General features: G+C 51.3%; 1 protein-coding gene across 1 annotated transcript; it reads right to left on the reverse strand.

The window, feature by feature from the left end:
* Positions 1 to 5,708: 5,708 nt before the first annotated feature.
* On the reverse strand, positions 5,709 to 92,244 carry ITPKB (inositol-trisphosphate 3-kinase B). The gene is made up of 8 exons (XM_068153589.1): positions 92,096 to 92,244; positions 89,311 to 90,394; positions 24,632 to 24,731; positions 22,485 to 22,698; positions 19,016 to 19,220; positions 13,068 to 13,169; positions 12,621 to 12,692; positions 5,709 to 9,107 (listed from the first exon to the last, which is right to left on the reverse strand). Exons 2-8 carry the CDS (start codon positions 90,229 to 90,231, stop codon positions 8,892 to 8,894), a joined length of 1,830 nt encoding a protein of 609 aa, XP_068009690.1. The 5' UTR covers positions 90,232 to 90,394; positions 92,096 to 92,244; the 3' UTR covers positions 5,709 to 8,891.
* Between the last annotated feature and the right edge of the window lie 9,488 nt (positions 92,245 to 101,732).

Raw genomic sequence — 101,732 nt, forward strand, 5'->3', positions numbered from 1 at the left:
TTCGCCGGTGGAGGTGGCAGAAGGGGGGGTTGGAGCACGCCGTAACTTGGAACTAGATGATCCCTGAGGTCCCTTCCAACCCTGACAATTCCGATTCTAGGATCATTGAGTCTGTCAGCCTAACACCACCATGGCCACTAAACCATGTCTCAGAGTGCCATGCCCACACATTTCTTCAACGCCACCAGGGACGGTGCCTCCACCACCTCCCTGGGCAGCACATCCCAGCGCCTAAGCAGCCTTTCTGTGAGGAAGTGCTTCCTAGCATCCAACCTAAACCTCCCCTGGAACAGCTTCATACCATGTCCTCTTGTCATAGAATCATAGAATCATAGAATCATAGAATTAATAAAGTTGGAAAAGACCTCAAAGATCATCAAGTCTAACCTGTCACCCAACACCTCAGGACTAACTAAACCATGGCACCAAGTGCCACATCCAATCCCCTCTTCAACACCTCCAGGGATGGGGACTCCACCACCTCCCTGGGCAGCACATTCCAATGGCCAATCACTAATTTCTGGGAAGAATTTCTTCCTAACATCCAGCCTAAACTGCAAAATTGTTTCAGAATCATAGAATTGTTGGGGCTGGAGGGGACCTCAAGAATCATCCAGCCCCAACCCCCCTGCCACGGGCAGGGACACCTCACACTACAGCAGGTTGCTCAGAGCCACATCCAGCCTGGCATTAAGAACCCCCAGGGCTGAGGCTTCCACCACCTCTTTGGGCAACCTGTTCCAGTGTCTCACCACCCTCAATGGGGAAGAACTTCTTCCCAATATCCAATCTGAACCTACCCATTTCTATTTTCTTTCCATTCCCCCTACTCCTATCGTTCCCTGACACCTTACAGTCCCTCACCTGCCCCATTTCCCTCCCCTCAAACCCACAGCACCTGGGCTCTGCTGAGTCTCCTCCCACCCCAGCTGTGGCCACTTGGCCCTCCCCACCCACTCCCCTATTTAATCCCCCTCAGGAAGAGCAGAAACTCCAAGCTGAGCCCTTTGGGGCTGGAGGATCCTCCTCTGATCACAGGTGAGTGCCCCTGGTGCGCACTGGGTGATGGTGGTGGTGACTACAAAGGCCGGGGGGCCTGGTGGCCCCCCGGTTGTTAGGGCTATGATTGATGACTACTCCAATCCCATCCACGGGTGCTGGCTGGGGCTCAGCTCCCCTGTGTGGTATCTGGGCTGGTGAGGGTAACAAAGAGGTCTGGCTTGCTGAAAACTAGCTCAATTGTGAAAACCAATTTAAAGCTAACACATAGTAACCCTTGCTCACTGTACCCTTGCTGCCTGAGAAAGCCAAAAGACAGTCCTGTCACAGGCTGCCTGGGAGAAGAGCCTGACCCCCCCCTGACTACAGCTTCCTTGTAGGTAGTTGTAGAGAGTGGTAAGGTCCCCTCTGAGCCTTCTCTTCTCCAGGCTGAACACCCCCAGCTCCCCCAACCTCTCCTCATATGACTTTTCCTCCGGCCCCCTCCCCAGTCTCATTGCTCTCCTCTGGACCTGCTCCAGCACCTCCATATCCTCCCTGAAGTAAGGGGCCCAGAGCTGCACACAGTGCTCAAGGTGAGGCCTCACCAGTGCCAAGTGCAGGGGCAGAATCCCCTCCCTCGTCCTGCTGGCCACACTGTTCCTGATACAGGCCAAGAGGCCATTTGCCTTTCATGCCCCCTGGGCACACTGCTGGCTCACGTTCAGCTGTTGTCACCCAGCACTGCCAGGACCCTCTCAGCCAGGCTGCTCTCCAGCCACTCCTCCTTGGTCTGTAGTGCTGCATGGGTTAATTGTGAACTGCATGCCACTGGCCTCAGCCCATGGGCTTCCAGTCCAACCACCCTGCAAAGAGCAGGGACATCTCTAACCAGATCAGGTTGCTCAGAGCCCTGTCTCCAGGGACGAGGCATCATTACCTCTCTGGGCAACCTGTGCCAGCCTCTCACCACCTTCAGTGCAAAAAAAGGTCTTCCTCTTATCTCGTTTAAACCTGCCTTGTTTTAGTTGTGAGCTGCAAGCCTGGAAGCAGTGCACTCTTGTGTCTAGGGCACATGAAGTTTGTCTCCAGAGCAAAAGATGTGGTAGCACTTAAGTCCCTTAGTGGGAAGGTCGTGAGTTCAAGCCTGCAGTGGGCAGTAGTGTCCTCCCTACTCTAGTGGTGAGGTCTGTGGTGACAGGTTGGACTCGATGATCTTTGAGGTCCCTTCCAACCTTAGGAATACTGAATACGTGGCAGCCAGAGCATCTGTTTAAGTTCAGCTGATATCTGGGGCTAAGCTCTAGCAGCTCCTCTGTCACCCAGCTACCCTTCCCCAGCAGAAAATGAGAATCAGGAAATAAGCCCCACAGGTTGAAAGGAAAATTTACTCAAGTACATAACCAAATTGATAGCAACATCTATATAAAGCTATACACTGCCCAGCAGTCACACAAACAGGAAAGCAATCTTCAAGAGCAGGAAAGAGGTGAGGAGGACAGAAAGGAAGAGCCAAAGCAGGAAATCCAAGCAGGAGGCTCCTTCTCCTCAGAAAACTTCCCCCTTTCCACTGGTGGTGATGCTCATGGTCTGGGTTACACCTGTAGCCAGCTTCACCCAGCTGTGCTGGCTGACTCAGAACTGCTCATGGCCTGCAGCCCATGGCTGGCCAATGTGGGGCTCTGTCCCAGCAAAACCAGGCCAGCATCCATGCACTGGGAAGTGGCATCATGCACCCTGGCCTTAAGGAACTTTGCCCTGAGGCTTGGGCTGGCACACTTGTTCAGCCTGCTCACAACTCCCACTTGGTTCTGCCTCTCCAGCAGCACCTGGACAGCCCAAACCAGGACCCAGTGGGGCTCAGCGTGGCAGAGCTTGCTCATGCCATGGGCAATGCTGCTGCTGCCCACACACGGGGACCCAAGGCCGTGTGAGACTCTGCCACCTACCTGGAGCCATCCTGGGGGACAGACAGGAAGCTGCCAGGTGCTGATGAATCTTCTGCTGCCTCCCACCCCACTGAGCTGCCTCAGACCACAAGAAAGTGGAATCGCAGCCTAAGGCTGACTCCAAGGCCTCTTCTGTTTATTCCCCAAACAGAAAAGGTATGTTCTAGGAAACAAGCTTCCTGAAGGTCTAATTTGAAGGAGAAGGCTGTTTCTGCTGGCCCTGGCTGCTGTGTGTCCCCTTGCCTCGCCCAGCCTGGCCTCCTGCTCCCAGCACCCCCAGGGCAGGCTCCCCACAGCAGCTCGGTGCTGGTGGGCAGTGAGTGCAAGCAGGGGGTTAGCTGCTAGCGACGTGAAGGAGGGCTCATGGCTCTCCTGGAGATGCCTCCTGGTCTCAGGCCTGACAGGGGAACACCAAAATCCAGGCTTAGCAGCCAACCTGCCCAGCTCAGTGGGTGACAAGCCCCGAAACTGCCAGGGCTTGGGGGCCAAGTCCTGCACCAGCGACACCCGGGGCCCAGGCGAGAGCTGGGGGAGCAGCCCAAACCACCCCAGTGGCGTAGGCTGCCTGGCCGAGGGGACCTCAGCAAGGCCTTTGACACCATCCCCCACAGCAAACTCCTGGCCAAGCTGTCAGCACATGGCTTGGATGGGAGCACACTGGATGGGTTAGGAACTGGCTGGAGGCTGAGCCCAGAGAGTGGTGGTGAGGCAAGACTGAGGGAGCTGGGGTTGCTCAGCCTGGAGAAGAGGAGGCTCAGGGGTGACCTTCTTGCTCTCTACAACTACCTGAAGGGAGGTTGTAGACAGGCAGAGGTTGGTCTCTTCTCCCAGGCAGCCAGTACCAGAACAAGAGGACACAGTCTCAAGCTGTGCCAGGGGAGGTTTAGGCTGGATGTTAGGAAGAAGTTCTATACAGAGAGAGTGATTGCCCATTGGGATGGGCTGCCCAGGGAGGTGGTGGAGTCGCCGTCATTGAAGGTGTTCAGGAGGAGACTTGATGGGGTGCTTGGTGCCATGGGTTAGCTGTTTGGGTGGGTTGGATTGGTTGATGGGTTGGACGCGATGATCTTGAAGGTCTCTTCCAACCTGGTTTGGTTTATTCTGACAGCCAGCCCCAGGGAGCCCTCAGGGCCCGCCCGCGCGGGCCCCCCCTCCCCGCCTCTCTCTCCGCGGCCTCAGCCGAGGGAGCATCGCCACCTAGCGGCCACGGCGGGAAGCGCCGGGGACCGCCTCGGCCGGGCCCGGGAGCGGGGTTCTGCCACACCGCAGGGCCTGGTTTGTGGCGTGGGGAGCAAAGGAGCAAAGTGATTGCCAGAGCGGCAGGATCCTGGAGCTGTCGGGCACGTCCCCGAGCCAGAGGGGATGAGTTCAAAGCATCCACAGGCTGCTGAGCCACACAAACACACCTCCCAGTCTGATGCTATCCTGCCACATCCTCTGCAAAGTTCACGCGGGGCTCCTCCTGCAGCTCGTTTTAGAGACACCATAGCAAGCAGCAGAGATGCTGCAGGAACCAGTGTCCAGGCTGGACTGCTCCAAGAGGTCTGAACACTAATCTGACTTTCCCATGGGGCAGCCCACCCATCTCCCTCAGCCACATCAGTGCCAGGACAGGCTCCTGCTGCTCTGTGCTTGCACAAACAACTAGGAAGGACTGGAGCTGCCTTCAGGCTCTACAATCTGATTTCTCCCCTAAACCAATACAGGGAGTAGGGGGGGCTGTTTGCAGCCTTTGGTCCCCAGCACTCCTTTTGGCATTGCCCACAGTGTGGCTGAGAGAGAGGAGCAGGGGAAGCTCAGGGTTGTGCCAGGTAGCTCTAACACCTGCAGAAATCGCAGGGTGGCACTCAGAAACTGCTCAGCAGGAGCCACAACATAGCACTAGTGAAATCCAGGAAGACAGCAAAAAATGTGGAGCCTTTGGTGAGCTTCCCTGCAGAAGGAGGATGGAGAAACTTAGGCCTCTTCCAGGGGTGCCCCCACACAGCCTGGAGTCCTCACAGCCGTGGCTCTGCTCTCACCACATCCTGCCTCCTGCAAAGCTGGTTCCCATTTGTCAGTATCCATCCCTGGTACAGGGCCATAGAAACACAGAAATGTTTCAGGTGGAAAAGACCTCTAGGAGCACCAAGTCCAACCATCAACCTAAGACCACCATGGCCATTAAAGTGTGTCCGCGCGTTTCTTGAACACCTCCAGGGACAGTGACTCCACCAGCTCCCTGGGCAGCCTGTTCCAGTGCCTGACCACACTCTCACAAAATGAATTTTTCCTACTATCCAGCCCAAACCTCCCCTGGCATAATTTCAGGCCGTTTCCTCTCGTTCTATCACCTGAGACTAGGGAGAAGAACCAACCCCCACCTCATTCCAACCTCCTTTCAGGAAGTTGTAGGGAGCAGAGAGGTCTCCTCTCAGCCTCTTCTTCTCCAAAATAAACAATCCCAGCTTCCTCATCTGCTTTCACCATACCTGTTCTCCAGACCCCTCACCAGTTTTATTGCCCTTCTCTGGACACACTCCAGCACCTCAATATCTTTCTTGGAGTAAGGAGCTCAAAACTGAACCTGGTTTTCAAGCTGCAGCCTCACCAGTGCTGAGCACAAGGGCATGATCACTTCCCTGCTCCCACTGGCCACACTACTCCTCATCCAGCCTTCCCCTGCTCTTGTTTTCACCAGAGCTGGAATCTGATTCCTTCCCCAGCTCATCATGGACACAAAAGCCATCTCCTGGGTTGTTCCCACGCTGTGAGGAGTGAACACAGACCTCGTGCCAGGAGAATGCTTCCCATATGCCTTTATTTGCAGAGTTACAGGATTGTTTTACAGGCACTGTGCATTGGTGTTCCAGACCGGTTCGGGTTTGGTCTGTCTGGATTACCCAACGACCCAAAGGAGTGGTGGGAATGGGGGGAAGAAACCCACCCCCACCCCCAAACATCCCTCAGAGCAACCCTTCCAGCCTCCAGAAAGGCATAAGTCATCTGAGAGGAACAACCTGCTCCTTCCAAAGCCACGAAGCAAGGGATCTGGGTTTTATAAACAGGCTTAAAAAATACTATCCAGGTAATAAGGGCAGCTCGAAGCTAAAGTACAGCGGTAAGTGGTACGTATCTTAGGCATGTCTGGTCACACCTCTTCTCCAAAGCTGGAGAAAGGATGGTTAAAAACAACAACAACAAAAAAAAACCCACCTAGAAACACAGTTTAAAAAAGAAAGGGGGGGGGAAAAAAAAGGGGAAAAAAATTAAAAAGGAAAAAGAAAAATTAAAAAAAAGATAAAAAAATAAAAATGGAAAAATAAAAAGAAAAAAGAAAAATAGATAAAAATATAAGAAAAAGGAAAAAAGGAAAAATAAAAGTAAGAAAATGGAAAAAAAGGAAAAGAAAAGATAAAAAAGGCAAAAAGATAAAAATAAAAAATATAAGGAAAAAAGGAAAAATAAAGAAAAAAATTTAAAAATATAAAAAGGAAAAAGGAAAAAATTTAAAAGGAAAACATAAAGAAAAATAAAAATATAAGAAAAAATAAAAAAAGAGAAAATTTTTAAAAAAAGGTAAAAAGGAAAAAGAAAAAAGAAAAAGAAAAAAAAGGAAAAAATATATGAAAAAAATAAAAGAAAAAAGAGAGAAAAACTTACAAAAAGGAAAAAAAATAGGAAAAATAAAGAAAAATAAAAAATATAAGAAAAAATAAAAGAAAAATAAAAAAGATAAATTTATTTAAAAAGGTAAAAAGGAAAAAAATAAAAGGAAGAAGAAAAAGGGAAAAAATAAAGAAAAAAAAAGAAAAAAAGAAAAAAGAGAAAAATTTTTAAAAAAAGGTGAAAAAGAAAAAGGAAAAAATAAAGAAAAATAAAAATATAAGAAAAAATAAAAGAAAAAAAAGAAACATTAAAAAAGGGAAAAAGGAAAAAGAAAAAAGGAAAAAGAAAGGAAAAAGGAAAAAGAAAAAGGAAAAAAGAAAAAAAAAGAAAAAGAAAAACTGAAAAAAAAAAAAGAAAAAAGGGAAAGAAAAAAAAAAAGAAAAGAAAAAATAATTAAAAGGAAAAAAGAAAAGGAAAACAGAGCAGGGTTCCATACATGAAGTTTTAGTGTTTTGTGCAATTACAATGGGATGAAAATAAATATAACTTAAAAACAAAACCCCCACCCCAAGCTATTCCATGACACTAAGTGGCACAGAGGCCAAGTCTCTAAGGCACTTCACAAGGGCTATTCTAGGAAGCCTGGCAAGGAGCTAAACCAGTGCAATCATTTACAATGGCATCAGGTGAGCTAAAGACAGCCAGCTGGGGAGAGATGAACTGAGAACAAAGCTTAGGAGGCTTTAGTCCTTGGGAAAGAGGCCGGGGCATGGCCGCAGGTGGCTCCTCCTCATGGCTGCCAGAAGACGCTCGCGGAGGGTGCTGGACCCACCAAACGATGGCAGAGGTGCTCCTGGGGAACGGTGAGAGGGTGGGCTTGGGGATGGAGCAAGTAAGACGTTTGTGGCCGCCAGCTGCCAAGCTCCTGCGCCACCTCCTGTGCTGCACATTCCTTCAGTCCTCCACGTGAGAGATTCTCCAGCTTGCCCTGCAGCCTCCCCTCCCGCCCATCCTCTTGCCGGCTGACTGACTGACCTTCGGCGAGCCAGCTCCCCCGCCGGCGAGCCGCTGAGTTCAAATGTTCCAGGAAGTTAAAAAATAGCCTCCACCCTAAATAGGGAACTGGGTGTTTTTTGCAGGAGCACAGAGGCCACACGAGCAGCCCGGGAGGCCAGCTCTGCAGGGAGAAAAGAATAGGGGAAGGCATGGGGATGCCTGACCCCAGCACTGCTCCACCGAACAAGACGACTGACCCAGCAACCTCAACCAGCCCAGCCACCTCGAGAACTGCTCTGCTGCTGGAACCCTTCACCTGCTGCTGATAAAAAGGATGGAGGTGCTCCAGATGGGAGGGTTGCCCTGGGCCAAGTGTGGGCACTGGTGAGTGTTACCCCCAGGCATGTGCTTGGCTGCTGCCAAAAAAAGACTAATCAACCTGGATGGCTGCTTTAGGTCTCATGGTAGTCCTTTGTAAGCGATGTTTCTTTCCCCCCAGCTCTGCCCAAAGTCTTTAATCCCCATGAAGAGCTGGAGACCTCAGCTAAGGAGGCCTGGAAGCAGCTCCTAGCAGGGAAACTGGGTCTTTAGAGAAGAGCTTGAAGTGTTACCACCCAGTATGGGGGATGTGAGTCAGAATAACCTGGCTGTGCCTGGTGCCAGACATACCTGTGCCACACACACACCTGAGCCTGAGCACAGGGTCTCATAGCAGAAGGGAAACCCTCACCCTCCACTGCCACCTGATAATTACCGAGCAACCTCTATGGGATGTCTTGAGCATAAAACCCCAAATCCATCCTTGTAGCATCTCTTAAGAACTCAGCACAGGTAGTTCCCTAGGCTGAACAGTGCTGGCAGACACCAGTAAAGGGCTCCCACCCTGGTGTGTTCTTCAGCATCTCCAGATCTTGCTCACACACCAGAGGGGTGCCCAGAGGGTCATGGGCATGGCCACTGAGTGTTTTCAGGCTGAAGATACCAATCCCAGCACAGGGAGAGGCTCCTTCCTCCACCAGGCCTCTTCAAATCAGGCTGCACAAGAGACAAAAGCACGCTAGGGAAAGCACACAACTTGCCTAAGCAACCCCCCTGGGCCGCTCCTGGCTGGCACAGCTGCGTGTTCCCAGTGACTCTGTGAAGCCAAGGTTTCAAGTTCAGCTTGTTCTGGCATGTTAGTTCTCTATTTACATGGAGAGGAGGGGAAAAAACCACTCAACAAATGAAGACAATCTAAAAAACCCACAACAAACCAGCATTAAATAGGGAGAGTAGAGCTATCAAATGGGAAGGGCGAGGGCTGGAAAGTGTCTTGTAGTGCAGTTCAGAAGAGTCAGTCGGGGACAGGGTGAGGGTAGTGGCAGAGTCAGATGTGGGGCTTCAATGCAAGTCTTCGCTCTGAGACAACTCTGCCAGGATCTGAATGAGGTTGTCCAGCCCCCAGAGGTAGCCATCCTCTCTGTTCCCTTCCACCCAGGGCACATTGTGCTGGAGAACCTGTCCCTCCGGCAGCGGGGTGGTTTTGCCAAAGTCAATCATCCAGACTTTGGCCTGTTCCTTCTTGTCGTGAATGAAGAGGAGGGAGCTCCCAATCACCTGCAGAGAGGAAAAACTAGTTAGTGGTGCTGCTATTGCTCATTCTCAGCCAGCTTTGGGGCCTTCAGACACCTTCTCTCAGGCTGCATTTCAGAGAGTCATAGAATTGTTTTGTCTGGAGAAGATCTCTAAGGTGATCCAGTCCAGCCATCAACTTGAGACCACCACAGCCATTAAACCATGTCCCAAAGTGCCATGACCATGTGTTTCTTGAACATCTCCATGGATGGTGACTCTACCACCTCCCTGGGCAGCCTGTTCCAATGCCTGACTACTCTTGCAGGAAAAAATGCTTTCCTACTCTCCACCCTAAACTTCCCCTGGAATAATTTCAGGCCACTTCCTCTCATTCTATCACCTGTTCTATCATTTGCAAGACACTGAGGTTTTGCATGAGCAGAAGCAAGCTCTGCCTGTTGCTGGCATGCAAATGGAGTACTCAGACAAGCTGATTTACTCTTATAAATCCCAGCTCCTGGCAGAAGGAGGGGATCAGAAAAATGTAGACATGAAGGACAGAGAAGTCATTTTGTAAACTGAGTCAGGGCCCTCAAGGATGGAATGAATCAGAGAATCACAGAATGGTAGGGGCTAGAGAGACCTCTGAAGATCACTGAGTCTAACTCCCTTGCCAGAGCAGGATCACATAAAGTAGATCACACAGCAACATCTCCAGGGATGCCTTTTAAGTCTCCAGAGAGAGATTCCACCACCTCTCTGGGCAGCTTGTCTCAGAGCTCTGCCACACATGAATGAGATGAATTCTCAGCCTTTGGATGGCTTTTTCCCCAGGCCAGTACTTTGTGACTGGCTTGTGCTGCTCACACTCACCAGGCATCACCACAAGGATAGGCACACTCTCAAGTACCAGTTACTTGCAATGTGTTGTCTCCTGCCTGAAACATCATCCAATTGCACCCAGATTCCCTCTAGGACATCCTCCTTTACAGGCTGCCATGGAGGGTTGTGGAGCCTCCCTCCCTGAAGGTATTCAAAACCTGCCTGGATATGTTCCTGTGTGACCTGCTCTAGGTGATCCTGCTCTGGCGGGGGGGGTTGGACTGGATGATCTCTTGAGGTCCCTTCCAACCCCTAACATTCTGTGATCCTCCTGGCTTTCAAAGTGTTTTTGGGAGGCAAACTGCACATACTTCAATTTCTTTTCCCATGAGTTCACTTGGCTGCACCTGCTTTGAAGGGCTCTTTCCTATCCTGATTGGCTTTTGGGAATGTCCTGCAGCAAGTATTGGCCTGGGCAAGCCCATGGGTATATTCAGGGAGGTGAAGTACATTGACAGTAGATGTCTCCAGGCTTGTCACAGCAGGATGACACCCCACAAGCCCATTTCTCACCACCCACGGAGCAGAGATGCTCAGCAGGGTGGGTACCTCCAGCTCAGCACCCTGGCCCATCCTGGCTCACAGTCCCAGCTAGGCTGCCATGCAGCAGCAGCTCCACTGTGGCTTTCCAGTGCTTGAAGAACATCTATTGGTGTCAAGCCATGCACCACTGTGCTCTTCTGCTGAGCCTCCTCCTCCTCCAGGCAGAAACTTCTAGCACCAATGGTTGTGTTTCAGAGCTGTCCCAGTTGAAGACTGTCTTCCAAATTATCCCTGATGTACATGAATTGGTGGTTTACCAACTCACTTACCCTTCCATCACAAACAAGGACCTTGGTGACCAGAGTGCAGAGGCTGTTAGAAGACAGGATGCTGAGTGCTGAGACCCAGGAGCACCTGTAAGCCATGCAGATACGTGGAGATGCACAGCTTTGGGCACAACCAGCTGGTGTCAGTCCTCCAAACCAGCAGCACCAAGTGTTACAGATTCACAGAATCGTTCTGGTTGGAAAAGACCCCTGGGATCAAGTCCAACCATTAACCCTCCTCTGCAAAGTTCACCCCTAATCCACATCTCCAAGCACCACTCTAAACAACCTTTAATCACATCCAGGGTTGGTGACTCAACCACCTCCCTGGGCAGCACATTCCAATGCCTGACCAATCTTGCTGGGAAAAAAAACTCCCTAATGTCCAGTCTAAAGCTACCCTGGTGCAGTTTGAGGCCATTCCCTCTTGTTCTGTCACTAATTACCTGTGAGAAGAGACCAGCAGCAGCCTCTCCACAGTGTCCTTTCAGGTAGCTGTAGACAGCAATGAGGTCTCCCCTCAGTCTCCTCTTCAAACTAACCAGCTCCAGCTCCCTCAGTCACTCTTCAGAAGATTTATTCCCCAGGCCCTCCCCCAGCTTCCTTTCCCTCCTCTGCACTGCCTCCAGCACCTCCACATCTCTCCTGTATTGAGGTGCCCAAAACTGGACACAACACTCAAGGTGTGGCCTCACCAGGGCTGAGTACAGAGGGACAATCCCCTCCCTGCTCCTGCTGGACACAGCATTGCTGATACAAGAGACTCCCCACATCCATGCTATCAGCAGGGTTTGGTTGGAGGTTTGCCTTCAGAAGAGTGTTTTGAAGGGGACACACACTGTTTGCCAAAGCTGTTATGAATGCACATTTCTGAGGAGACTTCCTCCTCCAGCACATTGGGAAAACATCCAAGGCCCAGAGATACCAATCATTTGCCAGAAATGTTCAGCTTTAGCTCTTCTCCTCAGCTCTTACAGCCCTCCCTTGGCCAGGACACAGCATTTTAACTTTAAGGGAAAGCCTTTTGCTGATGTTCTTCCCTGGCTTGTCCTGGGTCACTGAGTTCTCCTGCAGCTCCTCCTCAGAGCCCTGCCCAGTGAGGGCCCCGTGGAGGGGCGTGCAGAGCTTGGCAGACCTTATACTGCACTTTGTCTCAAATTGGGATGGAAAGTCAAAGCTGCTCTTATTTTAATTTTTGTGAGGAGTGGAAACTCCTTTCAAAACCTCCTTGAAAGGCTGTTTTGTTTCTGTGTTTTCCAGTGAAACCCTGGCACTTGGATCCAGGGAGCACTTTGTTTCCAGCCTTGAACTGACCTGAACCCCTCGGGTTTGACATTTCATTTCCAACTGCCTTCCAGGCGCTGCTGTCAGAAGGTGTGGCCCCAGCTGACATGGATGTCCAGTGGCAGGACAAGGGGCAGTGGGTGCAAGCTGGAGCAGAGGAGGTTCCACGTGAACATGAGGGAAAACTTTTTCCCTGTGAGGGTCACAGAGCACTGGAGCAGGCTGCCCAGAGAGGTTGTGGAGTCTCCTTCTCTGGAGACATTCAAAACCCACCTGGATGTGTTCCTGTGTGACTTGGATTTCTCTTCTCTCCTTGGACAAGCTGAGCTCATAGAATCATAGAATGGTCCAGGCTGGAAGGGACTTCCAAAGGTCATCCAGTCCAACCTCCCCGCAGTCAGCAGGGACATCCCCAACTAGATCAGGCTGCCCAGGGCCTCCTTGAGCCTCACCTTGGATATCTCCAGGGAAGGGGCCTCAACCACCTCCCTGGGCAACCAGTTCCAGTGTTCCACTACCCTCATAGTGAAGATGAGACCATTCTCATTTCCAGACAGATCTGTTCAGACACAAGCATTACCTCATGGCACTTGAAGAAAGGGGATGTCTCCAGGGTAGCACGGATACCCTTCAACCGGTTCAGGTAACTGTTCTGAAAGGACACAGATAACCCCCCCCCAGTGGTTAGTGCTGCAGGAAGACCACACAGAAACATCTGCTGCATACAGTCTGCTAGAGAGCAGCCCTGTGCAGAAGGACCTGGGGGTCTTGGTGGACAATAAGTTATCCACGGGTCAGCAATGTGCCCTTGTGTAACTTGTGGCCATTTCCTCTTACCCTGACTTGTCCCCTCCCAGCCCTCCGCTGCTCTCCCCTCACCCCTGTGCCAGGATGACATTTCTCTTTGCCATTTTCCATGCTTTTTTAAACCAGACTGCTCAGGCTGCAGCCCCTGAGGGCAGGGAGCTGACAGCAGTCTCTGCAAGAGGAGCCTTCCCCTGGCACCCCCTGGGCATCCCCCACTCACCAAAACGTTGCGGTTTCCCCTGGTGAACTCCCTGAAGGCCTCCATGACTTGCTCCTTTGTCCGTGTCTTCTTGAAATCCCGGTTCACACTGCCATCCTCTTTCTTGGAAAGAAGGGAGAGTGAGGAGTGAAATGAGAAAAGAAGCTAGGGCAAGAATGAGCACCTCAGCAGCCACACACAGCCCTGAGTAGACAGTGCCCAGGCCTTTCTGTAGCCCAAGGACCTGTCTGTGGAGGAGTCTCTGAGAGAGACCCAGCCCATCCTGGTAGATGGTTGAGGGACTGGAGCACTGCCCTGTGAGGAGAGGCTGAGAGCCCTGGGGCTGCTTAGTCTGGAGAGGAGAAGGCTGAGAGGGGATCTAATCAATGTTTATAAATATCTGAGGGCTGGGTGTCAAGAGGCAGGGGACAGGCTCTGCTCACTTGCACCCTGGGATAGAACAAGGGGTAATGGATATAAACTACAGCACAGGAGGTTCCACCTTGATATGAGGAGGAACTTCTGCACTGTGAGGGTCAGAGAGCACTGGAGCAGGCTGCCCAGAGAGGTTGTGGAGTCTCCTTCTCTGGAGACTTTCAACACCCATCTGGATGTGTTCCTGTGTGACCTGTGCTAGATTCTATGGTCCTGCTCTGGCAGGGGGGTTGGACTTGATGATCTCCAGAGGTCCCTTCCAGCTCCTAACATCCTGTGATCCTGCAGTCCTGTGAGTGGTGAGGAGAGGCAGCAGCTCTCTGCCTTGCAAACAACCCCATGGCTCTGTTTGCTTTGCCCCTTACACAAACAGCAGGCCTGCACCTTCACATCCACTGTGGGGATGGCACATAGCCCTGACCCAGAGTCTCCTGGTTGAACCTCTGGGCAGCTTTGTAGGTGGCTGGAAAGTTTCCCAGCAGAAAAAAGACCTGGAGGTGCTGGATGACAGCTGAATGAACATGAGCCACCAGTGTGCTCAGGTGGCCAAGAAGGCCACCAGTATCCTCACCTGGATCAGGAATGGTGTGGCCAGCAGGAGTAGGGAAGTGATCTTGCCCTGTACTCAGCACTGGTGAGGCCACACCTCGAATACAGGCTTCAGTTTGGGGCCCCTCACTACAAGAAGGACACTAAGGTGCTGGGAGCATGTCCAGAGCAAGGCAACAAAGCTGGTGAAGGGTCTGGAGAACAGGTCTGGTGAGGAGCAGCTGAGGGAACTGGGATTGTTTAGTTTGGAGAAGAGAAGGCTGAGGAGAGACCTCATTACTCTCTGAAAGGAGGTTGGAGTGAGGTGGGACTTGGTCTCTTTTTCCTAGTATCAGGTGATACAACAAGAGGAAATAGCCTGAAATTGTGCCAGGAAAAGGTTAGGCTGGGTATTAGGAAAATGTCTTTCCTGCAAGAGTGGTCAGGCACTGGAACAGGCTGTTCAGGGAGGTGGTGGAGTCACCATCCCTAGAGGTGTTCAAGAAGCATGTGGCACAGGACACAGTTTGATGGCCTTGGTGGTGTTAGAGATGGTTGGACACAATGGTCTGAGAGGTCTTTTCCAACTGAAACAATTCTATTTTATTCTATTCCATTTCCCCTCAACTGCTGGACTCTTGATGTTGAGAGCAGCACATTTCATTGTCCAGAGCAGCTGCAGGTCAGGCAGGCTGAGCTGGCTTCCTGGATACAGAGGCTATTTTAAACCACACGTGCTCCTGCTCACAGCTCCACTTGCAGAGCTCCATCCCACCGCTCTGGACAGCTCATTTGCACACAATAGAGCAAAGGGACAGAGGCCAAGAAGACATCCTGTGAGATGGGGAAGATGAGGCAAGGACAAAGAAGCAGAGAAGCTGGGGAAGGAAAAGAGCACAATGAAATCACCTGCCCCAAGGATTGGTGGCAGCACTTTGAGACCCATCCAGAGCAGTGCCCTGGGCTGGGGACATGTGTAGACAGAGGCTGGCTGAGGGCATGGTGGCCAGTCCAGTCAGAGGGAAGGCCAAGCGCCCTGGCTGCAAGATGAGCAAGGACAGTCCAGACCCAGACCCACACCTGATGTGCACTTTGGGATGAATTACACAGCACACTTACAACTTCCAGGTTGTGTTTCCTGCAGGTGTTAATAAAGGTGGTAACAAAAGCAAGGTGTGAAAGGTCTCAGTTTCCAGGAAAAGCTTTCTTTGCATAGGGTGCAGCTGATGCACCCAGCTTTAAACCACTCTGGACCCAGGCTGACCATCTCTGGAGGCCAGCTTGGACAGGGTCTGGCTCAACCTGGTCTAGTGAAAGGTGTTCCTACCCGTGGCAGTGGGGTTGGAACTAGATGATCTTTAAGGTCCCTACCAACCCAAACCATTCTATGATTCTATGATCTTCTGCCCCTGCACCAGTGCTGCCACAGGGCATAAAAGCAAGGCTAAAGACTGGCAGAGCCTGCACCAGCAAGGGCCAGGGACAACCTTCTTGCTGGAGACCTCCCTGCTGGTGGACCATGCTGGTGGCCAGCACCAGAACAAGAGGACACAGTCTCAAGCTGCACCAGGGGAAGTTTAGGCTGGATGTTAGGAAGAAGTTCTTCATAGAGAGAGAGATTGGCCATTGGAATGTGCTGCCCAGGGAGGTGGTGGAGTCACCATCCCTGGAGGTGTTTAGGAAGAGACCGGGTGGGGTGCTTGGTGCCATGGTTTAGTTGATTAGATGGTGTTGGATGATAGGTTGGACTTGATGATCTCAAAGGTCTTCTCCAACCCGGTTAATTCTATTCTGTTCTATTCTCCTGAGGCAGTAGGCTGCAGCAGCAGAGGCAGGAGGCCTCACCAAAGACACTCTGGCAGCATGTGCCTGATGTATCGTGGAAGGACACTACACCACGGACCGTGATGTGGCAGCTCAGAAACCCACCCACCCTCTCCCTGGGGGATGATAGATATCAGTTTGGAGAAGTGCCAGAGCATTAACTTCACATGTAAATAGCTCAGCTTTACACAAAGCATCCAAGAAAGGAGATGGACTTCTAAGTGCTCCTAAAAATAAATGAAAATCACAGGTGGCCTTTCAGATAAGGAGATCTAGGCTTCAGGAAAGCCAAACCAGCCTAGCCACAGCGCTGCTCCTGTCATTAGCCTCCTCCCACCCTTTCCTTGCCCAGCCAGATGCTGTTGCCACATTTACAGGTGTCCAAGCCCCCAGGGTGCTGGCTTTTCCACACAGCAGAAATGTGAGGGGGGCTGATAAGGACTATTGCAACCTCCACCCCACCAGTGCTTCCAATTTGCACCAGTGTCACCGAGGCAGGTTTCAGGTCAGCCAGCGCTCCCTCTGGCACTGTGTCTGGCTGGGATGGTGCTCATGGCTTCCAAACCATCAACTCTTTTCCTTTTCTAATTAAAAAAGCCAATAAAATCCTTTCCTTTTTTGTTTCTTTCACTTTTCAGCCAGCAGAACACCAAATAATGAAACTTCTTGGAGCAAGCTCCAGTAAGCTTCCACTGGGTCACCAAGGATCACTCAAGTTACTTTTACTGAGGTAATGTTATTAATAGCTGCTGTCCCTAACAGCTTCAAGACACTCCAGGAAGTCAGAGTCATTGTTGCTTTTTGCAGAGGAACATTTCCATTTTCAAGAGGAAGAACTGGATCTTCATGGCTACCTGGGAAAAGGAAAGCTCAGCCAGGAAAGGGCCCCCATCCTCATTCCCAACCCTGAGCTGCATGTTCACCTCACCTGCCTGTGCAGTCCCAAAGGCATTGGAACAGGCTGTCCAGGGAGGTGTTGGAGTCACCATCCCTGGAGGTGTTCAAGAAACCTGTGGCCATGGCACTTTGGGACAGGGTTCAATGGCCATGGTGGTTGTGAGTTGATGGTTGGGCTCAATGACCTTAGAAGTCTTTTCCAACCAAAATAATTCTGTGATTCTCTTTGCTGCTTCTCACCTTCCCCTGTGCCCCCTTCCAGCCCAAGTGCCCAGGGCCAAATCCTGCCCTTCCCTTGCACAGCAAGGTGCTCTCCTGGATCAGCTTCCAGCCTCAATCAGAGGCCTGATTGACCTTTGCTCTTCCCAGGAAAATAGACACAGCAGGAATGAAAACATGGGGAGACATAGCATGAAATACTAATACTTTGCTGCAATTCCCTGGGAGGGCTCAGCAGCAGCTCAGGTCACTGAAGGCACCTTCCCCAACACAGACCCTCGAGCCCAGACATAGGGTAAATATAGGGATACAACGAGACCAGCTCTGCAGCCCTGCTGGAAAGTAAAGCCAGCCAGAAGAGCATGAACTGCTAATGCCTTAGCTTAGGGGAAAATAATCAAGAAGCTGAGGGATTTAAGGAGAATTAAAGTAATTAGAGCCTTGATCAAATTAGCCCCTAGAGCAGCAGCAGCAGGAGGAGGATTACTCCTGGAGGCCAGCACTTCTCAACATTTTTCAGTTAAAGGGCTGCCTCACCTCTTTGGGAAACAAAAAACTACAAAATCCACTGCTCACACCATGACCTGGATGAGGGGAGTGAGTGTATCCCTGTCAGGCTGTGCTGCCATCCAACAAGATCTGCACAGGCTGGAGAGCTGGGTGAAGGAGAATCTCATGAAGTTCAGTAAGGACAACTGCAGAGTCCTATACCTGGGGAAGAAAAACAGCAGGCACCAGTACAGGCTAGGGGTCATCCTGCTGGAAGCAGCCCCATGGAGAAAGACCTTGGAGTCCTGGTGGACAATAAATTATGTATGGGATAGAAATGTGCTCTTGTGGCCAAGAGGGCAAATAGCATCCTGGGGTGCATCAAGTGAAGTGTGTCCAGCAGGTCTAGGGAGGTTCTCTTCTCCCTCTGTTCTACCCTGGTAAGACTACACCTGGAATACTGTGTCCAGTTTTAGGGTCCCCAGTTCAAGAGAGACAGGGATCTACTGGAGAGAGTCCAACAGAGAGCTAGGAGGATGATTAAGAGACTTGAACATCTCTCCTATGAAGAAAGCTGAGAGACCTGGGTCTGTTTAATATTGAGAGGTCTGAGAGGGGACCTTACTAATGTCTATAAATGTCTGAGGGATGGGTGCCAAGGTGAAGGTGCCAGGCTTTTCTCAGTAGTGCCCAGTGACAGGACAAGGAACAAGGGGTACAAGCTGGAACTCAGGAAGTTCCACCTCAGCATGAGGAGAAACTAAGGTGAGGGTGACAGCACTGGAACAGGCTGCCCAGAGAGGGTGTGGAGTCTTTAATTTGTGTGCTATTCAAAGGCCATTGCAAGTCTTCTACCAGTAACACAACTGCTCTGTGGTTACAGACCTGACTCTGTTCCAGTGCCATCCCAGACATCTCTTTCTCTCCACAAAATCTGCTTGCCAAGAAAAAAGAAAACCAAACAACTTCTGTGCTGCCTCATCTAATGGTGACACAAAAACATCCCAGCAGGTCTTTCCAGAAAGGTGAGCACTGCTCTGAGCAGTCAGCAGGTAACACATGGCTGCAGGTGCCAGCAGAAAGTGCTGCTGCTTGTGTTTACCCCATTTCACAAAGCTCAGTGGCTGCATTTTTCCAGCCAGGGATGCAAGCAGAGCCTCCTGACTGACTGCAGCTAAGCTCTCAGCTCCAGCCACAGGTCGGCACATGTTCAGGCTGGGCTCTGGATTAATGGCTCAGCCTAGCAGCACAGCAGTATCAAAAGCAAACAACTCCTTTGAGTCTTCGAGTTGGAGGACAGCACTTGGCACCTCACAGTCAGGGAAACCAACCAAGCAGCTGATTTAATGAGATTATGGCTAAAACTCTCCTCTTGCACTGATGCCCTGAGCTCAGCTGCTCTCTCAGAAGAGCAGCGCTGCCCCAGGCCGGGTGCCTGACAAGAGCGGTTTGGCCGCAGGACCCAGGGATGTCCTGATCTGACACGGCCTCGCCACTAGCCTGCTGTGTGCCTCTGGCTGTGTGAGTTTGGTTCAGCTCCCAGCAGCTGCTGTCCCTGCCCTGAGGAGCACACTCACCTTTATCCCCTCGATTCTGAAGCCCAGGGTGGCAGTGGAGCTGATGGTCTCCCTCCACTGCATGTAGCGGGGCTTGGTGACGGCCCTCAGCACGTTCTCCTCCTCGGTGGGGGCGTCAGGGTCCACCTCGATCATCTTCTGGTACATGTCCTTCCTCAGGCTCGGCTTCTTCCGGGCCTTGATCAGCTCCTCCTCCAAGTATGTCCTGCAAGGAGTGAGGAGGGCAACACACATTAGCAGGGCCAGAGTTGCTACATATCCACAGCAGCCCCTTGCCCAGAAATCAGGCACACCCAGGGGAGAAGACCCCCAGGACATAGGGCAGCAGAGGAAGGAGGGGAGCAAGCCTCACTGCGAGCTGATTGAGCCCGACTTAGTGAGCACCTCACCACTTTTCAACTCATCAAGTAACCACCACCAGTCTGGCAACAGAAGGGAGGTGATTTCTCACAGGGGCCCACAGTGTTGCTGCTGCTCTACTGGCAGGCTCCTGATGCCACCCCATGGTCCTGGGGGGCCATCCTCCAATGCTATGCTCAGCAAACAGGAACAGTGACTTAGTGGCTCTCACAAACTAAACATGGCTTTCAAGATGTGCCTAGGAAACTGCCCACATACCCTGGAACCCAACAGAGTTGAAGGCAAGAGGGAAGTTGCTGCATCCCAGCCCTCCCCATTAGCTGCTGCTTCCTCCTTCCCCTCTGCAGAGCTGGGCATGGCTAGTGGGAGGTGTAGAGCAGATTGGATTTGGGGGAAAGGAGGTGACAGAAAGAGCTGGGCCCCTGCCACTCCTGTGCCCTTTCTGTGTTTTCCCATCCCTCACCCTGTGAGGGCTGCTGAACCTCTGTTCTCACATGAGGCCACCTTGCTGAAAGCTTCCTGCACAGAGCAGAGCAGAGGAAGGGATGCAGCCTTGGCCAGGTGCTTGCCATAACCCCTAGGACCCCAGGGTGCAGGCCCTTGTAAAAAGTCCCTCCACAGTTTTCCTGTAGGCCCCCTTCAGGTACTGGAAGGCTGCTGTAAGGTCACCCTGGAGCCTTCTCTCCTCCAGGCTGAACAGCCCCAACTCTCACAGCCTGTCCCCACAGGGGAGGTGCTTCAGCCCTCTGATCACCTTCATTGCCCTTCTCTGGTCTCACTCCAGCAGTTCTATGTCCTTCTTGTGCTGGGAATCCCAGAAATGGAAGCAGGACTCCAGGTGGGGTCTCATGATGGCAGAGTAGAGAGTCACCTCACTCATCCCTTTTATGCAATGATGCTAATCCCTGGCACGTTAGCCCCCTGCCTGCTCTGCCTATCTTAGCCCCAAAAACCCTGCTGCACAAATCACCCAATCTGTGTGATGTGTGCAGGAGGCTTGCCCCCTCCCAGGGACAACTGACCACAAGAGCACCCCAGGCAGGTCTTCTTCTGGTGGCTGTCATCTCTGGATGCATGCTGGGTCCCATCTCCTTCCCACAGCAGCGTGGTTTGTGCCAGCTGGAGCCACATGGCTGCGCTGGGGCCCCTGGCTCTTCTCTCCACCCCTTTGGTGGAAAGTATTCCTCTCCTCTTCCCCGTTGACAGCCCAACACACCAGTTTGAGTTTCACACTGGGAATTCAGGAGAAGGAAAAAAACCCAAGAAGCTTCCTGCCTCCCACAGAAAGCATCAGCTTTTCCAGCTGCACAGGCATCTCCACCAGGGCCAGCAAGGGGCTCTCAACCTGCCCTACTGCCAGCCTGCAGCAGACCCAGCCTCAAGCGGCGATCCAAGGCTGCTCCCAAACTGGCAGCTGCCTGGGGTCACACCAGCCCTGCTCACATTTGCTCTGGGACACCCTCATCAGCCCACAGGCTGCTGCTGGCCAAGTGGCTGCAGCCTAGGATCTTGGCATTCCTGTAGCTGATTCTCTAGGAGGCCCTGGGTAATGTTGCTCATCTGTCAGGAAGCGCTGCAAGGACTTTGCATGAAAGGCACAAACTGCTTAGCACAGGGATTTTATCCCTCAGGGGTGTGTGGGAGCAAAGGGTGAGCAGAGGCAAAGCTTCTAGCTCACCAAAGCTGTGACTATCCCACCCCTCTGCCACCCTGGGTAGGATCTCCCAGGCCTTCTGCTCCCTGCCCCTTGGCTGTGTCCTGTGGCAGAGAGAGCAGGTCACCATCCTCCCAAAAAGCTGCTGCACCACTCTGGTGTACCTAAACCCAGAGTGCAGTCCCCTCCACTTGCTGCACCAAACCACTTTCCCAGCACTCTGGACAGGCAACAAGCAGAGAATGAGAGAGTCTGGTGTGTCCTTCCCAGGCTTCCCCATGGCTCTTTTCCTCACACTGTTAGCTTAGGTCCTCCTGAAGGCAGGTGAGCCTGGTGTTCTCACTTGTGTGTTTCAGAGTGTTTTATTCAGGAGATGCAATTTACCAAGGCCTGCAGTGACAGCACAAGGGCCAATGGCTTCAAACTCTGCTCTTCAGAAAGAGAAGAGCAAATTTCTACTGGATATTAAGAACAGGTTCTTGACTATGAGGGTGGTGGAGCACTGGAACAGGTTGCCCAGGGAGGTGGCTGAGGCCCCATCCCTGGAGATACTCAAAGTGAGACTCAACAGGGCTCTGGGCAGCCTGATCTAGTTGAGGATGTCCCTGCTGACTGCAGAGGGGGTTGGACTGGATGACCTTTGGAGGTCCCTTCCAACCCAGACCATTCTATGATTCTATGATTTGCTTTGAGACACTGCAACAGGCTGTCCATGGAGGTCATGGATCTCACCTCCCTGGGGATGTTCAAGACCAGGCCAGATTGGCCTTGTGCCATCTGGTGTAGTGCAAGGTGTCCCTGCCAATGCCAGGGGGGTTGAAACTAGATGATCTTCAAAGTTCCCTCTGACCCAAACCATTCTACCAATCTATGAATCTCATCCTAAAACCCAAATGACATCCCCCTCTACTCTGCCCTGGAGAGGCCACATCCAGAATATTGTGTCCAGTTCTGGGCCTCTCAGTTCAAGAAAGGCAGTGAGCTGCTTGAGAGAGTCCAGCACAGAGCCACCAGGATGAGTGAGGGAGTGGAACATCTTCTGTACAAGGAGAGACTAAGGGACCTGAGGCTCTTTAGCTTGGAGAGAAGGAGACTGAGAGGTGACCTCATTCATGTTTATAAACATGTAAAGGGAGAGTGCCCAGAGGCTGGAGCCAGGCTCTGCTCAGTGATGCCCAGTGACAAGACAAGGGGCAGAGGGTGGAAGCTGAGGCATAGGAAGTTCCATGGGAACAGGAGGAAGCATTATTGCCCTGTGAGGGTGACAGAACACTGGAACAGGCTGCCCAGGGGGGTTGTGGAGTCTCCCTCTCTGGAGATATTCAAAACCTGCCTGGATGCATTCCTGTGTAATCTGCTGTAGGTGACCCTGCTCTGGCAGGGGGGTTGGACTGGCTGATCCTTTGAGGTCCCTTCCAGCCCCTGAAATTCTGTGATTCTGTGAAAGACACTCACCTGACTCCCATTTTGCAGTCCATAACACAGGGGGAGTCAAACTCAGCCAGAAGATCTTCCATCTGGTTGTATCTCTCCCCATCCTTCACAACATCACCGTGGTAGGCAGGGACATAGGGCTTCAGGACATCGTTCATCAGGCGGTCCAGGCAGCGCTGCTCTGACTCACAGTGCTTCTTCAGGATCCTGCCGTTGGCCGCTGCCTTGAAACTACCTGAGGGTGACAAGGGACAGCATGGCACTTGCTCTGCATGGAGGACCATGCTGTGCTTTCCCAAAAACAAGAGCAGCCCAGCACCTTGGAAGCCAGCATCTTGGAAGCCCAGGGAGTTTGTTGATGGTCCCCCCTCGGAGGTGTTCAAGGCCAGGCTGGATGCGACCCTGAGCACTCTGGTCTAGTGGAAGGTGTCCCTGCCCCTGGCAAGGGGACTGGAACAAGATGATCTTTACAGAATCACAAGAATTGTCAGGGCTGGAAGGGACCTCAAGGATCATCTAGTTTCAACTCCCCTGCCATGGGCAGGGACACCTCACACTACAGCAGGTTGCTCACAGCCACATCCAGCCTGGCCTTCAAAACCCCCAGGGCTGAGGCTTCCACCACCTCCCTGGGCAACCTGTGCCAGTCTCTCACCACCCTCATGGGGAAGAACTTCTTTCTAATGTCTAATCTAAATCTCCCCTCCTCTAGCTTGGATGCATTCCTCTTAGTCCTATCTGACTACCTGACACTCTCAAAAGTCCCTCCCCAGCTTTCTTGTAGCCCTCTTCAGATACTGGAAGGCCACAATAAGGTCTCCTCAGAGCCTTCTCTTCTCCATATTGAACCACCCCACTCTTTAGGTCCCTTCCAATCCAAACCACTCTGTGAACCACCATCTGTACCTGCACTCAACAGAGTCATCACAGACTGACATTTACAGGCTTGGGCTACCAGATTCACATCTCTCACAAGTGTCAAAGCTTACAGCCATGTCACACCATAAACAACACAGAGACTACCTTGCAGCATTCAACTCATTTGCTTCACAGCCTCTGGGTGCTTCATGGTAAGTTCACCATGGTCATCTTTATCATAGAATCACAGAATGGATTGGGTTGGAAAGGACCTTAATAGCTCCAGTCTCCCTGCCATGGGGGTATGGACACCTTCCACTAGACCAGGATGCACAAAGCCTCATCCAAACTGGCTTTGAAGACCTCCAGAGAGGGGACATCCACAGCTCCCCTAGGCAGCCTGTTTCAGTGTCTCACCACAAGATGCTGGGCAGCATCACCTACTTAGCTGTGGATCAACAGCAGGGTGTGGGTCTCACCAGAAGGACTCTGCTTTCTGCTGCTTCAGAAGAAAAGCAGCAGTGATACCTGCTGGCCCTGCAAGGCTGAAAGCACACAGCACTGCACCTTCACACCACCCTCTGTAGCATTTGGGTAAGTCACTCTACTGGGCCAGAGATGTGGAAGCCAGGAGAAGGCTGAGAGGAGAACTCACTGCTCTCCATAGCTACCTGAAAGGAGGTTGTAGTGGAAAAAAGGAAAGGAAAGGAGGTTGGAAGGGACCTCCAAAGGTCATCTAATCCAACACCCCCTGCAGTCAGCAGGGACATCCTCAACTAGATCAGGTTGTCCATAGCCCTGTTGAGCCTCACCTTGAATATCTCCAGGGATGGGACCTCAACCACCTCCCTGGGCAACCTGTTCCAGTGTTCCACCACCCTCATGATAATGAACCTGTTCCTAACATCCAATCTAAATCTGCTCTTCTCCAGTGAGGCTGGTATTGGCCTCTTCTCCCAAGTACAGAATGATAGGAAAACAGCCTCAAGCTGCACCAGGCAGCTTTAGGTTGGATATTAGGAAGAATTTCTTTACTGAAAGGGGGGTGAGGCACTGGCACAGGGAGGCCAGGGAGGTGGTGGAGTCAGTGTCCCTGAAAGTGTTCAAAAAGACAAGTAGATGTGGCACTCTGGGACACAGTCATGGAGGTGCTGGGTAGAAGGTAGGACTTGATTTTTGAGGTCTTATCCAACCTAAATGACTCTGTGATTCTACAAGCTGAAATCCATGACACTTATACCACAGCCAGAAGCAGTGCTGGGCCAAACCCACCCATCAACCACTGCTCTGTCCCAGCCCATGCTCCATACCTGCGTGTCCTGCTAGCTGGATCCAAGGGTACTTCTTCTTGAAAGACATCACAAATGGGGACCAGTGCACCATGTTCTTGATCTTCCTCCATGACTTGCTCTGAGGGGGGAAAAAAAATCATGAAGGTGAATGCGATGCTTGAAGCCTTCCCTGTCAGTAAAGTCACTTCAGGCAGCACAAAGCTGTTTTGGACAGGGGAGGAGGCAGCAGAGCCAGCACAGGATGGAGGCAGAAAATCTGCTCTTTTCCCATTGCCCTGTGCCAAGCTGGAGCTGCTGGGCTCCAACTTCACATTCAAAAATCATGAGTAACTTGACTCAAGTGGATGGCATTACACTGTTGTTCCCCTTGGCTGCTCCTGCTGCTGAGGGCCCAGACAGCCTCATTACTTTGTCTCTGTTCCCTGCATCCTTGTCCTGTGGCCAAGAAGGTGAATGGCATCCTGGGGTGCATCAAAGCAGGTGAAGGGAGGTTCTCTTCCCTGCCTACTCTGTGCTGGTGAGGCCCTATCTGGAATACTCTGTCCAGTTCTGGGGTTCTCAATTCAAGAGGGACAGGGACTTGCTGGAGAGGGTACAGAAACTGGCTACAAAGATGCTGAGGGGAGTGGAACATCTCTCCTATGAGGAGAGACTGAGAATTTGGTCTGGAAAAGAGAAGACTGAGGGGGGATCTCATCAGTGCTTACAAACACTGACAGGCTGGGTGTCAGGAGGATGGGAGCAGGCTTTCTCCAGTGGTGCCTAGGGACAGAACAAGGAGTAAAGGGCACAAACTCAACATGGAAAGTTCCATCTAAACATGAGGAGGAACTTCTTTAATTGAAGGGTGACAGAGCACTGGAACAGGCTGCCCAGAGCAGTGGTGGAGCCTCCATCCCTGGAGGCATTCAAAACCTGCCTGGATGTGTTCCTGTGTGGCCTTCTCTAGGTGAAGCTGCCCTGGCAGAGGGGTTGGACTCATTGCTCTCCAGAGATCCCTTCCAACCCCCTACCACTCTGTGATTGTGTGATCCCTCTGTGGAAGCAGCAGGAAGATTAACCCATTCTTGGGTACCCATATTAGATCATGACATATGGAGCAGGGAAGGGAGCCCAGAACACAGGGTTCCCAGGAAAGGATCCTGGCCACAAAACTCAACTCCAGCTCCCAGGGTGAACAAGAGAGGCTCACAGCAGCATTCACAGGCTCAGTGCCTGGCTTTTGTTCCCCACTGAAAAGCAGCTGCTTTGTCCATTATGCTGGCAACCCCTGTGTGGCTGAGCTGCCTGCTTTGGCCCATCTGTGACTCTGCTGTACAGAACAATTCCCTGCTGAAAGGCTGTGCCTCTTGCCAGACAGCTTGCACAAAAGTCTTGATGTGATCGCTAGGAGGGCTGCGGTGGACATACCAAAGCCTCCTTTGAAGGCTCTTTCCTGCAGGATTGTTCTGGGGAACAAGCCACCAGTAGGAAGCAAGGGGACAGCCTCTTAGCCCCAGACAGCAACGGTGCAGACAGACCAGGGGAACAATAGGTGCCGGTGACAACGGGGAAATGGCTTCTTGCAGGAGCAGCCTAGCCCTGCCTGCTCCAAGCTACTGGGTTCAGCCGGAAGCCCACAGATAAATTATCCTCATTTGCTCCGCTCTGAAGGCATGGGAGGGAGCCTTCCAGAAAGCCCAAGTAATCTCTTCCTCGTGTTTGGAGAGCTGTCCCATGTTCCAGCAACGCTTTGCAGACTGGCAGGGAAGAGCCAGCAGCCCCAGCTCGCAGTTTGGATGCTTGTCGGGGGTGAACTCACGGCGCAGGAATCCACGCTGGGAACTGCTGACATGTTTCAACGGTGAGGAGGAAGCCAGACAACGATGTTAGTGTCTAAAGCCATGGGGTTACCCCTGTGCCCCGCCAGGCAGCAGGCACACGTTGCATGGAGATGCAGGGGCTGCCCCTGCAGCAGGGACCAGGACGGGGGGAAGGTCCTTCCTGACCTCCCAGCCCTGCAGAAGCAGGGTGGCCCTGCCCTGGATGACTGCCTGCGGCTGGGAGCGTCCTGGCGCGCCTTGGCAGCGGTACAGCAGCAGCACAGGAGTCTGGCAAGCAGCTGCCCAGGCACAGGGTGACACCGGGCATCCCCTTTGCCCAGGCTTCTCTGGGCCGTGGGTTTGCTCTGCCGCCTGCCTTGCTTGCTTTGGCAGGCAGGTCGGGCAGTTCCCTACCTGACATGAGGACGAATGTTTTTGTTTCCAAACAGAGTGCCAGAACTTGTGTGCTTTAGCTGTTCTTTGTTCTCCTTTTGGCAGGGCAGGAGGGAAGCGCGGGGGGGTGTCCCCTCCTTTTGTTTTTAAAATAGCAACATCAAGCCCCGGCTGATGTCATGAAATAAAAGGGGGAAGAAAATGTCTCCGAGGGAGTTTGGACTGCAGATGAGTGTGACCCATCTCCTCTAAAACAAGGAGCAGGAGTCCTCCTCCCCCCCACTTACGGCACGGCATCGTAAGTCACTCAGTCCCAGGAAGCAGGCCAAGGCAACGTGCCTTCCCAAGCCAAGGTGCCTTCCCAAGCCAAGATTTTGTTTTTCAGTGGTTAAGGCTTTAGAGCTAGAACCTTGAGGTACTTCAAAGCACAGGCAGAAGGAAGGCAAGTGGCTCCTGAAGCACAACAAACCACACTGACTTCTCCCTGCCGGGGCTTTCCCAGGAGCCATGCACGCCGCTTTGGCACTTCTCCCAGAGCAGGTTCAGAGAATCACAGAATGGTCTGGGTTGGAAGGGAGCTTAAAGATCATCTGCTTCCAGATGGACACCTTCCACTAGACCAGGTTGCTCAAGGCCCTGTCCAGCCCTTCTTTGAACATCTTCACAGAGGGGCCAACCACAACCTCCCTGACCAACCTGTCCCAATGTCTCACCACCCCCAGCGTAAGAGTTCTGAGTCCCCTGGAGACACAAAATGCCCTGGAATGGGTTGTGCAGGGAAGTGGTTGGGGCCCCGTCCCTGGAGGTGTTTAAGCCCAGGCTGGATGAGGCTCTGGCCAGGCTGATCTAGTGTGGGGTGTCCCTGCCCATGGCAGGGGGCTTGGAACTAGATGATCCTTGTGGTCCCTTCCAACCCTGACTGATACTATGATACAAAACCCCACGATCACCTTTCTGCTGAGCTGAACAAGACAGAAAGCTGCTCACTGAGCACACCTGCACAAGGAGCAGGTAGCATGGCCCTATCCCTTTACTCTGGAGTGAAACATTTTCAGTCAGACACCACCACTCAGCTTCAGGCACAGCTTTGGCCAGGCTATTACACCCCAAGTTAGAAGGACACATTTAAGGACTTACTGCTCCCTGCAACTACCTGAACAAAGGTTGTAGCAAGGTGGGGGTTGGTTTGTTCTCCCAAGTAGCAAGCAGTAGGAGAAGAGGAAAATGGCCTCGAGGTGTGCCAGGAGAGGTTTAGGTTGGATATTAGGAAAATTATCTCCACAGCAAGGGTTGTAAAGCACTGGAACAGGCTGCTCAGGAAAGTGGTTGAGTCATCATCCCTGGAGATATTTAGAAGATGTACAGATATGGTGCTGAGGGATGTGGTTTGTTGGTGACCTGGCAGTGCTGGGTTAATGGTTGGGCTTGGTGATCTTAAAGGTCTCATCCAAACAAAATGATTCTATAACTTGAGGAGGTTCTGTCCGTCTCAAGTCACTTCCAGCTTGCTGGCAATAGACTCTAAGGCAAGTTGTCACCACCACGAGGCTCAGCAGCAAGTCTGCTTCATGCAGCCCTGTTCCCCACAGCTTCACAGAGGCTTGCAGGAGAGAGGAGCTCCTGCTGCAATTCCTTCCAGAGCCTGAGCTCCCTCCCAGTGTTATGAGGGAAAGTTTGCTTCATCCAAAGGAAGCTCTGCCATGCCCTCAGCTCACAGCATGTCAGTGCCCAGCATGCCCAACCCACTTTGCAGAGCAGGCTGCCAGCTCCAATTATTTCTTTGATGTAGGTATCCATACAAAACATTCAGTTGTAAACCAGGAGTTGCACAACTTCATCTGTCCACCCTTTGGGGTAGTCAACCCACTACAGAAGAGAGAGAGAAGCTGCACCATGCAGGAGCAGTGCTGCCCAGTGCCCTCAGTCATCCTGCCACCACCTTGGCCTGAAGATAATGGAATTCTCCCCAGGGAAGGAGCTGCTCCCAAAGGTCATCCTTTTTCCTTTCCCTACAGCTTCAGGAGAGATGTTATGTCTCTGTGAGCCATTGGCAGGATCCTTCACAGCCACTGGAGATGGCTGAGAGCTTCCAGAAAGAGGTCTGCCTTTACTCTGGCATGCTTTCAGACACCTCAAAGCTGACAGCCTGGGCTCCCAGCTGTGCCAGCCCCAGTCTCAGGCTTCTGCAGCTGGCCATGGAAAATTAGAGCCACGAGGTTCACACCACTCCAATTTGACTCCACAGCCACGTGCAGGAAACAGCCTCTCTGTGCTCAGTGGGTTGCTGCCTCCTGCCTTGCCCAGCACTACTAAGACACAAAGGGAGTGTTAAAGCTATTTACAGGAGAGAAGTCTTTAACCCAGGGCATTGCCTCCAGGATCTTCTGCAACTTTTGGGTTGTACTCCAAGGAGTTGGCCTCAAGTTGGGAGATTCAGGTTGGAAATTAGGATCAACTTCTTCCCAGGAAGGGTTCTCAGGCATTGGAACAGGCTGCCCAGGGAGGTGATGGAGTCACCATCCCTGGAGGTATTTTAAAAGACACATGGCTGTGGTGCTAAGGGACATGGTGTAGTGGTAGTGGCTTAGCAGTAGTGGTGGGGTTGTGAGCTCTAGGGGAGCTGTTGGGCTGGATGACCTCCAAAGTCTCTTCCAGCCTTACCAGTTCTGTGATTCTATGGGTTATTCACACACAGGCCCAGAAGCATGGGTGTGCATGCAGGGAGGAGTTACCTGCATAACATCACACTTAGGAACACAGTTTAGTGGGTATGGTGGTGCTGGGTTGCCCCTTGGACTCGAGGAGCTCAGCAGTCTCTTCCAACCTTTATGATTCTAGAACTCCCCAGGCTCAGGCTAAAGGATTTTTCACCCCACTGGAAAGAACAGCTCTGCAGGTGGTGTTTCCAAGGGATGCTTGGTGAAGAGCAGATGTGTGCTCTCCTCTTTTGCCTGCAAGGAAGTGAGCGCCCAGGCTGTGATGCTGGGAGCTGAGCGTGCTTCCAACTCTTTTGCATGATCAAAGCCTGCACCTGCTGGCAGGAGCCTGGCACCCTGCTCTGCCCCAAATCCAGCTCAGAGGTTGCTTTTCCTCCCAGGAAACTCAGGAGGCCCTGATGACAAGTTACAGCCCTTCACACAAAGGAACTCTTCCCTGCAGTATAAGCAGGGAATGTGCATAAGGTGTCTGATGCAATTCAACACTTGTCATTTAAAGCCTGTTTCAGTATCAGCAATGTTGGCTAATTAGCTCTCCTAGCAGCAAACCATTTTGTGGCTTCAGAAATATCTTCAGTGAGGAGTGGCACCTCCTTACTTAATTTTCTGGCACATGGAAATGAATCATAGAGTGGTTTGAGCTGGAAGAGACCTTAAAGATCATCGAGTTCCAACCCTCCTGCCATGGGAGAGCAGAGACACCTCCCACTAGCCCAGGTTGCTCAAGGCCTCATCCAACCTGGGCTTGAACACTTCCAGAGAGGGGGCATCCACAGCCTCCCTGGGGGCAACCTGTTCCAGTGTCCACCACCCTCACTGGAAAGGATTTCTTCCTAATACCCAGGCAAATCTCCCCTCTTCCAGCTTAAAGCCACTTCCCCTCATCCCATCACTACAAGCCCTTGTACAAAGTCCCTCCCCAGCGTTCTTGTAGGCTCCTTTCAGGCAGTGGAAGGCTGCTCTAAGGTCTCCCTCGAGCCTCCTCTTCCCCAGGCTGAAGAGCCCCAACTCTTGCATCTTGTCCCCATAGGCGAGGTGCTGCAGCCCTCTGAAATGAAGCTGAGCAACTGTCAGAACCAGCTCTTAAAAGGAAGTATTGAAGGTTTCTGCAGCACTCTGCTCCTGCCTCTGCCTTCTTCCAGCTTTCACTCACTGTGAAGCATGGTGCCCCAAGCCATGGGTGGAACACTGGCCAGAAAACTGAAGTCCTCCCAGTCAGCACCCATAATTGGTCAGTGGGAGAGGAGTGCTGGGAAAACACTTTTATCTGCTCAATGTTTAACTTTACTTATCTGGAGCTTAAAGCAAACTCTACACTTTCCCCCATCAGTCAATAGAGCTTCATATGGAAAGAACAACAGAGGAGAATTTAGTGCCCAGTGCCAGCACAGAAGGTCAGAGGATATATTGTGTTTAATTAGATTAAACACAAGTGACTGATGAGCTCAGTGCTTGTTGTACATTTCCCCTATGGCTTATGGCATCCCCCTAATGTCTGCTGGAAGGAGATGTGCCTTTCTGGGACTGCCTGCTGCCTCCCTTTCCCAGCACCAGTGCTGGTGGAATCTCACTGGTGGTCCTCCCTGTGCACCAAGCCAGCAGGGTGCTCTTCCCTTTCCATGCATTCAGGCAGCTGCAAGTGATTTATTTGCTGAAATGATGGGTTTACAAACCCTATGGCTTTATGGGACCAAGTGTTCCTGCAAATAGTGGGAGGTGGACCTGTGTTTCAGTGCTTTTTATTAACTAGAGCGTGCAGCATGGAGGGCAAGATGATGTAGCTGGGGCAGGGGATGGGCAAGAGCGGGACCAGTGCTAAACTAATGCTTTTCCCAGTTCTGAAAAGAGCTTCAGCCCCTTGAGAAGAGAAGAGAAGAGAAGAGAAGAGAAGAGAAGAGAAGAGAAGAGAAGAGAAGAGAAGAGAAGAGAAGAGAAGAGAAGAGAAGAGAAGAGAAGAGAAGAGAAGAGAAGAGAAGAGAAGAGAAGAGAAGAGAAGAGAAGAGAAGAGAAGAGAAGAGAAGAGAAGAGAAGAGAAGAATAGACCAGGTTGGAAGAGACCTTCAAGATCATCGTGTCCAACCCATCAACCAATCCAACCCACCCAAACAGCTAACCCATGGCACCAAGCACCCCATCAAGTCTCCTCCTGAACACCTCCAGTGATGGTGACTCCACCACCTCCCCGGACAGCCCATTCCAACAGGCAATCACTCTCTCTGTGTAGAACTTCTTCCTAACCTCCAACCTAAACCTCCCCTTTCTCCCAGGATGCTCTTGAACCAGCCTAGGATCAGAAAGATGGAGGAAAGTTGCAAGCAGACAGTAGTGTCACCAATGCCCACCACCTGCCCTGGTTTCAGTGAAGCTGCTGCAGCCCAGGGGATTTCATGGCATTCCTTCACTCTGGTAAAGCCCTGCCTGTGTGGCATGCTGACACCCAACCACCCTCGGTGCTCATTGCAGGACTGAAAGCCCTGCATGGCCAGAGGGCCCAACTGGCACATCCCCAGCTGCCCAAGTGCAGCAGCTCAGGAGAGGCACCCTGCCAGTCTTGTCCCACACCCAGCACCCTTGCTCGCTTCTCGGGCGCTGGGATGACTCCCCACACCCCTCCCCATGGGAGGAGGGTGCAGCAGGCCCCCTCCACTCTCTGCTTTCACTTCCAGCTCTTTCAAAAGAAGTGCCCAGAGAGGCTGTGGTGTACACACTTCTGTGGAGACTTTCAAGACCCACCTGGATGTATTCCTGTGTGACCTGCCCTAGGTGATCCTGCTTGGCAGGGGGGTTGGGTTTGATCATAGTATCACAGTATCATTCAGGGTTGGAAGGGACCACAAGGATCATCCAGTTCCAACCCCCCTGCCATGGGCAGGGACACCCCACACTAGATCAGCCTGGCCAGAGCCTCAGCCAGCCTGGGCTTAAACACCTCCAGGGACAGGGCCCCAACCACCTCCCTGGACAACCCATTCCAGGGCTTCACCACTCTCATGGGGAAGAACTTCCTCCTCACCTCCAGCCTGAATCTCCCCACCTCCAGCTTCATTCCATTCCCCCTAGTCCTATCACTACCTGAGACCCTGAGCAGTCCCTCCCCAGCCTTCTTGTAGCCCCCTTCAGATACTGGAAGGCCACAATGAGGTCAACTCAGAGCCTTCTCTTCTCCAGACTGAACAGCCCTAACTCCTTCAGTCTGTCCTCACAGGAGAGGTGCTCCAGCCCTCTGCTCATCCTCGTGGCCCTTCTCTGGACACCTTCCAGCACCTCCACATCCCTCTTGTAATAGGGGCTCCAGAACTGGAGGCAGTACTCCAGGTGGGGTCTCACCAGAGCTGAGCAGAGGGGGAGGATCACCTCCCTCGACCTGCTGGCCACACTTCTGATGCAGCCCAGGCTCTGATTGGCTTTGCGGGCTGCAAGTGCACACTGAGAGCTCCTGGTGAGCTTTTTGTCCACCAGCACCCACAATGGATGCTCCTTCCAACCTCTACCATTCAGTGATTTGGTGATTCTGAGATTCTAGGTGCAGCAGTGGTGCTGCAATGCCAGGGGTCCCCAGGGGAAGGGACTTTCAGCACGGCCCAGAAGGAATCCAGGACATTTCACTCACAAGTAGGAGGCTCAGCAAGTTGCTCCTTGCATTTAGAGCTTAAAAACCAACGTGGTGAGCAGCTGAGAAGGGCAGACTTTGTGCCAGAGAGCCCTCTTCTTTAAGAACTAAATAACTGGAGGAATGGGGGGGTTGGTGGTGTTTGCCCACAGAGTTCACTCTGTGTCAGCTTGCTCCACAGCCATGCACATGCAGCCAAGGAAAAAGAGGCCACTCAGTTTTCCATGTTTAAAAGAATGAATGTGTTTTCTTTTGGTCTTTAAGGAGTAGTTAAGGTTTCCCTAGTGATGATTGTTTCCCTCACTGGGAAAAACCTTGGCACTCCAGCCCCAAGCAGGGAGGCCAGCTTTGTTCATTGTGCTGGGCACAGAAGGCAGCAGGGCACAGCTGACAGGTACCGTGGGATGCTTCCCCTGGCATGTTCTGGCCTGTGGATGACCAAAGTGCAGCATCCTGGCCAAGAACCCTCCCATTACATGCTCCAGAGTGCAACCACTAATGCAGAGCAGAGCTGGGGCTATGCTCTTCTCAGCTTTGCCAACTCTTGGCCCCTTCATTGAATCACAGAATCACAGGATGGTTTGCATTGGAAGAGAGCTTAAAGATCATCTAGTTCTACCCCCCCCTGCCATGGGCAGGGACACCTTCCACCAGGCCTCATCCAACCTTCCAGCCTGGCCTTGAACACTTCCAGGCTGGGGGAAGGCTCCCCAGAGCCTTCTCTTCTTCAGGCTGAACAGCCCCAACTCTCATAGCTTGTTGCCCCCAGTAGGGGAGGTGCTCCAGCCCTCTGATCATCTTCATGGCCCTTCTCTGGACCCACTCCAGCAATTCAATGTCCTTCCTGTGTTGGGGACCCCAGAACTGGACACAGTACTTTAGGTGTGGTCTCCTGAGAGCAGAGTAGAGAGGGGGAGAATCATCTCCCACATGCTGGTGACACTTCTGTGAGGCATTTCTTCCTGCTGGAGGGCCTTGACTTCAGTAAAGCTGAGCACCTCCCTATGCAGATCAGCCATAAGTAACTTTCCTGTAAAGCTGGCTGAATCAACTGCCAGCATTAGACACCTTCAGCCTGCTTTCCTGAGTGGGAACAGATCCAGCTCCCTGGAAATGTATTTGTTACTCATTAGGTACATACAAATAAGGTTTGTTAAGCAATTTTCAGCTTGGAGAAGGTCAGTGAATAATGCAGAAACAGCTTGATCACTTTTGGTGAGCTGCTGCTTAGGCTGTAGAGTGCTGCTTCCTCAGCTTTCAGAAGGCAGCAGACTAGAGAAATCCTGGCTGGAGCCAAAAGTGCAACTCAGTGAACTGGTTTGTGAGACTAGCAGCACACTGGTGCACAGAGCTGCAGGCAGCTAGGGAAGACATCCAGCTCAGAAATGTGCTGTGCTGTCCAAAGATCTGACCCTCTATCAGGGAACTTGTCATCAGCTTTGATGGAAACTGCTCTGTTTCCATCTGGAGACTTGCAGTTGCTGCCTTTCCCAGTCCCAGAGCATTCACCTCCCTCTTTCTGGTTCAAAATGTCATTGCTGCTCACAGGCTCCTCCAGCATGCACAGCACAGACTGCACACCGGGGAAGGATCTTCCCTCAGCCTTCCCAGCACTGCCAACGCAAATCCCAAACTGCTCCTAGCTCACAGATGCTCTCTGACACCAAAAGACATGCTCTTCTCAACACTAAGCAACTTCATCAGTCTCCAGCCACTTGAACTCCAGCTCAGAAGTCTAAGGCCAGAGCTGCAGTTTAGGGTACAGAAAAGATTCAGCTGCTAGAAGTTAGGGGACACCTATAAGGTCTCCAGGGAGATGCTATAGCAGCCTTCCCGTACCTGAAGGGGGCCTACAAGAAAGCTGGGGAGGGGCTTTTTACAAGGGGTTGTAGTGATAGGATGAAGAGGAATGGCTTCCAGCTAGAAGAGGAGAGATTTAGACTGGAGATTAGGAAGAAATCCTTTCCAGTGAGGACACTGTGGAACAGATTGCCCAGGGAAGTTGTGGCTGTCCCCTCACTGAAGTTTTCAAGGCCAGGTTGGACAGAAGCCTTTAGCAGCCTAGTCTACTGGAAAGGATCCCTGCTCATGGTGTGTGTGTGGGGTGGAACCAGATCTTTAACATCCCTTCCAACAGAAACCATTCTCTGATTCTGTGAAGTCACAAGAGTGCCCTGGTGAGCAGTGGGTTGGCAGGACACAGCCTTCTGGCAAGAAGCAACCTTTGCACAACAGCTGTGCTTTCACATGATGGCAAGGTGGAAGGGGAGCTGGAGGCATTGCCAAGTCCTCCTCTGGGATGGTCCAGATCCCTTGGGTCTTTTGGGAACAGGAGTGCCTGGGCCAGGACATGTGGGGAAGCAACACACGTGCTCAGAGCAGCAGGAATCATAGAATCATAGAGGTTGGAAGGAAACTCTGGAGATCATCAAGTCCAACCCCACTGCCAAGGCAGATGTGAAAGTCCCAGTTACTCCCAGTCTGGCTTATTCAGTCTGGCACAGCTTCTCACAGGACATGGGCTGCCCAACATCCTCTTCTAAAATGTGAAGCAAGTTTTCATGGATTTAAACCAGGACACTACATTTACAGTCTGCTTAGAGGCATTTTGAGCCAGAGACACCAAACACATAAGAAAAAAAGCAGCTTCTAATAGGCCTTTCTTTTTCTCAGTCATTTCTTTCTGTCTGCTTCAGGAGACAACACAGAGACCTTGGGACTGGAGTGATTTGCTCTCTGACATGGCCCATGATGTGAGCTGAAATGCCCACAGCTCATACCCCCAAGGAAGGAGGGTGCAGATGGATTTCCTTCCACCTGAAGGCCCACAGCAGGGTGATGTTTCATCACTCATCTTGTTCAGCCTGACTTATTACCAGGCAGGGTGGCCACAGACCAGGCAGCACAGCCCCTCACTTCCAGAGCTGTTGTAGCCATGTGAAGCAGTGTTAGCACAGGAGGATTGATATGGAGGCTGTAAATCACAGAATGGTAGGGGTTGGAAGGGACCTCTGAATATCAAGTCCAATGCCCCTTCCAGAGGAGGATCACCTAAAGCAGATCACACAGAAACATACCCAGGTGGGCCTTGAAAGTCTCCAGGGACACATCTCTGGGCAGCCTGTTCCAACCCTCTGCCACCCTCAAAGCAAAGAAGTTCCTCCTCATGTTTAAATGGAACTTCCTGTGTTCATGCACATTACCTCTTGTCCTGTCACTGGGGAGCACTGAGAAGAGGGCAATGCCCACAAGCAAGGTTCTGCAAAAGCAATACCAAGCTAATGTTTGTGGGGCCAGCTGCCAAAGCTGGGTGAGAAAGACCTGGCTTTTAGAGTGGAGTTTTGGTGTTGCTGAAGCACCCAGCAGCTCCTCTTGGACACTGAAGACATTTCCAGCGCTGTCCCCTGGCTCTGCAGTTCTGCTCTGCTCCTGGAGTTAGCTTGCTGCTCTTCTGCTACTTGACCATAACTGAACTCCACTCTGTGGAACAGGTGAGTGAGGAATGCATCTCCCTTCCATGAGCCAGCCAAACGTTCAGATGCATTTTAAGCACCTTTGACTGGAGTGGGAAGGGAGAGATGGAAGGGAAGTCAAAAAGGGCCAGGCTATGGCTGTGGTAATTTGTTTAGAAGAGAAAACTTCTCAAATTAGTCATAAGCCCTGAACATGCCCATGTTTACTGGGTACAAGAAGTGTAAAAAGCTGGTTTAGAAGAGCAGTTACAAGTTTCATAAACATGACTAAACTCCAAAGCCAAATGTTCAACAGGCATGACCTTTTAATTCCCCTGTAAATCAGTTTAGCACTTTCATTTGTGTTTGGAGTCCCTCGTGTTTGGATAGCACTCTGATGATTTAAAGTACTCTTTAGAGTTTTATTGTCTCTCCTGCTTTGGAGCTGGGACCACAAATCCTCTGCTAAGTGGCTGGAGGAGTTTCTGCTTGCACAGGAGCTGCTGGGAGCACCGACCGGGCTGCCTGAGACGTGGCTCTTCGGCACTTGCAGCACCCTGCCATGGGATGGGTCTCCTTTCCTAGGCAGCTCCCAAATACAACCTGCAGCCAGAAGAAACTCCTCCAGGAGTGGAAGGACCAATTGATACTCCTTGGTTTCAGATCCTTATATAAGCATAGAATGGATTCAGCTGGAAAAGACCTTTAAGATCATCAAGTCAAATCGTTGCCTAACTCTTCAAAGCCTGATGCTAAACCATGTCCCTTGGCACCACATCTCTGAAACACATCCAAGGATTCAACCACCTTCTTGGGCAGCATATTGCAGCACCTGAGAACCCTTTCAGTGAAGAAGCTTCTTCTAATATCCAACCTAAACCTCCCCTGGTGCAACTTGTCTTCTTGTCCCATCACTTTTTACTGGGAGAAGAGATCGACCCCAACCTGGCTCCAGCCTCCTTTCAGGGAGTCATAGAGACCAAAGAGGTCTCCCCTCAGCCTCCTCTTCTCCAGACCCCAGTTACCTCAGCCATTCCTTACCAGACTTCTCCTCCAGACCCTCCACCAGCTCCATTACCCTTTTCTGTACCTGCTCCAGCACCTCAATGTCTTTCAAAACCAAGCCCAGTACTCAAGGGGCAGCCTCAGGGTGCTGAGTGCAGGGGGACAACCACTTTCTTGGTCCTGCTGGCCACACTGTTGCTGATCCAGGCCAGGATGCTGGTGGCCTTCTTGACCACCTGGGCACATGCTGGCTCACAGTCAGCCAGCTGTTGATCAACACCCCCAAAAGAAGCAACACATTAGAAAGGTCTGCAAGCAGACAGGGTGCTGCAGCACGTGGTGGGGCAGCACACACCTCCTGTGCTGTGCAGCATCCTCCCCAGAGCTGCACGCCTGCCACATACGCACCACGCAGTGCCCAAGGCATCTCCCTGGGAGATTCTACACAGTGGCCAAGAGGCCTCTCTTGAGTGGGTGGCCTGGCTCCACATCCCACAGTCTCCACTCTTAAAGCAGCCCCAACCTGAAGTGCAATTGAAAATAAGTGGTCTAGAATTGGAGGCAAAGCTAGGCTAGGCTTGCTACAGGCACAGTGCACACACAAACCAGTCCCTCCTTGTGCTACAAAGATGCACAGGCACAGGCAATGCAGGTCAGCTGCTACAGCTCTCAGCATCCCTTACTCCTGGGACTTGTAGGTACACATGGAGCTTCTCTCCACTAGAATGAGACAGTTCATTTGCCATGTTCTGCTTCCAAACCCACCTCACAGTCACCCCAGAGACTTCACCCTCCGTCAGTTTTCCAGCTGCACTGCCCCACATGGGTATGGGAAGCACAAATGCTGCACTTCAGGAGAAGCTGCTCCATAAGGACTCCTTCACTGGGCACACACCAACCATAGGCTGCAACACAGCCAGAGGCCAAGCTAATCACAGGGTTCCAAACACCTCCAAACATAAAGCACCCTCAGATGCTCAGCTGCTCATTCTCGATTCCCCAACACAGCAGCAGCAGGCTGTCAAAGGAGCCTATCCCCATCAACTTGGGGCTAAAAATGACCCTGTTCCCTGCTCAGGGGAATCCAGACCCTGCTGTACCCATTCTCCTTCAGACAGGGTGCTTGTCACCACCACACCCAGGAGTGTGCTCACCCAGCCTGGGGAGGAAAGGGGGTGGCACAAGCTCAGTAAGCAAGAACGCCGGTTGTGTGCAGCCACCGCGCTGGGCCAGTACATGTGACCTGGGAGAACAGGACAGAGGGAGGAAAGAGAGAGGACAGTGGCAGAGCACTGGAACAGGCTGCCCAGAGAGGTGGTGGAGGCTCCATTTCTGGAGACTTTCAAGGCCCACCTGGATGTGTTCTTGTGTGATCTGCTTTAGGAGATCCTCCTCTCACAGGGTGGGGAGGTTGAACTCGATCATCTTCAGAGGTTCCTTCCAACCCCTACCATTCTGTGACTCTGAACTGATGTTAAGAGCACATTTTAGGCACCTCCCAGCCCACTGCAGCAGAAGGTCTGGCAGTGAGCAGACCTCCCCACAGCAGCACCAGCAGTCCCCAGCTTCATTTTCAGAGGTAAAGCCCAACGTACACCCCTTCCTTAGCCATTTTAGTTATGAGTCATTGAGAAAGGCCAGCCTCAGCAACACAGCTCCCCTTCCTCAGGGCTGAGTACATACCTCTGCTGCCAAAGCCAAGGTCCTGCCACGCCTGCCTGCTGCGAGAGCATCCGAGGAGCGCGGCGGTGCCGGCCGGGCAGCCCCACACCGCAGGAAGGCCACAGGGGCAGTCAGGGAAGAAGCCGGCAGGGTGCTGGGCAAAGAGGTTTCTTGCTAGCAGCGAGCCATGATGCTTTCCTAGGCTGCTTCTCTGAACCTTGCACACAGAGCCCTGCTGCACCCTGGCACACCCCTGAGCCCTTAGGGAAAGGGACGGGATCCTCAGAGAGGGTTACCCAACCCTATATCCTGGTGCAGCACGCGGGGTTGGATTTTCCAGCCCAACCGTGCACTGACACGCAGGGGTGGGGCGGGGGAAGAGGGAGGGTGGGGTGGGGAAGGTATTTCAGCTGTTAACTCCTAAGAAATTGAGGAGAAAACCATGCTGCTCCTGTAAAAGTGGCCCTGAGCTCCCATGAGCAACGCCAGCTGGGCAGATGCTGGGGGTCTGGTTGGAAGAGGAAGGCCGAAGCCAGGAAAGACATTTGCTGCTTCGGTGCATGATTACCACCTTCCCCGGGGTGCTGGAGAGGAAGAGGTTTCTCTAACCCAAAAGGGAAATGCTTGACTGGAACAGGAAAATGGAACTTTCTTTTGAGCACTAATAATGGAAAGTCAGCTATGTGGTGGCCGTGGCTTGAATCCTTGGGTGTGCGGTGGGGAGAGGATGCTCGGGGAGAAACGCCCTGGGCCCACACTCTCAGCTCACATGGGAACCCAGGGAACCCCAGGGGGCTGATGCTGGCACAGGCACAAGGGTGAAGACACTGGAAGTTTTGGCAAGGATCTGCTCAGCCAGGGCAGTGGCAGCATCACCAAGCACCCTAAGGCACCCCCAAAAGCCTGGCATCCCCCTCCTTGGGTGCGGCAAGAGAAGATCAGAGTACCACAGCGATGCTGGCAACGCACCAGAGCTATACAGCATCACCCTAGGGTGACCCAGGCTCATCAGTTATAAAGAGAGATTCAGTTGCTTCTATTAGGAACAGGCTGCCCAGGGAGGCTGTGTATGCCCCCTCCCTAGAGGTGTTCAAAGGCTAGGCCTTGAGCAACCTGATCTAATGGAAGGTATCCTGGTTGGAAGGGAATGATCTTTAAGGTCCCTTCCAACCCAAACCATTCTATGATTGTATTTAAGTGATTTATTTTAGTTTAAAGTCAAATGGTTTCTAAACCACATATTTCTCCTCAAAGTGGCTGTTTTTCAGGCAAGTGGCATGGCACAGTGCTTACAGACATAACTTCAGTGCCACCCCCAGGTTAGCACTGATGAGCCTGCAAAAGAGGTATCATAGTATCATAGTATCAGTCAGGGTTGGAAAGGACCACAAGGATCATCCAGTTCCAACCCCCCTGCCATGGGCAGGGACACCCCACACTAGATCAGCCTGGCCAGAGCCTCAGCCAGCCTGGCCTTAAACACCTCCAGGGCTGGGGCCTCAACCACCTCCCTGCACAACCCATTCCAGGGTTTCACCACTCTCATGGGGAAGAACTTCCTCCTCACATCCAGCCTGAATCTCCCCACCTCCAGCTTCATTCCATTCTCCCTAGTCCTATCACTACCTGAGATCCTGAGCAGTCCCTCCCCAGCCTTCCTGCAGGCCCCCTTCAGATCCTGGAAGGCCACAATGAGGTCACCTCAGAGCCTTCTCTTCTGCAGACTGAACAGCCCCAGCTCCTTCAGTCTGTCCTCACAGGAGAGGTGCTCCAGCCCTCTGCTCATCCTTGTGGCCCTTCTCTGGACACCTTCCAGCACCTCCACATCCCTCTTGTAATAGGGGCTCCAGAACTGGAGGCAGTACTCCATGTGGGGTCTCACCAGGGCTGAGTAGAGGGGGAGGATCACCTCCCTTGCCCTGCTGGCCAGGTAGAGATCACAGGGTCTGTATTGACATCCAGACAGCCTTTCTTGGAAGAGCAGTGCTAGGCCGAGGAAGATGCTGAAGTAATTTTCTTCTGGTCCAAAAAAGGACAGGAGGATGGAGGGTAGCTCTATCTCGCCATACCATCAGGAGGGCGCTGGTGGAAGCGATACAATGAACCCATTATAAACATGGGTGTAGCACGGCTCATTGTGTCCCAGCAGCTCTAAACACATTTTGGCTTGGAGGAAGAGCAAGGGGAGAAGAGAAATGCTTGTAGAAAAGACACTCAGCTTCCTCAATCACCGGGGGTGTCAGCAAGCTACGAGCCCACGAGCTCTCAGGCTGCACCTGTGGGCAGCAGCCGCTTGCTGGATTCCTCCTGCTGCAGGCAACTATGTTTAGCTCCTCTTAGACAGTGAGGGAAGCAGAAGAGGAGGTAGAAAAACTTAGTCATCTTCTGCCCTCAGACATTTTGCTCTTCATTTGCTCCAGCAGCACGTGAAGCACTTAGTCACTTGGTCTCCGACAGGTTTTGTCATCTAGTTTTATTTTCCCAGATCAAAATATGTCTGTCTAAAAAAGGGAGATTCCTTCCCAAACAGGCAGCTTGTGGAGGAGGCTGTGGGGAGTGAGCAGTCAATGGCCAGGATTTCACCTCACAGCTCAGCTGGCTGCTGCAGACACCTAGGAAAGCATTTGCAGAGCGCAGGAGGAGAGAGGGCGAGGGCTGCTCCTTCCTCTCCCTCAGGGACAGCTCAGGGATTCAGCCAGCCAAGGTGCAGAGCACCTTCTGCTGCCCCTGGAGCTGAGATCTTCCTCATGCCCCACTGCAGGCAACTGGTGCCTGCCCTTGCAGCCAAACCATTTGCAGTGTTACGACACACAGCTGGCACTCCAAGCTTTTTCCTGCATTGGAGTGACCTTGCCATCTAAGCCCCACGTCCAGCTTGGGTGTTCTCCCTTCTCCAGCCCAGAAACACCACCATCAGAGCAGCAGCTCCTTTGGGGGTGATTTTAGCAGCCCAGACACCAGAGCTCTTGCACTGAAGGAGTCCTTAAGGTGAGAAACTTCTGCTAAAACCGGCTTGCTGCAACGGTGCTGTAGGAAAACTCAGGACAGCTGGTGTCCTTCCAGCCTTCTCTTGCCCTCAGGAGTGCAGAGGGCCCTTGGCACCACCCCACCCTTCACCTGCAAAATGCAGGCACCAGCACAGGCACCAAGATGCATGCTGGTGCCGAGACACTGCCTCAAAAGGGAGAGCAAGAAAAACAGCAAACCCCAAGAAGCCTTTGAATGCCAAGTACAACTGAGAGCAGTGCATTCGCTTTTTCTACTCCACACAGTATCTTGAAGGGGCTGAGAATAGGAAGGCAATCCCCAAAACCCTTCTTCTTTCCCCATCAGAGAGCAAACCTGCCAGCATGGTGGTGACCTAGCACGCTCTACAACCGACTTAGGATGGGGGCCCTTGGAGCGCTCAGAAGGCACCCAGATGGTTCTTGGGCTTCCTGTTGCTTCAGCTTTACTACAAAGCAACAGAAATAGGTCTGCATTCTTTGTTGACTCTGGGTGCCATACAGCAGAACACGTATTGTTAGCCTAAGCATAGGAAATGCTGGGGGGTGGGGGGCAGCTTTGAAGAGCTGCAGCGTTTTTTCCTGTCCCCACAGATAAACAATGGCTGAGTGCCAGCTCTGCCTCTGCCCTCCTTTGAAGATCGATGAAAATTCTTCGCAGCACTCACATAAATTACTGCTTTGTTAGCACTGAGGCAAGCTCCAGCAGCACCAGCAAAGCCTGGTATTTCCTTCTCCTTCGTGAGGGGAGAGGGAGGGGGTGATGCTGACTGTTCCATTTCATCCCTGCGCAGAGACGGACAGCCCGGCGCGCCTATGGCTGAGGCGCGCGCAGGCGGAGGGTTGCTAGGGCACCCGCTGACGCACAGCCGGGCCCCACTTCTATATTTTTCCATTACATGGTCCTGAGGCTTGCAGAGCAGGAGGTAGCTTTCTTGAGTGAGCTATCAAGAGATCAGCAAGAGATGGAAGGATCCTGCAGGGCGGACTGCGTGCTGCTGACACTACGCTGAAGCGAAGGAGCGTGCGAGGGAGCCAGAACCCTGCCTCGCTCGGCGTAAGCAGGCACACGGTTCTGGTGTGGCTGGCAAGAAAGGGCACACCTACTGCTACACCTTTTGGAGTGCAAGCAGACAACAGCCAGGGTCCAGGCAGAATGAGGTTTGGGTGGAGACCCCAAAAACTCTGCTGGGTTTCATCACAGAATCATAGACCTGCTTCAGCTAGAAAAGACTTCTAAGGTCATTGAGTCCAACCATCCACCTAAGGCCACCATGGCCATTACACCGTGTCCCAGAGTGCCATGGCCACAGGTTTCTTGAACACCTCCAGGGATGGTGACTCCACCACCTCCCTGGGCAGCCTGCTCCAATGCCTGACTACCCTTGCAGGAAAGAATTTTTTCCTCATCTCCAACCTAAACCTCCCCTGGCACAATTCAGGCCGATTCCCCTTGTTCTATCACCTGATACTAGGGAAATGAGGCCAACCCCCACCTCACCACAACCACTTTTCAGGGAGTTGTAGAGAGCAATAAGGTCTCCCCTCAGCCTCATTTTCTCCAGACTGCTTGGCCTCTAAAGGAGAAGGCCTAATGTTTTACTTTCAGAGTCACAGCTCTGTGCAGATGGCTGCCAGAGCCTCTTGGGAATGTCGTGTCAGAGGGTGCCCAGCCTTCCAAGGAATGACAAGGAGAGATGTGCAGAAAATAAGCAATGTGCTTTGCAAATGTACTATCCCTATCACATGGCAAGCTGCTAATAAAAGCAATAATTTGCATTTTGGGGGCAAAAACCAGTTTTGGATTCACCTGCACAAACACCAAGATTCTCTGCATGAAAAACCAAGTCAGGAAGCCAGTGATGATAATCACAGAGAATCACCTGGTTGGAAGTATAACCAAAGTATAACCCAACATCTTCCAGCACACAGCTCCTAGACCATGAGCAGAAGCTTGTCCAAACATCTTTTTACAACCTCCAGGGCTAGTGCCTCCATTTCCAGTGGTTCAGCACCCAATGACCCTTTTGGTGATGATCATTTGTTCTAATCTCCAACCTAAACCTCTGCTGCCACAATTTCAGGCCACTTCCTCTTGTTCTATTCCCCGATACTAGGGAGAAGAAACCAACCCCCACCTCACTACAACCTCCTTTTAGGACACATCCCCAGGGAAGAGGATTCATTTCTCCTCAGCCAGCACCTCTGAGATGGCTGATAAAAAGCACTGCCAACACCTTACCTGTGCATGGGCCCTGGCCCAAGATCACAAGTGCCACCCCAGGGTTAGCTACCAACTGTACACCAGCACTTGCAGAGCTCTGCACAGGAGCTATGCAAATATTCTGGCTAAATCCTCTCCATTCCTAATCACAAACCAAATTGTCTATGCAAAGACAGTGCACTTAGCTACTGACTGCCTGGCCCCTTGCTGCAGCCTGCTCACCCCTGTGTGATGGGAAGGCAGGGACTCTCAGCACCCAGTGGTGCCACCAGCATCAGCTGAAGCTTCAGCTCATGAGAGCAGATATTAAAACGCTATGAGACCTAAATCTGCAGTGGTGTTGCCCAGGCAGTGCTCCTATGGAAGCACAAATAGAAGTATTTCACCTCAGCCAACAAACACCTACAGAAACAGCAGCATAGGTCTGGCCCTCTCAGGCAGTCACAGGGGGAGATGGCACAAGTAGGCAGAAGGTGTCCAGACAAGGGCCATAAAGATGATCAGAGGAGTGGAGCATCTCCCCTATGGGGACAGGCTGTGAGAGTTGGGGCTGTTCAGCCTGGAGAAGGCTCTGGGGAGACCTTGTAGTGGCCTTCCAGTACCTGAAGGGAGCCTACAAGAAAGCTGGAGAGGGACATTTGACAAGGGGTTGTTGTGATAGGATGAGGGGGAATGGCTTTGAGCTGGAAGAGGGGAGATTTAGACTGGAGAGCAGGAAGAAATTCTTTCCAGTGAGGGTGGGGAGACACTGGAACAGGTTGCCCAGGGAAGCTGGAGGTGTTCAAGGCCAGGCTGGATGAAGCCTTGAGCAACCTGGTCTAGCAGAAGGATTCCCTGCCCGGAGTGGGGGGGATTGGAACTAGATGATCTTTAAGGTCCCTTCCAACCTCAACCATTCTATTGAGTCTATGATTTACTTAGCTGATAAACAGCCATCAATGCTTTATGGCATTACAGTCAGTCATTCTGGAATGGAAAAGTTTATCCACTGGAAAAGGTGTCTTGCTAATGAACTAAGGTGGTTTTGCTAGCCAGGGTGTTAGAGGTGCTAACAAAAAAACATGTTGCTGAGGTGATGATCTGTGACACTTGCTGATGTGCCAGACAACAGCAAAGTCCTCACACAGCAGTGACTGGCACATCCCAGACAGTGGCTAGATCAGGGGAGGGTTGGGGATTTTGGGTTTCTGTAGAGAGATGCAGTTAAAAAAAGGTCATTGGAGGCATCTGGAAAATGATAGCTACAGCAAGCAGCTAACAGAGCCTCATCTGGAAGATTCAAGTCCCATTAGAGGGTTGTTCATTTGATTTCAAGCAACTTCAAAGGAAAGGAGGAGGTCCTGTGCCTTTTAGCCCTGCAAGAGAGCAGCCACACCAGCTGAGCATCCCATGCCAGCCAAGCATCCCACAGCAGCCAAGCATCCCATGCCAGCCAAGCATCCCACAGCAGCCAAGCATGCCAAGCTCAGGAGCCACCAATACCTGAATAAAGGGAAGGAGAACAGAAAGAAATGTAAGAAAAAGCCTGACCTGGAAGCATGTCCTAAAGCTCAGGGTTTCACCTTGGCCCTTTAGGTGACCATGGACAAGTTTCTGCACACATTTGCTGCATGCTTTCTCAGTTGAACACAGTGACTGAGTGAGTTGATAGCAGAGCTGGGATTACTTAAATGAAAATGGCATCCCAAAGCCAAGCAGGGGCCCACTCTGCACTGTGCTACACCCCCTGTGTATTCATAGGCAAAGATATTTCACTCCCTGACCCATTCCTATCCCCACACACAGAGCGTTTGCTTCTCCCACTCCTCAACTCAGGACAAGGGGCAATGGACACTAACTGGAACACAGGAAGTTCCACCTCAACATGAGGAAAAACCTCTTTCCTTGTAAAGGTGACAGAGCCCTGGAACAGGCTGCCCAGAGAGGTTGTGGAGTCTCCTCCTCGGAGACTTCCAGGACCCATCTGGATGTGTTCCTCTGTGAGCTGTCCTAGGTGGTCCTGCTTTGGCAGGGAGGTTGGACTCAGTGATCTATGGAGATCCCTTCCAACCCCTACCATTCTATGACTCAATGATTCTATGACCTTCTGCTGGACTGACACCAGGGGCTCATTCAGCATTCACTACAAGCCATCTCTCACAGCAGAAAGAGCCCAGAGCGAGCCAGATGCTCCCTGCGTCCCAGAGACCTGTGCCCTGTGGTGGCCCTGCGCAGCTGGGGCTCGCTGCCAATGGCATGCCCAGCAGCCAGCTCCCTCCCTGGTCTGCCAGCAGCCAGAATTGACTGTGCTATCACTTTGGGACACTCCTTCCTTCATTGGCAAGACAGGCCAGAACTAAACTTTTCCATTGAGACGGGTAAACAAAGGCTTTGCTTTTTTTTCCCCCCGTAACAAAGTTTAGCCCAGGAAGTCACATGAGTGCAGCTGCATCCAGCATGTATATCCAAAAGGGCTCGAGCTGCTGGGATGTACAAAACCTGATCTAGGACAAAGCTCTGCCCTGGAAATGCACTTCCACCACTGCATGGAAATGCACCAGAAACATCCTGTCCTTCTGCGTGAAGGCCAAACCTGCCCCCCGGCTGACACGGCTTCCCCAGCACACACCGCGCGGCAGGGAGGACACCCGGCCGCTCAGCTGGAGCCAGCTGTGTGCCCTGCTTCTCCCCTCCACTTCCCACAATCCCCCAAACACCTCCCCCAGGAGCTGCTGTCCTGCTTTCAAGACCCACCTACATGCATGTGTGACCTCCCCAGGTGATCCTGCTTTGGCAGGGGGGTTGGACTGGATGAGCTTCAGAGGTCCCTTCCAGCCCCTATTAATCTGTGATTCTGTTGGCCCAGGGCACCAAAGTCAATCAACAGGGCACCAAAAAGGCAGGAACTCTGCCAAAGGAGGAGCCTGGCCCCCACAGGCAGCCTGTGGATGGAGGCTGGAAAACCACTCCATGAAATAGCTGTGCTCTGGAGAACAGAGAAACAATGAGCAGCTTGCCTTAGAGGCAGCAAAAGCACGGGGATTTGTAGATGGTCATTTTCTGCTATTAGAGCAATAAATCCATTCCACAGTCAGCCAAAATGACAGAGAAAAGGAATGTCAGCTTAGGGAAAACAGGGAGGGGGGAAAAAAAAAGGTGTTATTAGACCAAAGTATTTTCCAGCAGTGTTTAGAGGCAGTTTTGAGCCCAGCAGCGACCCGGTCGGAAAGCCTGCTACTTCCAAACCGCTGCCAGGCTACCCCTGCAGCTCCTATGCTCCCCCCAGGCTTTCTCACCCTGCACAGAAGCTCCAAAACACTGGAAAATCAATCTGAAGCACTTGAAGCAAATTCAGACTCTGCCCTTTTCCCTTTCCAAGGAGGAAAGCAGGGCAGGAGGCTCAAGGGTGGCGAGACAACAGCGCAAGTTGCTGACTCAGCTGTCTGCTAGGCTGGCCCTGCCCCGAGCCTGCATTTTGCTCGCTGAAAAGTCAAAGACTCATAGCATGGCTTGGGTTGGGTTGGAAGGGACCTTAAAGATCATCTAGTTCCACTCCCCTGCCATGGGCAGGGACACCTTCCACTAGAGCAGGCTGATCAAAGCCCTGTCCGGCCTGGCCTTGAACACCTCCAGGGAGGGAGCATTCACAACCTCCCTGGGTAACCTGTTCCAGTGTCTCACCACCCTCACTGGAAACAATTTCTTCCTGCTCTTCAGCCTAAATCTCCCCTCTTCCAGCTCAAAGCCATTCCCTCTCATCCTATCACAACAACCCCCTGTCAAAAGTCCCTCTCCAGCTTTCTTGTAGGCTCCCTTCAGGTACTGGAAGGCCGCTAAGTAATTCCCATTGCTGCCATTATTACTGCACTCCCACTCGTGTTCCTCCTCTTACTTCTCTTTCCTCTTTGGGCCTTCCTGGGTGTTTTCCTAGTTGCCCTAGTTGCCCTAGTTGCCCTAGTAACCTTGGATGTACATGTGGGGAAAACTGAGTGTAAACTGGCCAGCTGAGCAGATCTGCTCTGCTTCTCTTCAACCAGAACTCCTGCTGCCAGCTGCAAAGATGCCTCCAGTGCTGCCTGCTGACAGCAGACCTTGATCCAGCACCTTGTGATCCTCTCCCTAAGCAACAGAACGTTTCCAGCCCCTGTATATTGGGGCTGCTCACATCCATGCCAAAAGCTCTGCCCCCACCTTACTTCTGGTAAAAGTGGAGACATGGAGGCGTTTTGCTGGAAAACCATTAATAATCCCATTTCCCAGGGATCTGGGGGCCCTTGCCTCAGCTGGATCCTCTGCTCTGGAGTCCCTTCACATGCCCTCCTGTTGCAACACAGCACACCATCTGCTGGGAGCCAGCAACAGCTGACTCTGGTGTTCCCACTGGACAGCTCGCTCCCTACGGAAATGAGCTGTCAGAGCTGCTGGGCTGGGGTGACAGCTTCCAGTTGTGCTGCAGCCTGTTCCCAGTGCACAGGCAGGATCCTTGCACCAGGTACTTTCCCCAGCTCCAGCAGGCTTTGGTCGGGTCCCACCAATCAATTTTGGCAGCAGTGAACACAGCAGCAAGCTCAATGGATCAGTGCTTGCTCTCAGTCATTGGGAGGAGAGCAGCTCAGGGATATCAAACTGCTCCTTCACTGCCAGATAGCACTCAGAGACACAGAGTTCCCAGACTGAGGCCTTGCCACACCAGTGGAACACTCATGTAACATGAAGGGCAATGGTCCCTCTCCTTGTGGAAGACAGCAGCTTTCTAGGGCTGGCAGTTTGGTGCAGAGCTTTCTGAAACAGCCCAGAAGCCCAATGTCATCTGTGTACTCCCTGTGTACCCCAGGCACAACCCCAGCCCTGCACAGGCTGTGTGTGCAGCACTCCTGGTTTCTAATAGCAGTGCCTGCTTTGAGTAACCATGAAGTGTTCTCTCTAGTATCAAGTAATAGAATGAGAGGAAATGGCCTGAAACTGTGCCAGGGGAGGTTAGGTGGAGATTAGGAAAAACATCTTGCCTTACAGAGTGGTCAGGCATGGGAACAGGCTGCCCAGGGAGGTGGTGGAGTCACCATCCCTGAAGCTGTTCAGAAGGCTTGTGGACATGGCACTTTGGGACATGGTGTAATGGCTGTAGTCAGTGATGGTTGGACTCAGCCATCTGAGAGGTCTTTTCCAGCCAAAACAATTCTGTGAGTTAAGGATTGTAAAGCAGCACTCAGAGCAGGTCTCAGGCAGACAGGCTACATGGGAAACATCCCTTTAAACCCCACAAACCCAAACCTAGTGCAGGAGCCTGCAGTGAACGCATGCTCCCAGTGCTGGGGAAGATCCCTCTGCTAAGGACTGAGCAGAAACTCAATTGCAGAAGTGAGACAGAGGCAAGAGGAGGAGAGGAGCCCTGCTGCCCTGGCACTGGTGCATGAGTTTGCCTTGGGAAAGGCAGCCTCACTGGAGCTCACAGCTTACCCTAGAGCTCAGCTTGAAGAGGACAATGCAGAGAAAAAGCTTTAGCAGGATACCTCCTATGAAATGTCTCTTGACAAGGGGCCAGGTTGGACCACCATGACCCATCCCTGTTTGCTGCACTCAAGGCCAGACTGTGATGTGTACCACATTTGTGTCATGGCAGGCTGGAAACTGAAAGCCAAGGTGATGACCCAGCAGAGAGGAACGGAGGCAGCAGCCTGAAGGGTTGTGATTTCCACTCAGCCTTTTTGACTCCTGCAGTTACTGAAGTGGCACTGTTTGTTAATGCAACAGGGACTGACTCAGTGGGAACAAACCCCAAGGGAAAGATCCTCCTGAAATATTTGCTCCTATTCATCACCCTGTGGCTTAATCAGACATCGCTGCAGAAAATTCAGCAAGTTCCTCCCCTTGCATTTTACTGGAAATGAGGTCACTGGCCCTGAGTCCTTTACAAAGAGCTTCCTAGGATCCAAAATGCTGCAGCAGAAGAATGTGAGCCCACATCTTTTACATCTCAGAATTGCCATCACTTAAAGCATGTATTTCAAGTGCCTGAGGCTGAAGAAGCGACGCCTGCTTTCTCTTCCCGGGACACGCTTGCTCCAGCTGCAGACGGTACACAGGGAGACAAGAGAACGTGCAGCTCTTGCCACAGCTGCATGGAAAGTCAGGTGGTGATGAACTGCACATCCATGCCACACACAAGATTTACTTTCAAACACCAACCTCTGATAAGAAAAGGTCAAGATCTGGCTTCATCCTTCCAGTGTGATGCAAAGCTTCCTTTGAACTTGCTGCTTTTCTTTGCACCACTGAGCATGAACGTCTGCCCCTTCTGCGGGAAGGAAAGCTCTGCAGGAGCAGCTCAGCAGCCAGCCATTTAGCACAGCCACACTTCTGAACTACAGGGCAACCATATTAAATTAAGCTCCTTTCACACACAGCCACACACACAGGCAGAACAGGAAAGGCAGAGGCCCCAACACCTCCAGAGCTCTAGTCTGAGATTAGTGTCTCACGTGAGCGTCACTTTTGCCCAGCAAGCAAGCAGCAGGTAAAAAGCCCACTCCCTAGACTGATGCAACTCCACTGTTCCTTTAAAAGACCAATGCAAACCCACCCTCTCTCACACTGCTCATGAGCAAGAAGAAAGTCACTGACTTGCCTGGAGAGCCCCCCATTCCCTCACTGCCTCACAGCCAATCATTAAATGCAGGCTTGCAGCGCCCTGGGGTCTAGCAGCCAAGGATGTTTCCAAGGAAAGTGCTTTGGTTGACAGCTGAGCTGTCAGCAAATGCCCAGAAAGGAATGCCACAGCCTCTCAGTGAAGCAGCCCTTGAAGGCCATTGCCACCTGAGCAGTTTCCCCTGTTGCACAGCTTCCTTGAGGTTGTCTTAGATTTTTTGGTAAGACAGGGGGAGTTGGCACACTGAGGAATTGCTGTCTGCCAGCAGAGTGAGTACCTGAGCATGAAAGCCTTTGGAGCAGGTTTGCATGCAAGTGCTCCCTCTCCACAAGAAGTTTCTGAACCTATGCAGTGCTTTCATGCTGTTACATCTGGGCAGCAAGTGTCCACTTCTCCTCTCTGGGCTGTGGGACACAAACAGGCAGGTACCTACAGGAACCCAAACCTCTACCCCAGCCCATGGGTGTAGGAGAGGGCATGTGGGTGTGACTGTGAGGCAGCCACAAGTGCTGCAGCCCGTGTGGAAGGAGGCAGTTCTGATCTGCAAGGCTGAATGGTTAGGGGTGGTGAGATCCTGGCACAGGTTGCTCAGGGAGGCTGTGGATGGCCCCTCCCTGGAGGCATCCATGGCCAGGCTGGACAAAGCCTTGAGCAACCAGGTCTAGCAGAAGGTGTCCCTGCCCAGGGTGGGGCAGTTGGAGCTAAATGATCTTTAAGGTCCCTTCCAACCCAAACCATTCTCTGATTTCTGCCTTCTCCCTCTGCCTCCATTTTGCTCTGGCAGAGCAGCTTGCATGCAGGAATCCTCTGCAGCTGAGACAGCTTCTACAGCTGGCACAGAGACCCTGGACATAAGAGATGGAGAGGTGCAACGAGGCCACACAGCCAACGCAGCCCTGAGGCGGCTTTCTGATCTGTGCTGCTGGGTGGTGCCTCACAAGAAACTGGGAAGGACATATAAAAGTTGTTATAAGCTGGCAAGCCTTGTCCCTACCTGATCTCATTAATCAATGCCTCCCAGACAGGCAGTCATTTCCATGGTATGTTGCCAAACTCCTTCCTCCTCTGCTCCTCAGAGGCACTTTACATAGCACAGCACCTGTGCCTGGATCAACAGGCAGAGCATTTGCCTTCTGCTCCTCACTCTCCCCCACCAGTCAGTCTTCTGTTTCACACCCAGCATGCTCAGACTTGCAAGTCCAAGCAGTGAACTTGTCATTTTTAGCTTTGTTCCTGCTTTCTGTGCCATTTCTCCCCAAACATGCCCGTCAAAGTTGAGTTCCCTTGTGCAGCAGGACACAGTACTACAGCTCAGTTTATTTCATGGCAGCAGGTTGCTCCTCTTTCCCTAGGAAATGTGATAAGCACAGATCCCTGTTTTCCTCTGAGGAATTGGTTGTTCTCAGTGTTTGTTAACCCTGTATCATCTCCCTGAGGACATGGGATGCCCATTTCTCCTCTGTGAAATGCAGTGGGGGGGTTCCTGCTGGGCTATCTCACTGGGGCCTGTGAGTAGTGATCACAGAATTGTTTGGTTGGAAAAGACCTCTAAGGCCCTTAAGTCCAGCTGTCAACCTAAGACCACCATGGCCATTCAACCATGTCTCAAAGTGCCATGGCCACATGTTACTGAACACCTCCAGAGGCAGTGACTGGAGCCTGGGCAGCCTGTTCCAATGCCTGAGCACTCTTGCACCAAAGAAAATGTTCCAAATATCCAACCTAATTCCTGGAACAATTCCAGGCCATTTCCTCTCACTCTATCACCTGATACTAGAGAGACCAACCCCCAGCTCACTCCAACCTCCTTTCAGGGAGTTGTAGAGAGCAATGAGGTCTCTGCTCAGCCTGCTCTTCTCCAAACTAAACCCCAGTTCCCTCAGCTGCTCCTCCCCAGCCCTGCTCTCCAAACCCTTTGTTGCCCTTCTCTGGCCATGCACCAGCACCTCACTGTCTTTCTTGAACACTGATTGAGATGAGGCAAATTTCCCTCACCACTGCCAGCAGTTCTTGGGGTGGCCATGGCATGCCAAACAGGTATCAGGAAAGCAGGGTGACAAAGCCCTGTGTCCTCCGACACAAGGTGGTGAGGGAGAAGGGAAATAGGTTAGCCCTGGTGGGATATGAGGAAGAAGAAAGGAAGGCAGAGTAGCCCTTGCCTGCTGGGCTGCAGAGCTGAGTGTATTCCCCTAGCTAAGTGAATGCCCTCAAACAGCCTTTCCTTCTGTACTGAGCACCCTCTCTACCTGCTTAACCCCCAGAAGCCTTGCCCTGGCAGAGCAGCTTCTTAACAACACGGGTTCAGTGAATCTCAGCTGCCACTGAGAATGAAAATCTCTCTGCAGATCAATCCAGTAAGATCTCAATTGTGAGATGGTGTGTGGTGGAATGCAAAGAGAAAATCAAATCCAAAGTCTGATGGCAGTCCTCACAGACACCCACAGCTCTTGTTCATGATGGACAGCCTTCCTCTAGTGAGAATAAGTCAAATGGAGTAGATTACTTTGCCTCCTTATTCATTAAAACACTCTCTGCACCTGCCTACAGCCACTGGCCCACAGTCTGCCCAACACAACCCACTGCACTGCCACAGGAAGGAGCATCCTCAGCTCTCACTCACTTCCAGGGCATGCAGCCACTTGGCACCCTTAAACCCCTGTCCTTCCCCATCACTCTGCTCTGCAGCACCAGGCACTTCAGCCACCCAACCCTCCCACCCCTTTCTCTCACCTCTCAGCCGCTCCTCAAACTTTCCAAGCACCTCTCCATCCACCCCAAGAACCCTACCTGTGAGAGGAGTGCCCACAGCAGCTGCAGCAGCCCATTGTCACTGGCTCTCCTCGGGCCACCCTGCATGGCAGTCCCGCCGGGGAAGGGCTCTTCTCCCACACGCTGGCAGCCCAAGCTGCAAGAGAAGTGGTGCCCCAAAAACTAGGTGCTCTCCTGCCTCATGTTTGCCTCCTTGGGCTCTGATGACATGTCTCTGCTGTGCTCAGAAGGCTTTATGGTTTGCAGGTGGCAGTTCCTTGAGCTACAGGCAGTTTTCCCAGAGGTTTCCCGGATCTTCTGTGCAAGGCTATTGCCATAAATCAATTGGATTGCTTAGTCACCTCTGTTTGTCCAGCCAGTGCCAAGGCAGACCTGCTGTTTCACAGCATGTACTGTACCAAGGAGCCAGTTCCTGTCAATTTAGATGCCCCACTGCAAACTCAATCACATATTGTTTTCTACATGGCCTTCTTTTCTGTTGGACTGGAAGAAACATACCTGAGGGTCATAAATAAGGCAAAGAACACAAATGAGTTTGGTAGCCGTGTCAAAGGCTGCCTGAAAGAGGGCCATGTGTGCCTGGGAGACTGGGGCAGGAGTTGAGAGGCTGAGGGGTGAGGAAGGGGTAGCACTGAATAGTACTGCCCAAAAGATAAGAGGCACTGGACATGCTCATTGAAACCAGTGTCTCTCCCTCAGGGTCACCACACTGGAGTGTGGTGGAGGGCTGAGACTCTTCAGTCAGTGTCTATGAGCATGAAGCAGTCTTAACCCATAGCTGCTCTGTCACAGAACCATAGCATTGGTTGGAAAAGACCTCTAAGATCATCAAGTCCAACCATCAACCTAACCCCACCATGGCCAATAAACCAAGTCCCAGAGTGCCATGTCCGCAGGTTTCCTGAACACCTCCAGGGACGGTGACTCCACCACCTCCCTGGGCAGCCTGTGCCAGAGCCTGACCACTCTTGCAGCAAAGACATTTTTCCTACTATCCAACCTAAACCTTCCCTGGCAGGGTAGCTCCCCCAGTCATGGTGGGGCTACACCAAGCTCCTCACTGAGCTGAACAAAACTGTTATGTCGAGCTCTTTTCTCCAGGAAAGGTTTTTGTCTTCCAGTTCTCCTCACCATCCTGCCCACCTCTGGATTCCTCTGATGTATAACTAAGAAACATTTTAAAACCTGGAAGGCCTGTGGCAGAGGAGGAGAAATAATCAGGAAAACCTGCATGGCAATGCTGTGACAGGGTTAGAAGTAAACAGGAATCAGGGCCTGTTTGTGGTATATCCTGTACGAGAGAAGAGATGAAAAGATCATCTATTACCACCCAGACCTTACTGTATAAACAGACAACAGCCTCTAAAACCTTCTGCACTTCAGAGGCAAAGAAACTGCCTGAATCTGGAGAGTCCCCTCTGATGGCTGCAGCCAAATCACTTCCACTGAGGGACAGGAGTTTCATGAGAGGCCTGGAGCACCTTCCCTATGGCAACAGGCTCAGAGAGTTGGGGCTGTCCAAGCCTGGAGAAGAGAAGGCTCCAGAGCAGCCTTCCAGTACCTGAAGGGGACTTACAAGAAAGCTGGGGAGGAGCTTTTGACAAGGGCTTGTAGTGATAGGACCAAAGGGAATGGATTGAAGCTGCAAGAGGGGAGATTTGGACTGGATATTAGGAAGAAATTCATTCCAGTGAGGATGGTGAGTCACTGGAACAGGTTGCCCAGGGAGGTTGTGGATGCTCCCTCCACAGAGGTGTTCAAGGCCAGGCTGGATAAGGCCTTGAGCATCCTGGTCTAGTAGCAGTGGGTCTGGAACTAGATGATCTTTAAGATCCCTTCTAATCCAAATCCTCCTGGGATTTTGTGGTTGTATGACAAGGAGACTGTAGAGCCCTCAGGAGCCTGCCCAGGAAATCAGCACTGCCAGTGCCCCTCTGGATTTGGTGCCTGGATTTAATGACATTGACCTGCTGGGGAGAGAGAGCAACAGGAGTAATTGAGGAAACTCAGAGAAAGGAAAAGGACAGTAAGTACTAGCACAGTGCTCAGGAGAAAGTCCCAATCCAGGATAGCAAAGCTGGATGCATTCCTCTGTGACCTGTCCTGTGTGATCCTGCTGTGGCAGGGGGGTTGGACTCAGTGATCTCTGGAGGTCCCTTCCAACCCCTACCATTCTGTGACTCTAGGAATGCCAGGTCCTTGGTAGCAATGACCACACTGAACAGCCAAGACCTTACACTTACCCCTGGGGCAGTTTCCTTTTCTTTGGCATCATGGATGTGGCAGGGGTGATGGGAGGCTGGTGTGCCTGACCTTCTGGTGGCAGAAAGTGAAGATGGGCTGGACCAGCTTCATGTTGTGGTTCACCTTAGCAGAACCTCATCTCCAGCACAACTGCTGTGGGACTCCTGCACCTCACTGCTTCCATCCCCAGCTACCCACTGGTCAAGGTGCTGAGGAGTGTCAGACATTCCTTCAGGGGTGGGCTTGGGGGACCAAAGGTTGCAGGCAGGCAGGCAGGCTGCCATGACTCTGCTGCTGGAGCTGCAGTAGGATCAGGGAGAAGAGCAAAGAGAGAGGGCTGGCAAAATGCAGACCTGCTGCAAGCTTTGCTTTTGGCACTCCAAAGAATGAAGCTGTTCCCATCCCAGGCTGTCTTCTGTGCCCCAGCACATTTGTAGGCACCTGACTGTCTTACCAGCCTCTCTCCAACAACAAGGCCTCATCAGATTGTAATCCCAGCTCTGGGAACAAAGCATCCAGAAGGCCTAGGTGAAGATTTGTTAATCATAACAGCAGAGAAACTCGAGGGCAGATGCTCATGGAGCAAGGCATTCCCTGCTCCTGCAAGAGCTCTAGGTCCTAGCCTACCAGCCTGAGCCTCCCCAGATGAGCCCTTGTGATGGAGTAGCCCTGTGCATGCAGCATGCCAGCCTTCCCCAGGCCACACTGAGACATTAAGCAGAGCTGGGCACCAGTTTGAAACGAAGTGACACGGCAGGACACGCTGCCTGGCTGCGGGGTTTGTCACGACGGCCACCCACGCCTCTGCGAGGCTGGGCCTTGGCTTCACGAGCAGCCTTTTTGTCTCAGCTTTGCTTGGGGAGAGCTACACAACTGCTGGGGCTTTAAAGGTTCACCAGCTCTTTCTCAGGGTCCCCATTCCATAAATAGCTTTCTCCTGACCTCAGCTATCAGAGCAACCAGGGACTTTGTCATTTCTGTGAAACTGAATGCAAGAGGAACTGCCACACTGGACCAAATCCTGAAGCCTTTGTGGTTTGGTTTGGTTTGGGGTTTTCTGGAAAAACTTCACCTACACTCCAGCCAGAGCTTTGCTTCCCAGTAAGAATGGAGGAAGAACTGAAAGAAGCTTTGAATTTGGTCTACATGGTGTAAATACAATGGATGGATGGGTGCAAGCACTCGCTCCACAGAGCAGGAGCTGATAGAGAAGGGTGTAAGTACTGGTCACTTGGATGCACGAGCTCCTGTCCCCCTTCATATCCCACATCATGACCCATAGGACACAGAAACTCCCCAGATCATGTTCTTCATGCACTGACAATGACAGTGGCCACTGCATGTGCAGACTTGCAGCCCAGAAAGTCAATAGCATCCTGGGCTGCAGCAAAAGAAGTGTCAGCAGGAGGAGTCTGGTGATTGTCCCCCTCTAACTTCACTCTTGCTAGGCACCACCTGAGTACTGTGTCCAGTTCTGGGGCCCCCAACACAAGAAGGACATGGAACTAGCAGAGTGGGTCCAGAGGAGACCACAAGGATGATCAGAGGGCTGGAGCACCTCTTGGGACTGTTCAGCCAGAGAAAAGAAGGCTTTAGTGACACCTCATAGAGGTCTCCCAGTACGTGAAAGAGGTGTACAAGAAGGCTGGGGAGGGACATTGTACAAGGGCTTGTAGTAACAGGAGGAGGAGCAATGGACTGAAGCTGGAAGAGGAGAGATTTAGACTGGATGTTAGGAGGAAATTCTTTACAGTGAGGGTGGTGAGACACTGGAACAGGTTGCCCAGGGAGGCTGAGAGGTGTTCAAGGCCATGCTGGATGAGACCTTGAGCAACCTGGTCTAGTAGAAGGAACCCCTGCCCATGGCAGGGAGGTTAAACTAGATGATCTCTAAGGTCTCCTCCAACCCAAACCATCCTATGGTTGTATGTGCTGCAGCAGGTGTGCCATACATGTTGGTGAGCTCCAGGGTGGCTGCAGCATGCTAAGCAGCTGTGTGGTGAGAGCAACACCACGGTGAGAAACAGCACTGCCTTCCCCAGCAGAAGGTGAGCTTTCTGGGGTTTGCCTGCTTGTCCCTGGGTGTGTGTGCTCCTGCTCCTGCCCCTCCCTAAGCCACTTACAATTAACCTTGCAAGAGCTCTTCCACCTGCACATATTACTGCTCCTCAGGCCAGCTGAAAGGAGCTGCAAGAGAAATGCAAATCTGAAGAGGAAACCCACATGGCCCAGTTTGAGGGCTGCAGAGAGATGTTTTCATTGGTGCTAACCTGCTCATCTTGGCAAGCTGCCACCTCATTGCTCTGTACAACTCTCTGAAATGAGGGTGGAGTGAGGTGGGGTTCAGTCTCTTCTCCCCAGAATCAGGTGAAATGGCCTGAAACTGTGCCAGGGGAGGTTTAGGTTGGAGATTTGGAAACATTTCTTTAGTGCAAGAGTGGTCAGGCACTGGAACAGGCTGCCCAGGGAGGTGGTGGAGTCACCATCCCTGGAGGTATTTAGAAGATGTGTGAATGTGGTGCTGAGGGACATGGTGTGAATGGTGCTGAGGGACATGGTTTAGTGGCTCAGCAGTAGTGGTGGATTGTGAGCTCTAGGTGAGAAGTTAGGCTGGGTGATCTCAAAGCTCTCTTCCTACTTCAACAGATCTAAGCAGCCATGCATAAATGACCTGAGGGTCCAGGAACAGTGCTGCTCAGTCTCCAAGAGATGCCCATGCAGTATGCAGAAACCTGGGGAACACTATGGTCTTAAATACTCCTTTGCTGAAGCAATGTTTCATAGAATCATAAAATGCATTGGCTTGGAAGGGACCTTTAGAGGTCATTTAGTCCAACCCCCCCCCCCCCAGCAAGCAAGGACATCGCCAACTAGATCAGGTTGCTCAGAGACCTGTCCAACATGACCTTGAATGCTGGGGGATGGAGCCTCCACCACCTCTCTGGGAAACCTGTTCTAGTGTCCCTCCACCCTCACAAGAGAGAACTTCTTTCATTTTGTGGCAAGTGGAACAGCAACAGCAGCTCAACAGCAGATTAAAAACTCCACCACATCTAAGAAGAGTGGACAGACAGACAGACAATATGAAATTCCAAAGGGGACAGACACCTGGATCATCGAGCCACACTGCCACTGGGGTCCACATTATCCCCACAGCTCGTCTCACTCCTCTACAACCCACCACCAAGCCTCAGCATGTCAGCCCAGCTGTGCTGAGCTCGCTCTCTGGAAGCTGAATTATCCCAGGACAGCCTCTGCATGCTGAGGAGCACACCCAGGAGGTATGTGAGCTATCAGCCCTTCCAAAGCATCAGGCTACTGCTTAGTCAGCTGCCAGATGCATACAAAATGACTTTATCTCAATATGCCAACCAGGAGTGAGGCAATGTTTGGACAGCACACAAATCATCTCTTCCAATTAAACTCTTCCTTAAATAAAGCCACAATTAAGTCTCTATATATTAATTACTAGGTCTACTTTACTCCTCCTTGCTTAAACAAATGCAATCTAACAACACCGACTGGAAGAAGTTTACCTTCCTCTCGACCCCAGATAAAAAGTCCAGCTGCACACCTTAAAACAAATCATAGACTCATAGGATGTTAGGGGTTGGAAGAGTGCTCTACATAGCAGCCAGTCCAACCTCCCTGCCAGAGCAGCATCACCTAGGGCAGGTCACACAGGAACACATCCAGGTGGGTTTTGCAAGTCTCCAGAGAAGGAGACTCCACAACCTCTCTGGGCAGCCTGCTCCAGGGCTCTGGCACCCTCACTGTAAAGAAGTTTCTCCTCATGTTGAGGTGGAGCTTCCTGTGTTCTACCTTGTACCACTTGTTCCTTGTCCTGTTACAGGGCATCACTGAAAACAGCCTGGCACCTTCATCTTGACACCCACCCTTCAGATACTTATACACATGAGTAAGATCCCCTCTCAGCCCTCTCCAGACTAAACAGCCCCAGGCCTCTCAGTCTTTCTTCATAGGAGAGATGTGCAAGTCCTTTAATCATCCTCCTAGCTCCCTGTTGGACTCTCTCCAGTAGATCCCTGTTTCTCTTGAACTGGGGAGCCCCAAACTGGATATTCCAGCTGTGCTCTCAGCAGGCAATATCCTATTACCTGATTTTTCCAGGTTTCTCCTCTGTGACAATACAGCATCACAGCAGCACTGACTGTCTGAAGTTAAACTGCAGGAAAAGGGTGGGGCTTTGCAACACAGCCCCAGCTCCCGTTATGTGTGTAACCATTTGGGTTGAGACAGCAGCCAGATCCTCAGCTGGTGTAAATGTGAGAGCTGGCCTGAAGCTAAGGCAGCTTGGAAACTTCACACTGGGTGAAGACTTTGCTACCCCAAGCCCATTGGTGCCCAGAGATGCCCTACTGCTAGCACCCTCCCAGAGGCAGCAGCCTGGCATCGCTGCCAGCCTTGCATGGTATGAGCTGCAGCTCACCCAAACTTGGAGGTAAAAACACATCCTTTTGGGTCCTCTTTCTGCTGTGTCTGACACTGCCATCTGGCTAGTGCTGGTCTGTGATGCACCTAGAGCTCATCACAGAATCAGAACTGTTTGGGCTGGAAACATCACTGAGTACAACAGGCAACCCAACACCACCATGGCTATTATACCATGTTCCAAAGGGCCATGCCTACACCTTTGCTGAACAGCTCCAGGGATGGTGACTCCACCACCTCCCTGGGCAGCCTGTTCCAAAGCCTGACTACTCTTGCACCAAAGAAATTTGTCCTAATCTCCAACCTAAACCTCCCCTGGCACAGTTCCAGGCCAATTCCTCACCTTCTATCACCTGATACTAGGAAGAAGAGACCAACTCCCACCTCACTCCAGCCTCCTTTCAGGGAGTCGTAGAGAGCAATGAGGTCTCCCCTCAGCCTCCTCCTCTCCAGACTAAACAACCCCAGTTCCCTCAGCCACTTCTTGTAAGACTTGCTCTCTCAGCCCTTCACCAGCTTTGTAGCCCTAACACCATTTGTGATGTTAGGCCTCTGGAGTTACCAAAGCTAAGACTTCCACGTTCTCAGGTGCTGTATGTAACAGAAAAGGGAGCAAATGCTCATCCCTGGAGTTTCAGCTATGAGAACATTCCAGCTCACATGGCCCAGATTGGAGCAAACACCAGTTGGTCTCATCTGTGCCCCTTGTGCAGGAAGATGAAGGAGCACAAAGAGCTGCAATCTGGTTTGGTCTGGAGCAGCACCACAGAAAGCTGCAGGCCTTTGCCATGGGCCTCTGCAGCCACCTCCCCATCAGCAGAGCACGGAGAGCAGCCTCAGCCTCCATCAGCCATGGAGGCTGTTGTGCAATGCCACCCACGCAGTGCAGAGATCCCATCCAGCTCCTTCCACGTGATCAGCACATGGCTGCTGCTGAAATCCCATCTGTGGCTGCCTACCCCAGCCTGCAAAGCTGGGAGTGGGCAGCTCAGGCACTCCCTTCTCCCCTTGCTGTGGATGGGCTTGGAGCATCCCACAGAGGAGACTTCCTCAGAGGGGGCTCTGTGCAAGAACTCACAAACTGCTTCTCCAAATCTGTGCACATCCTTGCAGTTTCACCACTCAAACTGTATGGCTTCTTAGCAGGCAGGGCAAGCAGAAGGGAAGGCATGGAACAGTTTTTGCAGTGCTTTTAAATATTTCACTTGAAGCCCATTAGTTTGCAGGCTGAATAATCCCATATATAAACTTTGTGCATTTTCTGCCCTCAGACTTCTTCAGCAAGACCTTTTTGCTTTCAGCCTGAGGGCTGAGAGAAGAATCACAGAATTATTTCTGTTGGAAAAGGCCTCTAAGATCATGGAGTCCAAACATCAATGAACAAAGAAGGGATGCACAAAGTGATGTTTCACAAAGACTTCTAAGCAAAACCATCTGGAAACTATTACAGGGATCAAAAACTGGCTTATTTGGTTTCTGCTCAGAGAAACTGACAGGGTGATATCCTACAGCTCTTGTGGGGGACACCAGCTAACACAGAATCATCACAGAGGCACAGAATGGCCATTAAACCATGTCCCAAAGGGCCATGTACACACATTTCTTCAACACCTCCAGGGATGGTGACTCCACCACCTCTTTGGGCAGCCTGATCCAAAGCCTGACCACTCCTGACCACAGGATGTTAAGGGTTGGAAAGGACCTCCAGAGATTGAGTCCAACCCCCCTGCCAGAGCAGGACAGCTAGCACAGGTCACACAGGAACACATCCAGATGGGTCTGGAAAGTCTCCAGAGAAGGAGAGTCCACAACCTCTCTGGGCAGCCTGCTCCAATGCCCTGTGACCCCCATAGCAAAGAAGCTCTTCCTCATGTTGAGGTGGAACCTCCTGTGCTGGAGTTTGTGTCCATTGCCCCTTGTCCTATCCCAGGGTGCAACTGAGCAGAGCCTGTCCCCTCCCTCTTGCCCCCCAGCCTTCAGACACTTATAACCATTTATTAAATCCCCTCTCAGTCTTCTCCAGACTACCAGCCCCAGGTCTTTTAGCCTTTCTTCAGAAGGCAGTGCTCCAGTCCCTTCATCATCCTTGCAGCCCTCTGTTGGACTCTCTCAAGTAGATGCCTGTCCCTCTTGAACTGGGGAGCCCAAACCTGGACACAATATTCCAGGAGAGGTCTCACCAGGGCAGAGTAGAGGGGCAGGAGAACCTCCCTTGATCTGCTGGCCACACTCCTCTTAATGCACCCCAAAGAAAGAAATGTTTCCTACTCTCCAACCTAAATCTCCCCTGGCACAGATCCAGGCCATTTCCTCTCCTATCACCTGATACCAGGGAGCAGTGACCAACCCCCACCTCGCTCCGACCTCCTTTCAAGGAGCTGTAGAGAGGAATGTGAAATCCAGGAATGTGGAAATATGGAATGTGGACACCCAGGGATGGCTGCCTCTGTGTTGCTTGTGTGAGCACTGCCAACAAGTGACCTCAAGACAGCAGCTGGCTCTTACAAACCCTTTTCTTCTTGAGACCCCAGGACACAGCAGCAAATGAAATGATAGAGAAGGGGGGGAGGGAATTCCTACAAAATGAACTGCACAAAACGAAGGCTGCCTGAGAATGAGCTCTGCACCTTGCTAGTAATAGTTCTGACAAATCTACATCTTTTCTTGACCTGTAAGATTAAACACTTCCCCAGAAAATCATCCAGGGGACATAAATCTTGAGAATAAGTGACCTGGGGCTCCCAGCTTCTCTAAGTGCTTTAGCAGGCAGAGGAAGTGCGCAGCATGAGAGTGAGCAGCCTGCAGAGAAGCACCAAGTAAAAGAGGAGCTCAGTTACAACCCAAGCACTAAAAGTGGTTGTCCAGTGTCACACTCTCTGGACTAAAACTCTTCTCTCTTACACATTGGAGACTGTCAAACAAGCTCAGGCAGCACCAGAGACTGGCCACCTCCAAGAGCAACCTGCTGCTTCTGGGTGCAGAAAGATACACTCACAGCTTGTCCTCCAAATAACCCTGCCCCTAGCTCTGGTCAAACTGTGTGCATCCTCCCATTGCCCAGCCTCTGGGGGTATTGCTGGCCAAGGACAGCTCTCCGTGTGTTAATTGCACAGAGAGCTTTAAAGATGAGGCGAGGGACCTGCAGACCTAATTTTGGAGGTTGGGCTGAGCTCAGGGACTAGGACAGTGCAAAGGAGAGCAGGGCTGTAGGGAGCTGGCTGGGGCAGCCAGAGGACATCTCCAATGCAGATGGGCTCCAGCTTCATGCCCTGCTCAGATCACCCATGCTAGCCAATCCACTTGTGAGTGATGCCATGAAATTACTGTGTGTGCCTTGGTTTCTCCTGGCACCTCCCATGGCTGTCTCTCCTTCAAGACAGACAGACAGCAGGATGGCACAGGGCAAACAGCACCATTTGGAACTAGGCATCTTTCTTCATGCTCCCGGCATCAGTTAATGCAAAGTAAACCTCCACACCGTTGGTGGGAGCACCCAGGAGCCCCTTGCCAGGGAAGGCAGCCTGCAGAACTGAGCTAAAACCAGGTAAGGGTCTGGATTAACCCTGCAGCAAAGCAGAGTGTGATGGGGTCATCAGCAACCCCCCCTGAAACTGCAGCACATCTCCCCATTCTTCCTCGAGACTTCCAGGAACAATTCATGACACAAACTGCCAACACCTGAGCACCCACAGCCTGCTCCAGCATCATGGTCCAATTTTTCAGGGTATGAGGTGCAGAGGATTTTGCCACAGAAGGTATGAGACAGGAACATCCCAGCTAGGTACCTGCTGCTGTTCACACATGCACCTAACATGCACAAACCCTGCACCGGGGCACACACCTCCAGCCTGTACACAGACGAAGGAGGCATGAATGTGCCCTGCTAGATAGCATGAGGATGGTTGTACTAATTGACTGTAACATTTTGTCCTTGGGGCTGCAATTCATCTCACCTATTTTTAGACATGCTCAGTGTAGATGACTCCATCTATGCTAGTTAACTCCTTTTACAGTCGCAGCACCGCTCCTCTCGTGCTGTGCAGGCAGGTCACATACGCTGCACCCTGCAGGGGCCCGTTTCTCCCCACAAAGGGAGGCTGGCTCAGACCAAGCTCTTTGCCACAAATCCCACCCCAGATACCATTAAAATCTCCTACTGCTTTACAAACCTTCTTACCCAAGCCCTCCTCTCTTTCCCCTGCCTTTCCATGCCAGCCTTCCATGATGCTTCTTCCCCACTACCTGCAACTTTTCACATGATCCTTCCATCCAGTTTCCTCCTTTCCCATCTCCTGATCCGCCTTTGCACTTGGGTTTCTCCTCCACTTCCCACTCTGCCTCCACCTCACAGCATCCATCTCTCCTCCTGCTGCGTCCCCACCATCGCCCAGAAGCTGACACAGCGGCGGCTCCATCAACCTTCACCTCGGTCCCCACAGGACCCAGCTCCGCCACAGCTCTGCCCACTCCTGCGTGCCACCTCGGAGCACCCACTCCCTTCCCCTCGACCCCATACTCACCACCGCCACCATGCCCCCACACCTGCCTGGGGCTGTCCCCACACCTAAACCCAGCCAGTTCCCCATGTGCCAGCCCAGCCCCGCAGCCCCGCAGGCTCACCCCAGCGAGCTGCACGCCGCCATCCCGGCTCTGCCCGGCCTGCTCCGGGCACCGCTTTGCTCTGCGCGGAGGGGGAAGCCACAGGGACGCCTGCGACCTACATGTGCCTAAAGCAGATTCCCAGATGGCTTCGCAGCTTCCCTTGTATTCTCTTTACTCTTCCTGGCCTCCATGGTCACTTCCCTTTTCCACCTGCCTTTCCCCCTCGCTCCCTTCCTGTCGCCCTTATCTCTCGCTCCCGCTCCTGCTCTCCCACGCCGCGCCGCTCCCTGCCCACGGCCACCCCATCCCGCTGGCCCCGGGGGCCACCCCTGCAGCCCCTTGGGCTCCCCCTGCACTCACGGCATCTCCTCTGCTTCACAGCCGGCCTCGGCCTTCGCCCCAGCGTGGCGAGCGGAGGACAGCTGAAAAGACAATCAAAGGCAAAGCCGGGGCGCGCCTGCAGCCCAACCTGACAAAATCCTGGAGGAAACAGAGGCAGAAACAGAGCTGTGCTCCAGTTCCAGCTGGAGCATGTGACAGGAGTGAAAACCCTTTGTATGCCTCTGTGAGAACAACTCATGGGGGGAAAACAAAACAGGGAACGGTGACATGATGAGGCAGCAAAGAGGCAGAATGTGGGACTAAGGGGAGGGGAGAGGGGAAAGAAAAGCACCTCTGCTGTGAGCACAGGCTGAGGGAGCTGGGGTTGTTCAGCCTGGAGAAGAGGAGGCTCTGGGGAGACCTCATAGGAGCCTGCCCAGTACCTGAAGGGTGCTACAGGAAGATGGGGAAAGACTGTTTGCAAAGGCCTGCAGTGACAGGATGAGGGGCAATGGCTTCAGACTAGAGAAGATTGGAATTTAGGAACAAGTTCTTCACTATAAGGGTGGTGGAACACTGGAACTGGTTGCCCAGGGAGGTGGTTGAGGCCCCTTCCCTGGAGATATTCAAGGTGAGGCTCAATGAGGCCCTGGACAACCTGATCCAGTTGGGGATGTCCCTGCTGTCTGAGGGGAGGTTGGACTGGATGACCTTCGGAGGTCCCTTCTGGCCTGGACCATTCTATGAAAAAAGGGGGTGGGGGGTAAGAGAAAAAAGAAAACAGGAAAAACCAGGTAGATTCTTAGAGGTACATCACATGCTCCTTTTAAAAGTTGCCACTTCCTTTGAATTACCTCTTGTGCTGAAGGCATTTTCAACCCAGCTCTGCTTCCCTTGAAAGATTGATCTGGCATGCATGTAGCTCTGGGACAAGCTTGCAAACCATGAGAGAAGCTGCAAGTGTCACTAAAATGTCAGGAGCAGCCTCAATACTGCCATTGAGCACTGTGTGCCTCCCTCCCTGCCAGCAAAATGCTGTCTCTTGCCCTCTCTCTCCTCACCTACCCTGACCTCCCCATGCCCGGCTCCCAGTAAAAGCAAGTTTATTTTGCTTCCAAACGGCACGGCAGGCACGACAAAACTGCACCAGATCCTGATCCTGTTGAGAGATTAACTCATCTGGAATCTGTTCCAAGGACACCAAGGGAAAGCTTTCTGCTTCACCCCTGCTTGCACATTGTGTACAGCATCAAACAGAAAAGGCTCTGCTTGCTTACAGGAACGGCAGCGGCCAACGTAAGTTCCCTTGGCAGGAACAGCAGCCCCGCTCTAGGCAGACAAACTGCAGCCCTTTCAACATTTGGGGCTGCACTTTCACAAAGTGTACTCAAACCAGGGGGTTGGGGTTTAATCTTTTTTTTTTTTTTCCATTGATCTGACAGCTCTGGTTACTCACACAGCTCCTCAGCCTACTTCCTGTTCTGCTGGAGAGCTCAGCAACACCCCTGCTAAGAAACAGAGGAGAGGGGGGGGAAATAAAACACAACAACCACCCAAATTTTAGCTTCATTCCGAGGTCATCTGAAGTAGCTCTGGTGGCTGGTTCCTATTTTTGTTCCAAATATGTTATTTAGAACTTTCCTCCCATTGGAGGGCACAGAGATCTGACCTGTCCTGCCCCCTGAGATGTCAGCTCAGCAGAGCTGGTGAGCTAAGCTCATGCAGCGCAGCCAGCATGGTCCTCAGCTCGGAGAGGGATAGAGGGGAAAGTCGGTGTCACATTGTGCTGCTGGTCTGCCTGGGCTGTGTTTTCTACAGGATTCCTGATGGATCCAGCTGGGAGAGGGGATTTTGTAATGTGGGCAGCTCTCCATGGTCTGGCCATTTATGCAAACACTGCACTAACCCAGCCCATCTGTGTTGCACATTGTTCTCCCTCTGGATCAGATTTACTCCTCATGCAAGCCCACCAGATTCGAGGGAGCTATGACACAGGAGATCTGGCCCAATCTCATCCTACCCCTGCAACTGAAATGAAGTGATGTTCTAGAGTGCTCATTCTTCAGGGGACTGGGATTGCTTAGGCTGGAGAAGAGGAGGCTGAGGGGAGACCTCATTGCTCTCTAGAAGTACCTGAAAGAAGGTGGGGATTGGTCTCTTGTCTAGTATCAGGTGACAGAACAAGAGGAAATGGCCTGAAATTGTGCCAAGGGAGGGTTAGGTTGGAGATAAGAAAAAAATTCTCTCCTGCAAGACTGATCAGGCATTGGAACAGGAGGCCCAGGGAGGTGCTGGAGTCCACTGGAGGTGTTCAAGAAACATGTGGACTGCAAGAAATGGTTTGATGGCCATAGTGGGCTTAGGTTAAAGGTTGGACTAAATGATCTTAGAGGTCTCTTCCAACCAAAACAATTCTGTGATTCATAGAATGGTTTGAGTTGGAAGGGACCTTAAAGATCATCTAGTTCCAACCCCCCTGCCATGGGTAGAGACACCTTCCACTAAACCAGGTTGCTCAAGGCCTCATCCAACCTGGCCTTGAACACAGGCAGGGAAAGGGCATCCACAGCAACCCTGGGCAACCTGCTCCAGTGTCTCACCACCCTCACTGGAAAGAATGTTTTCCTAATATCCAGTCAAAACCTACTCTCCTCAAGCTTCAATCCATTCCTTCTTGCCCTATCACTACAAGCCCTTATAGAATGTCCCTCCCCAGCTTTCTTGTGGCCCTCTTTGGGTACTGGAAGGCCACTATATGGTCTCTTCTTGGTTCTCCATGAAAATGAGAACTACAGTTCAAGGAGTCACCAAGCACTGTTCACTGGCCCTGGTTCCTGCAGTAGTAAAAGAAGACAGTAAGAGACCAGCAGACAGCAGCAAATAAACAGGTTCCAGTGAGATCAGATGGAACCACTGCTGCAAAATCAACCACTAAACCTCCACCCAGAGTCTCCCTTGCTCATCCAAAACCCATGGTGCCTTTTCAGGATCAGTGGTGACCCCAGGGAGGTGGCAGAAACCCCATCCCTGGAAGTTGGCCAGGCTGGGTGGGGCTCTGAGCAACCTGATCTACAGTGAGATATTCCTGCCCATGACAGGGAGTTGGAGATGGATGATCCTTGAGCTCCCTTTCAGCCCTGACAATTCTATGATTCTAAGCTCTGTGGCTTTTCATTACCCACTATAATATGAACATGTTGAAGAGCTTTAGGGAGATGATCTTCCAAGCTATTTTCTCTTTGGAGAACATATTCCTCAAACCCCAGAATGCCAGCTGTGCTGCTCTGGGGACCTTCATAGTATCATAGTATCAGTCAGGGTTGGAAGGGACCACAAGGATCATACAGATCCAACCCCCTGCCATGGGCAGGGACACCCCACACTAGATCAGCCTGGCCAGAGCCTCATCCAGCCTGGGCTTAAACACCTCCAGGGACAGGGCCTCAACCACCTCCCTGCACAACCCATTCCAGGGCTTCACCACTCTCATGGGGAAGAACTTCCTCCTCACATCTAGCCTGAATCTCCCCACCTCCAGCTTCATTCCATTCCCCCTAGTCCTAGCACTACCTGAGACCCTGAGCAGTCCCTCCCCAGCCTTCCTGTAGCCCCCTTCAGATACTGGAAGGCCGCAATGAGGTCACCTCGGAGCCTTCTCTTCTGCAGACTGTACAGCCCCAGCTCCTTCAGTCTGTCCTCACAGGAGAGGTGCTCCAGCCCTCTGCTCATCCTCCTGGCCCATCTCTGGACACCTTCCAGCACTTCCAGATCCCTCTTGTAATAGGGGCTCCAGAACTGGAGGCAGTACTCCAGGTGGGGTCTCCCCAGAGCTGAGTAGAGGGGGAGGATCACCTCCCTCCTTGAGTGCCACCACATTTTAAGTGTCTCCTGGGCCAAAGCTTCCTTCTCAAAGCTCTACTTGGTTCACCAAGCACGGACATGGAGTGGTAACAGCGAGCCTGTGTGTTGTAACGTGCCTGTTACGGTACAGCTGGCCCCCCTCTCTGAACCGACTTGCAGCTCAGCTCCCAAGCAAGTCACTTGATTGCAGAGTTATATGGAAAATGTTGCTGTTATGCAAGCCTCTGCCTTCTGCCAATAGCCAGTAAAGCTGCTTTCCTCCCTTCATTTTACATCCTGAAAATGCTCTGACATTGTTTGTTATGCCAGCAGCAGGTTTCAGCTGGTTTCCCAAAGACAGCTGCTCTCCATCGGCGCGAAGAACTCACAGCTCTCTCTAAGCTTGCCCCTGAAGAGAGAAAGAGCCCAGCAGAAAGGATGATACAGAATCACACAATGGTAGGGGTTGGAAGGGACTTCTGGAGGTCATCAAGTCCAACCCCCCTGCCAAGGCAGGACCACCTAAAGAAGGGGTGACCGTTTGAGGCTCAACCCTCGACAGAAGGGGTGCTGGGTTTAGGCTCTGCCTTTAAAATGGAGCTGCAGATCTCGAGCAGAAAAGTAATAAAATATGAATAAATCACTCCTGGGTGTAAAAAGGAAAACAGAAGACTATTCTCAGCAAATTCATTGGGTGAATATCTGGAATAGGAGGGGCTGTAGCATAACAATTATTTCCCTTTCCTCTTCTCTTCTGATCTCCAGCTGTTTCTTGCTTCGCTTGGGAGAGACAACGTGCTATGGCTGACCGTGGCTAAGTCTAACCAGCTGCTGCTCTCTCTGCTCCTCTCTCTCCTGGGCCAGGGGGTGGGGGGCAGTGGAATATCTTCCCTGGCCTTTTTGACCAGGGTGGGGTTTGTGTTGTTTGCTAAATGTCTGTATAATACTGCAACTGCTGTATCCTTTGTACATATTCATTGCACTCCATGGTAGAGTGTAGCTTGTGCTTGTAAACACAGCTTCACAGCATCACAGTATCACCAAGGCTGGAAGAGACCTCAAAGAAGCTTCCTTTGCTTCTAACTGAGTTAGTCTGGCAAAGTTAATGTTGGGGGGGGGGGAAACTTCAACCCACCACAGAAGGTCACACAGGAACATGTCCAGGCAGGTTTTGAATGTGTCCAGCGATGGAGATTCCCATCACCTCTCTGGGCAGCCTGTTCCAGCGCTCTGTTATCCTTAATGCTGCACACAGCCTTCAAAACTGCCCTCCTGATGCTGTCTCACTGAAGTTAACCCTGAAGATGGAGCTCCTGAGAGAAGTGTGCAGCCCATCAGCTGGAAATGGGATACACCCAATGTCCATGCCTTGACTTTGGGGATTAATGCCCTTTAAACATCTCATAGCACTGAAGACATGGCGCTGGTGAGGCCACATCTCAAATACCATGCTCAGTTTTGAGCCCCTCACTACAAGAAAGACATTGAGATGCTGGAGCAGGCCCAGAGAAGGCCAAGGAAGCTGGTGAAGGGTCTGGAGAACAGGGGTGGTGAGGAGTAGCTGAGGGAACTGGGGCTGTTTAGTTGTTTAGAGGAGGAGGCTGAGGGGAGACCTCCTTGCTCTCTACAACTCCCTGAAAGGAGGTTGGAGGGAAGTGGAGGTTGGTCTCTTCTTCCTAGTATCATGTGGTAGAACGAGAGGAAATGGCCTGGAATTCTGCCAGGGGAGGTTTAGGTTGGAGATTAGGAAAAATCTATTTCCTGCAAGAGTGGGCAGGCTGCCCAGGCAGGTGGTGGAGTCACCACCCCTGGAGGTGTTCAAGAAACCTGTGGCCATGGCACTTTGGGACATGGGATAATGGCCACAGTGGTGTTAGGTTGATGGTTGGACTTGATGATGGGAAAGGCCTCCAAGGCCAGTGTGAGCCTCCATGTACAGTTGATATGGTCCTTGTTCTTTGATGACCACCTGTAACTCTATCTGCACTCCTGCCTCCAGGTTTTGGCTGGGAGATGAGTTTGAATTTTGGTGGAGATGCAGGAGTAGAGGCTGCCCTGCAGTCCCAGGCCTCACACCACATGCAAACAGGAAGGCAGATTTTGCTTTAGTCGTGTATGGGCTTTTTGTTTTGACTGGGGCAGGGAGGGAAGAGCTGGCAGTGTCTGTTTGTTACAGCAAAGCTGAATCTGCTCACAGGCTCTGCCCTTCTGGCCTTTCTTTCCATCCAGACCACTTCTGGACCATGAGAAGCAGCTCTTTCAATAGACCATTTGTCTGCTGCTGCAGTTTTAGCTGGAGCTCTGCCTTGCTCTCCCAGCTCCCAGCTCTTGAAGGCAGGTGGCTGAGACTCTGGGCTGTCATTTCTAAACCAAAAGTACATTTCCAGCCTCCTGGCTTGCAGAAGAAAACAAAAGAATAAAAAGACTGAAAAATTCATAGACTCACAGACTTGCTTCACTTGGAAAAGACCTCTAAGATCATAGAGTCCAACCATGGCCATTAAGCCATGACCCAAAATGCCACATTCACACATTTCTTGAACAGCTCCAGGGAGGTGTTGATCCAAATGTGAGTAAAAGGCCCAGGAAGTAGGAAAACAAGCACTGCCAAAAAAAATACCCTGGAATATTTGGTGGGCTTTAAGGCAATCCTCAATGTTTTGGGGAGAGCTCACACTGGCAGTGTAAGAATAAATGCATGGTCAAGGGAGCTGCAGAGCTGGGACACACCTGCTGGCCTTGATCCCCTGTCCTGCTACAGGCACCACTGCAGGGGGATTCAGAGCCACCAAAAAAGGCAGCAGGGCTGTCCCACCTCCTGTTGCTTCCAGGGCCAGAACATCCCTTCACACCTCAACTCAATGACAAAAACATCCTTATCCCATCCACACCACTTCAGTTAGAGTGAGCAAGAAAAATGCTCAGAAACCTTCTTATTGCAGGCAAACCCCAGGATCTTATAGAATCATTGAATTGTTTGGGTTGGAAAAGACCTCTCTAAGATTACCCAGTCCAACCATCAACACCACCATGTCCCAGAGTGCCGTGTCCTCACCTTTCCTGAACAACTCCAGCAGAGCTAGGTGTGGGTAGATTCAGATGTTAGGAAGAAGTTCTCCCCCATGAGGGTGGTGAGAGACTGGCACAGGTTGCCCAGGGTGGTGGTGGAAGCCTCATCCCTGGAGGTTTTTAAGGCCAGGCTGGATGGGGCTCCAAGTAACCTGATCTAGTGTGCAGTGTCCCTGCCCATGGCAGGGGGGTTGGAACTGGATGATCCTTGAGGTCCCTTCCAACCCTGACAATTCTATGATGACTCCACCACCTCCCGTGGGCAGCCTGTTCCAATCCCTGACCACTCCTGCAGGAAAGAAACTGTTCCTAATATCCAACCTAAACCTCCCCTGGCACAATTTTAGGCCATTTCTTCTTGTTCTACCACATAATACAAGGGAGAAGAAACTGACTCCCACCTCACTACAACTTCCTTTCAGGAGTCATATAGAGCAATGAGGTCTCTCCTCAGCTTCCTAATTCTCCCTTTACCCTTCCCTCACCACGAATGGAAAAGATCTTCCCTATAGCTCCTGACCCAGAGAAGCTGCTGCTCAAAAGTTTGTCATCCCACACCACAGCATCTTTCTCTCTCTCTCTTTTCTACCCAACCCCTCCCAGGGTACAGAGGAAAGAGGTTCATAAGACACTCATAAATCTCAGTAAGTGCCAAGGATGGGCTTCAGCTGAGGAAACAGCACACCATGTTCCAAGCAGGCACAAAACACATCGTGGAACAGTGACCTCAGACAGAATGGGATCACACACAGAATCAACCAGGTTGGAAGAGACCTCCAAGATCATCAAGTCCAACCAATCACCCAAACCTATCTAATCAACTAGACCATGGCACTAAGTGCCTCACCCAGGCTTAGCTTAAACACCTCCAGGGACGTTGTGTGCTCCTCCTTCTCTGCCCAGGGCACCTCTGCAGCACGTTTTGGCTACACCAAACTAATTAGTAGCTGGATGCTGGTTTCCCTTTAATGAATCAATTGAATGAGACACCAGTCTGAGTGGCAGAGGTGTGGGGGGGTGAAAGTCTGCCATTCAGCTTCTCTGAAGATTTCTAGGTGAGATCTCAGAGCCCCAGGAGTTTGGGCTCTTTCTCTAAATGAGGTTCTGGAGAAGCTGTCAGTTATCTACAAAACCTACAGCTCTTATTCATTCCATACCACAGGTTTCAGTTTGAATCACAGCAACATGTGGTTGACCTCAGATTAAACTAAAGCACTCACTCCATGGCATTAGACTTAAAGCTTAGCCAGGGGAGGAGCTGGACAAGGCACAGGTGTTTTGACATCAGAGCTCAACCCAAAATCTAGGGGGGAGGAGATGCTCAGGGTGGGCTGAACACAGCTAAAGCCATGGGGCTGTAGAAAGAAAACTCCCAAATGGCTCATCTGGAGCCAAAGCCAAAGGAGTTTTTTTCATTTGGGGTTATGCAAGGTCTTAAAAAAAAACCCAAACCTTTCTTATTTTCTCCTTTCAATGTCTTTCAGCAGCGAGGTCAGCTTGGAAGGGAGAATAAACAAACAGACAGTGTCATTCGGAATCAAATCTCCATTTCAAGGGCTTGCAAAACATCAACAAACCATTCCCAAAACTGCAGGATTCATTCTGAAAGCAGCAGAATGACAGCACTGCTATTTTTAACACCCTTCTCTCTTCCCCCACCTCTGTATTTTATTTTCTTGCTAGGCCAGAGCTATTCAGAAAACGTGTTTGAATTTGTGAATCATTTTGACTCCCCCCTGCCACTTGCTGGAATACTTGCTCCCTGCCAAAAAGCTGTTTCTGCCAGCTCTAGCCAACTCCCACCGCTTTCTGCCCTGCCAGCATTTGTCTGGGCAGGGCTGGGGGTCTGGCTGCCCTGGGGGCACAGCACAGATGGTTCAGTGGAAGAGCAGGCCAGGTGGGCAAGCCCCAGCACCTCTTCAGGCAGTGATGGGCTCTGTGGCACAGAGCACAGTTTATAGTTTCATAGTTTCATAGTTTCATTCAGGGTTGGAAGGGACCACAAGGATCATCCAGTTCCAACCCCCCTGCCATGGGCAGGGACACCCCACACTAGATCAGCCTGGCCACAGCCTCATCCAGCCTGCTCTTAAACACCCCCAGGGACAGGGCCTTGACCACCTCCCTGGACAACCCATTCCAGGGTCTCAGCACTCTCATGGTGAAGAACCTCTTCCTCACATCTAGCCTGAATCTCTCCACCTCCAGCTTCATTCCATTCCCCCTAGTCCTATCACTACCTGAGATCCTGAGCAGTCCCTCCCCAGCCTTCCTGTAGCCCCCTTCAGATCCTGGAAGGCCACAATGAGGTCACCTCAGAGCCTTCTCTTCTCCAGACTGAACAGCCCCAACTCCTTCAGTCTGTCCTCATAGGAGAGGTGCTCCAGCCTTGTGGCCCTTCTCTGGACACGTTCCAGCACCTCCACATCCCTCCTGTAATAGGGGCTCCAGAACTGGACACAGTACTCCAGGTGGGGTCTCACCAGGGCTGAGTAGAGGGGGAGGATCACCTCCCTTGCCCTGCTGGCCACACTTCTCCTGATGCAGCCCAGGATCTGATTGGCTTTGCGGGCTGCAAGTGCACACTGAGAGCTCCTGTTGAGCTTTTTGTCCACCAGCACCCTCAAGTCTCTCCTCAGGGCTACTTTCCAGCCAGTCACTGCCCAGCCTGGATTTGTGCCCAACCCTTCACCGTGGCTGCCCTAATAAAGCCCTGAGCCACCCTCTTCTGAAACCAAAGAGGGAGTGGGGCTCAGATGAGAAGCCACCAAACGCAGGGAGTTCCTCATCAGGCTGCAGCTTCTGCATACCAGAGGAGAGCTTTCAGTTTTGGTTCTCTTGGGAAATCTTGCATTCAACAGCAGCCCCCTGAAGGTTAAGGGGGTGTCACCATGGGGCCTCAGAGCTGCCACCTATCAAGCTTACAAAACTTTTGGCTTTAGCTTGGATGGAAACATGGTGGCTCTGAGGCTTGCAGTGCCATACAGAGGTTTGATTCTTTGCAGCCTGGTAACTCACAGAACAATTTGTTCCTTTGCAATGCAAGTGTGTTACTGCTCTCATCTGCAAGTGGCTTTGCTCCTATCCTGAAACTTTCAGCAAGTGGAAGACTTGGATTTCTCTCTCTCAGTTCTCTTTCTCTCAGTCCTCACATCCAGCCTACCCTTAAGTCTTACATCCCTGACAGAATCTCTCCAACCTCCCCACCCAATTAAAATTCACTTCCAGGGCTGCTCACCTCCTATCTTCATTTCACATCTCAACAAAGACCCACCAAAGCCACTGCTGAAAGACTGCTTTTGGACTCTGTCATTTGGCCCCTCTGTAGCTCTTTCAGCCTCCCCACCTTGACAACTCCTGCTGAGGTGCAAGTCTAAGCTACTTGGCTTTTCTTTCAAGGCTGTAATTTATGCTGTTCCCATCACTTCTTATTTCAGTGCTGAAAGGTCAACTCCTGCATATGCTCAAGCATGAGAACAGACTACATTAAACAGGCACCTCTGAGTTTTCTCTCTTCTGGAAAGGTTTCCCATCCACAAGAACAAACCTAGGATCTGGAATTGCCTCTAAGATGCCCAAAAGCTCAAAGACTCAATATCAGAGCTAGTCAGGCTATGCAATATAGAAGCAGACTCATCACTGCCCCAGGGCCTGCTCAACATTACAGTCACTTAGAATCATAAAATCATAAGGTAGGAAAAGAGCTTTAAGATCATCAAGTTCAATCACAACCCAGCTACCATCACCACTAAACTATATCCTGAAGCACCATATCTGCACACTTCTTGAAGACTTCCAGGCCTGGGGACTCCACCACCTCCCTGGGCAGCCTGTTCCAATGCCTGACCACTCTTGGAATGAAGAAATTTTCCCTAACATCCAACCTAAACCTCCCCTGGCTCAGCTTCAGGGCACTTCCTCTCATTCTGTCTGAAGTCACTTGGCAATTGCTGTTCCAAGTGCCACTGCCTTCTGTGACCACAAGCCTTGCTTTCAAGGCACAGCTATTAATGACAGCCTAAGATTGCCCTAAGCAGCAAGAACAGGGGTGCAGCTGTGTACCAGGCTCAAGCAAGAGCAGGATGAGATGGTGGATCCATGGGTCAGCCATGTGCCCTTGTGGCCAAGAAGGCCAATGGGATCCTGGGGTGCATTAAGAGGAGTGTGTCCAGCAGATCAAGGGAGGCTCTCCTGCTCCTCTACTCTGCCCTGGTGAAACCTCACCTGGAATAGTGCATCCAGCTCTGGGCACTCCAGTTCAAGAGGGACAGGGATCTGCTGGAGAGAGTCCAATGGAATGCTATAGGGATGATTAAAAGTCTGGAGCACTGCCTTATGAGGAGAGGCTGAGAGGCTGCTTAGTCTGGAGAGGAGAAGACTGAGAGGGGATTTAATAAATGGTTATAAATATCTGAGGGCTGGGGGTCAGGAGGGAGGGGACAGGCTCTGCTCACTTGCACCCTGGGACAGGACAAGGGGCAATGGATATAAACTCCAGCACAGGAGGTTCCACCTCAACATGAGGAGGAACTTCTTCACTGTGAGGGTGACAGAGCACTGGAGCAGGCTGCCCAGAGAGGTTGTGGAGTCTCCTTCTCTGGAGACTTTCCATACCCATCTGGATGTGTTCCTGTGTGACCTGTGCTAGACTCCATGGTCCTGCTCTGGCAGGGCATTTGGACTCAATGACCTCTGGAGATCCCTTCCAACCCCTAACATCCTGTGCTCCTGTGATCTCAGAGGCCATCACAATGCCAGCAAGTAAGTGGTGCCTGCCTCTTGTCCTCCTTGTGCTGCCATATGACCAGCACCTACCTGGGCAGCAAACACTCCCCACTGTCCCATGCTCCCATCTCTAACTGCATCCAGAGGTGGAAATACCACTCTGGCACCTTTCATAGCCACTTTGTACAGGTGCTGAGGTGCATGAGGTGATGTTGAACTGGCCTCAGTGGAGCCAAACTGATGCTGTACAAGCATGGCTGGGGAAGAAGAAGAGAAAAAAAGGTAATTTGGCCCCATTCCAGAATTCAAAGAGATGTTTAGACCTGCAGGCACTGATCCAGGCTCATCTCTAATTATATCCCAAGCTTGGTTTTTCAAACCAGGTCTGCAGTCCTCAGCCAGGGCCACTTTGCAGTTATTATTTGAGCTGCTTGCCAATCTGTTGTTGGATTTTCCACTCAACATTATTAAGGGATTAAGTTGTTTGTCTCATCATCTGTTATCTGTCCTGTTGAGTTTCCTACAAAGAGACTTTAGCCAGGCCAGAACAGATAGAAGGAGAAAAAATAAACAAGGCCCAAACTCAACACTCTCAAGATACAATCACAGGTCAGGATTTGCCAGGTTTATTGTTTAAATTTATTGCTTTGGATATGTAAACTTTGCTGACTCCTTTAATCTGGAATGTATTAAAGAAAGCATTAAGCACTACAAGATGTCACTGGATTACATTGTCCTGATTCAGCTACAGCTGAGGAGGAAATATAGAAGAGGAGATCCTGCCCGAGTTATACATTTTCACACTTAGATCATCAATTGCCATAGAGAACAGAAAAACAAATGTAGCTGAGCCTGGAAAGAATGTTGCTAAAATTGGAGAAGCATTGAATGTGAGCAGCCTAGGGGTGCAATAACTTTGCCTGCAGCTTCACAAAACCCACCCCCAGAAAACACACCAAGGGAAGATTGCAGATGGGCCTCTCCAACCTCCAGCCTGCCAAAAAAGCAAACCTGACTTTTTGCTTCCCCTTCCTGCAGATGCAGGCTTGACTGGTCCCTGCAGAGCATTAAATATATATTACCCATAATAGCAACCATATTACATTTGGACATGGTGCTAATTCTTCCCCAACTGCTCTGCACCTTGCTTGGAGCAGGAGAACATCCCTGGATATCTAATGGGGCTTGCAGCTGCTGGCAAAGCAATTCCACCCTCAGGGTTCACTCAGTTCCCCCTCACTCCTGCCCCTTCTGGGTGCCCTGGGCTTCTCTCTTTTGAGGGGTACACCCAGGCTCCCTCACCCATTGTATTTAAGCACACAGCTAACAAAAACCAGTTTGAATGCACTCAGCTCAATGGGATAAAAGCTCTTCTGATGCCTTTCCAAAACCTGTGTCAAAGTACAACCGCAATGAGCAAGGCTCAGCAGTGAGCTGAAGGCCAGGCTTCACTCCTGCCCTTTCCACAAGCAGTAGGGATCAGAGACTGTTTAGTGAGAAATGGGGGGGGGGGGAAAGAATGGAAATAAGAAGGGAAAGGAAAGAAGGAAGGAAAGGAAAGCAGAAAGGAAAGGAAAGCAGAAAGGAAAGGAAAGCAGAAAGGAAAGGGGAAAGGAAAGGAAAGGAAAGGAAAGGAAAGGAAAGGAAAGGAAAGGAAAGGAAAGGAAAGGAAAGGAAAGGAAAGGAAAGGAAAGGAAAGGAAAGGAAAGGAAAGGAAAGGAAAGGAAAGGAAAGGAAAGGAAAGGAAAGGAAAGGAAAGGAAAGGAAAGGAAAGGAAAGGAAAGGAAAGGAAAGGAAAGGAAAGGAAAGGAAAGGAAAGGAAAGGAAAGGAAAGGAAAGGAAAGGAGAAAGGAGAGGAGAAAGGAGAGGAAAGGAGAAAGGAGAGGAAAGGAGAAAGGAGAGGAAAGAAGGAAGGAGAGGAAAGAAGAAAGGAGAGGAAAGAAGGAAGGAGAGGAAAGAAGAAGGGAAAGGAAAGAAGAAAGGAAAGGAAAGAAAAAAGGGAGGAAAGAAGAAAGGAAAGGAAAGAAGAAAGGAAGGAAAAGAAAGAAAATAATAAAAAATAATGAAAATAATAAGAAAGAATAAAAACTGAACCCTAAAATGCACTTTCCAAAAAGGCACTCTGGAGACTTTTCCTTTTACAAAACTCTTGTCCCCAGAGGCTCTGAAGCACTGTACCTATCCACAGGCAACCCCCCCTCCTGGGGACCGCATCCCTGAGTCCGTTTGGTGTTGGATTTACCACAAGATGTAACTGGATACGTGCTGGGGGGAACAAGACAAAGAAAAAGAACACATCAAGGACCAAATCTGCAGCATGCTCCTGCTGGCTTCAGGGGAGCTACAACAGCTTTTATCAGCATTTTATCTGACCCTAACAAAAGCAGCAAAATTGTTTAGCAAAGGAAGAGGGTTCTTTGATTCTATCTTGCTGCAGACAAATTGCCCAAGCAAGGGCAAAGGGACAGGAAGCAAAGGGGGAGGAGGAGGAGGTGATGCTGAAGGTAGGTGCTGCTACTGTTCAGCCTCAAGGTGCCAGATTTCTGACAACCCTTTCTGCAGGTGCTGATGGGGGGTGAAAGTTGGTTCTGCTCCCTACCAAGACATTGTGCTGGTTACTTCTGGTGTTGATTTATTGGTCTTCATTCAGGCAAACCCCAAAGCATTCCCGCTGAGGGGAGTTTTGTGACAGTGAAGCCTGCAGGTAGAAACCTCCCTCTGCTTCACACAGTCCAAGAGTCCTGCTTTGCAAAATCCCAAGTACAAAACTTAAAGACAAGGATGAAAACCCAGAAGCTATGGATGAAACCCTAAGCAAAACTCCCAGGAATTCAGTGAGGTCCACAGGCACAGGCACTCCAGAACCCAAATGTGTCTTTCAGGGAGATGAGGGATGCTTTACTATTACTTAAAACCACAATAATGCTGAATGTTAATGCAGTTCCTGTTCTGCAGGGTTGATCAGATAATGCACTCTATTGCCTGCAAGAAGCTGTAAGTGCTAAGCACTTGTTCTTGCTATAGAATGGAATGGAATGGAATGGAAATAGGAATAGAATAGAATAGAATAGAATAGAATAGAATAGAATAGAATAGAATAGAATAGAATAGAAATAGAATAGAATAGAATAGAAATAGAATAAACCAGGTTGGTAGAGACCTTTGAGATCATCCAGTCCAACCTATCCCCCAACACCATCTAATCAACTAAACCATGGCACCAAGCACCCCATCCAGTCTCTTCCTAAACACCTCCAGGGATGGTGACTCCACCACCTCCCTGGGCAGCCCAATCCAATGGCCAATCACTCTTTCTGTGAAGAACTTCTTCCTAACATCCAGCCTAATCCAGCCATGGCACTTTGGGACATGGTTGAATGGCCACAGTGATCTTAGGTCAGTGGTTGGACTCAATGATCTCAGAGGTCCTCTCCAACTGAAACAATTCTATGGAAACTCACCCATTTCTTCTCAAGGCTAAAATGTATGGTAACACTGAAATTAATCTCAGGAGAGCCTCCTTCTCTGGAGATACTCAAAACCCACCTGGATGTGCCCCTGTGTGATCTGCTCTAGGTGATCCTGCTCTGGCAGGGGCGTTGGACTGGATGGAGGCTACAAGGATGAGTAAGGGAACATCTGATCCTGTTGAGAAAAGGCTGAGAGACCTGTGGCTGTTTAGCCTGGAAAAGAGAAGACTGAGAGGAGATCTTACTAATGTTTACAAATCCCTGAAGGGTGGGTGTCAAGAGGGAGGTGCTCATCGCTTCTCAGTGGTGTCCTGTGACAGAACAAGGGGCAGTGGACACAAACTGCAACACAGGAAGTTCCTCCTCAACATGAGGAAAAAACCTCTGTACTGTAAGGATGATAGAGAATTGAAACAGGCTGCCCAGAGGGATTATGGAATCTCCTTGCCTGGAGACTTTCAAGACCCATCTGGATGCATTCCTGTGTGACCTGTCACAGGTGATCCTGCTTTGGTAGGTGGGCTGGACTCAATGGAGGGGACCTTTGGAGGTCCCTTCCAGCCCCTACCACTCTGTGATTCTATGAATGCTAACATTCAGTTTTCACTGGTGGTTAAATACTAAGATCTCTTTCTTAGGAAGCTTGGCTGGGCTTTGGTGGAAGAAAGCAGGTCAAATCTACCTACCACTATGAACAAAACTATCTCTAACAGTTACAGAAGGCAAATCTCATCTGAAGCAATATTTAACACCTTACATAGATGCCATTATTCCTCTAGTGAGTTAGAACAGATCCACAGGTAAAGAAAACAAGTAGCTCAGCACTGGCTTTCAGTCTTCTCAGTGCTCCAGTAGTATTTTCTTCTCATGCAAATCACAGAACCATAGAATGGTCCAGGCTGGAAAGGACCTCCAAAGATCATCCAGTCCAACCCCCTCTGCAGTCAGCAGGGACATCCTCAACTAGATCAGGTTGCCTAGAGCCCTGTTGAGCCTCACCTGGAATATCTCCAGGGAAGGGGCCTCAACCACCTCCCTGGGCAACCTCTTCCAGTGCTCCACTACCCTCATAGTAAAGAACTTGTTCCTAAATCCCAATCTAAATCTGCTCTGCTCTAGGTTGAAGCCATTGCCCCTCATCCTGTCACTGCAGGACTTTGTAAACAGTCTCTCTCCATCCTTCATGTAGGCCCCCTTAAGGTACTGGAAGGTTGCTATTAGGTCTCCCCAGAGCCTCCTCTTCTCCAGGCTGAAAAACCCCAGCTCCCTCAGCCTGTCCTTGTAGCAGAGGTGCTCAACCCCCTGATCATTTTCATGGCCTTTCTCTGGACCTGCTCCATCAAGTCCATGTCCCTCCTATATTGAGGGCTCCAGACCTGGATGCTGTACTCAAGGTGAGGCCTCACCAGAGCAGAGGAATGTAGCAGAGTCACACAGAATCTCTCCTAACACATTAGAGCAAGATTATGGAAAACCTGAGACAGGTCCTGACTGTAGTTTGATTACTTTTTGCCATTGCAAGGCCTTAAAAAGGTAGCCCAAGCTGTAACACTTCCACTGATCTGGGAACTTCAGTCTGTGGACACTCAGTGGAAGGGTCCAATCAGCCAAGCTCCTGGAATCCTGCAATTCCCATTGGAAGGGGAGGAATCTTTGCTGTTTCCAGAGCTGGGGACTCTGAGGATCACAGAAGCCTAGAGTGGTAGGGGATGGAAGGGACCTCTGGAGAGCACCGAGTCCAACCGCCCTGCCAAAGCAGGATCACCTAGGGCAGGTCACACAGAAACAGATCCAGATGGATCTTGAAAGTCTCCAGAGAACAAGACACCACAACCTCTCTAGGCATCATCCCTCTCAAGGATGATGGGCTTGATGTTTGTTCTTCCTCTACCTCAAAAATGCTTTTGGCTTTTCCCCCACTTTTTATGAATGCTTTCAGTGCAAAGTTGTTTGAGAAGCAAAACATGCAAGAGAGAGCAGCTGTGCTATCAAGTAAGTCCCTCTGTGAAAAATATCTGCTGTGTGCAGTGTAATTCCTGTGCTGTCAGTTGTGGAGACTGTGAGATGAGAAGAAACCCTTCCCAACAAGCTGAAAAGCACTGATGAAAGTGGACTTGAAATAGCACCACTTGTCTCTCAGCATCTTCACTTAGCCTCCGTGGGTGGGAGCCCAGAAAAAAAGCTGCTTATTCCCTGAGAAGGCCACATGGGTAGGTAGAAGTTAAACTATCAAACAGAGAGTGGTGCTTTCTGAACTCCCTGGAGTGCACAGTCTCCATCCACAAAGAGCCTGAAGCTCTGCCCAACCTGCTAGGCAGCAGAGAGTCCTGACCTTGTGCCAGCAAATGAAACACACCGTGCTGTCAGGTCTGCTGAGAGTGGTGCTCTGAGCATGGAAACACACAGAATCACTGAATGAGAGGGGCTGGAAGGGACCTCTGGAGACCATCTAATCCTGTCAGAGCAGGCTCACCTAGAGCAGGTTGCACAGGACAGTGTCCAGGAGAGTTTTGAATGACTGCAGAGACAGAAGCTCCACCACCTGTCTGCACAGCCTGTTCTAGCCTGTTCTTCAAAGTAAAGAAGTTCCCTTCTCATGTTTAGATGGAACTTCCCATGTGCAGCACAGAGGTATCCACCTCATTATCCTCTTCCTCACAGTCTTCCCACAGCAGGATTAAGGCAGGTCCATCCTTTCCATAGAGAGGCTTACTTGACAGCACAGCTGCTCTCTCTTGCATGTTTTGTTTCTCAAACAATTTTGTTTTGAAACATTCCTAAAAAGTGGGGGAAAGCCAAAAGCATTTTTGAGGTAGAAGAAGAACAAACACTAAGACCATCACCCTTGAGAGGGATGATGCCCAGAGAAGTTGTGAAGTCTCCTCTGGAGACTTTCAAGAGCCATCTGCTGGATGTTTTTCTGTGTGACCCACCCTGGGGAATCCTGCTTTGGCAGGGTGCTTGGACTCAATGATCTCCAGAGGTCCCTTCCAACCCCTGCCATTCTGTGATTCCATGATCCTCAGAGTCCCCAGTTCTGGAAACAGCAAAGTTTCCTCCCCTTCTGATGAGAATTTCAAGACCCATCTGGATGTGTTCCTGGGTAAGCAGCTTACTCGGTGTGCTAAGCACCTTCCCCAGGCAATGATCCACGTTACTGGAGTAACAGTCTCCCTTCAGAGCAAACAATCAGGCCTCATACTCTAGATACTATATTAAAACTATATGGGTGGTGGTACCACTCACAAGCTCATAGGCTTAGGAGCTTTTAAGAGGAACACAGTGGGAGGAAGGAGTAAAACACACACACACTGTCAGGGTAAGGATACACATCCACAGGGCTTGCATGCATCCCCAGAGCCCTGCGGTCATGGTTTCTGTTACACAGAGACTTCCTGATCGGGGTGACAGCTAGGAAAGGGAATGAAAGCATATTTCATCTGATGGATTTTCATAGGAACAAATCAGGAGAGCTGGGAAATCTCAAAGGGAAATAAGCAAGGGTCCCACAGGCCCTTGGCTGACACTAACCCTATCTAAACTTGGCTGCTTCCAGCAGCAGGTTGCAGCCATCATCCATCCATTTTATAAATGGCCTCTCAGCTGCAATGCCATTAGCTGTTTTTTTTCCCCAAAAGCTCTTGCCATTCTGCACAGGTTTAGGGAAGTCTCTTATTCTGAGCAAGCTGCTGTGCATGTAGAAAGGAGCAGAGGTTTCACAACACACCCAGAGCCTCCCGACTGCTCTTCCGCCATACATCCTCCTGTGACCACAGCGGCTAGGGAAAAGCCAGGAAAACTGCAGTGCCTTGCTTTGGTTTGCCAGGAGGGTGGTTTTTATCCCCCTGACAAGTCATTTTTCTACAGCAAGCACTTGCACAATTCCTGCCTTTTCCCCCACTCATCTATTGTTTCATCTTTGGTTCCAAGGAATTGACAAACTCTGGGATTTAGGGCAGTGGCTATGATGAGCCACCGCAGTCACTGCTATTGGAGTATCTTTTGCTTTGAGGGGCTCAGATGGCTTCCAAAGCTTGAGTCCAAGCACCCTGCTGCTGAGTACAGCTTGGGCTGTCAGCTCTCCCAGGGAACTCCAGAAACAGCAGAACTCAGAGACTCCTGTTTCCCCACTGGAGTCAGAGGGAGTTCACAGCTACAGCAGGGCCTGTTCTGGGTATGAACTCCGCCTTCGAAGCCAGGTCCCAGTCACAGAATCATAAAACTGTTTGGGTTTAAAGAGATCTCTAAGATCACCAAGTCCAATCTTCAAACTAAGACCACCATGGCCATTAAACCATGTCCCAAAGTGGCATATCCACGTGTTTCTTGAGCACATCCAGGCACAGTGACTCCACCACCTCCCTGGGCAGTCTGTTCCAGTGCCTGACCACTCTTGTAAGGAAAAAAAAATTGCCTAATATTCAACCTAAACCTTCCCTGGCACAGTTTCAGGCCATTTCCTCTGGTTGATTCACCTGATACAAGACAGAAGAGATTGACCTCCACCTCACTACAGTCTCAGGCTACTTGTGCTACTTGGAGCCTGGGACAGAGAGCACCTTCTCACTCCCCTACACATGACAGACAATGATCTCAAGTTGCACAAGGGGAGGTTTAGGTTGAATATTTGTAGAAATGTTTGCCCTGAAAGGGTTTTCAAACACTGGAACAGGCTCCCCAAGGAGGTGATGGACTCCCCATCCTTGGAGGTGTTTAAAACATGCAGAGATGTGGTGCTGAGGGATGTGGTTTAGCACCAGACTTGGCAGAGTTAGAGATGGGTTGGACTCAATGACCTTAGAGGTCTTTTCCAACTGCAACAATTCTACGGTCCTGTGACTCCATCCAACCCTTCCATCCCTCAGCACAAGACCTGCCATGATGGAGAGAGGTGCCTTTCAGCTGCCACCTTGTGCCCTTGGCTTGGGCAGAGGTGTTCAGAGGCACCTGCTTCTGCCCCAAACTGCCTGTGCCAGTGTCGGTCGGGGTGTGCAGCCAGTGCTGCCCCGTGGCACTGTCAAACCGCAGCGTCCCCATCCCAGCACGCTGCCTGGACAGGCTGTCCCTCCCACACAGTCTGAGAAGTGTAATTGCTTAAGTGCCTTTGAAACCTTGCAAGCATAAACAAACAAGCCTGGGGTTTCTCCTGCAGCAGCCCACAGCCCAGGCAAAGCCACAGCTGCAAAAGCCCTTACATGGAGGTTTACTCAGACCTTAAGCGGGCTTGCAATTGCAGGCACGATCACAGAATCATAGAACTATTTTGTTTGGAAAAGACCTCTAAGGGCATCAAGTCCAACAGCAGAGCATGAAATGGCTCCTACTGTCACTGCACTTCAGAAGTCAGGGTCACTGTACCCCAGTTACAACCCACTAGGCACCACAGCACTCCATGGACAGGCAAGGGTACTAAGTAAACTGTTTCAACAAACAAAGGTAGAGCCTCTGTCAGCCACTGAGCTGCTCCAGGTCACAGTGTCCAAAAATCTGGCCACACTCTCCCTTTCCCTTTCCTGGGGCAACATCATTTTCTTACTGGCCAATTTGCAGGCCTGACCACAAATGAAGTTTCTCACTTGAAGTACAAATGGAGGAAGTGTGTGTGCCAGGCAGAGGGATGTGCCTGCTCCCTGCGAACACCACAGGGAACTACCAAAGACAGCTGGACATGCCTGAAAGATTTGCTAAGCCAGATAGCCTCCAGCAAGGAAGGACAGAAGCAAGCCTGGGGTTCATCAAATCTGTAAGTAAGCTATGTGAGATGCAGACCACATCTCCAGCAAGAACTCCTTTCCTGTTGCTCACCATTGCCTGTCCTCCAGGTACCAAAGCTGTCCCAGGCCAGCAGTCCCCAGTGCAGACAGACAGGGTTCTCTGCCTGCTTCACATTTATCTACTCAACCCAGAGGCACGATCACAGAGCTATTTTGTTTGGAAAAGACCTCTAAGATCATCAAGTCCAACAATCAACCTAAGACCACCATGGCCATTAAACCATGTCACACAGTGCCATGTCATAGAATCACAGATTCACAGAAGGGTTTGTGTTGGAAGGGACCTTAAAGATCATCTAGTTCAGACACACAGAGCATGGGCAGGGACACCTTCACCAGACCAGGTTGCTCAAGGACACCTCCAAGGAAGGGGCATCCAAAACCTGTTCTATTGTCTCACCACCCTCACTGGAAAGAATGTCTTCCTAACATCCAGTCTACCTTCCTCCACCTTAAATACATTCTCTCTTGTCTTATCACTAAATATCCACACATTTCTTGAACACCTCCAGGGATGGGGACTCCACCACCCCCTTGGGCAGCCTATTCCAACACCTGACAATTCTTTCAGGAAAGGCATTTTTCCTGATCTCCAACCTAAACCTCTCCTGCCACAATTTCAGGCCATTGCCTCTCATTCTATCACCTGATATGAGAGAGGAGAGACTGTCCCCCACCTCACTCCGACCTCCTTTCAGGGAGGTGTAGACAGCAAGGAGGTCTCCCCTCAGCCTCCTCTTCTCCAGACTAAACAATGATGATGGTTTCTGTCAGCTGAGGTCTCCCAGGACACATTCTGACGGAAAAAGCACGAGTTGTGGAGAGAGCTTCTCACACATAGTCTGGAAATGAGTTGTGTAACGAGGGACAACGTGCCTCGTTAAGAGGAAATAGTGAGTTCATGAGAACACATCAGTGTGCAACCCGAGACCGCTTCGGTAGCTGCCTTCTGCTCTCATTATGGATTTAAAAGACGATGCCAATCAGCACACATGTCAGCTGTTATTTCTATGAATCAGCTTTGAATTACTGGGCATTTGCACACCATCCTGCTGAGAAGTTGACTAGCACCTGCCAAAGCCAGTGATCAGCCCTACATGGGACCTGTGGAGCCCAGTGGAAAGTATCGTCGTAAAGTCGCCCTGCTGAGACAACTCCAGTACCGAAACGCAAAATCAAGTGCATCTCCTCAAGCTGCCCAGCACATTTTGGACCAGATTTTCAGCTTGGTTAATTTGGAGCAATCCCACTGGGCCCAGCAAAGTTCCTCTGATCTTAGGCATGCTCTGAACTTGCTCTCCTCCAGGCCTTTTGGCAATACAAATGAGCCCTGCCTGTTCGCTACTAAGCCACCAGCCTCGCTGAGCTCGCTGGGGGCCACAGAAAGCTGTGCAGAGTCAGCTGGAGGCTGCAGGAAGCTTTCCACAAGAGCATCAGGCACGATTTTGCCAATCAGCAAACTGTTTTCAGCAGCACATCAGTGGGATCTGGCACTAGGAACAGTCATTAGCATGGAGAATAGAGCAGAGATTACTACAGCTCATGCACACAAACCCAGCAGAATTTAATCAGCAGAGGGATTGTAGCAGTTCCCAAAGGGAGAAAGCTGATTCATCAGCTGAGAGCCCCCAAACACAAAGCTGTCTGCAAACATGATGAGCCACAGACTCATAGCTTCATTAGCTGTGCTTTTACTCAAGTACTCCTCCATCCTGAGCAGGACTGAGCCCAAGTTCTTCCGACAGGACAAAACAAGCAGCAAAACAAAGATATTTATTTCAGCCTGCTGACTGCTCTACAAACCACAGCCTGTCAGCTCTTCAGGAGTTTGATACCTCCACTTTACTTGGATGTTTCCTCATGCTGGTTTCCCTGCTGTCATTGAGCTTAGCAAGAGTTTCTCTACCCTGTGCCTAGGGAAAGTTAAGCACAGTGAGCCACATCACTTCAAGCCGATGGGCCTTTATCAAACTCCTTAAAATTAAGGTGCCACTGGGTTCTCCTGAGCTTTTCAGTGTAAGGCTGCAGTGCTGAGCTCAAATCAATGTAGTGTCTCACATCTGGATGAAGGGAGAGGTTGGAAAAACCTCGTGCTGGACACCCTGCACTGGGGTGAAGTGGCTCAGAGCCCTTTGGATAAATGGTGTGGGAGCTGAAAGTAAAGCACCCTTTGTATGGAGCATTCAGACATGGAACAAACTCCCCGAGCGATGCAAGAAATCCCAGGAGTGTCTGCCCTGGGAGAGCACCTCAGAGCCCTCCTCTCTGAGGAGACCTTTCTGCTCTAAGGGTAATACAACCCTGACCCCTTCTCCCACCTGAAGCATCCCAACCAGCCCCACAGCTAAGAAAGATCAGGAAAGGAATTAACTTCTTACTCTCACATGTAAGATACTTCACCTGCAAAGAAAAGTTTTATTCAGAAAGGGAATTACCAGAAATTCTAGAGATCTTTTGCCTCCATGTGAAAGGCCTACAGACACTCCAGTGAAGGCCATCAGTATGAATTTTAACAATTGGCCCACACAGTTTGAACTCCAAGGAGGAAATAAATTATCCCTTAGGCTCATGGAAATCATGGGAAACCTCCAGCACCCAAGAAATCTGTCCTGAGGAAAAGCTGAGGCTTGTAATCACATGTCAGCAGAAGCTTGCAGTCCATGGGTGCACGTCAAGCATGAGGCTTTGCAGTGCCAGGGAAGCTCTACAAGGACCATGCACAGTGGGATGCTCTCCCCTGCTAGCAGGGGGATTCAGACTAGGAACAGGGATCAGCTTTTCAGGTGAGGGAAAGCAAGCACCATCGAGTAAACAGAAAGATCCCCTGCAGACCTGTGCTGCGACAGACATCTCCCTACCCTCCCACTGCAGCTGTGCCTTGGAGCAGAGGTGCTGCCAACCTTGCCCCACCCCCTCAAGGCCGGTGCAAGACTCACCACTCGGGGCTTCTGCTGGTCCAGGGTCTGCAGGAAGGCTGGTGTCTGGTCCAGAGTGCGCTCAGGGTCGCTGGAGATGTCCTCCTCAGACTCCTCCCAGGACGAGGAGAAGCCAGTGGAAGAGGCTGAGGACGATGACAGCTTCCGGACGGGCAGGCTGCCGGGGGGCACGGCGCCCGCCTCCTCCTCCGGGCCCCCCAGGTCCGTGACAATAACGGCAGGGATGCTCCCACTGATGGCTGGGTGCTGCCTCTCAAGTTCTGTGGGGGCCACCACCACCTCACCTCGCTGTGGTGCAGGCTCTGACGGCTCCTGGGGAGTGCTGTCCTCCATCACCCCCATAGCTGGAACTATCGTTACCACTGGACTCCTTGACAGGTCTGCAGTGTTTGGACAGATCTGCACCCCAGCAACACTGGGGGCCTCACTCTTCCTGTAGGCTCGTGGCTGGGGTCCAGTTCCAAGTGCCACCATCTGCACTGTGGGGCTGGTGGACCGGGGCCGGGATGGACGGGGGCTGCGTGGTGGCTGGGCGGCAGAGCTGTGTGCCTGGATGTGCGCCTCGAAGAGCCCCACTTTCTGGTTCACCTGGACATTGTGCAGCTCTCGCTGAAGCTGCCGTGGCGAGGTGGGTCCTGGCTGCCCCTCTTCACCTCGGCTGCCTCGTCGCCCTCCGGGGCTGCCTGGCTGCCCTGGGGGCTCCTCAAGCGGGGGGAAGAGGAAAGCGGGGCCACGGCGCGGGGAGCTGGGGGGCCCGGGGGCCGAGCTGAAGACAGGGAGAGAGCGACAGCTGCCGGCTGTCTCCGGGCCCCTGGGCAGCCCTTGTCTGGGAGGAGGCGGTGTCTTGCTCCCACCGCTTGTCACCTCGCTGTTGCTATTCATCATCACCAAGCTATTGAGCGCATAGCAGTACACGGCCATAGTAGTCAGCCGGGGTGCACAGGGGGGCCGCTGCCGCTGCCACCTCGGCGCTCAGGCTCCGCGGGGCTGCAGAGGGTCTCTCCACACCAGGACCAGCAGCATCGCTGGGAGGCAGCAGGGGAGCTGGGCTGGCCCAGGCCCACAGCTCCATAAAATGGGATAGCTGGAGAAAGAGAGAGAGAAAGAGAGAAAAGGGGTGAGAATACCTCTTCACTCTCCCCCTCCAGACTCACCCTCCAGCTGTGCGCACAGCTGGCCAGTCTCTTCCCTTCCTGTGTGCCCTTTGCAGTCCCTGCACACATCTGCATGCACACCCAGTGTGCCCCTTCTGGGGACATGAGCCAGCCTGGCTGTCAGAACCAAGAGGAAAACAGATTTGGGGCTGTTTCTCTTCCTTCCTGCCTTCTCTGTCCCCTCTCCAGGTTGCCTGTCAATGAGGCTGCAGCAGTGGTGATGCCCAAGAGCACACACAGTCAGCCACCATTCCCACAACAGAGTTAGGGTGATGTGGTCAACTGGCATGAGCTGCAAGCTGGCAGCTTTCAAGTTTTGGCCCCAAAAGCTGACATTTTTCGAAGGATGAGCTAAAACTCCAAACATCTCAAATTTGCCACAGAATCACAGTATCAACCAGAGACCTTGGAAGAGACCTCCAAGATCACCAAGTCCAACTGATCACCCACCTTCCAGCTTTTAGCACCTATGGACTGAGATCAAATCTTGGTCTGTTCAATGACAGACTTGAAGGCCTCCTGCTTGCACATTTTGGTATGGTATGAGACCACGTCTGCACTACCCTGCTAACTCACCACAGGCAACACCACGGCTTTGCACATCTTCACACACGCCCTGCCTCACTGTGCCTCCCCTGTGCACATCTGCCTGCTGGGGTACCAACCGCTGCAACCAGCTCCAAGTCAGAGCCCAGACCCCACAAAGATGGTTGGGGCTTGATGATCTTCAGAAGTCTCTTCCAACCCCTAACGTCCTGTGAGCCTGTGAGACGCACAATGCTCTCTGACATGTTCTGTGTGTACATGTGTGAGGGAGACTCTGCTTTTGGAAGAGGCTGGCTGTGACACTCTGCACTTCAGCGTGCCTTCCCTCATGTCTGCTTGTCCCATGCGGCGCTGGAGGTGCGAGCCCCATCCTGGGGCACAGGAACCCACGAGAGAGATCTACACAAACATGCTGCCTACACGAGGGTGCAGGTTTGTTTACACACACGCATGCCAGCTCTGGATGTGGGCGTGCATGTCTTTGGGAGAACTCTGGAAGAACTTGCATGCCCCTGTGCCTCCCCCTCTGCGAGCTCCTGGCAGGTAAATGCCCACACCTCTAAGCACAGCCCCCAGTGACCGCGGAATCAAAAGGCTCTCCATTCCTTCAGGCACTTCTTGGAGTCACCGTGAGGCTCAGCAGAGCCCAAGCATCCCCTCTTTTGTATGGACCCCAGCGCTGCAGCACTCCCAGCGCTCTGGCTGGGGTGTGCATGTGAATGCTGGCACAAGCAGCTCAGACAGATTTTGGGTGCGGGACAGGCTGCCTGGGGCCAGTGCTGGGTGTGTGACAGGTTGCTCGGGGCCAGGGCTGGGTGCCCAACGGGCGGCTTGGGGTCAGACTTTAGGTGAGGGGCTGCGTGGGGGCAGCGCCGGGTGCGGGACAGGCTGCTTGGGACCAAGTTTTGGGTGCGGGATAGGCAGCTTGGGGCCAGCGCTGGGTGTGGGACAGCCCGCTCGATCTCGGGGCAGCACCCAGCCCACTTGGCCGGCCCACACCTCGCCCCTTCCTGCCCCGCTCGGGGGGCGAGTACCGCGACTGAGGACTCGGCCGCGTCCCCCTCCCCGCCTCCTCCGCCACTTACCTGGCAGCAGGCGCGGTGCCCACCCTCAGTGCCCGTCGCCCGGCAGCGCCCGGCGGCGCCGGCGGCCACAAGGCGCAGCAGGAACCATCTCCGCGGGCGCGGAGCACGGCCGGGAGTCCCGCTCTCCCCTAAAGCGGATCCTGAGCGGCTTTCCCTCACCCCGCGGGGGTGGATGGGGGGAGAGGAGGGGGAGAGAGCTCTCCCCACCTCCGCGCTTCGGGCGGCGGAGGCTGCGCGGGAAGCTCCGCGCTCCGGCCCCGGCACCCGCTCCGGTGCGGCTGGAAAGGCGGAGAGGGCAGGAGGAGGAGGAGAAAGAGGAGGAGAGGGAGAGGAGCGGCGAGAAGGAGGAGGAGGAGAGCGGAGGGAGGGGGTAGGAGAGCAGGAAGGAAGTTGTGAGCCTGTCTGGGGTTGAACTCAGCGGAACAAGTTTCTTTTTTTTCTTTTTTTTTTTAAGCAGCTCTGCGCTGCTCGGCTGGAGGGAAACAGTGAGGGGGGAGAAAAAAGTTTCCATTGTTAACTAAGAAAAAAGAAAAGAGCACACAGAAGCCCCAAAAACAACAAACCAAACAAAACCAACCCCACACTACCGCCGCGTTTTGGCCGCCGTAGGTTAAAGCCACACGAAACCATTTTCCACCCGGGGTCCCATCGGGTGGCACAGCTCTCCGGTACAACCCCGGGCCGGCGGGGACGGGGACAGCCTCTCGCTTTATCACCACATCACAGCCACCCCTATGTCTGCCGGCTTTGGTGCTCTTCCCCTGAGGGCAAAGCAGAGATGCCTGCAGCCCCTGGGAGCGCGGAGCTAAAGGCCACCCACATCCCCGTGCGATTGGCTCGAAGGCATGGACTGGCACAGCACAGGCAGTCCAGCCAGGGAGATGTGGTGCTTGGGGAGCTATGGCTTAGTGGTGGCCTTGGTAGAGTAGGGTTAATAATCTGACCCGATGATCTTGAAAGTCTTTTCCAGCCTAAATGCTTCTGCTATTCAATGATTCCGGGTGGCACCCACGCATTGGTCATTCACAACCAGACCACTGCTGGTGCAAAATCCTCCTGCCTGGGTTTGGTGGCTTTGGGTGGGAACATCCCACAGAGGAGATGATGATTCCCACGTCCTCAGATGCCAAACAGAAGGGTCATCACACCAACTCGATGTACCATTGCCCAAGGTTTAGGCAGGGCTGTAATGTGTCCAGGGCACTGTCCTTTTTGATCCCAGGTAGGCCACAGACAGCACTTTCTCAGCTCCTGCAGCCCCTGGGCACGGGTCCCACTTGGCAGAGGCAAGCAGGCTCTTGGCTGTGATACAGCATGATTTCTGTATCAAGATAACTCATTGGAAATAGTTGTCTGTATGTCAGCACTTCAGGAGAGCAAGCTCTGTGATTTGCTCCAAAGTAGTCCTCAAGGTCAAACCCAGATGGAAGTTTTGGGATTGGTCTGGACTGGTGGGAAAAAGGAAAAAAAAAAAAAAAGATAGGGGGGGAAAAAAAGGAAGGAAAAAAAGAAGAAGAAGAAGAAGAAAGACAGCAATTTGTCTCTGCTAGGATTTCACAGCTAGGAATTTCCCCTAGAGAGGGGAATTGATGTCACAGAGGATCAACTTTTAGTAATTAAGGCATAACCTTTAGAGGGTAAACAGGGGCAGGGAGGTCCCCAAAAGAGCAGAAAGTGTGGATTGTGTTCTATGATTCTGTGATTGCCAATCCCACAAGCAGACAGACAGAGACATCCAAAATGAGCTTATGTTTGTTTTTCCAGTAAGAGAAATGCTATTTTGAATTCAGTGCAGGAAAAGAGATTTTTTAGCCTCTTTCCACGCCAACCCATTTCCTCACAGTCTGTGCTCAGTCAGGAACTGGTCTTTCATGAAATAAAGTATGTGATCAATCTTCCTTCAGAAAAGTGACCCTGCTGAGCATAATGGCACTATTCATGGGCATAAGCTTCCCCCTCTGTGCAAAAAATCTGCAGATGCTGGTCATCTGTTGTTCCCACTCCCTCATGGCTCTGCATACCCAGATCAAGGAGCAGGGACTTTGGAAACAAACCATAAACCCAGGAACACAGGCAGGTAGCTCTGGGGTTTAAAACAGCCACTGGATGCTATGCTAACAGCATCTGCAGGGGCTGGAGCACCTCCCCTATGGGGACAGGCTGTGAGAGTTGGGGCTGTTCAAGCCTGGAGAAGAGAAGGCTTCAGGGAGACCGCCTAGTGGCCTTGCAGTACTTGAAGGGGGCTACAAGAAAGCTGGACAGGGACTTCTGGTGATAGGACCAAAGGGAATGGATTGAAGCTGGAAGAGGGGAGATTTAGACTGGACATTAGGAAGAAATTCTTTCCAGTGGGGGTAGTGAGACACTGGGACAGGTTACCCAGGGAGGTGGTAGAGTCCCCATTCCTGGAGACATTCAAGATAAAGGATTGATGGGGTTCTGAGCAAGCTGATCTAGTTGGGAATGTCTCTGCTTCCTGCAGGGGAGTTGGACTAGATGACCATTAAAGGTCCCTTCCAACCCAATGCCTTCTATGACTGAGTCTGTGGACTTGCAAGCCATACTGCACATCTGTGTGGGGATATTTTCACCATTCTCTGGGTTTAGGAGTGTTTACACCAGCATAATCACAGTGGGTGCTTAGAGCCCTTTCTTAAAGTCCCACAAATCCAAGCACCATCAGATACTGTGCCAGGGGAGAGTTAGGTTGGATACTAGGAAAAAAATCATTTACTGAAGGAGTGGTAAGGAGTTGGAATAGGCTGCCCAGGGAGGTAGTGATGCCATCCCTAGAGAGGTGATGCTTCAGCATAGAGTTTAGTGGTCATGGTAGCTGGGTCATAGTTGGACTTAATGATCCTAAAGGTCTATTCCAACCTTAATGATCCTATATTCATTCTATCAGAACAGGACAAAGGAGTGGTGAATTCATTGTGCTACAAAACTGCCTAAGGGAGATGTGGCCTTAAAACACAGCAGCATGTTTTGGTCACAGGAATACATGACACCCAGAGCTATTATATACAAGAAGAAGCTTTTCTTTATGAAGGATGCAGCTAATAAAAGAGTGGAAAGAGGGAAACTAAATAAACAAATAAACCCCAACAGCCTAGGGATAAGTCTTTGGCTTTTCATAATGGGTAGGTAGAGGAGGGAAATAATTGTTTCCAGACTGGAGCCAGGCAGCAGGCCACATTGCAGAGCGAAGAAAGAGCAGGCTGCTTTCAGCACACTCGTTTCCAATCAAGTGGAAACCCAGTGTCTGAGGTTAGCCTAAGTGGAAAGCATGGACTGAAACAGGTTGCTAGTCCAACCCAGGGACAAGGATGGAGGTGAGAAAGTAGTAACATTTCTTTTGTAGACACAGATGGATGGCTCCAAGCACCAGCACCACTGTAGCTTTTTGGTGCTGCAGAGGAGCCAGCTCCACGGCTTCAGCATGGGAGTGCATTAGGTGCTCTACAAAGAGAACAAAAAGATGGTCCCATGCCAATTTGCCTGCAATCTTTTGCCTGCAATCTTGGGCTTGCAATCAAGGCTCCAGGGAGAACTTACAGCAGCCATACAGTGCCTGAAGGGGGTCTACAGGGAAGCTGGGGAGGGACTTTTTACAAGGACTTGTAGTGACAGGATGAGGGGGAGTGGATTGAAGCTGCAGAAGGGTAGATTTTGGACTGGAGATTAGAAAGAAATTCCAGGGAGGGAGGTGAAACACTGGAACAGGTTGAACACCTCCCTGGAGGTGTTTAAGGCCAGGCTGGATGAGGCCTTGAGCAATTTAGTCTAGTGGAGGGTGTCCCTGCCCATGGCAGGCTGGTTGAAACTCGATGATCTTCAAGGTCCCTTCTGACCCAAGCCATTCTATAATTCACTGTACATTCTTAAAGCAAAAGGCCAGTTTTGGATCTTAAAGGATTTTACTTCTGCTTAAGCCATGTTCTTCATTTGAATGTATACTTCCTGCTTCCAAAGAAAATCCTTGCAATGCTTGAAGATACTGAAGCAGGCTGGGTTAGGACAAACCTGATCTGGCCAACTTTTGTGTGGGCAACTTGTCCTTGTTCAAGAAAGTGGGGCCATAAAAATGAACAAGATCTTCCACTTAGGAAGGGCTAATATCCACTGCAGGATGTGTTCAGTTCTGAAACAAAGGGTGGGCAGACATTTACAGAAGGGCATGGAGTTGTTCTGACTGGTTTTAAAGCCTGCACTTGGGCACAGCCCTACAGAGCTAGGGGAGCCCTGGCAGAGAAGCATGGTGCTGGTGACCCTTGTCCTTGGCTGCATAAAGTACTCCTTGGCTACTTTTTACAGCCTCTTCCTCTGGAGTCAAGGTCCTGGTCCACATCACAAGGCTTGCCGTGCTGAGCCCTGGGATAATGTCTAAAAGGTTGCCAGAGCATGAACATGAAGGCAGTGACCCCAGCCTCTGGCACAATGATGCTCACACCACTGTGAGGGCCTGAGGCTTGGCAGCAGATTCCCCAGCAGTCAGATGTGTTGCAAGCCTCAGGATTCCCCACTATATGTGCATGGTCTATTCCTTCCCCTGACCTGCTTTCCTTAGGGGAAACCCAGGGAGACATGTACTGATTTGGAGAACTCCTTCCCCAAACCACAGCAGCAAGCAAAAAACCACAAACCAACCCAAAACACCTTACCAAAACAAGGTCTTGTCTTGCAGAAATACCTCCTTGATGGAGAGGGGAGCACAGCTGCATGGGTGAGATTGGTCACCCCATGCACTCAAATCCTTGGAGGCGCTCAGTTAATATGGTGTGGGCTGCATTATAAAGCTATAACAGGACAGCATGGACCACAACCTAGAATCATAGAATGATTTTGGGTTGAAAAAGACCTCTAAACTAAAGTCCAAGCATCAACCACAGCCACTAAATCATGTCCCCAAGTGCCATGCCCACACATTGCTTGAACACTTCCAGGGACAGTGACTCCACCACCTCCCTGGACAACCTATTCCAATGCCTGACCACTCCACTTAATATCAATTCCATTGTAAAAACAAAACAGAAACAACAACATAAATCATAGCAGTTACAATCCTAAACTGCTCTCCTCCTTCCCTTCTTGCTTTATTATAGGATTCATTGGTAAATGTATTATTACTCTGACTTGTTTTGGACTGCTTGGGCAAGACAGCCTTCACTGTGTCTCAAAGATGAGTTGTCCAAACTGTCACTGTTCATCCAGCTCAGCATCCTTGCAGTGGAAGTCCCTTGATGGGAATTTCCTGACCAGTGAGCTGAGTAAATGGATAAACACCGAGTAATTCTATAGTCAGCAGAGTCACTTCATGTTTATGCCAGCGTGACAAAGAAGAAAATCCAGCTAATATTTTACAAGGAAAAGAACCATGGAAAACTCAGGAGGAAACACAGTGCTGAATTATATGCTGAGAACTGTCTGTGTTCAGGCAGGTGACTGTCACAGGCATGGCACATTTCTGGTTTGACTGACCTGACCTGGCAGGGGAAGCCAAAGCCTGAGAAAAGAGCTCTGGATGTTTGTATTACACCAGCCCTTCTGCATTGCTTCAGTGCTAGAACAGGGCAGAGAGGCACTCTTTTTCCAGCTCTCAGTGACCTCTGAGCTGGGTTGTCTGGTCCAAAAGCTTGGACTTCGAAGAGAAGGACATTTTACAAGAGCTTGTTGTGACAGAATGAGAGGGAATGGACTTAAGCTGGAGAAGGGTGGATTTTGACTCGATATTAGGAAGGAATTCTTTCCAGTGAGTGTGGTGAGACATTGGAACAGGTTGCCCAGGGAGGTTGTGGGGGCTCCCTCCCTGGAGATGTTCAAGACCAGGTTGGACAAGGCCTTCAGCAACCTGGTCTAGTGGAACTCCCATGGCAGAGGAGTTAGAGCTCGATGATCTTAATCATCCCTTCCAACCCAAACCATTCTGTGAGTCTATGATTTGCTCCCCTGCCTTTACCCCACTGGAGCATATGTGATGGCAGAATTAAGCAGTGACTGGTTAATGCTTTTCTGCCAACTCCTGTTCTTGGAGCAAGAACACAGGTCTCTGCAGAGACACCTGTAGCAAGTCAGTGTAATTTAGGGCAGCCTGTACACTGCACCCACGTCTCTGCCTGAGCTCGTGCATCCACCTAGAGCACAAAACAACCAGTTTTGTTCTCTGGGAGCCTCCTCCACACATTCCTGCCCACACCTCACCCCATATGGCTTGGTGAAGCCAAGAAAGCCAGCCAAGATCTTGACAGTCTGTTCCTGGCTCTGCCCCTGCTGTGCTGTGGGGTGTTAGCCATGTGCCTTACTGCCTCTTTGCCTTGTTTTGCCTGCTTGAGAAACAGGCAGCAGCTTGTGAAACAGCCAGCATGTACTGAGTCTGTGGGGTACTTGTAGCTGTAACCTGTCTGAAGTTTCATATATACTTGAGGTCCTTGGAGGAGGGAAACCTATACACCCAGGCAAAGCACACATGTGCAGAGCATTAGCACTGGGCTAAGAACATTGAGTTGGCTCACAGGCTCCAGGTTTTGCAGCAGGACTTTGGACAGCTGTTACAGGGCTCAAGAGATTAAAAATGTATGTATGGAAAGTATTATGCATAGCCAAGAACTTTGACAAGGAATTATATACACACAATAGGCAAGGAAGTTTAGGAATCCCAGCACAAGCACAAGCTGCTGTGCTTCCTCTTGACACAATGCCAGTGGGGCCTTTATGTCTCCCTCACCTAATAAACTCCCCAGCATGAAGATGTAAAAGTCTGATGTGAATGTCCACTGGTCCAGAGGGACCTGGACAGGCTAGAGAAGTAGGCTAAGGAGAGTTTCATGAGATTCAACAAGGTGAAGTGCAAGGTGAAGTGAGTCAGGGCAATCCTCCAATCAATACAGGCTGAGGGATGATGAGGTTGAGAGCAGCCCTGCAGAAAAGGACTTGGGGGTACTGGTGGATGAGGGCTCTCTGCCCCTGATGAGATCTCATCTGCAGTATTCTGGGGCCCTCAACACAAAAAGGACACAGACCTGCTGGAGTGGGTTCAGAGGAAGCCCACAAAGATGATCAGAGGGTTGGAGCACCTGTCCTGTGAAGACAGGCTGAAAGAATTGGGGCTGCTCAGCCTGGAGAAGAGAAGGCTTCAGGGAGACCTTATAGCTACATTTCAATATCTGAGGGGGACCTACAGGAGGGAGGGACTGTTTAGAAGGGCTTGTGGTGATAGGATGAGGGGCAATGGTTTTAAACTAGAGCAGGACAGATTTAGGTTGGACATTAAGGGGAAGTTTATCACATTGAGGATGGTAAAATACTGGAACAGGTTACTCAGAGAGGTGCTGAAGGCCCCATCCCTGGAGACATTCAAGTTCAAACATGATGGGGTCTTGAGCAACCTGATCTAGTTGGAGATGTCCCTGCTCCCTGCAGTGGTGCTGGACAAGATGACCTTTGAGGGTCCCTTCCAACCTGATGCATTCTGTGGATATACCCAGCAGTTTCAGCATCACCATTCCTGTTTCTTCCTGGTGCTAGAGAAGATCCCAGCTCTGCAGCCACGGAATGCCACAGCTGTGATCCTCCACAGCACAACATAGGCAAGTTGGCCCATGGTTGCTATTTGCTGGTCATAAGAACACAAACACAGAAGCATGTTTGAGGAGTAACCCATAGCTCAGCATTAATGTTTCCTTTTTGTGCCCAGACTGAACTACAGGCACCAGGGGCATGTGAAATACCTCGAGCTGAATTCCTCTGAGCTTCAGCAGAAAACAAAAAAGCTGTAGCTAGGTCTGTGGCTGAAGGGATAAAACAATTAGCCCTCAAATACTGCTTCATTATCTGAAAAGGTTTTTCCTACTCATGGGTCACAGTTACTTCACCAGGCTGTGACCACATAACCATAATTGGGCAGCTTTGCATTTGCTTGAGATAGGGAGGCTCACAGCAGGAAAAAGACAAAGCTATTTTTTTAAGTGTGCAGAGCTGTCACATAGACTGCTTTAGGTCTGGGGATATTTGACCTCCAGAGCTGTGAGATTCCACTCCACCTTTTAGGGATGAGATGAACATGAAATCACAAGCAATGCTGTCCAAGTTTCCACTCTGCCATGAATGATCTCTGTGTTTTGACAAACTGGGGGGGGGGAAACCCCGAGAGGGCACTGAAGAGGACATGATTAATAATTTGCAAGCCCATACTGGGCTGTGGGCAGTTAATTTCAACTGAAGCATTTTGGCTCTCTCCAAGAATCTATTTTTGCCTGTGGTATAAGAAAATACTTTAAGGATTTACCATAATATTTCCATGATGTTTAGCTATGTCTGTGGAAGGAGAAGAAGCTGAGCTTTCAGTGGGTGCAAGGCGCTTGAAGAAACTGGCAGAGCTGGGTTGATTCTTCCTAATTTTCAAGACCTAAAACCAGAAAGCTGTGAAAATATTCCTGAATGGTGTTGCCAGACAACTGTGCTGCTGCTCTCTGTGCTGTTTTCTGTAGGTAGCCCTGTTCCTTGCCATACAACAAATTGCAGGGGTCACAGAATCATAGACTCCTTTCAGTTGGAAAAGACCTCTAAGATCATTCAGTCCAACCATTGACCTAACACCACCAAAGCCATTGAACCATGTCCCACAGTGCCATGGCCACACATTTCTTGAACACCTGCATGGATGGTGACTCCACCACCTCCCTGGGCAGCCTGTTTCAGTACCTGACCACTCTTGCAGTGAAGAAATCACTGGGATGCATCAGGAGTGCAGTCAGCAGGTCAAGAGAGGTGATTCTCCCCTTTTACTCTGCTCTTGTAAGACCCTACCTTGAATGCTGTGTCCAGTTCTGGTCTCCCCACTGTAAGAGACACATAGATCTCTTGGAACAAGCCCAGAGGAGGGCCACAAAGACGATCCAGGGGCTGGAACACCTCTGCTATGAGGATAGGCTAAGGGAACCAGGATTGTTCAGCCAGGAGAAGAGAAGACTCCAGGGGGACCTTATAACTGCTTTCCAATACCTGAAGGGAACCTACAGGAAGGCTGGGGAGGGACTTACAAGAGTGTCTACCAATAGGACAAGGGGAAATTGATTTAAACTGAAGGAGGATAGGTTTAGATTGGATCTTGGGAAGAAATTCTTCACTATGGGAGTGGCAAGACTCTGGAATGGATTGTCCAGAGAGGTTGTGGATGCCCCCTCCCTGGAGATGTTGAAGGCCAGGTTGGATGGGGCCTTGAGTAACCTGGTCTAGTTGAGAGGCATCCCTGCCCATGGCAGGGAGATTGGATTAGATATCTCTAAGGTCTGTTCCAGCCTAAGCCATTCTGTGATTCTATGATTTCCCACTCCACTACCATGTGCTCTCTAACCTCATGTAAGTTCCCACAGCTGGAATTTCACCTCTGTGCAATTAAATTGAAGCATTTTAACCCACAGTTAGGTGCCTGAGCAAGGAGACAGATTTCAAGAGCTGGGGTGGCCCTTCACCTCACCATCAAGTTTGCCACTCTTCACAACTCTGTGCTCCAAGGGAGTTCCCATTCTTCATCCCCTTTGTAAAAGGGAAAAGATATTTCAAGGTCTGGCAGGTACTAAGAGCTGCTTGAAATTAGATATTTAAAAACCCATTACAGCTGAGGAAGGTGAAGATCTGGCCC

The sequence above is a fragment of the Melanerpes formicivorus genome, unplaced genomic scaffold (assembly GCF_026170545.1).
Source record: "Melanerpes formicivorus ecotype bairdi unplaced genomic scaffold, bMelFor1.0.p_v2 SCAF_26, whole genome shotgun sequence".
Lineage (NCBI taxonomy): Eukaryota > Metazoa > Chordata > Aves > Piciformes > Picidae > Melanerpes > Melanerpes formicivorus.

Bases quoted from the DNA above. Each gene is read 5' to 3' on its own strand.
- ITPKB (XM_068153589.1), bottom strand. From the start codon at position 90,231: ATGGCCGTGTACTGCTATGCGCTCAATAGCTTGGTGATGATGAATAGC. The intron at 24,732-89,310 runs GTGAGTCTTGCA...TTCCCCCCTCAG, and splicing joins ACCAGCAGAAGCCCCGAGTG to AGCAAGTCATGGAGGAAGAT. The intron at 19,221-22,484 runs GTGAGTGTCTTT...CACTCCTTGCAG, and splicing joins GACTGCAAAATGGGAGTCAG to GACATACTTGGAGGAGGAGC.